The following is a 144,179-nucleotide window of genomic DNA, read 5'->3' on the forward strand; positions in this document are numbered from 1 at the left end:
TTCAAAGTAATTTTACATTACTTTTTCTTAGATTACTTATAAAATTCCTTCAGCTCCTTTGTATTTAAAGTATTCTTAACTAACAAAGCTGCACTGTCTACTAGCACTAACTAACACCTACATAGGCAAAGCTAAATAAACTCGATAAAATTAAAGCTTTGGCTTAAAGTACTTAAAATATCTTGATAAATTAAAAATCGATTTTGTCAGTAGTATTACGTTTGTTCTAAAAGTTTTACGACGAATATTTTCGGCGAATTCGTATTAGAATTAAGAGAATATGTCTTTGGACAAACGTAGCAAACAGGTTATCGTATTTTAGGTCTGTTGGGATTTTTACAACTAAAAAAACATGTAACAAAACTTTAATAACATATTTACAAAGTATTAAAATAACCAAACAGTAGCAGATAGATAGAAGTAGACATCATACTTTCGATAACAACTTGCCCTCTCTTTTCGTCCTGCGACGTTTTTTATAAGTTTATACAATTCAGTCTCATAATATTAGAGACGGGTCAATAAAAACTCCGGTGACGGGTTTATTAATAATTCGAGCTTCGGAATGGGTTATTTCTCGACGTTACAACGCGACAAAACGTATTTATGGTTATGTTTTTAATTTCGTAAAATATTACTTAACGTTTCGTTTTATACCTTCGCCGTATTTTCGTCCCTATCGTGTTACGTTTAGAGAGTTGTTATTTTAAGTTCCCTTCAATGTCTCCGTGGCGGGGTCGTGTTTGTGTTTTGTTTTGCCGATGGTTTCTGCTTCCCGAATGGTGTCTGGTAACTGTGTCCGCGCTGTTTCAGGCATGAATAGAGTTAGAGCCCCGGAAACTAGTGACGTTAATCCGAATATTAAAGCTGGTAATCCGGACCAGTAAGCCATCTGAAAATTAATTAAAAGAATAACGTTAGAGTTTTATAAATTTATACGAAATAATTTAATATAACCCATGCACTGAATTTTATTATATTTCCAACACTTTTGGGCTATTTGAATTTTACAAAATTAGTTTCAGAGCACTTGGTGACATATATTTTATAGTAATATTTAACTTTGCCTATTAAAAAATTTAATGCTCATCGAAGAAGGCATATCACTCAATACAATATTATAAAGATAAAAATCGTGGACTTATTAAGAGTGGATAAATAAATACTTTATTGACATACTCTGTAATTGAAATGGTGGAAACAGAAACTACTGACATTCTTGTCAGTTCTTCTTGGCAGAATTTACTTTTCGAAGTGGTGGTAGCTTTACATTTAATTAAACACTGTAACGTGACGATTCAAACGTGCTTTTATGAGCCTACTTGAATAAAGTATTTTATGATTTTGAGATACAACAATGAATACATTTGAATTATCATAAATGTTTGCAGAGTAAAATAAAATTACCACGCGTAGCTAAAACGTTGTCAACATTACTAGAGTACAATCAGTATTCATTATCAATTAGCTTTAACTAGCCAATATGGTATAGAGCTATAATTACCAATAATGGTGTCTGTGGCGCCAGGAGCGATCCGATGCGGCCCGTCGCCGAGCAAATGGAATGCATTGAGTTCCGTGTGTAAGTGGGGAAGAGCTCCGAAGTGTACATGTAAACAATGTTGTAGGAGAACGTCGCCAGCATCTCAAACGCCATGAACAGCGCCAGGCCCAGCCAAGCGTAGCCTGTAGAACGATTACATCACAATTGGACAATATATATTATTAGGTTTAAATTATGAATTAAAATTGTTTGGATGATATTTGTGATATAATGTCATTATTCGATTCCCTCCTTTGTGTGATTAGCTTATCGTGTGGAGTTAGTAGTTGTCGATTTTCAGTACGATATAAATTTAATCGTATTTGATTGACATAGCTGTCTAATTGTAATGGTGGAAAAGAGTATCTACTGAGTTTCTTGCCTTTTTTTAATAGCACAATCTATATTGACCCGCCGGTAGCTTTACATTCAACTGAATTCTGTAACGTTACGTTTTATAAGTGCTTAAAAGTGCTCATTTAAAGTTTATTTAAATGATGACAACTCAAATATTTTTATTCTGTACGCAATGGAAAACATAGAAATGGAGAAAATATGTTGCATTCAATTAGGTTCTCAATCTCAAGCACTTTTGAGTCACCAGACTTAATTAAATGATAAGCCGCCACATGTTCAGAATGAGGATTTATCTGACAAGAAGCTCAGTAGTTACTCTTTTGCATTAATTATATAACTATAAATAATGGTGAAATACAACGATTTGACGAACCTTTTGGTATAAAAGGCTGCGACACACAAAACACTCCACCGACAATGAAGGACGCGACCAACGGTAGCTTTCTCTTGTACTTCGCTAAAGCCAGCCAGTAGAAGATATTCGCAGGTATGTCCATCATAATGAGCAGCGCGAAATTGAGATATTTATTTCCGTTGATCAGGACAGAGCTGATCATCATACCGTAGTTGATCAAAGTGATCGTGAACCACCAGACCATACACACGAGGAATCTTCGCATCATTATCTTGGATCTAAAGGTCTTCATTAACAATTTCCTGTCGTTCAACTTGTTCGAGGTCTCCTCGTCGCTGTAGTCCAACCTACTCAATAGACTCTTGTCGATTTTAACATTATTTCTCTTTGCAATCTTTTCTATTAACCTAATGCCTTGCTCTTTTTTCCCTTTGCTGAACAGCCAGCGAATACTTTCGTCGAGAAAGAAGGAGTAGGTCAATATAATGAGCGTCGGAGCGTATATAACTCTGAGGAAGTTGCGCCAGTAGGGCACCGCCCAAGCAATGAGTGGCATTATAATTTGACCTCCCGTGTAGAAGTTTAGTAAGATCATCTGGTACAGTACGGCGCGTTTTTTTTCAACGATTTCTATACCTGTTGAATCAAATAGAAATAGAAATAGAAAATTTGTTTCGGATTGTGTCTTATTCATTAGGTAGTTAATTTCATTTGAACAATTGAAATACTCAAAAGACCTCTATCATTGGGCAAATATTCTACTAACAGCAATACTTGGTATTTCTACGTTCTGGTTTGAAAAGCGAATGAGCCAGTATAATAACAGATACAGGGGACAAAATATCTTATTTCACGTTAAAGAAGTGCTTTAATTTTCGTAAATTAATAGTGTCTATGGGCGTCGGTCGCACGGATATGAACCATGTCTTTATTCAATAATCACTGGAAATAATTTAAACTGTAAAGGTTCATATATTTTTTAATTTTATTTCTTTAAAAGAAATGGGATCAAACTCACTTAACATAAACATAGGAGAGAGGGCGTCACCGATGGCCGCCTCTAGTCCTTCGAGGACAATGTACAGCCAAAAAGAATTAGAGAAGCTTTTGGCCAGACCGAGCACAGCCCCCATCGTTCCCGCGAATACCGCCGCAGTTTTTCGACCGAATCTGTAAATTATTTGAATAAACAAATTAAACAGTAAAAAAACAACTGTGAAGTCAACATGTCCATATTATGTATAACAGTAAGTTGCTCATTAACTCATGATGACAGGGGGGGGGGGGGGCGTCTGGTTCATTTGTCGCCCAGAAAATAAGAATTGCGTAAAGTAGCTATTTTTGTTTCAATTTGTATATTTTTATTTAACTCCTCAATGCAATAAACTTTCCGCTGGAAATTTTTAGTCATGTGTTTTTATGGTCATAGAAATTTACATCCTAACTAAGGAATGCTAATCGAAGGTTTTCTGTAAGTTATAGAAACGACCTGTCGGATATTTGTCCCTGCAGTAGTTGCCCCACCATACTCCCGAAGCAGTGGATCGTACCCACTAGGGTTGCTTTCCAGTCGTTACACGCCAGCCCGAACTGTAAATATAATTATGTCATATTTCAAAATTGTGAAGGATGTTTTAGCAGGTGTGCTAGTTTGAACGAAGAAGGTATTCAGGCTGAATATCGTATTATGAAAGTAGTGCATTTTTGATTTTCCTGCATAATTTAATGTGAGTCATTCATTTGAATATATTGTTGTTAATTTACACTTAATAATGTAGATTATTTGAAAACTCTTATCCTTTATACATTGTATAAAAATTAAAAAATCGAAATGATTTTCAAAACGAGCGACCACCGTGAGGTTCCTAGATAATTTCAGATGTCAAATAGTTTATCAGGACGTACCTATTTGCTATCGCATACCACTGGGATATTACTCTCGAGGCGGACTCAGTGCCTCGTGCACCGCGGACCGGTCGCAAAAAATATGCAAATGGCCTCACCGACCAGTATCGGTATCGCGGGCCGCAAACAAATTGCCCCCTAGGCTCTCGCATTGTTTGTTTTATTGGACGCATAGTTCACTTTAGCCCTATTGACTGCATTTGCTGTAATCTACTATCTATTTACGCGACTGCGACTGAGTCATGCTTTAATCCTGGAACTTATACGGCTTAGCGATTTAAGAAATTTCATTTACAGTCGATTTTTGTTAACTTTACCGTTGCTAACAGTAAGTGTTAGTCGTATTCGAAAATTAACTTATATTATCCCCCTGTAGTTAGTTTAGACACTCGAAAAACATTAAACATATTCGCTCAGACTTACCGCCGCTACTGCGCACATTGTGATCATCTGATCTGACAACTTTGATTGCGAGTTTTAAGAATTAATAATAGGATTTTGTTGCATGAGTTCATACCGTTTCAAATTTAAGATATAATTATTAATAAAGAAAGATTCATAGTATGTAATTTATTAGAATTTCCTTTTTTTTTTTTACTTTAACAAATCAAATCTCTAATCTCAGAATAATGAGGTAAGGAGGTAAGATCGATACAAATTTAATGTCGTGTTCTGGAGTAAATCGATTATGAAAAGGTTTTTATAGTTAATATTATAATTATGAGTTTAAGGTTTTCTATTGTTTGAAAATTAAGTACCTCAGTTATTGTTATTAGTTATTCTCATTGACTTTAGCAAAACAATAGATGTATTAAATTAACTCTATGGTTGACAGTATTTTCAACAATATTAAGTTTACGTAGTATAAAGTTAAATATAAAGTTAACTTCTTTAACTTATTTCGTAAAATTGATTGATATTAAGGTTCGCAACATCTGCTCAACTAATCACTTGGAAATACATTTTTATTAATATTAAAAAAAACATTTAATAATAAAATGTTATCACCTTGACATTTGTCAATGTCGATTTTTTTTAGCAGTAAAACTAGACATAAAAATTAAATCATAAAGCGGCGTTTAAATTGGCGATACGGGAACCTCCGACAGACTTAGTTGTAACAGACACATAATAAATTGAAAAACAGGTTTGAGGGATACCTCGTCAACGTATTTATTGGCAACTTTAAATAATAATAGTAATTTTTTCGCCTTCGTCCATTTGTTGTTGGATTTTTGTATACAAAAATAAATATATATATTTAAATAGAGTTTATTAGTTTTCCATATTACGCTCGAATCAATTCCGTTGATTAAAACCGAAAGCGTACAAAGGGACGGACCGCGGTGACCAAGAGGATTAAAGTGCATTATCTATTTGTTACACGCAATGTTCACTAATGTTTACTAGAAACAGTGGTGTGTTAAAACTATAGCCTAGACGGTCTGTATTATCTCCCTGGTGTTAAGGCTTCGTGCAGGCCATTTTGGGTGTTCTACTTATTTACCGATATACCCAGTCGGATATCGGTTAGCATTAAATTCGCTTAGGAGAGCGCTAAATCGAAACTCAACTTATTGTACATAATGAGCAAATTAAATGTACATCCAATATCAAAATAACATACATACACCGGTACCTACTTATTAGCGAAACGTTTCTTGCACTAAGTGGTCACGAACATGAAGATGCTTCGATAATGTTAAAACTAGAGCCTTTTGTACTACAATTGGTCTACCAGCGTACCGGATACCGGTGTGCAGCCTTATCTGATACGAGATACTATTAATTGTCTACGCCTAGATAGGTCACGAAGTACTAGATATTGCTTTCGTTTTGGTTGACTAAATCGCGACATGTACGTTGATAACAAAACTACACGCGGCCTTTTATATATTAATTGTATAAATCTACATATGTTTTCTTAAATTTACTTATTCTTTGAAGAAATGCTTCATGCCTATGAATGTATCAGTAATCCTAGTCATAGTAAATATTAGGTGTAGTCGAATTTACGGTTATCTTTATATTATACAACGCGTACATCTTTAGAAAAGGTTTTAATGACAAACCACTAGTCTACGAGTTCTCCCCGACGAGTTGGTAGATGCGATAGAGTCTTGCAGCGATGAGCACAAGATGAATTATAAACACATATTAATCACATTATATTTGACGGGATAGAAATTCTGAGGTGTTTTTAATATTTGCTTATAAAATATAAAGATTCTATTCAGGCCTTTTTCGCCTATTTTTTACCTATAATATTCTCAATCCCTTTATTATCCACGTACATTATGTTAATTGTACTCACCTCGGCCACAAAGCTGTTTGGTACATCATAGACCCACTCCGTGCACGGCGTCGTTAGACTAGAGTTGAAGACGAGACATTGGCGGTTGAGGGGTGGGTGCCGGTAGCACTGCTTTATGCCCTCGCTTTCCAGGTCTAGAGCTGTTAAGTTATGCCAGGGGGCGGCGAACGAGGTGACAATCGATTCACATTCGGGTACCTTGCATCTGTATTATTTTAAAAAGAAAATACAACGGAAAAATAAAACCATATAGTATCTTATGACCGAGGTTATTATGTTTGTGGTCTTGTAAGTCGAAATTAAGAATGAATGAAATGTATTATTCACCTGTAGTTAACATCTTCGACGGCGAACACATAGTTCACATTGTATATCGAGTTGGTTGCGTACACAAGAGCCAGCATGCACATCGTGATCAGCTGGTGTTTGCCGAACGCTCCCAGTTTACTCAGAACCTCGTCCAGTTGCACTGGCTCCTCTTCGACCCCCTTTAAGGGCATCTCCTGATTCTTTTTGATAGACATTGTCAGGTATTTTCAAGGATCCTCGTGATGTTTCGTCATTGATTCTTTAAAACGTATCGAGATTCGAGTTTTGTGGTAAATCTGGAAAATGCGGTTTGCGGCGTTGGCATTTTATTCAATTTAAATAAGTTGGAATAATACATTTATTATGCATAAAAGTGAAGTTCGTGTGACATTGTCGGCTGACATTGTGATAAATATAAGAACAAAAATACGTACATACCGATTCACCGGGAATAAATGAACTTGACAACAGGATGGGAGCTATTCAAACGAAATTCACTCATTTATAACCACTCAGAATTAGGGCATCCAACACTGCAGGAAACGCTAAGAATGTAATCATCGCAGACGACCACTCCTCGTACGAGACACGAGCATTATAACGTTATCGATATTAAAATGGTGAACGCCAGCAGCGACGCTGGCTGACGAGCTCAGGGGAACTGAGTCGATTCCGAGCGAAACTTGAATTGAATTGTTGACGTTTTAGCTTGTTCATGTTGAGATAACGAAGTGCGGGAATAGTACACCGTGGCGAGTAAAGACTGAACGAAGCGATATTCATTTGTGATTAGTTAAATGATGGCACTTTTTACGATGCTCGGTTTTCTTATGACTTTTAACACTCGAAGCGTGAATTTTAATATCCATATTAATATATTTGTTACATCACGAAGGAAAATTATATTTGAAACACTAATTAGATGATAATTAACCATTCATAATTGCACAAAAATGTCATTGAGAAAGTGTACTATGGCGATGGCATTTTATCAAACAATAACAATTGCAAGATGTATAGAATTAAATATAATATGTGGTATTTAATGTTAATATTATGCTTAAAATATGTTTGAAGTCTAGTTTCCTATAAAGTCGTCTAGTCGTCAGTTAAGAAGGTGATGTTAAAAATGTCACATTTCAACTAAGTTCCTGCGCGTATACCTTGAATACATATATTTTTTTCCTAGTAGTGTAGTTCATTGACCCTGGTTAAGTATACTAATTCGTTACGCCTTAATACGGCATGTTGATATACAAGAAGTTAAATTCAGGGTTGGACCGAAAAAAATTCTCTTCAAGAAAATTAGTTTCGGTCCATAGTTTGGAAGTTGTCAGATTAGACTTCGTGTCTCGGAAAACATGTCAAGAAATACCCCTTATATACAGCACCCATGTGTTTGCACACACACTTGTGCTCTATAACATTCTCAGCACAGTTGTCTTGTCTCTGATGACCGCTATGAACAAAATTGGCCAGGACGAAACGATTGCCATTATCAGTTACTTCTACTGACTTCGCGAAGTAACATTTTGTTCAAGTATAATCTAACATATTCTACCGCGGCGACATTCATTCATCTAAATTAAAGTTTCTCAATTACCATCGACTTATGTATAATATTACTGAAGTGTAGATACAGGTTTGCAAATCATGTCGGAAATCAATTTAGCTCTGTTAGTATAGTCTAGGTCTCTTAAAAGGCTCAGAGTTAATGGTTCCGATAATGGACACCGAGGGCGGGGGTGGTGCAACGAAGTCATCCGCGTCATTAGTCGCGGTAATGACAGCGGTAATGACTGTTTGATTGAACTCCGCCGTCTGTTGGACACATATGACTTTATTTAACTTGGCTCAATAAATATATTGCAGTCTTAATGAGTCGACGATAAGGTAAAGGTCCAGCAGTTCCAATAACGTAATCACTATCGCGGTGTACGAGTTTATCGGCAAAAACTCTGCCAACCGTATTTACGTGTGCAAAATAAACGTTTGTAAATGTACGTTAATTACTTTGTCACTTGGTAGTTACAGTGTTGGGATTATTTTTTGTTAACGCAATATAATCTACAGCTAAATATTTTTGTCTGATACTTTTTATTAATTTTGTATGAATTTGCAATCATTATTATTATCAGTATCAGGTGTATAAGAGCCGAGATGGCCCAGTGGTTAGAACGCGTGCATCTTAACCGATGATTTCGGGTTCAAACCCAGGCAGGCACCACTGAATTTTCATGTGCCTAATTTGTGTTTATAATTCATCTCGCGCTTGGCGGTGAAGGAAAACATCGCGAGGAAACCTGCATGTGTCTAATTTCAACGAAAATGCCACATGTGTATTCCGCCAACCCGCACTGGAGCAGCGTGGTGGAATATGCTCCAAACCTTCTCCTCAAAGGGAGAGGAGGCCTTTAGCCCAGCAGTGGGAAAATTTACAGGCTGCTAATGCTAATAATGTAGATCATTCGTTTGAATCATCACTCTTTAATTTTGTATACATTTTGTTTGTTGCAATATTTGCTTTAACTTAATTTTTAAAAAACAACGCCCGATCTATTCGCTTCCCTGCTGTGAGGAAAGGTTCATTATTCGCTGATAAGGTGCACAATCTTATTATTCGTTTTTCTTTTAAAATCTACTACTCTTTGCAACTCTATATAATATATGATATATTTTGATGCTATATACATTGTAATACTAACACGCTTACGTTTTCAGCAACTGTTGACTCACATTAATATCGTGTATATTGACGTCCGGGTGCTGAGCTACAGCGCTATTAAATCAAATATTGAATGTCAATATTGAGAAAATTAATCGTTCATTACCTGCAAAGATAACTCACAGAAAGTCGTATGTCCGCTTATTACTTATAAACTACACAATGGATTGTCACCGCTAAGGCATTTTACTCCGTAGGTAATACAGTCAATTATAATTTTTGATAACGTAGAAAAATTTTGATTTGAATTTCGACAGGACGTATAAATCTTTTTGAAATCTAGAATTATTTGTCAGGGAGAAACGTTGGACAAATTCTGTAATTTTTATTACTATACTCTTGTTAATTCGCGGCATCGAGATAGTTTGCATACCATTGTAAAGTTAATTCAATGGAGATAAATTCTGTACTATGAGGTAAAAGATCATCACGTTAGTTCAAATATTTCATTCGTCAGTAGAGCGGGAAATTTGCAAACATTGTAACTTGCGAAACAAATTATTAATTCCGTACATTTTTTTCAACAAATTAATTTTAATACCTGTCTACCCGTGTTGCGAATGGCTAACTCAATCAGTGTCATTTCAATATAAATATAAAAAATAAAAATACTTGTATTGTAGGTATATTTATGTGTTTTTATTTTGTGATTCGGCAATATATTCGAAACAAGTTCAAATCGTGAAGTATAAACGATAAATTTTATTTCTAGAAAACGTTTGATATTAATGTCTTATCAATTTTGATAAGGTTTAATACTAGCTGTCAAATTATTAATTTTACGCGTCGGACATGTAACCCGTCCACTTTTTAGCGACCAGTTAGTAATTAGCGTAAAGTAATTTGTATGGTGTCACTTATAAGTCGCGATGAGTGTAGATTAACGTTTAATTATAGTAAATTAGCAATGCTAATTGCACAGACAAACAAATTATGACTTCGTTTTACAACTAAATTGCTTTTTAATTTTAAAATAAATAATGAGATATTTTAAATTAATCAACGTTAAAGTCACTAAGAATAATATTCTACAATCATTTATTTAAAAATAAATTGTAATACTGATTGATATTACTTAGATATCAATCAGTACTCTCTGTCCACACGACGACCCTCATCAGGTAACGATCTGTCATATTCAGAATTATTTAACTGTTATTGGAAACGTGTGCATTCCTTACTATAAACTAATTGCAACCGCGTGGCGCAGTCAGTCTACCGGTGCCATCGATTCGAAATTATTCTTTCCTGATGAGTTTGAGACAATCCTCTGTAATTTCTTGAAAAGTTTCTGATTAAAAGTGTAGTGGAGTTTTTTTAAAAAGACTGACTCCAGCAACGTCCTAACAGATCGTTACCGTTGGTGGTGTCTTAAAAATATTTCACATGGGACAAGTTTGTCATGATTAGTAATAAAATATAGATCATACTGTGGCTCAGTTTACTTCATATCTAATTTACGTTCTCACAAGCGCTACTGCTTCTTAGTAAATATTGCGGTATATTATCAGCGTGATAAAACGTGACATGCGACTATTTGTTAATTATACGCTGACGGCTCTATCTCTGGTGAAATAAGTGTTAACAAATCACATTATTTGGTTAAACAATAGCTTACAATGTAATTGAGCCAACGAGTAAGCTACGTATACGTATAGTCAGCGATGATTTAATAAAAGTATGAGTATTTAATAAAATATGTAAATTCTCTAAGAGCACGATCATAACCCTCATTATTTTATTTTTTAAATCTAGTTTGTGCCAAAGGTCATAGTTAAACGAAAAATAATATAAGGAACAATACAAGTCTTTTAGTTTTTATTAATTATAATAAAACAATACTGAGTAAGATAGCCATTGGCGATAGGCGGACGGACAATTGGCTCACCTGCTGATAAGTGGTTACCAATGCCGACAACCATTAGTGCTCTAAGAAATATTAAGCGTGCCTTATATCGCCAAAGCGCCGCCAACATTGTGAGTTGAGGTGTTATGTTCCTCGTGCCTGTAGTTGCATTTGTTCACGTAACCGACAACCGTCCAACCGGAACAGAAAAATACTAAGTATTGGTGCTTGGCAGTAGCATATCTGATGAGTGGTGATGGACCCAGACGGGCTGCACAACGTATAACCATCAGCTCGATATAAAAAATAAAAAAACTATTAGCGATATTATACAGCTAAACGGTTTGTAACTTGTCTGTGCCAATAAAAAAAAGTACCATTATGATTTTGAATTGTAATAATGTTCGATAGGATGTCTATTGAGGATAGCTGTGTCTATGTATTCACGCCACGATTCTATGAAGCGAACACATAATCATAAACGTCGAATATGTCTAACTGTATGAGGTTTTTAATTTAAACGAAAGGTCCATAAAACCCCAGGGGCACACTCGGTTATAAAATAAAATTATTTAATGTTAGTCATGAATTGAACCCAATTAGTTTTAATATTATGATTTTTCTACCTTGATATGTTTGTTGCATCGTTAACTAGAAGTGACATATTGATTTAATGATATTAACGCCTCTAACAATGTATTCTAAAGGACTTTTGTCAGACCGACGTAGTTATTTATAACATATAAACTATAGTATACACATAAATTATGATTTTTGCATGAAAAACTAAGAAAACTAACTCCATGCGTTTAACATGACTGATTGACGCGTCAAGCCTCAAGTTAAACAATTTATAATAAAAATATACATACTTTAAATTCAGTACTTTCAGACTTTTTCGACCTTCAGACCTTGGATTTGTATTTTAAAAGCACATTGAGAAAGCATTTTGCGATATTATAATTTTAAGGAGGACGTCATTCTTTCAAGTAATCTTAGACAATAAATGTTGGTCACATATGATATATGTATGTAGTTTTCGTATAACGAAAAATATCGACGGATGCCCCTGCGATGGGTTTTATTCTACTAAATATAATGTATGCTGCACTTTAAGTAAGTTTATTTTGTTAAAAAACAACCGGTTATTATTGATGTGAGAATGTATGTATGTATATTTAACGCGTCCCATTCTCTATCTAATCGCTGATGTCGACACTTACAATAATAGTTATTCAAGACTTTTATTTTACAATTACAAGTGTTCGAAACGTCCTTGCGGTGATACTTCACCACCCACGCCACGTTCTCTTTCATATACACATGGAAATGTTATGAGTTCACGGAAATGTGACCCTTATTGTACCATCATACTATTGAATATGAGCTAAAATCGAGAACACTGCTAGGAATCCTAGTTAACCCGTTCATATATGTAGATACGATGTGGGGTGGAAATGTGTTTACAATAAGTGATTTTAAAGTTGGTCGGTTAGCACGTGGTATGCACAACGATGCCTGCCTGTCTAACACGGGCTACAACGGTCAACAGCCAGCGATGGTTACGAATGAATTACGCGTGTTTATTTTGAATACGTGTTGAATGTTTACGGGAACAGTTAGACCACCGAAACGTGTATCTTACTTTGTCAAAGTATATTGTGCTTTATTCAAATTACGTATAAGGTTTAAAGTGATAAATTTGGACGTCTTTAGTATATTTACTTCAGTCAACCATTTTCTTCTCAGTTAATACCGAAACGGGATGCTGATTCGTTTTAAGCTTTGACTATATTATAACTGTTTGTGGTTGGTTCAGTGCATTGAGATCGCTTATTTGATCTTCAAGCGGTAAATATATTTGATAGTAGATTTTGAAATTAAAAATCATTTAAACTCGTTTATTACCTTTATTAATTGTTAATTGCAGTATACCTACTTCTCTTTGGAATTCGCATCGAATTCGTCATTGTACTTATGTAGATATGCTTAAATTATTATAGTAATATTATATTTTTTATAAATAATTAGAGAAGTAATATTATAAGATCTAATCGAATTACAAGACAAATTTATATTTCAATTTGATGTGGGATTGAGTGATGATGTCCTCTTTTTCGAAGTTACTGTGCATGTGATGTTATAGAGCACAAGCGCTTGTGCAAACACAGGTGCACTTATAGCTCGTTTATTCTTATAATCATAAAAAAATATACTTTTTTCATTTCAAATATGGCGGCAGACTGCTTAATTTGCCACCAAGGTAAGTGTACGTCACTGAGAGGTGAGCGGGCCAGTGGAACTACAGGCACAAGGGACATAACACATTTCTAATGTTTACAGGCAGTGATGACTACTCCCCACCAGAAACCTGATTAGTAAGCCCACCTCTATCTTAAAAAAATATCCTAGCAGTCTAGACACACAAACACAAATAGTCGACTCTTGTACCTGTACTGTTATATCTCACATTACAAGCTACAAACCGGAACTCATACATACATATCTACTGAATGATGATCTACCGATCTTGCAGGAGGTTCGACCACTAGTAATTTTTCACAAAACTCGTAGCTCGAGTAAACCTGTTGAACGAGACGAAGGCACGCACTTGGATAAAATGAAGAGTAATTACAAATTAAGATGTTCATAATATTTTAATAACTAGTAAGTTCGTTCATGTTTACGACGGGTTGCTTATTTCAAGGTTTACGATCAACCGTTTATGGAGCCTTATTTTAACAATGCTGTTCAATGTACGATCATTTTAATAAAACTCTGGTATTTTTTATAATCGATTGACTTCCCGAGCATTACAACCTGTATCGAGGCAAGAATTAATACATATATACATCGCTAGGCATGTACTTAGTACTTGATAAACTCAAACTCAAACTCAATAAGCATACTCGATAAAAATAACTTTGCCATCATCCAATATCTGCTGTACATACAAACAGGAAGTTCTTCACGTAAGTTATTATTACAAGCGTGTTTGTGTTGACAAAAGTATTTTTTTTAATGACCTAAAGTTATCAATAAACTTTTCGAAACGCGTCACTTGTAACGCTTAAATGAATATTCTTTATAATTGTTTACAAAGTTTTTAATGCAGCAAACAAATTGATTAGTTCTTCTCCTAGCGCGTCATGTTGCTGAAACTAAAGAGCAAATATTAACGGTTTAATTTTAAACGGAAATTTAACACCGAAACCGAACTCCTGACACGAAATGCGTTTAGAAAGTGCTCGGAGAACTTCTAACGCGGAATAACTTACGTTCTAAGCCAAGTGTCATTACTGGCCGTGGTCGGCGCTGACTTGCGGTTTAACTTGCCGCGGAAAATATTGGGGAGTCAAGCAGAAAATTAGAATCGCAACGCTTTAAGTATTTATACAACGCATAACTGATTTCTCTGTATACATTTGGCTTACGTTTTATTCTACAGTGTGTATTGCCTTGTTCGGTAGCTTGAGATTTATTTGTAAATAACATCTCGGTTTGGGTACGCTCCTCTGAGTATGAAAATTCCAGTGTTACAATTCCATATCTTGGAAAATAACCAAAGCCCTTCGCTCCTCTTGTCTCGGATTGCCGTTCACCTATTTTTGTATGCACTTTGCAAGTAATATATTTTAGCACAAAACTCAATCACAAACTCAAGTGAGTAGAGACAAATTAACAACTTTTATATTGAGCTGACCTGATGTAATCGGTCAAGTTTGTGAACAATCTATACTTACATCTATTCATAATGGGTTCGGCATTACCATCGAAACTTTGTAAGATAATTAAAGTATATATTACTTATATTTAAAGTGACATAGTATTGTATTGTAAATAGACATCTGACTTTATTTATAGTGCTCAACATGGCAGAGCTATCAGTAAAATCGCGTGGAATATATAGAACTTAGGTTATAGGCCCGTGTATAAGAACGAGTTGTGAGAAGGCCGTCGCCAAAAGTTGGTGAGACGGCAATTATTTATCTGTAAAATAAACACACTACAGTCAACCTATACGTTGGGTTGTTTTAGCGTTGTACATCATCCTGAACGCACGTACGCGACGCACGTACGCTCGCTGACACACACTAACTACATTACATATGAAATTTTACCATTTTTGTCCTCGAAAATTGTGTTATGTGACTCGGCCTTCTAGGAACATTTGTTAATTTTTACACGAATCATTCATAATATAAAGGCCAGCGTGTCGGTGCGGTGATCACGAGAGAGCCAGCCAGTATTTATCCCAAAATACCAACCGACACTGAGTCGTGACTCGCTGTGCGTGTGTTCAGCCCAGATTAAGTTGTGGGCTACAATTAGTGTTGCCGGGCTAATATCGCAGGCTGCGGGAAAGGGATAAGAACAAGTTTTACGACGGGATATCGTTACCATTAAGTTTCCTATAATTTGTTTAGTGATTTTAATTTTAAAAAAATGGGGGCGTGGTGATTAATGAAGTCATGATTATGAAAACAATACAAGGCAATACAGGTATATTAGAGAATTGTAGAAGATAGATTTATTTTAAAATGAGAAATAAGAATTTAAAAAATAAATGATTTAATTTACGCCACTGGAGGAGAGGACGAGTCTTTAAGTCTTTAATTTTCTCGTATCTTAACCCATATAGCATTTTAAATATTGTAGTGTATACATATATATAATTTAATTAAAATTCATTTTAAAAAAGCTCGAGTCGAACTGGAGTGACGGTTCCGTACTGTTGCGATTTCAGTAAGACCCGAAAGTATCATTTTTACTTTAAAGCTTCCAAGTTCAGAGACGTGCATTGGGATGTTAATGTTTAATTATGCTAAAATCTAAAAGCGTCAACATTTGAACTCTACCACAGTTACCGAAAACAGCCTCCTCGAGAAGAAACGATTTACAATTACGTTAGCATTCACAATTATTGTTCAATAAGTCCTCGGTTGAATCCCGAGCCTAAATCCAGGCAACTTTGTGCAAAAAGTATTTTTTGATTAATTTTGTCTTAACTTGTGGTAAATTGATTATTATTTCCGGTATGTATTATATATGGGTATTGTATTGCAAAAAAAACATCTGAAAACAAGGGTTAAAAGTTATTTTTATTTCTTGTTAGTAATAGTTAGTAGGTATGTAGGTATATCAGCGTTTATAGAATATTTTTTGTATTTTCTTCCGTATAAAAATTATTAATTCATCGTAGTTTATTGATTTATACAACTACTTCCACACTTAACTACACTATAAGTTGGTCGGACGAAGTTGCATAGAACTCGATAAATGTTTAAAGTAAAGAAATCAGACCGGTACTTCGTACTAACATGCTATAACGGGTCTGTCGGACAAATACTTATACCACAGTAATGAGGCTTTCGAAATCTTTGCAAGCACAAACATAAATAGTTTATTAACAAAACATTTTTCTGTTACAGGTATACGTCTGTGACGAGTGCAAATAAAAATCTACACTAAATCAACGGACATACGATACATAATCGTACGCAAGATAAAGTGCGACGTACATAGTAATTTTTGATCATACATCAAATTTAAACACATTTCAAAACTATTATGGTGTCAAAATAAAAATGCTTCTTCTCTATTAAGGCGCTGAGCATACAATGTATATTTATCTTGGCCGGGTTGCGCCCGTCATCAACTCTTCTATTGTTGAGCCAACGGGTCAAAAAAGGTTACATTAGACCGTTAATTCTTGGGTTCCGTATACGAATAATAATCGATTAACAGTCGCGAGGTGTCGTGCGGGATAAGCGCAAAGACATTCCATCGCTCACTGATTTTATTTAATCGTTATGAAATCCTCATAGTCTTTATCAATTGATGACTCTAGGGTGATTTAGGATTATTATGGGAAATTATAAAACAAAAGAGAAAATACGATATAACGGCCCTCGTGTCATGCTAAGTCAAAATATTTGATGACTTAGTCGCTGACCGTTTATTCGTTAATGAGATCGAGTCAGAAAAGCTTACTGAACTCATACGATATTTATAAATATCTTACAATTTCTATTTATAAGAAGTAATCTAATTCGATATGTATATACTTATATAATAAATAGTATGTTTGTTTGTTTAAACTTGTTAATCTATTGATATTTCGGTCCCATTTGTCAAAGTATTTGCGTTAAGTCCATTTATTAGGAGCGGTTATAGATGTGTAATATTACGCTAAAGCCTACGGGAAAGAGAAATGCTTAACATGAGAAAAACCACGAGGTGGTGCTTGTATAACTTAAATTCACGTTTACACACAACTGTAATCTGTCTTAAAGTCAATTATTAAGAATGATATCTCAATTTGAATTATTGAATGATGATTTTTATTATCAAAACTACTGAATAGAGAATAATAATCCGAAGCGATCGCTCTGAGGCGCCTTTTGTGTTCTAACTTTGGAAAATAGGAGCTTATTAAGTTGAAGCTTTTTAATTTGATTTGTCGACGGACGCTCTATGCGAACGCATTGAAAATAAAAACAGCTGATTTAAAAACAATTTCTACGCGAAATACCAATAATATTGCAGTAAATTTAATTAATACTTTTGAAACGTGTTGATAATTGGTTAAAATATAAATTAATATTGATTTCTGTCAATAAAATTCCCACCGACAGTAATATAGTGCTCGCTGTAGTGAATATAACCAGTTCGTTGAGTGCCATTAGTGAGCAGAAATTATACAAAGTGTCAAATACATTTAAATAATCGCGAGTGTTCCAGTGTAAATAGAACCCGTCTCATACACAGGTTGCACTATTGTAACCTCTGGTGATTAAAGTTAAGTCACGTGATGTGGCGTATCTCGAAGTCGCAGTGACTTCGTTGGACAATCTGTGACCAAAAGTGTCACCGATAAATAGTATTTCGAGTCGCTCGTAGTCATTCAGTGAAGTGATGTCCGGCGTATTGAGATGAAGCGTAGCAAGTCGTACACGTGGCTGTCAGGGCTGCTGAAACCGAAGCCCGATGAAGACGAGTGGGGCGCCGTGCCCTGGGTCCGAGCCGAAGTCCTGCAGCATGATAGGTAAGTTTATCACTGTTATACATTACACTCACAGTACAACGTGTACTTGATATACATGATATAGGCAAAGTATAATGCTTTGATAATAAAGTACAATATTCAATATGCCAAATGAATAACCAGAAGACCACACGTTATATGTCTATACTTGGATCAATCTCTTGTTTTCGTGTTATAATATAATAATAATATCATTTAAGAAGTGCCGTCCCGCTTGTAGAAGGTACGAAGTTGTTTGTGAACTGGTTTAAATTTGTATTTAATATTTAATCTTAATATCTTGAATAAGATCGCGATCAATCATTACCATCATAATATATCTGTTTACACTCATTAAATAATTTTAACAATTATTGATCGCTTTTTGAAATAAAATTATCTTCAAAGTACATATTGTAATTATAGCCGACAAGGCTCAGTGGATTCTTTAAGCCGACGAGCACGTGTTCAAATCCGGATACATACGAATGCCTTTTTTTTAAAGAAATATTAACCACCAACCTTGGGAACTAAGACGTTATTTCCCTTGTGTCTTTAGTTACACTGGCTCACTCACGCTTCAAACTGGAACACAACAATACTGATTACTGTTGTTTGGCGGTAGAATATCTAAATCTCTCATAAAAACAAATGAGCCTGTTTATAACCGGTCACCACTGCCCGTAGACTTTGGTAATGTAAGAAATATTAATCATTCCTCATATAACCGTTGCGCCACCAGCCTTGGGAACAACAGAAGTGAAACCCCGCTGCGGCTGGCTACTATTAAATAGTGTTTAGATACTTGCTACGCTATATTTAAACTACGATAACTCATAATATATAAAAAAAAATCACTTCAAAGAATACTGTGTGCCTATAAAAAAATTCAATCCGTTCTTTTAACTCTAAGGATAACCCCGCTTTTTTCTTCAGTTTTAAGTGGGACCAAACGTGAAAACCTCTCAAATGAAACAGTATTAATAATAAAACAATTTGAATAATGAACGACGGAGTTCCAGTTAGACCCTCCTACTCTTTTGAAGTCGGTTACACAAATATATCAGCCGACAAGCGTTGCTAATTCCAACTCTATTTTGTAAGCCTTATAGTTTTTATATGGAATAGTTGAGTTTATAATATTAATATTTTAAAATAAAATGAGATGTATCGACAAAGGTCAAACGATGAAACGTATATTTGTGATTTGGACCGTGGATTTAGTGCAAGAAAGATCATAATTGTACTTAATCAGGAATAGACGTGCGTCGGGTATCCATGCAATCTCGATAAAATAATGTTCGGCTTGTTTAATATAAAGTGGTGTTGCTTCCTTCGATATTGTTAACTATATGATTTTTTATAATTCCATGTTATATTAAAACGTGGGTAAACCGCGAGACATAGCTAGTTTAGTATAAGACTTATTAAGAACGATCTGTCCGACATTTAGATGTGGACTGGTGAGCGTAGTCGCGAGTATAATGGACGTCGGTCGCCGCGGGCGCGGTCAAAGTGCGAGCCGTTGATAGTATTGATGAACAACTTAATTGTGACGTCACTGGAATGACTCCATCTTACGAGTGACCTTTGACTAATCTAACTTTATCATCTTTACTTCTCAGCTTATTATAATTATAATGATGAAAGTACAAAAGGGGTATCTCTTATCACTTTGTAGTCTAAATGTTATGAGTTGGATAGATGCGTTATAAGGCTCAATGTTTTTTTCGTTGTTGGATGAAACGAAAACAGCTCGGTGGAATCTTATAACAAAAGAAGTGATAAGTTCGAAAACTTCTCTTCTGTTCTGAATTTGACCAACATTGGTATGGCCCTCCTCCTAAAATTAATGGGATGTTTCTGCTGCAGCTGTAAATTTTCATGTCTTCATAAGACGCATAGATGTCCGAAAATCCACAACAGCGAGATTTTTAAGACATTTTTTGCCTCGCACAACCACTCTGTGGAACCAGCTTTCGCCGGCGGTTTTTCCGAACCGATACGACTTGGGAACCTTCAAGAAAAGAGCGTACTTCTTCCTGAAAGGCCGGCAACGCACCTGCAAGACCCCCGGTGTTGCAGATGTCCATGGGCGGTGGTAATCACTTTTCATCAGATGAGCCTCCTGCTCGTTTGCCACCTATAACATAAAAAAGACGCACTGTATTTTTTTCATTTTAAGTATACAGTTCTCATTTAAATATTTAATAATTAATTAAATAATTAGTTAAATTTCATGAAAATAAGTTTTATGTATACGTAGAATATTTCTTTGAAATCCAGGTAAATGATGTGTCCCTAAAATAAGTTACTTCATGGGTTCACTCATGCGCCAGAATTTCCATACATATTCAATTTAAATGCATAAAAAAGCTTTCTTGAACAGCGCACTTACCAAAAATAATAAATCCGCATACCGCAGACTGTATTGTACAAGCGATGCTCAATTGAGATAAATTATAGATAATACTCTATACGTGACAGCGATACGGGTCTCCTCACAGACCGTACGATCCAACGCTTACAAGCGGTCGTGACAGGTACGCGGTGTTGGGTTTCAAAGTATTGTGGAGCGCATAAGCGGGACGACGGGGTATGGAGAGAATTATGTGCCCACAATACGGGCTCCCTGGAGCCGAGTCGACCAGAGTGATTTCGGTACTCAGTGTAATACTCGAATATATTCTATTGAAAATTGTAGTCCTTGGCTTTTCTCACTGTCTAAGTTAACTGAGCCGAGGTGGCCCAATCATTAAACACGAAAGTCATAACCGAAGATTACGGGTTTACATCGGGCGAGCCCTGCAAGTTTTCATGTTCTACGTATCAATTTGGAGCGTTATTGGAGCTGCTTGTCCAGCACTGGGACAATTACATTACAAACAATCCAGTCTTCTAAAACACTGTTCAAGTTAGATTAACGAAGTGACTTTAATTGGATTGGTCAGTGGTCGTTGGCAGCCGATGACGTGATAATGAGCACAATGAGCGTTCAGATTAGATATATCCGACTCCGACCAGCGCAGTGTTTCGGAAATTGGAGCTTAGTTTTAATCTAATTGATAATCTTTTTTTACAAAATTATCTTTCCACATTCGTAACTTAGGAAAGACCAACCTTGCTTGTGTGGTGTCACAATAATGTAGAACTTAAATCAGTTTAATGTTAAATATTTGTAATTTATCGTTCTTATATTTGAGTATTATTTCATTCAAACATTACTTCAATAACGATTGAAGTTTGTCGATATAAATTTACTTTAATTTTGTTTATGTTTTTTATTTTTTTTATACAGGCGTAGCGCCACTCTCTAACATGCCAGTAACTTTTTTCCGCTTAATTTTTGTTAAATTGTAACAATTTAGGAGATTGCAATCAAGAATCCTCTTTAAAATGAGACCATAATCGATTTTTTATGTGCAGCTATATATCGCTATATATTCATATGTCCTGAAATCACCGAGACAAAAATCGGCTTACGCTTTGAATACATAACATTGGATTGTGACGTGTCCCCGTGTAACTTTTGACACAAATGCTTTCTCATTTAGCACGTGTGTAGCCCGAGCTTAATTTGATTTGAAATTTATAATCATATAAAAATAAAAGGTAATGAAAATTTTATGTTATTATGGAGCTTTTGCAAGATTGCAGGACTCGTTAATACATTACTTTGGTATTTGTGTAAGTAATGTTCTTTAGAATATTTGGCAAAACAAACTCTTTTACTATAAACAGACTATATATAAGGAAATCCTTCTACCACCCTTAAACGAGTTCAATATGAGTTTGAGATATTGCGCTATAAATATCATACACTTACAATACACATGTATGTGTTTATGAGTACTTCGGATAAAACAACACTATTGTAATAATATCATTTAGCAACTTAACCAAAGTATCTCCCGTACTATAATTTTCCCATTACACTATGACTTGTCCGTCGACTCAAATGGTGAGCTTCGCTGAGCGTTCGTCGCTTGCACGTATATTTACCATTTGGCCAGGGGCCTCGAATTGAATCACTAACCACAGACCGGCCGACCACGTAACACTCACAGTCGATTCACGACGCCTATAATCCAATATAACTCTTACAGCTCTTTGTTAGGGACTCAAATAGCTTGGCACATTTTGTAGTTTTTGGAATCGATGGGAAAGAATTTAGAGATAGTATTCGATGGAAAGGAATAATTGAAAAGGTATTAATGTTGGTGGAGGAAATACGTTGAAACCGCAGCCGAACGGACTGCGGTGACGGAAGACTGCGGCGAGACAGGTGTTACAGCTTTTAAGCAATTGGACGAGTAATACCTACAAAAACATACCAAACTACTCCTTGATAATAAAAATATTAATACGGCATTGGTAAATATTGAAAAGTAACGTCAATAAATCGAAATCTTCTCTTTGAGACAACTATTAAACTGTTAAATATTAAACTGAACTAGCACTAAGCCAGTCTTCAAGTTTTGATAGAAAAAAAACAATAACTACAATTTGTATTAACTTACATTATTTTTTAATATTTGACGTTATTTTGTAAATAGACGATGCTGATCAGCGCCACGAATCAAATTAGTGTATATATTTTTAGTATTAATTTAAATAAATTAAAATGTTCATTCGTTCCTTATCTAACTCAGTTTTCACGCGGCTTTGTTTTCATACTTTACAAAAATGTCGGTACAAAAATATCACTCTGTTGCTAATGAGGACAAACCAACAAACGCACTTCCAGAATTTATAATATTAGTAGTTTTGTGACCTATTTTTTAAAGTGATTCAAGTACCACTCTAGAACTAGAACCAAAGGGACAGGGACAATAAAACTGCCATATCTCTTAAGCTTCTCAAAATCCCATAAGGAAAATATATCAAGCAGTACTTAAGATTTGTGCTTACTGCAAGGATCATGAACTCCCCCCAACACTTATTCTGAATTCACACATTTCACCCTCGACAATGGCAGTTACCATACGATCCAGAAATTACGTCAATTTTAAGCGAATATATGCCCTTCTCTCATGTTTTTAAGGGATGTTTCGGCGAGAAGTTCCGAAAGCAATTGTTTAAGGGATGACGTTATTTAAACTAAACGTATGTGACAGTTTTATTCTTTATTATGAGACGCTGTGCCATCCAGCCGTGTTGAAATGGAGGCGAAATCATTATAAAAAATATGTTTATGTCACTACAATTAAACGGTGCAAATGAACTTTATATCGTAAGTTAGAAGCTTTTTGTAAATCAGCATACAGCATACAATCATAATACAGCGAATGGAATAGCTGTTAAATAATATTATGCTACTTTATGTGAAGCTGAACGACACTTTTAAAACTACAATTCACAAATACCAAGAACATGAACACTAACACCAGCCCAAAACGTAGTAAAAGTATAGTCGGAGTATTAGGAATTCCTTAAAATAGGGCTTGCTAACTAATTGCTACTCTTATTAAAAAAAATCGTTTATTAGACAATAAAAATCAAAACATAATACAATGTGCTTTTCGAATCAATCGTCACGTCGCAAGATTATATGTATGTATATGTAGTCGCGCGTAAAGCATCGTTTCGGAATGTAACCTTTACCGGGAAGAGCTGGCACCGGCTCAGTCGAATTATAATATCTAGTATACAGATTACTTATATAGTATTTAATAACAAGCCACCCTTTCCCGTTTCACACAAGTAAAATAACAACAAAAAGAAAAAGAAAAAAACTCTCGCCAGAAAAATGAAATATAGAGTCGAAATTATCTTTTTTCTTTACTATAATAAGCTTGTATTATACATATAAACCATTCTCCTGAATTAATTTGTTTATTAATGAAAATCGCTTCAACACCAAGCTAACCGCTTTAAAGATCTAAGCGGTCAGACTGCTGGAAGCGACTTTGTTTTATACTACATATATAATGTTTTTCAATGATATAAATTTGTATTCTGTGATAATTCATATGAACTCATTTTTTTAACATAACTAAGATTTAAATGCATCAAGATCCAGAGCTAAGAGATATGAAATTTGAAAACAAAAGTAAAACCATAAAATGGCGACGGTGTCGCGTCGTGTAGTGAGGGGTCACAGCTTACTGCGCTATAAATTGTGAATAGTCCACGTTATGAGCTCGCCCGCAAAAAGACGATTTATACGAGGAAAGTGACTTCATTTTATTACCCTTGCTTTGAATAGACGTAAGTCGAACTGAGATTTCTTCAATTTTATATTTTATATCATATGAGTTATTGTAAAACCGACATGTGTTATAAATTAGAACATATAATAGTTTTAACGAAATGGCTTTTTTATGGTATTGGTAGGTGGACGAGCAAATTGGCCACCCGATGGTAAGTAGTCACCACCGCCCATAGACAATAGCACTTTAAGAAATATTAACCATTCCTTACGTCACCAATGCGCCACCAAGCTTGGGAACTAACCACCATTTAGCAGTATAAGATTATATTTATGAACAGCTAAGTTTATAATAAGGTGACAATTTTTAATAGGTATATTGATTTGATCGTTATATATTTATTTTAGTTCGAAATACAAATAACTTTAATGTCAATTGATATAAACAGAAGTTGTAATATTGATTACACAATGGTACCTACTTATACCACAGATAACAAAGGTGTTCTACCAAAACTAGCAATTTGACAATAGGTTGAAAGATATTTAAAATCAAAACTTGAAACAACAACAACGACGAGACAATATTAAATGTTAAGTTACCACCGCCGATTCGAATCCACCTGAGAAAAACCCGCAAGAAGCTCGGTAATTAATCTCTTTTAGAAATGGTAAATGTTTGTTTATTTAAATACTTTACTACTAAAGCTTGGCCAGGGCCGGTATATTATGTAATGTTTGTAATATAATACGATAGTCGATACCGGTCGTATCTTATCAGTAGCATTTGCAAGTCAATATAGTTTAATCTTGTTAAATGCAGTTTTATCCGAGGAGGACTATTAGATTCAGTGTTTATCTAGCACTGAGTTTTAGTATCGTCTGTATCACCCGGTTGTGCTCCTATTAACATAAATATTATACGGATATTATGCCTTATTTTAAAAACAACTGCACCGCTTCCTGATAAAGTTATCTTACCATTTAGAAGTTATAACGTACTAAAAAATAATTCTCAATTCTTAGAATAGATTACAAGAAACACGGAAACGATGAATTTGATCCATGGGTTGATTTGAAAAATATGGAAATGATTTTTAGTGTGTATATGAGTTTTTTCAACAGCCACAGCTGTGCAAGTTTTTGTGGTTAAACGATATAAAGTCATAATAAGCAATATTATATCTTAAATGGCAATTGACTTATAGTAGGTTCTGTAAGAGTGATCGGTTGCAGTTATTCGTAATTGATTATCTTAATAATTCTCCCCGGTGTATCACCGTTTCTTACTTCAAATTTTCTTAAACTTGTGTACCTTTTATGTTAAAGGTCGTATAAAATAATATCGGTTAAATTTTATACAGTTTTTTAAGTTCTTTACTTACTAAACGAAGATAAAATTTAAGTTTAAATTACATTAACCAAAGATCTCAAACGCAGAAGAAGGACTCAAACGCGGGATAGCAGTGCTGATTTTTCATGTGCTCTATTCGAAATCAATATTCCTCGTGCTCGGCGATGGAGGAAAACTGCACGAGTCAGGTGAAACTCTGCCAATTGTGAATCTACTATATACAACTGGAATCGGAATGAACTTATCCTCGGTAGAAGAGACGGCTTCTATCTCGCAGTCGGACATTTACACGCAGTTCCTGCAAGTTTTACTTGGACATTCCAAACAAGTCAAGTTTCAAGAAATAGGTTTTCACAACAATATTAGTACTGGATAACCCAGAATTGTCACCATTCAATGATAAATAATGTATTGCCAGTATTATCTGTGAGTTGCGAAGCGTGCAGCCGCCGCGCCCGAGATAAACCTACAGCGGAGACACTCCTTTATCGAAGTTTAAAAGCTTTTATCTGTTCCCTCCGCATCGGGAGCCTTTCGGAACGTTGTTTGGAAAATAAAATGCAAGTAGTCTTTGCTTCGTGATAAACTATTGATTAAAATGAAGAATGTTTCTAGATAAATTCCGTTAAATGTCATGTATGATCGATTGATATTTGCTAATTACAGAGAATTAATGTAAATAATTAAAAAATAATATTGAGTGTATTCCACGGGATTTGACAACGATTACATGTTTTGTTCTTACTTTCAATGACCTCAAATAAAACTCAGTAAGAATCAACACATTGAAACTCACGAAGAAGGTTCTATTAATTATATTTGTGAATTATAGTTACTCTGGTACAGAAAGCAATTATTAATTGATATCTAGTTGATTAAAACAACAGTTATAAACATATCGCGTGCACTGCGTATGTACACAATGTGTTAGAATACGCAAGCTCGTGCGAAAGCCTCGTCAATAGCCTTAACGACATAACATCTTGATATTTTAAACGTGTTTATGTCATTTACTTATTGTATATTTGCTTACTAATGATGATGATGTCTTCCTGACCGCTTCGTCACCGCGGCCACGCTCATGGCAGCGCAGCCAACGACGCAAGGGATATTACAGAGGACGAGTACACAAACAGGTGCACTGCCTTTATCTTACATGTTCCCCTCATTTATTTCGTCTTATGATTTCAGGCCTATTGTCCGTGCCGTTGGTGTATTTCCTATTGGTTGGTGGAGTTTGATAATTTGTTGCATGTTTTTATGCCCAAACAATATTTTTTTTGGATTGCAATTTTAGTTTGTCTTCTCTGTGCTATGTGTCAATTGTCTTCCTTTTTGTCAGTTGCTTTTAGTCTAGTTAGAGTGCTGCATTCCTTGCCTAATGTTGATGGTATACATCCGTCTGCGTCCATGGCCATGCGCCATTTGTGCCCTATTCATCAGTTTCTCCGCCGCGTCGTTACCTTTGTCTGTGTAATGTACGAAGTTCTTCGCTGTCGTCCAAATGTCGTCCAGTGGCTAGAACGCGTGTATCTTAACCGATGATAACCCGCCGCCATTGAAGCCCGTGTCAATATTGTCTCTCTGTGCTGCATGTATTGTTAGGATGTCGGATCCTTCTCCGTTGCCATACCCTTGGTCTTTTAGGGTTTCTCTCTCTGCGTTTATTTATGTTAAGTATAGGGTTATGGGCTGGGTCTTAAGTATCGCAACGCCACAGCTGAGGTGGAAGCTTTACATACTAAATGCTTCCCTTAACTTAACTAACGGCGAAGCTACATTTGTTGGGCGTCTGTGTGTGCATAACAGTTCTTATGAGAGACCAAATAAATTTGGGCGCAGATATGTGAGCTTCAAGAATTTGTCTCTGTCAATGTATCGAAGTTGATTGACATATCCGATGAGTATCAGCTCACAGACTCTCATATCATACGCGTTATCATCACATTAATCTTTAATTGCTTATCTCATTTAAAACACAAAGTAGGATTGTCAATTAAAGTTAACAGACGGCACCCGTTAAGCTTTCACAGCCGTTTATCTGCTTGTCTGAGTCCCCGTAACTCCGTACTCGTAAACCCAATCCGCCGTTACACGCTTTGTGGCCAGGAAGCCTACCACGCTGTTAATTAGTGTAACACCGTTTTTCGTTACCAAAATACATAAAATATGTAATTTTATTACACCGAATATGCAGAATATAAGTAATTTATTTATATTGGTTTTTAGTTTTTTATGTTAACATAAATTAACGTAGTTTTAAAATCAGAGAGAGAGAGAGAGAGAGAGAGATAGACAGGATTTTTCATCCATTTGGACGAAATTCTAATTTTATTTCTTATTCATAATTAACAATGATACTTTCCGTTTATGTTACATTTCACAAATTCTAAATCAAAATATACTCAAGTCTGTTAGGGTCCCATATGCGGTTTTGAATTTTATGTACTCGATTCCTACATTTTAAGGAAACCTCCCGCTGGCTCTGAACGTAATGATTCTACCGGTACTTCGAATACGAAAGAATCTCAAAAGTTAATTAACTCAGATAATTTATATAGTCAACTATACATTTCAGTTTATATATTGTTATATTTGTCTATTTAATTGTATATATTATTATATATAAAATAGCTGTATTCATGTATCTGGTATATAAATCAAACAAAATCAAAAGTCACGCTTTTAATCGTTTATATATTTTTTTTATATTGTGTGCGTATATACTATAAGCCTCATTTATTAATTATGATTTTTGTCTTCTGGCATGCCCCGTATAAACGCATATAAAGTTTTTGCCATTTCGATATGTAAATCAAACTTAACACATGACACTTCCGATTCAAGATCCCGAAGACTATATGACACGCTCTCTAGGAATAAAAGCGATCTTGATAATCATCGTTTCAGTTTATCCAAATCTAGAGTGTCCAAAGTTATATAGAAAACGTTATTCTTAAAATATTACATACATAAAAACATACATAAGCAGCCTGTAAATGTCCCACTGCTGGGATAAAGGCCTCCTCTCCCTTTGAGGAGAAGGTTTGGAGCATATTCCACCACGCTGCTCCAATGCGGGTTGGCGGAATACACATGTGGCTGAATTTCGTTGAAATTTCACACATGCAGGTTTCCACACGATGTTTCCCTTCACCGCCGAGCACGAGATGAATTATAAACACAAATTAAGCACATGAAATTTCAGTGGTGCCTGCCTGGGTTTGAACCCGAAATCATCGGTTAAGATGCACGCGTTCTAACCACTGGGCCATCTCGGCTCTATGATATCTCTAAATATTACTATTTATGTTTATATTTTTAATCTATTGTTTTGATTTACATTGAACAATTTTGTAAATAATGTACATACCTACTATATTTATTGTGTATCTTTTGTGCAGACTCATAAATTAAAGTGAAATAAAAATATAAGAATAAACCTTACTGCTGGTTGAAGTTGAAAATATCTGTTAATATAAAATATAAACTAATAATAAATTATATATATATAGCATCGAAGCAATATTTACTCTAGCAACGAATACCTTTCACAGCTTTGTTGTCGTTATATCATCTAATTAATCCAATTGTAAAGTTGTTAGATTTAATTATTTAATTTATCGTAAGGCCGCACCGTGTCGGGCCACAACGTTCCGTCACGAGCCAGCCTCGCCTCGGGCGGGCTGAGGCGAGGCGGTGACGGTGAGCACACAACGCGCTACGCATGTTGCAATATAAAGTATAAAGTTACATCTACTCAGCCAGGATTGATGACCCGGGCTCGGCTCGCATCGCTCAGCGCCACGCGCCACGCGGGGACTATATCTGATATTTTACGACTTTGGAGAATATGCTAGGCATCGTCGCTGCGGAAAATATACAAGGGATAACTTTTACGATTCCGCACCGACACATTCTCACTGGTTTCCCTTTTTATTTAAAACATGTTAAATGTTCTACTACTCAAGTTGTAAATTTGATTTACGTTCTTGATTATTACATAATGTGGTGGGGCAACAAACATTTCCAATTACAGAATATATTTCGGATATTCAATCTTTTAAAATAACAAGACGGAGGTGTGTCCGAAAGCTAATTTTTTAAAACAGTTTTGTGCGTGCATTGCGATAATTGAAATAATATATCATACGTTATGCAATGAGTATTGAGAAAATATTGACTTAGTAGGCGGTTAGGAGACGCTAGTAGGCGTTTCTGAAAGTTCCGTGACCGAGCGGAAAAGTCAATAAAGTAAGTACAAACTTTAAAATCATTAATAACTACAATGTTATGATAACTTACTCAATATTACTTGGCGGTTGGCCTTTATGAAAGCTCTCGTGGGTAGGTACCACTCTTTCAGATGTTCTACTACCCAAAATGCTGCTGTTTGGTGGTAGAATATTCGAATGAAATATTGGTATTTTTGTGCTACAGGCACAAGGGTCATAACATCTTATTTTATAAAAAAAAACTTACAATATTTTTATGGTTTTTTCATTATAAGTAATAATTTACAAAATAAAATCATGATACACTAGTCATGACCGATTGAAATGAGCACCGAAACTTTACCTAAACTTAGCGATCGACTTCCGTACAAAGTCCAAAAGCGCGAACGTTTAAACAAGCAAGAAGCCTCTTATAATTTCAGGCCGACAGTGCATCCTCAAGATTAGAGCTCACTTTACGAGCAGGATAGATTTACACGAGATCCGCTCAGTCACGTTACAGAAATCAGAACAGCAATACCCCGCGCTCGGTGCCCAGTGCCGACTTCGCTGAGCTTTACGATAAATTACTTTTCTTTTAAACAAGGATTAGGGATATCGGGACCCTTTAGACGGTAACTCCCGAAAAATGGAGAATAGACGTTTTTATTCCCTGTGAAATATGTCCGAGGGGAAAGTTTAATATGCCCCGTTTTATTTAAAGAAATTTTCGAATAAAAAACTTCGTCGACTTATCTTGAGTGGGTCCATTATTTAAAAGGTTTTTTAAAAACATAGATTAAGAGATGAGTTGGGTTTTATACAATGTTACTTAGATATTTAAACGTGTTTATAATATTTACTTAAAGATTGAGTAAAAAAGTATTAACAGAAATGTTTTTGTCGTATAAAGTAGCGTCAGCATAACGTGTATTTGATCATGGACATTTTACTACCAGACCCGGATTCTCACGGGTAGAATAAGGGGCTATATAAAACGATTATATCATCATGTATATTATGGTCTTTATTGGTCGGCATAATTGTTTCCGCCAACTTCAGCAATCATCCCCATATTTCAGTGTATTTATACAAAACCTTTGTGAATTATACACCTAAACCTTGTTCCTGGATCCGTCCGTCCGTGATATTTAAATCATTATCATTATTTTTATCTATCTGTACGAGATATTATTATGTTCGGTCTAAAACATGGTTTTATTTTTATTTTGGCTATTGAAGTTTTTAAGGCAATAGTATAATAACGGAGAGATTGTCTATCTATATATTTTACCAATTGAAAGTTACCTATTAATGATTACTCTTTGAAGTGAGTCGGAGTTCGCGAAGCTTATTATCGCGAAAATATCTTATTTATCCTTATACTATGAGTCCTTGTTATTATTTCATTACTTGTATTAATATTCATTTCACAGTATTTTGTGTTTATATATTCCAAATAAGAAGGTGAAAATATTAAATATATTTCAAGTACTAAGCTTTCACTCGATTCATATATGAAATACGCACAATTGTTGGTACACACTTTTCCATTCCAATAAAATGCTCTTATTTGATATTGTAATTAAATTGTATTTTATCACAATATTTTGTGATTTCATGAATTCATTTGCGTATTACATGCCATAATTTCGCAATTATCCGTACAGGACTCCGTGGCGCAACGGTAGCGCGTCTGACTCCAGATCAGAAGGTTGCGTGTTCAAATCACGTCGGGGTCAGCAAATATGTTTTTGTCGATTTATTACTAAGAAAGAAATTATTTTTTTGTTTGAAAGTTTGAAACATATTTATTCCTCTTATCAGCGAGACTTGAGCAATTATGGACCACGTATTATATAACGCTTCGTTTTAAAAATGTCAAGGGCTTTTTTTTCTTTTCATAAATTATCAACAAAATTAAAATATGTGCAAAATATCACTTGAGATTCGGGATTTTCAACATTTGAACAGATAGAGTTAAATAAAACCTTGTCAGTATTAGCGTTACTTACAGTTTACATGAACAGAAAAACGTAAAGTAAGTACATATGTACATATGTATGTGCATTTTATCGATATTTTCCAGTAAGGCATAGAAAGTGGAGCGTGTGCAACGCTGTTGCCGTGGTTTCAATGGTGGACCATTAGAATATTGCAGAACACTCGCACAATGCCACTTCAGCGGATGAGTGCGGGATTGCCAACTAGGATTTAAGTGGAATGACTCTGATACTAGAAAATACACCTCGTGCCATGATTACGGCCGTTTCTGATAACCTTTAATAACATTCATGTAAAATGGAGAAATAGAAAAAAGTAGCTTATAATTCGACATTATAATCGGCAATACCTGTGAGAATTTGACAGAGAAACTACGACTTACTATAGCGCACTGAGTGCGCAATAACAGGTGTACATTTTATTTCTCTTCAATCAATGTATCATTGCTAAATGCCAGCTTAACCCTTAACCTTAATAGAACCTCAGTTTTTTTTCTAACCCGAGATTTGAATCCAAGACCATGGATCTGCACCCATTTATCCTAGCATCATGAACAATTGGTGAGATTAGATGTTTGGACAAGCATTCCCTGAAGGTTGTGACTCATTACTTATTTTACGTCGTTAATAATTTGCATTTGGCACATAATTTTTTAGTTCCAATAGTTGGTGGTTGGTTGGCACATTTCATCCAGTGACATGTCTATTGCCGAGAGTACTTTTGCGGACGGTTTTCCTATTTTAAATATCTGTAGAACTTTTATGAGCTAAGATTATTAATATATCATCAAAAACAATATTTTGTGTGCCAATGATAAACGATTTTAGAGTCCTTTACACGATTATCTCTCAAACAGATTAACTGTAGAGCGTGAAATGATGAGATTGTCTGAATGTGGGAATTATTCGTCCAATCATTACCTTCAATATATTTCAAATAAATAGCTCTTATCTGCATAGATATAAGAGTTAAAATTAAATGTCAATTTGATAACATATTTTTTCAAACCATTTTGTTCCTTATCTCGTCGTAATAAGGATGAATTTGATCGATATAACGGAATAATTTTACTTGTAACCGATTATTTTTTTTAAGTCATAGATTTGGATATTATTTCGGTATTGGACCGTAGCCGAATGTAAATTAGGATAATTTACTTGATCAAATCGAATCGATTATTACAATTTGTAATATTCCGAGTTATAATAGGGATATTTTTCGCTAACTCGATCTTTCATCTATATAGATATATTAAAAATGCAGTAAGTTGATATCTAAAGTGGTCATTCGAGTCCGTTTCGTAAGACAAGCATTGATTATGTGTTTTTGTAACCAGACGGAAGTGTTAGGAAGGTGCAAACAACGGGCCGAGTCGATATTAAGTCGATACTATCTTATTGGATTTTTCTTTTAAGACATTTCCAGTAGCAGTTCTTGATTTAGAAGTTAGTAGTATCAATATCAATGTACACAAGCCGCTGTTCCGTCTTGCTTTACAAGCAAATGGGCCACCTGATGGTAAGTAATCAACATCGCCTGTAGACATTGGCGTCGTAAGGAATATTAACCATTCATTCATTTCATTGCCAGTCTTGGGAACTAAGATGTAATACGCCTTGTGCTTGTAATTATACTTGCTCACTCGTCCTGCAAATTGGAACACAACAATACTCTATTGCTGTTTGGCGGTCGAATATCTGATAGGTTTGTATATTTCCAGTCGGAGTAGCACAAAACTCTACCATCAAATGTTTCTAAAAGTTTAATCACACTTTTCACAAGTCTTGCTCACTAAACGTTGACAGGTTTGTAGTATTTCTACTAACACGTGTCTGCAAAATTAGAGATTACTTGCAGAATGTTTATTCAAAATATTGCACGTAAGTAGTTATGTTCTGAGAATACCGTTTATCGGTAAAATGTATCCGTGTGTAACTGTATGTTATAATTTTCTACATGACTTTGGACTGCTAGATAGGAATTTCATAAAATATCGTTTATGAATAAACGACACACCTGGTGGTGAGAACCAACATCTGCCTGTAGTATTTTACGTTGTCAATGAAACATAACTATAAGTTGACTAATAAATATACGAGATTTGTCATCTGACACTTATAATTAATACTTTATCGACGCCGTTTAATCGACGCTCTAATGCCTCATGTATCTAAAATGTGAGTATTTTTTTAACTAAAATATATATCGGGTTTTATGATGTGTAGAAAAGATATTTGAAGTGGTCTTATCAAATGTTTTGAGGGGTAAAGGTATAAAGTCATACACTACTTATTACTATTAGTCTTAAGTACCTAATATTAAATACGTCTTCGCAAGAGCCATTACCAAGTGTGCACTGTGTATTCTCCCACTCTCACCACAATCCGACCTGCCAAGGGTAAGATCAGGCGGAAAATCAGCGATAATCAAAGCTATCAGAGACAGAAATACATACATCTACAATAACTTCTAAGCGGGATTATTATTTATGACTGACACGGGATTCGAACAGGTTGTATAACATACGCAAGCTCTAGGTGGAATAATTTTTTATGACTGATACGGGATTCGAGCAGGGAGTCAATGGTGGATCCTTCATATATTAGTCACTACACTGAGGAGGGAATTAAATATACAGTTACGACAAAATACCTGCAGTAATAATGTAATGAAGGTCTTGCTTTATCACAGTCGTCGCCGCAGCGCTTGCGGTTACTTGACAGATGTTAAAGATGATCCGTGGGAGCTCCCGACTTGACATCGTCGATAATTACCTTTACTTAATATATTTTGTTATAAGAGTATGTACACATGCTTTATAGGTTTACGTCCTAATAGCCGAGGGTCACATTATACATGTGACCCTCGGACTTTAAATTATATTTTTTTATTAATGTGTATTAATTTTTTTATTATTTTTGATAAAACATATATTTTTTTTACGAATACAAAGTATCAACTTGATTCTTTCTTTTAAAAATATGCATTTATGTAACAATTTGCATAGCATTCGCGACGATAAGCGAGGGAATGACTCGGTATGTAGTATGTATAGCCTTATGTCTACATACAAATCTTCCCGACCAGAAGTGAAAATGACTTTTTAAAATTAATCGACTAATATTATCTGTTTTTATAATATATAACAATCAACTTTAACATTAATTACTTTAAAAAAAAAATAAATAAAAAAACAACTAAAACAAAAATTTATTAAGTACGTCCGCAGCACCCAAACTTCACGCCAAAACTAAATCCAGGCGGCAGGCCTCTGTCACAGGCTGCAGAGCATTTTTTTTTAATGTAATAGGTACGCTACAAGGTATTCACGCATTAGGCGCTGTAACATACATATCGGTAATTCTAAATGTTTGAGATTAATAGACTTGAAATCCATCAATCAGCAAAAAATTTGACACAGACATGTATTTTCAAATGAAGGTTTTTTTTAGAACTAACTTTTTGTAACTCGCTACTAGATGGCGCTGTAGCACATAAACGTTTATGTATCTTTCTAAATCTGTTATAAAATAACGATTACTGAGAAATGAGAGGGCAAATATTTGTTGTCATATCTTTCCTTTAAGCGCAGACTGGCCATCGGAAGCTCTATATATGTCTCTGCCTCAATCTCGCACGGCTGATAAACCTTCGTTACTTTTTTACGTTATTTTATTTCTATGTATTTGAATTGTGTGTAAAGCTATATCTTGTATAAGCTAGCTATAAATATGTAAATTGTTCACTGTGATGATTAGGATTAGTAAATTATTGTTTTTTTTTTTACGTCCTTAAGTGATATTATCAATAATATAAATTTAAATTAATTATTTTTGTAGTACTGTTTTAAAACTACTTTCAGCGCTGCAGTGGAAGGTTAAGGTCAAGGTTATTCAAGTTCAGCATAGAATAACAGTTATTGATCAATAAACCAGATCGTATAATAGGATCGTTCTATTGAAATAATCTTGATACTAAACGAGTCTTTTTACACTCAATGTCAGTTCCCGCTGAATATTTTAAACGATAATCATTTTGTACTGTCAAGATATCCGTCAGTAAGGACCTGTATTTAATACTCTTAGTGTGAGCGACTTCACGTATGAGCGCTCTCGCCGTCCCCGATAATGAGCAAAAAACTTTGTCTACACTCCCGGCTTGTCGTCGACCGGTCCCGCTCGCGACACTATAGTTGTCCCTCTTTCAAATAACACGAAGATATGAACAAACTCGAAAATCCTTATGTATGCTACTTCACGTTTACGTATTATTAACGAAAATCAAATATGATTTTGATCACGTGTTACAAATACATTAAACCAATTAAAAAAAGAACAACACACACTATCATGTGTTTGATACACACACATATAATTGTTCGTATTTAATATGAAACATTTATAGTTAAGAGTTTAAGGTTATTCGGCCAATGAGGACACACGTCAAGCTTATAAAATCAAAGACGTTTTATGACATTAGGGTTTTTTACTATATTAATGACAAGGTATCGTCCAGCTGAGCCTCATTTCTCCTATCTTTCAGCCTTCGTGTCAATTTGTCTTATCATCATTACATGTTATAAAATAAAGTATACTATACACTCAAGAACTACAAAACGGATTCGCATACGGTTTTCACAAATATACGGAGCGATTCATAAGGAAGGTTTGGGTGTATAAACATGGCGATGATTGTTGAAGTTGTGGTAAAAAAATTTGACCAATAGAAAATCATATCATACAAACTATTTATGTACCTTTATTGAACCCTGGCAGCTCGTATTTATATAAGCGAAGAATGAACAATCATGAATACTAATACAATCTTTTGCTCTGACTGATTATCAACGTAGTCTAACAATCTGAAATTTAAAACAAAAATTTATGTTTTAACGTAAGCGTTTTCGGAAATTTCTTATTTTGAAAAGTGGAATTGGGACTGGTTACTTTTATTTTACGCGCGAACTTGAGACTGGCGGCTAGTTTTACATAACGAGCATTGAAAATTCTACAAACAAACAAGGTAACAAATTTTATATAGTATTTTCAAATGGCGGCGCTGCCTAAAGTTCGGGCTCTACAGCCTTGTTGGGACCGTTACCTCATTACACGTTAATACGTTGTCTAATAATTAATTAGATTGGAGTCGTTGTACTGTTGACTTTGACGCGAGTACATCGATGTGCCATACAGTTCGAATGCCGAAATCGCTTCATATAATTACAATAAAATTCTATCTCAGTATAAAATCTCTGTTTTTTGCGCGCGCTCATTACTGATCGTCGGCGCGATTCCTGGAACCGGACCGGTTCCTCAAAAAGCATACGGAACCTACGGTGATGTTTTTTTATTTATTATCCAATGACCCATAATAAGCCGAGGCGTATTCGATGAAATTAATGTAATTATTTAATTTTTATTTTGTGAAGTAAACATTAATCATAGTCGTACAACAACCAATAATAAAATTACGAACGGCTTCGCTTGCGTCGTATCGTGCTGTACGTTGCGGGACGGGGTGAGCCATTGGCTGAATAGATCTACGTAAATTACAAGTAGGTACAGTTGACATTTATGTGCCCTTAAATTTCCAACTACGGCGCAATAAACAGGGCTAATGCGTTCGTCTTATATTTCCTGCCCGTTCGTTGCCATGTGTATGTTATAAATAACTCATTTCATTCATTGTCGTTTTTGACGTAAAAATAATCAATTGGAGTTGTCGATATCAATTAAATTAAAACAAGAAAACTCGGTAACTTTTAATATGAATAAATAGTATTTGTTTCTGTTCGTATCGTATGCGCTCACGCATGTAACGTTGTTGACATTCGCGTAAAGTTCGCTGGCATAGTTTCATAAACAAACTGTAGGTGGCGCGTGAGCTGTATGGAATATTCTTTTACAATAATACCGAGAGGCATTGCGCCGGTGCGGATAAGCTGTGATACTATATACCTATATGTAAATATAAGTTAGTCATACATGTATTCAATTTACTCATATACATGATCTATTTTGTGTATTGTCATGTTATGGTCTCACTTAAAAGAAGTTATATACAATAGAATTTGCAGTGAATAATAATTACAGACACAAACAACATAAATCTTAGTCTCCACAGTGGACGGCCCGATCCCTCACTTGGCCATGTATATAAATATAAACTGGGAATAATTTAGGAATATTTATTGGCAATAGAGATCCGTGTGGTCGCGTTCCAATATTAAATTTTAAAAAAGTTTCTATTCATAAGTGTCTGTTTATTTATAATTAATACATTCTACATTGCGGTCCGAGAACATCTCACACATCAATAAAGTCTTTATTGGTGGTATTAACACCAGCAGTGTAAACATTCCGTCAAATATCCTCGACGTGGGTGATAAGGTGATAATTAAGTGGTAGAGCGAATGAATTATGGGCAGTCGAAATATTAAAAATAACAAAAGATGTAAGATTGAAGCTTTTTATACTTCGATTAACATATCTGAGTGTTGAGAAAATAATGTGTATGGTAAATATTGATGAGTCGATGTTCGATGTCGAATTAAATGACAAGTCAACTGTATACATTAACAGCCTGTAGAATTGACTGCTGGTTTAAGGCCTCCTCTCCCTTTGAGGAGAAGGTTTGGAGCATATTCCATCACGCTGCTCCAATGAGGGTTGGTATCATATGTGACACAATTTCGTTCAAAATAGACACATGCAGGTTTCCTCACGATGTTTTCCTTCAACGCCGAGCACGAGATGTATTATAAACACAAACCAAGCACATGAAAATTCAGTGGAGCTTGCCTGGGTTTGAACCCGAAATCATCGGCTAAGATGCACGCGTTCTAACCACTGGGCCATCTCAAATGTATAGAAGATATTATTTATACCATAAATGAAGTGAAGAACTCTCTATTTATTCGTCCGTAGGGTAAAGATACGACGAGAGACCAGGAGACTTTCTTAGGCACGCAAGTGTAATAAGGGATTATTATCACCTTTACCTCCGGCTGGAACTGAGAGTTCTGACAGTAAACTCTGCAGCGTGTTATTTGAACCACCTTTGAACGATATACCAGACCTGAACCATTCTACTTGAACAGGTACAAAAGTAAAATCTTATTAAAACACAATCTACTTAAATACTTCCTTCCCATTGCGGTTTTGTACAAGCCCATCTGGGTACCACCCACTCATCAGATATTCTATCGCCAAACAGCACTACTCAGTATTGTTGGTTTGAAGAGTGAGTGAGCAAGCGTAATTACAGGCACAAGGGACGTAACATATTAGTTCCCAAAGTTGGTGGCGCATTGGTGATGTAAGGAATGGTTAATATTTCTTGCGGCGCCCTTGGCGGTGGTGACCACATGCCATCAGGTAGCCCACTTGCTTGTCCGCTTATCTATATTATAAAAAAAACTTTTTAACTTCTATGCATATTGCTTAGTTTTAACCTTAGTACATAAGTTCTTTAAGCGTCGTACTATAAGCTATGTGTACCAAGTGCTAATTTTATTTATGTAACACACACATCGTATTTTACGATGTAAAGTCGTGAGAACTGTGTATTCATGCAAAATACGTCAAGCGGCTTGGGTTTAGATTTTCTTTTGAATAGATTATATTTCAGCGATAAGGTTCTTTTACCGCAGGAGACCGTACGATAAACTCACAGCTCCTGTTCCGTTTTTATCGAAAATAACCTCAAGGTGCTTTCTTTATTAAACTGGTTTTATTTGAACTTAGTGACATTGTAAGCAAGCCTTGAAGAGCCGACGTTATTCCTTATTTACCAAATTTGTAAAGGAATTTAAGTCTTAAGTTCCGAAGCGGCGTTCCAGGTACGTTAATTTGTCCTAATTGTGAACCCGAAACCTGAATTCCTGAGAAACATTTTGCTTAAAAACTTCCTCTTACTTACTAACTTAAAATCCGAGTCGTAACTTGTATTCATCAAGAAGTATTCAAACGATGAAGGTGCAAGTACTCGTTAGATGTCGCGGAGTGTTTACATTCTTCTGTCACTCGGGTTTATTTTCAAATTTAGTGCATAAGCACTAAATTTGAAATACGGCAAGATGTTCTGTAAGACTTAAGAAATTCTGGGAACTGACTTATGTAGACAAGCTGTTCTGATGCTTAAATCATTCAAATATTGTGAATATCACAGGACACTTTCTTGGTAATGTACTGCTAGTCTGAAGTACACTTCAAAATGCTGCTTGGAATGACAAGGGACATAACACCTTAGTTCCCAAGGTTAAGGCGCGTTTGCCATGTAAGGGATGGTTATTATTTCGTACGGGGCAATGTCTTTGAATGGTGGTGACCATTTACTGTCAGTTGGCCTGTTTATCAGTGCATATACTTATTTTATAAAAAAATCCCTTTCTGACACGCGATGAGTTTCGAGTTTTATCTTAGAATAATTATACATTTTTTCTGTAAATAATAATTATTAGAGGAGTCAAATTTCAAACCTCTTAGTGTAAAGGCACTTTAAAAGACATAATAAAACCGAAGGATCTATTTTCCGTCAGCTATTTACATGGTTAATATTTAATATGATTTTTAAATAAAAATCAGAAAACTTTTAATTCTTCAGCTCAGATGGTCCAGTGTTTCAAAGAACTTACAGTATTAACATAGAGTATTCTGTTCTAATCAAGGTTAACACCAATTGTATTTAATGATATGTTTAATTAATAAAATTTAAAGTTTAATTAATAAATCGGTGCTTGTTTAACCACATTGAAGTAATCTTCAATATAGGATCATTACCCATTTGACCATTTGAAAATAACCTCTTTAAATAATCATGTAACAAAATCATTTGGATTATCGTATCGTGTGACAGTGGACACGCGTGACTTTGCGATGCAGCCAGGAAGTTCCCAGGCGCAAGCTTGTATAATTGCGCCTCGTATGGGAATATTACACAATGGTCGATACCGCATGAACTGCATCTTACGTAATGAACTATCATAACTATGTTTACTTAAAAAAACGTGTTGGCTTGTTCTGTTAAGGTCGTACGCCTCATGACAACATACTATCAACACATTGCATGTGAATATTTCCTTAGCATAAACCAAAAATATAAAACATTTCTATTCCAGTTCGTTCTTTCAAATATTTTCATTTAATTTAATTAAACGTAAATCTACATACACAATGTCTCCCGAGAAGACCGGCATTAACGCATGTTCAGAGCTATTTATGGGCAGTTATAGCAACCGACATGATTTAAAAGACATTTTGTAAACGTATTACGCAACGTGGTCGGATAATAACCAAGTTTTTGTCCAGTAAGAGATAAAACGACGAGATGTCAATCAGGAACATGTCATATCTATATATCATCTGTAGCTAAAGAAAGGTTAATCATTTAAATATAAGTAGTAAAATTCTTATTTTGAATGATTTTTTATTGTAGATAACGAAATCCCTTGAAGTCTGGAAAGGTTATGAAAATCAAATTTCTGGGCACGATTTTCAATATTTCATTAACAGAATTAACTTCACAAATAAAATAATACGAAAATAATACAAGAAATAAGAAGGCAATTACAGAGCCTTCCAAAAGATACAAAACGAAGCTGAACTATTTTACTAACTCACGAAAGCTGCACGAGAAGAATGTAATTAGATTTTAATCCTGGAAGATTAATAAGTGTATAAAGCAAGAGCAAAAGTGTTTAATTCGCTGGATTTCATTAAGATAGTGCGCAAGCGCAGCGCCACGCCCACCGCATTACACGCGCACGTGACCGCCGCGCTCGCTCAGCTCGCGGTATAAGTTACCTTCATTATTTTCATATGTCATGACGTGTTTGGTGTGAACTGTACCGAACAATTGCTAAGTTTGAATTAAACCTCTGCACAGCTAGGTACTTGGCGCCTGAAAAATGTGGGTCTAACCCGCACGTGTCAGGTGAAATTCTGCCATATTTGTATCTATCATCGAATCAGCCTGATGGAATAAAGAAGTTCTGAAGGAATGAAGCTTCCTTTTAAAAGGAGAGCGAAAGCAGAAGAGAGAGTAGGTAGAGATGAGTTGATGCATCTCTCCGATGTGGATTTCTATTAAAAATAATTTGAAAATCCACAAAAAAAATTAACTGCTAGATTGTTGTCTCTAAATATGGAGTGACATCAATCTGACATGAAGTGACATCAGGATATAATGATGCAGGGCATCGGCGTCACCATGGGACGTAGTCGTATGACTCGTAACTAGTATGACGGTGGAAATAATTAAACGACGTTTACATTAAAGCAAACGGTCGTGGTGTCACCTATCGATATTTGAAGAATTTACACAGACCAAACATTAAATTTTACATATTCCAACCGTTAAATTAAATACCATATATCATACACCCTCTTCCCAAAAGCATATATTATATGTAAACGAACGTGTATTACTTTTGTATTAATTATATATTATTAAATAGTTTATATTGGCATTTTATTATATGTTAATGTTTTCTTTTGTAATTGTTTCTTATAATTGTTAATAATCATTACCGTTAATTGATATAATGTTTGCTATGTAAGAAGTGATAGCCGGTAATTAAATGTACATACAAAAACGTACGTGTATCTCGCCGTGCTCACAGGATAGTAGTCAGATGCAGAGGCGGTTTGTTCAATTTAAATTAATGATACTCTTGGCAGTTTTTCAGCTTTCAGTACTAAACGCCGTTAATAAATAATAATTATCATTAATATATAACCATTAAGTCTTTAAATTACAGTTTAGTCGAACTTGAATTAATTGATTAAAAAATATATGTTTTATTATTCATAAATATCGACTCAGTTTAGTACAATCATAAGTTCTATTACGATTCATAACACTTTATGAAGAATTTTTATTGAATAAACCCACAATTACACGCCCGACCTGACTTACGGCACCTCACATCAAAACCGGCTTAGCTATAAACTTCCCATAACTCATAAACCAGGTCGTAAACCAGTTCATAAGTCGTGGACGGTAAAATTATTACGACGCGAACACATGTCGCCCCCGTGTCGGACCCACGAACTGTAAATAATCGCTACATAAAGCTGATGCTTCATCGGCACCTCGCTGAGCGCAGCTCGCTTTTTAGAGGTATTCGGGATTTTATAAGGATTTTTTATAATATATTTACATATTAAAATGTGAATATCGGATATTACTGTACATTATATTGAATGACTAGTTTACCGTGACGGCACTCTGTATGGCGATCTCTCATGCCGTCAATCGCTCTGGAATTAAGTATTTCCTCGTTCTATATAAACTGAGCTTTTATATATTACATAAAAACACAGTTTATAACACGCCATTTTCATTTAATTATAAATTATTCTAATAACCATCAATTTCGTATTCGCCGGTCGTCATGTGACGTTCTCATTTTTTATTTTAATGCCATTCTTCACTTACTATTAAATCGTAACGCTTTACTTATTGATTTTCAAACATCTACATTTTTCTAAACTACAACATTATATATATATATATATATATATAAAAGTTCGTTTATACCTTACGGATTAAAGAGTCAATCCCTGATGCAAGTTTTCATCTCAATCGTTTAACAATTATAGAATCAAATCAAAGTAAGTTTGTTAAAGCAAGCAGATACAGACCCTAAGCGTTTTTGTTTGTGTAGCGCGCGCTTAGGGAGCGAGGTGGTCCAACGTAACATATGGTTGGCGTATGAAACACTGGACCTGATGCTCTACCTGATTGAATAATCGTTTTATTGGCGCTAAATTGTAATTATTAAATTATATCAGTTTCCAAAACAAGAAATGTTTATTATCGCAAACCCTAAGTCTCTTCGAGATGTTTTCAACGAAGTGTAGGAATAGTTTAGCAAGAACAATATATACTGGAAAACATTATATTAACACGACACATGAGAACAGCGCGACTTTTGAAACATTTTAGTCCCCTGACAGCATACAGTCAGACAGACAGATAGACATCTATCGCGCTGTTTCAAAAATATAGTGTTATTTTGTTAGCTAACTTGAATAAAGAATACTTTAATTTTGTGTCTCAATGAATGTGGAGTGAAACTGAGAAAACAGAACTTAGTTTTCATGGAGCTCATTTTTGTTTCATTAGTTAGTAGTCATAGTTCATTGCACTCTTGCTGTTGAAGGATATCTCAATAACTTGAGAAAGCACTTAATGAGGAATTTTAAGAAGGAGCCCTTAGACCAGCAGTGGTTCATGTAAATTATAAAGCCTCATTACTCAATTATACTTAAAAAAAAAAACTGATACCGGTAGGCGGACGAGCAAATGGGCCACCTGATGGTAAGTGGTCACCACCGCCCATAGACAATGGCGTTATAAGAATTATTAACCATTCTTTACATCACCAATGCGCCACCAACCTTGGGAACTATGATGTTACGTCCCTTGTTCCTGTAGTTACACTGGCTCACTCACCCTTCAAACCGGAACACAACAATACTAAGTACTGCTGTTTGGCGGTAGAATATCTGATGAGTGGGTGGTACCTACCCAGATGGGCTTGCACAATGCCCTACCTACACATAAGTAAGTAATTTAATATACTTCTAATTTCAAATACGTAATTTTTATGTTTGAAGTACACATTAAAAACGTGAGATCGTGACCGGTCCGTAAAACGTATGTTATTAAATTCCATGTTGTTTATGGCGTTGTCTATGATTTGTCGTCCCAAGAATATAACCTTAATATGGCTGAAGCAAACTTACCAGAATTTTATCTGACACATGTAGGTATCCACGCAATGCTTATCTTCTCAAGCACGAGATGAATTATATACACAAACATAAGTTCAGATATGATGATATTCAATGTGAATCAAATATGATGATCAGCTATGGCAGAGGTGAACATTGTTAAAAAATAATTGATTCAATCGCGGCTTAGAGTATGCAGTGTTAAAGCTAATTTAATTATATTCGCCTAAACTTCAAAGCGAGAACACGTATCGTCCCAGTAATTCAGACACGCAAATTTTGTCACCTGCGCGCGTGTCGTGTTTGTAAAGTAGGGATCCTCGTCCATAATTATATTACTCTGAAGTAGCATTCCTGCGCGTACAAACGGAAGACGTTCATAATTCTTAGCATGGGCAAACGTAACACGGAATGAAATATTTTTTTAATAAAAGAATAAATTTAATTTTTTAATTGACCAGTTGCGTTTAATTTAAACCTTCAAACTTGGTGGTAGAGCTCTGTACAAGCCTGTCTGGATAAGTATCACCCACTCATTATATATTCCACCAGCAAAAAAGTTTTGTTATATTATAGTTTTAAGTGTGAGTTAGCCAGTGTAACTACAAGCACAAGGCATACATCTCAGTACCAAACTTTAGAGGCGCATCGGTACTGTGAGGAATAGTTAATATTTCTTACGGTGCCAATGTCTGCGGAAGGTGGTACCACTTACTTAAGGTGGCCCATTTGTCTATTTGAATATTTATTCAAGATGAAAAAAATCTTGAAAAATTAATAATGATATCAACTAGAGATATAGTATAGTTGGTTTAACTCCGTCAGTTTATTGTCCGTCACCGGATGGTCGTTGTAATGCAGAGGCGCCGTCATGGTAACGGCCGGCCTTCAAGTAGATGAGTCGGGGCGTGGGACTTGGTGTCTGTTGCCGCAGAGGCTGCACTGAAATAATCATATTATATTGTGCCAATCGTGAAGATCGTGTTAAAAATATGTATCACCAATTTAAATTAATCTAATTTAATAACCCATACAAGTATACATATGTGGTTAAAATATTAATATAATTAAATAACTTTTCACTTATCACCATAATTAATAGTAATAAATCGTCAGGAGTCTCAAGAAAGTCTTATATTAACCTGGCTTCCAATCTCTCAGATCATATAAGCTTGCGTCCAGACAGGCATAACCGCACGTTTTTAAAATCGCGCGATTACCGCGCGAATCTTATTCATTTGTGAGTATCTTCTTCATAATTTAGACGTTATCGCCACAAATGCTACATCGGAATGGTGCAGCACTTTTTCGATAGTTAATTTAACACAATAGTGCCTTTTTATTATTAATTTTTTACTTCCATCGTCAATCGGTTACCGACGTTTGTAATCGCACGATTTCTGCGTGTCTGAATGAGCGCTTATTGTCTACACCGTTTTACTAACGTGCCAATAAAAAATGTGGCCGAGCTCGTTCGGTCTTTAATAATGAATTAAGACTATAATTAAATTGACAGCTCCATCGAGGGTAGGTTCAGACGTCGGCGTGACACTCGGACGGACACGCATTAATATAGATGGGTATTTTATTAAACAAGTTTGGCGACCGGTACGATTTTAAAATACTTTAATTTTTTCTTCCGACTCGTCGCTTAATTGATATCGACGGATGATTATATATTTGTTTCAATTCGGTTCAATTAATCTGTCTTTCAATGTTTTGTAAGATGTTGATATGAAGAAAAAATATTGGTCGAAAATATGATGAATCGTATAACCAACCATTTTCATCAAAAAGTAATGCCTGGGAACCAGACAGTTGACAGTATTACAGTCACTCGTCAGAAAGACATCCGTAGTCTTCTTTATCATAGGCCGCAGTTACTCGAAATCTCGAAGTTGACGTGCAACGATTTTTCTATGAAATTTATTTTAATTAATATTTTTAAACATGTATGTAAAAAGAAAAAATAATTTTTAAGTTGAATTATCCCAATTTGTAAGTGAAATATATCCGTTGTTTGTCTGAGGCATACTCATGCAAACCTTTGAACTTGAAGAGATTTTAATAACGCTTTTACAGTTATTTTTTTCTATTAACAATAAATTATTGCCTTACACCGAAATAAAACAACGGAATAGTCATAAAACTATATCCATACCTGACGTACACAATAATGCATACGCATAACGTTCATACATAATAAAAGTCACATTATTTAATACATAACTCCACGAACACACGGATTATTAAGTTCCGTGTGTCTCAACTGCCACCATCGTGAGAACTTGGCGTGACGCGGCTCAATGATGTTATCTAGCGACATTTACATATGATTTTTGTCAAACTTCTTTGACCTTCCGCTTATACTTCGCCCTTATTACGATACCAGTAGGGTCTGGAATGTAATGATAATTATTGTTCGAATATTCTGAATGGAGAGACCAGGGATGTCCAATTCGACAATAATTATGGTCGCTTCGGTATTAAAACTGAAATCTTTGTAACTAATTCCTTTGTTTAAAATCGTTTCTGAGATTTTCTTTGAGTTATTTCCCGCACGGTTTAGGTAATCAGATCATAGATAGGTTTTGTGTGAGAAAATTATTTTTCTACTAGAGTAACTACTATCTAATCGGTGGTAGCTTTACCTTTAATTAAATCCTATAATAAGACGATTAGCGCGCTTTTAAATCTGATTCGATAAAGAATATTTCGATTTTTTTCTTGAGTTATTACCATGTGATGGTCATTTAAAATTTATAGTAACTAAAGATCAATCCAAAGCAAGGAATTAAATGCATAATGAAATTATTCAAATTATTCAATGTACAATTTTGACATTTTCGTTGCGTAATAACATTTAACGAAAAATATCAGTTTTACTGGGGTGACGTTTCTTTATAAATATAATAAGATCGCGCGACCCTCGAGTTCGGAGTTACAGCTCGGGCAGCGCACACACGTAATTGTCATGACACGAACGAGATAAAATCCAAGTATCGTGCTCAAAGCATTCTTCGCGTCTGGGTCAGGGCTTGCATTTGACTATCTCCCGTCTCGCTGTTATCAGCCATCGGACGTTGGAACACCTCGGGAGGACTATTTGTACAGATTATATGGTAGCCTGATGCTTTTGATATGCTCTTTAGTTGTGCAAATATTTCAACAATTGTCATTTGACGTCAACGCAAGTTATGTCAATCGATTTTCAAGTAAATTAGTTTTTACCTGCGGTTCATTTAAACGATGAATTTGTAAGGAAGAAGTTTTATTGATTACTGAAGATGACTTATTTTGACTTTTAAATGAGGTCGGACTTAAAATTACTGAGCGTTAGGCTACAGAACATTTCATGTGAATTTTTGGTATCGTTTGTTCCTTTTTTTAGTTCGGAGCAATTAAAACGCTCTTTCTGTCTTTCTTTCTTTAGCTGGCGAGACAGAGAACTTTAAGGGCTATGATTAATTTAATTAGAAATAAACCGATAGTTACCGAGATACATTAACTTGTGGATAATTAAATTAATTGGATTTTGTTCTTCGAATCAATTATAGTACAATCATTCCTTTAATATTTTTTTATCGTCTCAGGTTATGTTTTTACATGATGAATACAGGTAGTATTCATTTATTAAAACAATTCGTTTATTTATTGCTCTAACTAAAAAAAAAACATCGTCTACTCAAAGCAAAAAAGAATTTTTCATTGCAAAAGAATAAAAATGTTCTTTCCATAGCGTCATGTCTAAGCTGTCCAAATGCCTCCGCGTATTACGAACACATCACTATCACGCCGTTAATCTGTCGCACCGAAAGCTCCTATTTTAATTTAATTGGAAAGTACCACTCAGCGAGACGGAGACAGTGAACTGGCCGGCGTGTCCGCGACTACCGAGTTCCATTATATTTGATATAACTTAGTGGCCATTATTTTGTCTTTCTTTACTCGAGGGGCTTTCCAGTTCGTTGATTACCTGAGTCGGTTCTCAAAATCCTTCTTTCTAAATGAAAATCAAAATCAACTTTATTCAAGTCGGCCCTTATAGACACAGTCATGTAACAGGGTTAAATTTACCACCGGATTGTAATGTAGATTGCATCAGGAAGAGCCGACTCAAGTTATTCAACGGTTACTTTTTCCATAATTTAAATGGCATGTCATTAAATCAAAGAATAATACAAGTCTTTTAGTTTTAAATGATTTAGTACATGAACTGCCAAAAACTAGGTTTCAGATCGTTGTAGGATTTGACTCGCAATCACTAGCAGGCAAAGGCAATGAAAAGCTTTTAAAAAAAGCTTACAAATCCAACTTGACTTTTATCACAATATATCGTCGCGGCCATTACGGGTCCATGTGAACCCAACAAAGATTTTACTTCTATGCTCCATTAGCCTTCTCGCAGGGGAGCCTGTTTGGCGCAGACTTAGCAATTCGTATATTATGTCTGATCTACCAAAAATCTGATTACCGTAGTCAATAAACGAATCGCATCGTACAATTGCCTACGAGGTGTTATTCAAAGGCGTCCCAATAAAAAACGTTTCGTATGTTTTATAAGTTATTTGCATATTTTGTTATTTGCATTTCACAACCCATGTACGTGACGTGAAACGTCATTATCCGTAAGAAACCGTCGATCACTGATGAACAACGATTCGTTAAAAACGGGAACCGGGGTCAAGTGACACGTTAAAGAAAGCGCAGCTGCCCTGAGAAACGTTCGAAAAATATAAATGTTCTGATAAATGTGTTACAAAATATTTAGTTTTTAATTATTATTCAATATTCATGTAGCGTTAAGTGTATCTGCCGATGGCTTCGGAACGAGTTTATGAGGTTATTTTAAATGGTGGACTTAATGTGTGACTCGATCGTAAATAAACTCAATGTTCGTCATTAACTTAACGTTAAAGATTATCGCTTTTTAAAATAAGCTTAAGTTCCATTAAATTGTCAGCGAATTGAGAACGGACCTCACATACGTAACGTCATAAAAGTTGTAATTTGAATCGTGAAACGTACCTCGTAACACTTGACCCGCACGATAATTAAATATACTACCATTTTTACTTAAGTCTTTTTAGATATATCATATATGAAATTTTCACTAAAGATAAAACATTAAAAGATTTATTTTACTACCAGTTATATTGGCTTTAACAAAATATGGCATTGCGGTCCTATATTGTGTTCTACAAATTGTATTGGTCTTTTAGATCTTTTCTTTCTATATTTACATTGTTAAATTTTACAATTGCCAATTTATCTGCTCAATACTTTTATTCATAAACATTTAACAAGGTACTCTTAATTTTGTATAATTTTCAAGCGGTATTTCTAGTTGAATTTAATACATTTATATGTTATATGTTGAGTGATGATAAAAGCAACTGCTCTGTTCTTGCCGGTTCTTTTGAATACAAAATCTATTCGGTGTTAACTTTCCATTGAATTTAATCGTCTTTATTTTAAGATACCAAATATAAGTTAATTTTACATTTATTACAAAAACACAATCACCAACATTTTTATAAATATCAAGTTTCGGGAATAAACTTGACTTAAAATTGACTCGAACCATCTTAACAGTTAAAATACTGTACATTACAGAAAAAATACGTGCCGTTACTCTGAAGTTTATAGTAATTAATTGGTTAAATAAGTTCCTATCGCACCGGAGATTATGTCGTCAAGGCAATTAACAGTACTGTAGCATTTTTATTCGGTATCAGCGCAGCGAGCCGTCCATCTCTCCCCGCTCCTTAAGTGGTCACCATCTCCGTAAGATTACTCTAATCGCCTTAACAAATCTTATCTACAGATTTGGTATTTTTGTGTTTAAACGATTTCCTGTTTTAATTAATTGATCACGATTATAAATTAAGTTTCGAAAAGTGTTTAGTAGAAATTTGTAGAAGACATTTTTGTGGCGTTTGATGTCATAATACTGTCGTCGAAGAGAACAAAATGTTTATATATTTTTGTTAATTGATATTCTAGAATGTAAGTTTGGAATAACGAATAGTATTTAATTGAAATCTAATTAAGATAATTAAACAGAGTTAGACGAAGATTAATGATGATTTTATAACTAATGATTTAGCTGGCGAGAACAAGCACATTTGTGTGGCAATTTTACCACGTTGATTAATGTAAGTCACCGTTGCTGAAAATTTGGGCCAGCACTTATATAGTGTACTAACCGGCAGACATTCTGTACTTATATATATATAAATTATTAAGGCCATTGCTCGAACGGTAAGAAAGTAGTTGTGCTGCAGCGCCATCTATTGGCGAGTTACAACAAAGTTGTTAACATTGGCGCACACCACGAGGAAGTGATTGACATGTACCCCAAGTTAACAGCTCTGTTGTAACCCTCTCCGTGTAAAAATACATTTACAAATTTTAATGGTCATCTGTAAAGCAGTTTCGATGTCTATTAATCTCATATATATATATAACGAAGGGTTGGGTATTAATTCGTTATCAGAAATATTTATTTCCAAAAATATAAGTCTCGTCGTTTTTGTTCGTATCTTTTTCTTCATGTTCCATCAATCCTGACACTTTTCGATTCATTTCTTTTTAACGCCATACATGCGTTACCAGCGTGTACGATAAAAATAAATAAATCTTAATTAAACTTTTTGATGCTTCGACATATATATATTATATCATATCAATAATTAATAACAAAATACTTGTGGTAGAACTGCTTAGTATTGTTATATTCGGATTAAGGGGGAGTGAGCATATGTAAAGATGTTACTGACATCACTTCTTAGTTTCCAAGGTTGGTGGTGCATTGGTGATATGAGGAATGGTTAGTATTGACTAAAACAGTATTGTCTATGGGCTTTCATGTTTACTTACGTTTAGATAGCATTACCGTCAGCTTAAAAATCGTGTGCAAAAAGTCCATGGACTAAGTGTGCCAATATGACAATAACGGATGAGTAATTCGAAAAGTTGCAAATGATGTAACCCGACTACGTCCAGCAAGTGTATCACAACCGGTGACTCACGACATCTGAAGAATTATAAGTTTCATCAATTTTAAGTTTACGCACGTATCGCCTTTTATTAGCAAAAAAATATTAAGGCTTGCTTGAAATTTTCCATAGTCAATGCGTAAGCGACTCGAAACGGCGAATTAATAAATAATTCGCCGTTTCGAGGATTGAGTCCAGAAAAAATGCTTGTAATCCAGCAGGTACGTAACAGAAGTGGAACCTTATTACGTTATAAACGTTGCACTAAAATCGAATCGGGATATTTTATAGGACGTTTATGTTCATTTGATAGGGTATACTTGTTATAAGTAAACAAATAATAAAAAAAACATTATGCACCGTTTGTGTTCAAATAAAACAAAATAAATACATCATACAATCTTTTTATTAATATTATGTGTTAAGCAGTTCGGACGCACCAAGTTTAATTATAATCCGTAAATATTTTAAAATATGCTAATTTTGTCTTCGATTTCGGTTAAAATACTAAGGGCGTATTAAATTTCCAATTTAATTTAAATTATAGATTTCATTACGACATCGGGAAACGAATTTCTGTCAATAAAACTTGTAAAAGTAGTTTATATGAGCATTGAGGACATAAATTATACATTACGACCAAAATCACTCAAATACGCGTGTTCCGAGCTGACGACACTTCGAGCCGAGCGGTTCGGTATTGGTTATCAGTCCAAGTAAACGCAAGCGCTCATAATAATTTAACATGTTATTTACATAACTTAATTGGCGACATAGTTACGTTTAGTTAAGGTTTGAGCATTCAGGTCACAGAGGTTTTAGATATCGTTCATTTGTACTGACTTTAGATAGCAATAGAATTAATTACTAAACAGCCTGTCACTGTGTGAACGCAACGTTAAAAGTGAAATTAAAATCTAACGCCATTTCGAATATTATAGTTTTCCGTCCTTAGAGATGATTTTTTTAACAATATACATTAATATTTAATAAAGAAACAATCGTTAAAGCCGGCTTTCACTGGGCGAAAATATCGAGTAACAAACAAATGCGTCCACTAGTTTTCTAAAATTATTCTACATTTAAGAATTCTTTTTAAAATAATAATTGATTCTCACCTCGAGAAAAAAACTTATCGAAAACGGTACAGTCGTTAACCATTATATATTAAAGGAACAAAAAAACGAAAATTTATTTATTGAAATAATTGATCCCCGCCTATTTTGTTGATGTCGGTTCAAATGTAAAAAAAGCAAACATTTATACAGAAGAAATACCAACTGATAAGTTTCGTAATATTTCTTAGAAGTTGGTAAAAAGATTCACTTTATAAAACAGCGAACGTTTATAGAGATAAGTCATTCAACCCTACAGGTACACATGTACACATGTACGCGTGGATAATGTCAGTGGTATTTAAATAAATATTTCAAACAACACTAATTCAATTCAATTCCTTGCATAATGCATTCAAATTGCGCGCCGCAGTCGAAGTCGAAGCATTAAACTTGCCTATTAATTGTCAATAAGCTGTCATCAGATCTGAGCGTACCGGTGGAACGCAGAGAAAAACTTCTTCAAAGTACTCGCTCAAGCTAATTTTAAGGTTATGTTTTCTTATTCTCTGACTAGAAATCTTTTAATTATTTGGCATGAGGTCAAACAATATTGTATCGTTTAATATAATATTATATCATACGACTTAGCGAATCTATTCATAATATTGTATAATATAGAATTATTTTTAATCTTAATTATCATTTATATCAGTTTTTATTTACGATAAATAAGATACGGAAATTCCAAAAGTCTGCGAATCGGAAGGAAAGGGTTTGTGGTGGGGAGGCTGGAAATTCATTGAAAGTCTATATGTATACGTTTTATTAGTATGCTGTATGACGTCGTTCGTTTACGAGTAATTGTTCAAACAAGGCGATCCGGTAACTGTCATATCGACTAAATAAAGAATATCTACTCAAACTTTAATAATGATTGAGTTCAAAATAAAGTTTGGTTTATAATTAGATATAAAGTGAATTTATTATAACTATATATTAGGTCGTATAATAATCTAAATTTTAAATAGAGAACCTCGTCGAAAGTTTTGGTATATTATTGCCTACTAAGTATTTACTTGTAGGCATGTCTTGTATGTGTCTCGGTGCATAGAAAAACGCAACAACTAGTGAGTCACCCTCGAGCCCGGGCATTAGCTGCTGCAGTCAGTAATTCAAAGGCAAAGAGGAGTAAAAAACCTTTTTCTAATAAAACAGCAATGTTCCAACGTTCCAAGGTGACGTCACGGGCATGATTAATATGTTCTTTGAGAGCGTCGCGGCGCCGACGTGAGCATTCGTCTCAGCTCTAATAGCGCGCCCCGGACCGCCTCGCATGACAAGTAGACGGGTGTATTCCAGGAACGGGAAAAATGTACTGTAATGAACGACATACACTGTTTATTCGCTATTTTTACTTTATTTTAAATTCCATTAGTCACTATATTATATATATATATATATATTTGTAATATATTGTACGTGTTTCATTAGTGTGTTCAAGAACTCAATAACAATATATTTTGATTTATAATGTACTGGATTCCTCATTTTATGAGTTAAATTATTGACTTTTTTAATGGAAAACGTGTTTCTAATTCGATACTATTGTAATAATATAATTTATTAATTCGAGTTTAATTGCATTATGAACATGATCGCTACTTTAATAAACTAATAAAAAATGTAAATTGCTTACTGCATGATTCCCTAAAACAATAGTTAGAAAATGTTTGATATATTCGTAGAATTTTTTATTCCTATTTTTTCGAGATTAAATGTTATCCATGTTTGTATACATTTATAATCATTAGAAACTACAGGATGATAAAAACAATTACAACATGAAAAAAAAATGTTGGTATGTCGCAACGAGAGAGATCACTCTGTATTCGGGCCTCGTGTCCGTCGCCATGACGACGAGACCTCTTCATCAAAGATATTAAATGTTGACTAAAAATAAATTAAACGGAACGCGGGAATTTGTATTATTTTTGTCGTTCGTCTTAATTTAACCTTATAATTTAGTCTTTGTTTTCTGTTGTATGTTAATCTTTTTAGCGTAAAGATGGCCTTCGTACGTTATTTCTTGCTTATCAAATACATAAATTACAATTTATTCAAATAGTTTTTTCACAAGAGACAATTTAATAAATTTTATTACATTATTTAATTAAATAATGTTACATACATTTAAAGTTACCAATGAGTTAGTTCAGAATGCAGATTCTATCGCAAAGAAATGATAAGTAAAGTAGGGTACTAGTTACTTTTATTTTGGTAAATATTTTACCAAGATAAAAAAATATATTACTATCAAACGTTCCGAACGTTTTGTTTCACATGACGGTCCCACATTATTTCAACGATATTCCTTTACATTAATTTCGAACGAAGATATTGAAAACATTCTTCGTAATTCGATATTTTCACATCAAAATACCGTCAAAAGGAACGTAAATCTTAAGTTACCATTACGGAACAACAGAAGCTTATATAGTTAATAAAAAAAGTCGTCTGGCGTGTAGTAGCGAAGTGTCACATTACGATAACAAATGAAATAATAATAAATGGGATTGGAATTCGTAGAGCCGATAGCCACCTACGTGTCAGCGACAAATTTACTCAGCACTTTATTAAATTGGTGATTTAAAAACGATAAATTGCCTATATTTGCATTTTATCTAAAGAACTATCGCTTCTAAGTGGTGCTATCCGTTAGAATTGAATTCAATATTACATAAACATATGATTAAACTTTAAATATAGTGTCCTATTTATACTGTATATGTTAATTATATATTGTGTCTGGTTGGACGGACTTTTGATAATTCTTTTCACTTTAATTACTTTCTTTTAAATTGACATGCGAAAAAGAATACGTTTATATAATGCTTATTTTTATCGATTACTCGCAAATCGATAATTAGAACGATTTGCATAATTTTAATTTAAAAATTTAAGTGACCGCCGTCTCGTTATAATTTTGCTGATATTGACATTTTGGTGTCTCGGAGTATGTAACGGCGTTCCGACTCTTTCCTTTAGCGTGCACCTGTCTTTGCGCGCACACTGAGGCATAGTATCAGGCAGAAAAAGGACAAATAATATGTTCTATTATAACTGCGTCGTTCGATACTCCGCAGGCATGTTAAATTATTATCCTACAATTTAATTTACGCTTATGTTGATATAAGTTTAATTTTAGTTACATTTAAATAAAACAATATAGAAAAATAATGCTGTTGACGCTCAAAATAAATAAAAGTACAAGAATTAAGCACAAATATATATATATTTTTTTATAAACCTTATATACGGTGAAAAATCGGAACCTACATAGAAGAATGATTCTCGTGTCTGTCTCTCCGTCTGCCCAGGGTGGGACTTGGTACTTATATTTTCATTTCTATATTTTCCACAGGCAACGGAATATATATTGCTAGTCGGATTCTCATGGAAATAGAATGATACTCTCTCCATTAAGAGTCGGGATAGTACAGTAATTTCATTATACTTACAATCTTATTACTCATAACAAATATTTTTGGTAAAATTTTATTCAAAATTATTTCATAGAAAATGAAGATTTTGTAACTAATTTATATTAAACGTAAATTAAATATACCACGTCTGTTCTCGTTCGTTTTTCTCAAGCTGAAGGAAACATTTGTCTCGTGTCATTGTGGGCAATCTCCGAATATCTCTATCACACTTGTGTGGTTTATTCGGAAGAGAGTAATATTCTAAATTGCATCTGATAACGAGTACTTGAGGCTGGAGCCTCCAGGCGCACGATAGCATCAGACCCGCCCTTCACGTGTACGACTTGTACTGCTTTAACGTTACACGAAGGGTCACAGACGAACTTCGGCAGGCTTTCATATATGTTTGTATATATTTATACTTTATCTTACTTTTAAATAAGGGAGAGTTCCATCGAAGCAGCTGAATAATGTTGACCTATTATTACTTTTTAAACAGAGTTCTCGCAATGACTGGAAGTACAATAATTATTCCTCTTGATATAATAATATTCAATAGAGCATAGAGCTCCCACTAAGTTGGGAAGAAAATAGTCCTTGAGTGCGTGCGGGCTGTTGAGCATTATCGGCTTACCATAACATAAGAGTCACAGGATTAATTCTGATCCAATTTTACGATATATGTCCCTATGTATTTATAAGAACATTTTTATAATGTTTGATGTGTATGTATAAATTGCTAAAGGAGATTATTTCTTGATAGTTCACTCGTAAATGGCATTAAAGTTAACGTCTAAATTGTAGAGTGCGGAATAAAAAATACTCATCTTTCGCGGGTTCAACTCCAGATAAGCGCTGATGAGCTATTCAGTACTCTCAACTACGCCCTCGTTAGGGAAGCAGGCCTTCGCTCCGCATAGGTATATAAATAGGCAGTAGTACTATGCAAAATTTAAAACGCTATTGAAACAACTATAGGCTTTAAAGACATAAACCGTCGTTAATACTTGCCTCCTACAAATCGAAATAGACGCAATACCGCGGAGGGTACACTGAACACCGCGGACAGGCGGGGCCGGCGGCGTGTGATGTATCGCCCGGAGACGGGTCGAGGGTTCAGATTTAAAAGTTCGCTTTACGCTGTTTCATGATAAAATCGAAAATAGTAACGAAACTGAGAAGTTTGCCAGTGTAAATATCTCGGTAAGCGGACATAAATATACAGCAGATTTATTCTCAAGGTTATTGTCAGTTGTAAAATTATTTTATAAGACAGAATTTTGTAATACCCAGCATACGTGATCAGCTATGGCATGATGCCTTTTGTATAATGATGATAGGAATACGAATATATACATATTTATGAGGAAGTTTCTGGAAAAGTTTCTGTTAAATTCTTTACACCCCGAGCGACATGTCACCTGTTCAACATCATTGGTTACATTGGTGTTAGTGATTTAAGATACAGAGCCATTGTTTATCTTTCTACGTGGAATGATATCTTGAGATGCAAGGTTATGCCTACGTTGGAGGATAAATCGTAATATTAATATGTTCTGGGATTAATCAATCTTATATCTAGACTTCTACACACAGTCCAAGCATTGGTACGATTTCGAGAAACTACTTAAGCTAAGCCGGTTTTGCACGTCATGCAATGTGCGGCCGTCGGTAGTCAGGTGCGCACGAGATCTATGGGCTGGTCCGAAGTGAGAGCTAAACGTCCGTATCGATGTTTTTATGCTAAATTACCTTTTGATCCCCATTTATTCATATTTGTAAGACTTGCTGCATATACATACCTATATTAAAGCAAGCTTGTCGGGGTGCGATGTCATTTCAAAGCCAAAATTTAAGAAAACGGTCATTTTTCTAAAATATAAATTATTAAAGTTAACAATTATGTCATAAGAAACTATAGGATTTTTTAATTTATTTGTAATCAAACACATCTCCAATATGCATTATATATATTTGGAATAAAATATTTTGATTCAATCACCCGAGCTGCTCTGCCAAAATCCTTTACCCTAAAACACAGTTTTTCCACTACCGTCAGCGACTATGCTCTAACTCGCAGCCTAACGGTCGAATATTGAAAAACTGGTATAACAAGGGTAGGAACTCGGTATAATTTATAGAGGTCGCGAAATAATAACATTTATTATATTCGCACAGCTTGTTCGGAAACTCGTTCCCAAAATGGCGGCTGTCAAAACAAAGAGCCACAAGATGTCGCAGAACGTGACCGAGATACTAACGATAGATTTCGTCTCAGGATATCTAGTGAAGCTGATTAAAACAATTAGGTGTATGTCGGATGTTTGAGATAGCGTAGTCGAGAGATGAAAGATATTAGACGATCCGATTGACGCAATGAACCGGGGACATTGTTTTAAAGTATCGCCTTGATTAATAGCCATATATATTATTTTGATGTTTGTATGAAGAATACGTTTAAAAAGCTCTGTATACAAGCATCATATTCTTGAAAAATATATCTATATTACGCAAATCAACATAATTTTAGATGTAGATAGTGCAAACTAGATTTATATTATTATTTTTTTATTTTTGGTCACAAAGCCAAGGCGTTTTTTGGTAATTCAGTGTTACCATGTATCCGACATATGTATATAAAAAATGTAATGAAAAATGTTAATAATGAAAATAAACCAATAATTATTAACTTATATAGTTTTTTATTTATATGTTCACAAACGATACAATTTATTTTGTCGACATCAAGTGTACATAATTACAGATAAATCAATTCGGTAGAAATAGATGTATTATGTATTTGTTGCGTATTTTTTGTATTTTTTTATTTACGAAGTAGTCTATACACATTTCATAAGACACGTAGTTTGTCAACAAGGAATTTTACATTAGAAAAGTTATGATAAGTTTGAGAAGCTTAAGATTAATTAATTTACTGAAACATGAAGATGGCAGAGACAATAGAATGTTGCGCGGGGGACCCACGACGCAGACGTGCTGCTGGTCCGTGACATTAGTAAAACTAAAATAAGCAACAGTCTCTACGTGTACCACTGGATACTAAGGTCTCCTCCCTTTTTTAAGGATAAGGTTTAACGCTTATTTCACCACTCTGCTCCAATGTTCGTTGATGGAATACACTTATGGCACATTTCCATTCGTCACATCGTGAAGGTTTCCTCACGATGGTTTCCTTCACTGCAAAGAACGAGATGAATTATTACAAACACAAAGCACATGAAAGGATAGAGGTACTTGCAAGATTCATGTGTTTTAAACACTCAAATCAATTGTTTGAACTAATACTTCCAATATTGCTCTCAAAATTAATATATGACCTCGTCGTTTACATTGAGTGCTCATAGCTTGAGTTTACATTTACATATAATATATATTATTGTCTGTACGGAATGAATGCAACGATAATAATATATAATATCTTTATCTAGGACATTAGATCTTTTCGGGTAAAGGACTATTTATTTCCACTTAATTCTAAACAGCCGAACGTTACGGGAAAACGGGTTCCTGGTTTCGTTCGAATTTAAATTCGTGTCACACCGACCGACAGGAGGGCAGAGAGGGATGAGGAGACATTTGAGTGCTTTTCGAACAATATGTCGTAAAGAAGTTTATCGAAATAATAATTGCTTTCATACTTTTTGTTGCAATGTGCTGTGGTATTTATTAGAATCAAATTTTATATGAAATCAAATATCTGCAATTAATAATGAGAATTGTTTCAACCTTTAGAAATATTCAGTCATGGATCTCAGGTGACTTTTTATCAAAATATGTGTTTACTTTTTAACGGAAAAAGTAAAGAAATAGCTTATATTCAATAAAAAGTCCACTCTTCTCTCATGGAGAATGTTTAGAGTCTATTCCATCACGCTGCTCTGCGCAGAAGAAGATATATGACTTCCTTCGCGATGATTTCCTTCGCCGCCTCACACGAGATGAAATATAACTCCCTGTATTTTACAGAGTTGTAAACAATAACACCTATGTAAACCGGAAATATAAAAAAATAACTTACGCCCGACACTTCTTATCCTTAAAGTTAATCTTAAAGTATTTCTCTCAAAGAAATGATATTTTAAATAAAATTGTAATTAATTATTCATAATAACCGACAACACATAAATGCAAAACGTATAACCTCCATAAAGTTATGTACTTATAATATTCAATTAGAGACACGAAGCATCGTAATTAGTTACTGGAAGTTATGCTAACGATGAAATAAAAGGCGGTTTTGTTTAAGTGAATAAATGTAACGAGAAAGGGAAATTGTTTTAATAAAATAAAATGAGAATTAACGTAATAACACGTTTCGATCCAGGGACCATATGATTAGCAGTTTTACAAATATTACCAGTTTTATCGCGCAAAATAATCGTTACAATTTAGATTTAACGATCTGTAAAGACATACAATAAAAAGATCGGACGAGTTTCTAAATGAAAAATGTTTTAATAAATTAGGTAAAAAGCAACATATAGCTGATAACTATATTAAAATTTAATATTTTATGAAAACAGCTGTACTTATAATATTATATAACAAATTCGCTGTGATTCTTTCGTCATTTCTTCTCAAGTCCGAAGTGCTTATATCTGAACTGGTGGTAGATTTTTGACAATCAATAAGCAAGAGTAACGCTTTTAAATTGATTAAAAAAAAATCCATTTTGATTTTGACAACGAGGATAACCACAAAGGAAGGCTGAAATTCTGTCTGTCAGTCTTTTCGCTAAATGAGGAGCGGGATTATGTCCATACTAGAACGAAATTATTTCTATTGTATTGTTTCAATAACTAATTTAACCAGCTAAAAAAATTTGTGGTTTTATACAGGTCTGTTTAGGTCACCTAACCCCTGGTTAATAATGTCCGGTTCCAGAACAAGAGATAGAAAGGCTGGCTGTTGTTTTGACGGCATATGAATGGCTCATATTGTGTAAGGTGCCACTGGATATGGCTTTAACCATAATTTCTTATCTGTGGGAAGTGACCAGTCATCAATCTCATTTGCCAGGTTGCCTAACTATTTTGAATAAAGACCTTCATATCCAGTGACCACATGAACAAAGTCGATTTGTTTTTTATAATCTTGAGATTGTAAATTGTTGATTTTATTATTTTGATTGAAGTCGTTAAAATCAGTTTATTGGTAGCTTTTATTAAATAATTTTTCAATTACTGTTAATCGGCTTCTGGTGTCTGAGTCAGCCGGGCCGGTTTGGACGATCAAATTGCGAATTGATTTAAAATATGTTGAGGTTGAAAATGAAATTTAATTGCAGATAAATAATAAATCAGTTTTATCTGATCATTGATTGGTTTAATGGGATAAAATTGTGACGCTATTCTTTATAGGTCCTGTAGGTTAACTGTAATGAAGTTAGTTAAGTTTATTTAATTGTATAATGTTTTTAAGCTGTTGTATTTTTTATCTTTACTAATCAATACTATGCAGGGATTCGCTAATCGATAGGTGGCCAAGGATTTAAAGCAACATTTTGAGGACGATGATGTTACTGCTCATTTTCCTAAAGACTTAAGACTCAAGGGTAATCTGACTTGAAAAATAATATAAATTAATACTCCATATTGTAGAGATATTAAATTAAGGCATTTATTTGTTTGCTAGTAGCGGATTAAGTGAATACGGTGTTACTTTATCTAGACGAATTATATTAATTAACTGAAACGAATACAAAACGCCTTCGTTTTATCGTATGGAGGTGTCTCAATCGGTGTACTAACATCATATTTTATTATACCATTAACTTGAGGCTTTTAAAAAGATAACAATTAAGAGGCAAAGTGTTGTTCTAACGATATGTTTTTTCGAATATTTCAAATAGATAAACATATTTTCGTGTCTGTGGGAAAGAAGGCTGCGAGGCGTCCGTCAGATTCAGTCTCGTCTCGGACTCGTCTTGTTTAATATACATCGCGTCATGGCGATGTGGGTCGGACCGGTCCTTTAGTAACGCTAATTGACGTTCGACAGATAAACTTACGCAATCACGAACCGACCGATAAACCTCTTAAATCAAAAACAAAAGTCCACCCTAAAATCATCGAGATAAAGATAATTTTTCATTGCAAACAAATTTCGCAGAGTTCACATAAGCATTCGACTGCGTGAGCAATAAAGAAAGCTATGCGAACCTAAAATAAAAAGTTACGGGACATTGATCTGTTGTATTCTGGAAATAAAACCTATTTTATTGAGTGATCGCTTAGTCCTTGTCACGTTTTATATCATTGAAAAAACTGAAACCCGTTATGGTGAGGCAAGGTACTATTCCGGGGCCCGTGTTCTTACTAGTTTATATCTTAATCTGTTGCAGCAAAGTTCTGATTTACTTTTGATGAGAGAGGCACTTATCACATTTTGGGACGGAGTGTCCGTTCTGCAGGCCGGAATGCCTGGTGCTGCGGAACCTGTCCGTTGACTCAGAAATGCACTCGATGTTGACTTTGTAAAATACACGTCTGATTGCTCTCACTGTAGGCTAACCTGCGTTTTTTCTTCTCGATCTAAAGCATCGATATTTCTGATTTATCTGTCACCATACACTACCGGCTTTTATTTATTATATCGCATTTTTGCTATTCTGTCAGTTGTGAACATAACTTTACTCGAGTTGAAATTTATTTTTATTGGTTTATGTTTTACTATTATAGCTTACAAACATACATAAACGAGTACTAATAAAATAAATTACATAAACCACGGTATTTGTGTAACATTCAATCGTTTTGGGTTCATTAATCCGAAGAAACATTATTAACGAAATATTTTTTAATCATACATACATACATACATTAGCAGCCTGTAAATTTCTCACTGTTGGGCTAAGGCCTCCTCTCCCTTTGAGGAGAAGGTTTGGAGCATATTCCACCAAGCTGCTCCAATGCGGGTTGGTGGAATACACATGTGGCAGAATTTTGTTGAAATTAGACACATGCAGGTTTCCTCACGATGTTTTCCTTCACCGCCGAGCATGAACACAAATTAAGCACATGAAAATTCAGTGGTGCCTGCCTGGGTTTGAACCCGAAATCATCGGTTAACATGCACGCATTCTAACCACTGGGCCATCTCGGCTCTTTATTTTGGTTTGTATTTATACATTTTTATTAAAGTTTTGATCTAACTGCCAGCTTGTGACCTTAAGAGGTGTAAGCTCTGTCGAATAGTCGCTGACATGAAGTATGATTGCGGTAAAAACCCCAATATAATACTTAGCGTTATTATATTGCGCCAATGTCGATAGTGTTGCCGGATTTGAAATAAAATCGGTATATTAATAGCTTATATAGCCAGTTCAACTTTTGTGGTAGCTCGTGCTTATAACAAAATAATGTTATCCTCAAACCCGTACATTCGTATAATTTTAAAGTACGAAACAACACGAAGGCCGCTTAACAAGTACGTAATAAAATAAAAGCTATACCCATAAAATTAATTTACGGAAACATTCAGCTGCCAAAGCCCTTCTGAAACTGAGCGGTGTCCCCTGTGGCCACTTAATTTCATTACTAATTCGCTGGACGTACCCACTGAATTAAAATGGCCAACACTACCCTCGAAACGTTTACTTTCATTCTAAAATAACCCTTGTTGACATTAATCTATATTTTTTTTCTTTCGGTTTTCCTGTGTGCGTAGCGAGTGCGTTAATGTCGTTTTAGTGTTCGGTTGGAAGGCCATATATCTAGATGGGCCGCGAAGTTTTTTTAATCCGTAATGGTCGGGAGCCGCTGATAACGATAGGTGCAGATGATATACGGCGAGGTTTGGAAGAATTCCGAACTAAGTTCAGGGCGTGGAAATATTCTCGTAATTGGATAATGTTTCACATTATTTTTAACCAACTACAAACAAAGAAAGTAATGTGCAGTGAGCAATGAGCTTGGAAAATGCCAGTGTTGTATTAGTGCGTATATTTGTGCGATATAATTTGACTATTCTCAATTTTTTTTCTGGCATTGGTTGGTGGACGAGCATATGGGCCACCTGAGGTAAGTGGTCACCACCGCCCATAGACAAAGGCGCTGTAAGAAATATTAACCATTCCTTACATCACCTATGCACCATCAACCTTGGGAACTAAGATGGTATGTCCCTTGTGCCTGTGATTACTGTGGCTAGTGAGCCACAGGGTGAGTGCACACTTCTAACCGGAACACAACAATACAGAGTACTGTTATTTGGCAGTAAATTATCTGATGAGTGGGTGGTACCTACCCAGTCGGGCTTGCACAAACCCCTACCACCAAATAAATTACAATACAACAATTACAATACAGTAATGGCTTGGTAAGAACCTGTTAAGGATTTTTTATTTTTTAGTCATTTGGTGATTCTTTGGTAAATGTTCAATAGTTTAAGAAATAACTTGTCTGGGTTGTTTTAGAACTAGACAGTTAACTACTTCCCGGAATTAGGTTCCAGGAAGTTAAGTTTACTTTATATTAATTGTTTTCATTTTACATACGAGTATGTAAACTATATTATATAATACTTATGATTAAATAAATTTTCCAGAATTTTGAATAGTACCAGCTTTACAACAAGTTAGAATGGGATATGTTTTCTTTGACAGAATAACTCCAAGCAGAGTTTAGCGTTTATTACCGTTTAGCGCCTCCAGCGAAGTCATCATCCTTAGCAGTAATACGACAAAGTGTTTGAGATAAAAGGCTACCTTGTATTTAAAACACCATCAACAAAGAGCATCTGTTCACGTTCCGTTGGAAAATAAATACTCGTTAATGTTTTTGTGTTTTGGAAAACATAATAATAATTAGTGTTGTAAAATTATGTATTTACAAAACGTAAGTATAAGAGCCGAGATGGCCTAGTGTTTAGAAAGCGTGCATCTTAACCGATGATTTCGGGTTCAAACCGAGCAAGCACCACGGAACATTTTGGCGTTATTTTGGCGATTAATGAAAGTAATTCTAAAGGACAGCCTACTAAGGTACCAAATAGGGATAAGGATAACAGTAATTTTTTAGTTATTTTACCAGTAAAGATGAATATGTGTTAAATTGCTATTATTATATGCAAAATTTTAGTTGGTGAATGAACCAGAATAAATAAGTTCCCTATAAATAGACAACATGAGTTATTACGAATTAGAATCTGACCGCGGAATGTTGAAATATGTCCAAGGCAGATCATTAAAAGTCCTGCAAAGCATAGTTTTCTATAAGGAGGCGCATAACGCAGCAGCGGCCGTTAGTCTGACAGTTCAATAATTAATGTGCGCGTGGCACGGACACGGAACTAACCCCGCGCCCACCGCTGCGCCACATCGCGGGCCGCGGTGAACGATGAAGATGAATTGCTCGCCGCACGACGTTATTGCATTATTGAAATTGTTCACAAAGCCATTACCATAATCATCTTTATCGTAAGTTTTTTTTTAAATACACAATACGAGACTCGCGGAATGACTTACATTAAAAACTTTTTGTTTACCTTAAAAATTAATTAATATTGTAATTATAGCCAGTATCATCCAGGATGATGTAAAGCTTCTAAGGATACCAGAAACATCTAAATCTGTTCCTGATGCATTTATATATAAAAGTTACGATTGATTAAAAAAATGACATTTCTCGGGAGCAGCGAGATGTAAAGTTCCTGTAACAACAATAAATGATGCGAACACCTTTTGTCCAGTAGTGGTATATGAGTTCCTCAACGAAATAAAAAAATATGAAAATAAAGTATTCACATATTAATAACACCAACCGAATTGAGACTATATTTTAGTGAAGTCTGTACAACACATTTTATTTTATTGCGCTGAATGAGCATCAGACACTTAAAGCAAAGCTATCCGTTTCATTCCGCTATAAACTCTCGCAGCGTTGAATTCTGGCCATAAAGCGCCTCCCGTTTACATTATGGCCCCTAATACCTGTATAGATCGTTATCATTCATTAAATGGTTATGGTGAAGAGCATTGATCGTCAGTCCGTATGTGAGAACTTTTCAAATATAGTAGAATATAAAAGTAATAATAATACCAAACCAGTGTATAACAAATATAGATGTTTATATCACACCGCGGAGCTGATAGTTTATTTAGTAATGGAGTTAGTATTCTTTCATTCTAAATTAATTAACCAAATTCAAAAGAAGGAGGTTGACAAATCGATCGTTTGCTTAAGATGTTTGTTACAGAATTCCGTCCGATACCGATTCCAATTTTGTTTGGTGGGATAATTTCCTGTTTAGTCCTATTTAAATTTAAAAAAACCATCCTAAGGTATGAAGGTATTTTCTCAGAGTAGTAATTGAAGTTGGTCTTTTGTTTGTTATTTTTTTTTTTTTATTATTATTTAATTACTGCAATCTATTAAACGACTGCCGTGCTCACGCGAACCACGATGGCCGAGTAGGACATGTAGTACATTTAAGTCTTAACCGAAGATAGTGAGTTCAAACTCAGGGAAGCGCTACTATATTTTAATGTGCTTCATTTTCGTTAATAATTAAGTTCGTGCTGGTGGTGAAGGAAAACATTTTGAGGAGACAGATATGTGTTGGAGTAGATGATATAAACCCAAGCCTTCTCAAATGCTCAGTTGTGAGTGAACAAAGGATAAAAAAAATACCCAAAATTTTTATACTTTTTATCGACTAAACTGTTATTACATACAATGTGATACTATAGATGTTTATCAGTACGTTTCACGGGGCACAACTAGTACGCCAGCCCCCGGGGAGGTGTTTGTCCGTCAGCACTGTATTTATGTTGTCTGCTTGCGTGCTTGTTTGACATTGCGTGTGACATTTAAAATATGCTTCATATATTTTTAGTACAACGTGCTAAAAGCCTACTTTCATCTTTTTATTTTTTGTTAGCGGGAGCGCGCGACTCGCAAGTTGTTATATTTTTATTCATACATGAGATCATTACACCATACAGATTTTCATCCACCACATGTAGGTCTCGTCATGTCGCTCGTGAGGCTTGACACCTTCCTTAATAAGAGGACGATTTACTGCAAAAACAGTAATTGAAATTTAATTGGTTGTTCTCGAGACTAGCAGGTACGTTTAATCATACAAACTCTAACTGTATAATAAAAATAGATAAGCCACAGTCCGTAATTTATATATTATCTTCGCAATCTTTTTGGAGCCGTGAGTTCCACTCAGAAACACAAAGAATACGATTATATATTTTAAACTTTATATAACAGGATAAGTCTTTTCATCCGTTCAGATCACTATAAACTCAATTTTCCGTTTATCCGTTATCGCTGATAGGGGATTTGATTAAGCTATTATCACCAGGACTCCCCCCCCCACCTCTCCTCCTTCAGACATCTCGCGGGCGTGTTTTGAATAGAAATACCATTAACACGACATCGGCACGTGGCGTGAATCTGGTTCAAGATTTACGTAATATAGACGGCATGAGGTGGACGTTTTCCCAATAATGATATTAAACAAACGTACACACTAACTCAGGCACATCTCACCTAGAATTAATGAACGTTAATGAAACGCTTTGAATAATATAAATAAAAGTTCGAGGTGGTGATTATTGAATGATTATTTATAAATTTTCGTATTTGTTCGAATTATTTTATTATCCTGAACACTGAAATGAAAACCATAAATTTTGATTTTGCCTGGAGTTGCTTATGTTCTCTATGCCCATTGAAGTATAGTAATCGGACAAAGGTGGCCTCTCGTCTTAAGATAATTGTTGTTTACTGACATACTCTGTAATTAAAATGGTGGAAAAGATTAAATATATAAATATACTTTTCTTTTCTTTGATTTGAAGAAGTTGTTACAAGCCAATTCCATAACCTCGCTACCCTGCGGGTTAATTACATATATAATAAAACAACGTCATTATTGTAGTGCATTTTTATTATTGGTTAGCGTTTAAAGCTGCAGATTCAAAGCAATTCCGACTCAATCGAGCAACAAATATTGAAGATTTAATTTAATAAATCATCCGTCGTCAGTGATTGGAAGTTGACAGTGTCCCGTACGAAAAGCACGTAATTCCGTTGGTCCTGCGCCTGAATTCTCTCCGGTCGTGTTGGATTGTCGTTCCATTCGACTACATTCTGGGAATACTGTGCACCTGTGTTTGCCGTTGCACTAGTGTGTACTTTTGCAATGTAATCCTATGTACAGTTGTATAGAGACACGTTGTTTCTAAAAAAGCATTATGTGTTCGTGACATAATGCTTTGTCGGTGGAAAGGCATCCTTAAGCTCTATCCCATAGAATGTCAGAATGTTGTTACACTACAATTAATGTATTAATATTTAATTAACGATATTTTCGTGTCCATCATAATTAGTGAAACAAGCAAAAACAAATTATTTATAAGAAATCTTTATCTATATAAACGATCTCCTCGAGCTACCCCAGAGTGTGGGAAAGTATAATTTAATAAACTTTAATGAAGAAAATTAAAGTCATTATCAGACGACATGTCGACTTGAATCAAAATCTTGAAACGGTACAATTATTTATGTTTCATTTTGGAAACTCGTTCAGGTGTTATTTTAAAGTAATTATTACATTTTTTAACATTGTAATTAATAGTAAAGTAAATCAAACGTCAATTTCCGACTAATAAATGTAAACTATTAAAAATTACGTTGAAAGACCAGACGAACAGACATCATTATAAACGAATTACTTTTTTCGTTTCAGTTTTGCGAACTCTTCAGATAATATCTTGTCGCCACATTTCCTGGACCGTATCATAGAAGAAAAAGATTGTCTGTAAAATGCAAAGCCGGAAAATCGACTCATTATCCCGAGCTTACTTGAACAGCTGAACGAAGTATCGCGCTCGATACGCTTTACTTACTGAGTAATATTACGGTTTAAGGGAGTAGTAACTTGACGTGTCTGTTAAAACAAAACCCACTCTCCAAGAGTACATATAATTTTTTTTTTTACAATTATCAGCCTGTAAATTTCCCCCTGCTGGTATAAGGCCTCCTCTCCCTTTGAGGCTTCTCCTCAAATTTTTGGTTTGGAGCATATTCCACAACGCTGCTACAATGCGGGTTGGTGGAATACATGTGTGGCAGAATTTCATTGAAATTAGACACATGCAGGTTTCCTCACGATGTTTTCCTTCACCGCCGAGCATCAGATAAATTATAACCATAAATTAAATTCACATGAAAATTCAGTGGTGCTTGCCTGGGTTTGAACCCGAAGTCATCAGTTAAGATGCACGCGTTCTAACCACTGGGCCATGTCGACTCTTACATACGTACATATAATTAAAATCAAAATATTATTTATTTAAGTAGGCCCCTATAAGCACTCAGTGTTTAATTTGCGAATATTAAATAAAAAGCTACCACTGGTTTTAAATGTAGATTATATCGAAATATGCTTTTTGAATACAGTTCACACTCAACTACAAATTTATAATATGCAAAACATGTAGCACTACTGCCAATAAAAAAATATGCAAATATTCAGATGTTATGATGCGATCTGTAAGTAGTATGGGTTTTGTTAATCGTGGATGACACGACCTGAAGACTGTTTAAATTGTATAACCTTTCAATGCGATACGTGTTGAGAGAAGAGCTTTCTGAAGGAGGATGTATGTTTTGTGGTGGTAGCTAAGCGGGATTTAAATGATTGATGTCCGTTACTTGGGGATTACTGTCGAGCTGAGCTATATTTTTTTGTTTTTATCATGTGTACATATATTTATTTTACAGATGTATTATTTATTTTTGTTAAATCTAAAGACCATTAATTTCACCCAGTATTTTAACGTTATCTAGACGACATCTTTTTTACACAATTAATTTAAGACAGCGTAAAGTATTTTTTGCCTATAAATATTGTGTTTTATGTCCAAGACAAGAGCGTAAAAAAGAAACAAACGTGTGGTTGCAGCGAATAAATGTAAACAATTCCTTAGATTACCAACGCGCCATCTTGGCAGCTGAGATGTACTTACAGATACACTGGCTCACTAACCCTTCAATTCTGAATATAAAAATACTAAATATTGCTAAATGTTAGAGGAATCTAAAGGGGTTCTCTACTGAGATGATAAAGATAAATGTAATCACGGCTACATAGCAAATATCTGTTAAAGAACCGACGGTAGCTTCAGCTTCTAGTGTAATTATTTTGATTGATTGATTAACTGTTCTCTTTGCGTCGGACGAGTATAAACTTGTTACATCTCATGGCTTTAGCTCCATGTGTAGTGTAATTACAGGCACAGAGGACTGCCGTCTTGGTACACATTATGCAGTTAAAATTACTTCACTATATAGAGAAAATGAGAAATAAAACACGTACTGTGTAATTTAGATTCCACTAAGTCATCCGTCTAAATTCTTCGTTCCTTCTCGGGCACGCTGAGAGAAATATCTTCGGGGATGAGCATTTTATATTGAGAGCTCTTTTCCTATATTTTGTCCTCTAAGTATCTGATTGATGTCTTCGTTCTACTTTCGTATTACCTACACTCTCACAAAGAGGCATTAGATAGTTTTATTCAAGTTACCGAATAGTTTTCATAGAAAAATCCATTTGTGAGATCATAAATACGGGTTGCGGAATCGCGTAGTTGGTACGAAAAATAACGTGTTCAATAATAAAACGTATAGCGTCTACATTTGTTATATATTATAACATACATTATAGAACTTTTTTTATTGAAGAATATTATCATTGCCCCTTATAAGGTATTACTAATATTCCTATTTACCCCAACAATTAAGTTTAAAGCATATTTTAAGAGTGGACTCGACGATATCCAGACGGATCGATCCTGCGACTTTTTACATCACTATCCTGAAATCACTGCGTTATTGACGCTTTAAAATTAATTTAATTTACAGAATTATGAATTGTGAATATATAAAAATATATAAGATTTTTTGACTGCGACACTAAACGGAATCGATGAATGTAATATAAGATTTATTAAATTTCAGTCAAAATCAAAATATACTTTATTCACGTAGGGTTTTAAGCGCTTTTGAATCGTCATTTATCAAACTACATTAAGTGAAGCTACCACCGGTTTTTCCCAGTAACAGGACAAGTATTAGAAGAACAAAATTTAAATAATAACAGCCACATTGCGTGGGCCGTAGAAGAATGCTCAAACGTACTTACATTTGTAATGTTCCTAGATATAACCTATTCAAATCTAAGAAGGGATAAATACAAAAAAAAAATACATTTACGTATTTCGTTTGTGTGTATAATAGCCCAAATATAAGTAGATGTGTACAAAGAGTTCTTCATAAATATATCTTTATTTATAATACAACACTATTCCTTTTAACTCCTTATATCCTTCTTAACTTTACTTCCAATGTCGTTTTCAAGCCATTTTTTGCCAATTCCTAATGAACATCACAGATAACTTAAGCTCTCGACCAATGAAATCACGTGATTCAATGTCATATGTTGTTCCATACAGTCAGACAGTCAGTTGACCAGCTTCTTGTGTGACTGTTGCCCTGGCACCTAAATTAAAATTAGATTAATATATTATAATTGCATGATTTATATGTATTAATTACCTAGGCGATATTTCTAATGTATTTCTACTTTCGGAGAGAGGACTGACTATCCTTAAAACAGGTTATTTAATTATCCTAGCTAGGATAGCCAGTACTTGATCTGTGTTTCGTTTGATGACCACGTTATTATACATTAAGATTTTTGTCATAGTTCAACCATGTAATCGTTTTTAAAGATGATTTTTGTATTTAAGTGTTATAGGGTGTAAATTATAATAAAATTATGTCGTATAATTTTTTTTTAAATAAAAAACTGCACCCGTGCCAAGTCGGGGCGAGTTGAAGTATATAATTATAAACAAAAATATAAACTAACATAGTATCGTAATCTATAACGTTATAACTCTATCGGAGTAGATACATACGGGTTCACTTAGCTTATCTCTACCCTTTGTATGTTTGTACAAAAATACCCCAATAAAGATTCCTTACTATTGTACACTGATATACTTCTACTTATGCTGAGCTTTATATCATTTTTATGCTAACCATACACTTCTAGTCGACTTTCTCGTTACATTTAAATATAAACTGCTATTCAGTGAATCGACGAAAACTATACAAGTCTTTGTGAATTGACAACAAAATCCCTAAACAACCCCAAATTGGGGACTGTTTAAACTGAATACATTTTCTTAGACTCTACATCCAATACCATAAAACATTAGTACTTTAGATTCCATTATAGCTCTTATCGGGATAGAATTAGGTACGATTTTAGTTTGAAAACAATTTAATTGCAAGATAAATTTCGGTTGAATCAGATGCGCTATCAAGCGAACTAGATCGTTTGAATCGAGTGCACGTACTGGACGGCAATTGACGTATCGGTTCCGTCTCGTATTTAAATTGTTTTAGTCGTTCGGCCTCGGACAGATTTTATCAATACAAAATACTGTCTAAAGTATTGCACAAAAGAAAATTGTAAAAATTTCAATTAATCTCGTAACTAATTATTTGTCTGATCAAACATTATCTCTTTTAAAATAATGTTTAGTTAGTTGTCGGTTATGCTTACACGGATGAAAGGTTTTTTTTGGGGCTTAAAATTTTAGAGAAAGTTAGTGGTCAAAATATTATTATTTTTTTCCTAAAATTTGTATGGGACCATGTTGCTATTATAGAAATTATATTATACATATTACATGCTGTAAAGCCTTATTGATCTATATTAAATGCACAATGTATTCAAGGTACTTAATTAGATAAGGATTATTGCTGTATTGCTTAAAATCGCTTTGTTAATAAGCCGATATTTCTCGTATAAAGTAAGGGATAAAAAATGGTTATTGTGGGTTATTCCTAAGAGATAGACCATCGCACTTTTTAAATTATACAATACAGGTTCAGCCAAAGTTTGCAATGTAAGTGAAAAAAAATATGTTTATTTGCTACATCACATTAGAAACCTCTAAAATTATTGGTGTTTCTCTGCTATATTATACATTTCTAATACATATAAACATTATAAAGCTTCTTCTTGAATCATTTTGTCTATTAAAAAAAACACATTAAAATCCGTTTAAAAATATAAGCATACATAGGGACAGACACACAGCGGGAAGCGTCTTTGTTTTATACTATGTAGTGATATACATATATATAAATAATCGTAATAAAAAGTTAGAATAGAAAACCTATTACAAAGGATTAATTGAAAGTCGTATCGTAATCTCTAAAGTCTCATTGAACTGCATCGAAACAGTCGGGCTGGCTTCAGTAATGGCCGCGCGATTTATTGAATAGACTCTGGCTGAGTTTAAATGTAGCAGGTGCCGTTTCGATATGTTGCGCTTGATTGGCTTTAATTAAGAAATAAATAGCACGACTTATATCATACACTCGATCATTATTCGTATAAATTGTTCGTTCATTCAATATTATGACAACATAATTGGTTAAAGGGCCGAGGTGGCGAAGTGGTCGAACGCTTGAGTTTTAATTGATTATAATCCTATACCTATAGCAATACTTAGTACAGTATTAGGGTAGAAGGGTGAGTGAGCCAGTGTAACTATAGGTACAAGAAACATAACATCTTAATTCCCAAGATTAATGGTTTTTTCTTACTGTATATGAGTAGTAGAGGCCATTTACCATCAAGGCTCAATTGAGAACCCTGCCCACCGATGGGATACATGAATGTGCTTCACTTGAAGGAAATGTCTTTGCGTCAGATAAAATCTACCTCATACGCACACACTAATCCATATCGGAGCAGCGTGGTGGAACCACCAAATCTACCTCTGAAAAGCAGACGAGACCTTAACTTAAAGTAGGATAATTACGGGCTGTTTTCAATTAATTGATTCCCAACTATATGCTATGTAGGCACACAACATATAGTTGTGAAAACAGGGAAAACATTGGCAGTTGTCTCAGATGCGCTTGAGAAATTTTGAAATTGCCTTGTGGTGATTATTATCCAATACAGACTCGTACACGATAATGTGTTCCATGATAACAAATTATAATAACTCAAGGAGTCTCCCTTATCCCCCTGGACTAGACAACTACAAGTCCATCTCGGCTTTCCAATACATTATAAGGGAGACTAGATAGTTTTTGCATAGCTTTTTGCTCGACAGCTATTCAAATGAACTGAACTCTGCTCATTTAAAATTTTCAGAAAGGAAATAAATCAAAACGAAGAGGAGTCACGAAATGTAAAGATCTTATGAAAAATGTATGTAAATTATAATATCGTCGCTTTACACAATGGACGGGGTATAATTCAATCACCGCTATCGCTTCGCCCCATTGAGTCGCATCACGGGACTAGAACCCGCTACTGTTTTACATATGAATGAGTCTGCGACGCCTTCACGCCTGCTCGCTGCTCGTTATCAGAGATTGCTCGTTTGGTGCAGACCTTTGTGTGTTGAGATTGAAAATGTTTACATATATCAGTCGAGTCGCTGGATTTATACATTTTGTCAACCTGCTTTGTTGCACCTTAAAGAGAACCTGTACGTGTTGAATTTCGATACGATTACTTTATATTGAAACCAGCATAATAATCAACATTAATAAATATTGTGACGTTAAACATTAGTTTCGGTAAAAGTTTTAGTATATAATATAGTCGACGCTGTTCCATCAAATAATATCTGCATATAATTCTTGGAATGCAAGTAGGACAATTGTACTCTGTTACTTTAACCACTTCACTATTAATAACAACAGTTTATTACCGTACGCTGTCAATAAACCTCGTAAACAAATATTAATATTTGTTTATATTTAAGGCGCCAAAAATTTAAGATAGAAGTAAAGTATGGTTGAGATATTTAATTTCGCTTTACGTCTGCTAATTTGGAAGCAGCAATGTTACGTAGACGAACGAATTAATTAAAACATTAATACACATATCATACCCAATCAGTATTTTGAGAATCGAAAAAGAATAAATAAAATATGGAAAACAGTGTTTGTAATACAGAGAAAAACAATAATTAACAATTGAAACGGTGAAAGGTTTCTTTAATAATAACGACGTTGGCGAGTCAATGTATAACTACCATAATATGTTTATGTGTTATGGGAAGATCTTAAAAATAGTACAGTCATAAATTAATTATTTATATGCTTAATGTAGGAAATAAAATCGAAGGAACTTGTAAACATCTGTCTTTGTGTATTATGATTCTATGAAAAATTTGAGCTGCGTTGTGGAATAAACTCCAAACTATCTCCTCATACAACTAAACCCAGCAGTGGGAATTGTGTCATTTACGGTTTGTTATTCTACTTTACAAAATGTAAATAATTCTTATAGAAAAAAATGTTTCATATCTCATAAATAAAACTTGCACAAATTGAAATTGAATGTACAACGACATTAATAATACTTTTTTTTTATTTGCAGGTAAGGTTCCGTTCACACGACCACCGATCACCGAGTGAGTACGCATGCTAATATATCGGCGAGATTCAGTGCTATTGCCTCGCAAATAACTGGCCTTTAGAGCCTTTAGAGGGCCCTTCGCCATTGTACAGTTTGGTAGCTTGGTTGCGCCAAAGTGAATATAACTTAGACGTCCAACAAGAAGACGAGTATATAGATTATAAGGTTATAAATTGTTAATTGCATGATTGTTATTTACGCTGACAATTCGTGTCCTCATTCGGAAACTCAATATGCTATATTCGCTTAAGACTGCCTAGGCGATGTCAAGTTACTGGTTAGATCATGATTCCTTGGACTATTGGACTAATTGAATCTTCCATAGATTAGAAAAAGGTCATCTATCTCGTGATAATCTTATTGTCGTATTGGTCTAGTTTGTAAACCTTGTACAAATTTATTAAACTAAGCATATGATCTAAAACGCCAATATATTGGTAGAATAAGGACTTATAGTTAAATCAAGATGGAGGTCATTTTAACTTTTTTCTAAAAGTTATATGCATAACGTGGTCAGCATAGTGAATAATTTTTTACATGTTTTGAATTAAACGTGCTCTATATTGCTGTATTTTGGTAGAAAGTATCATAGAGCCAGTGTAACTACATTTACAAGGGAAATAACACCTTAAATCCCGTAGTTGACCAGTGCAGTTATACCTCTATATAGGGAATATTTAAGCTAATTACTAATATTTGTCCGTATCCGTTCCAAAATGGGATAATGTTTTCGCTGGGTATAGTTTGCAACCACAGCAATTGATGTCGCTTGGTTGCTTCTTGGTAGCTAAGCGTAAGTAATGTACGCGAGCCCTTACAACCTCAGCACGGTATGACTTTTAAACGCAATTCATTTGAAGTTGCAGCCCTCCTCAATGACAGTCTAATGGCTGATCTTCGCCGCAGATAGTTCGTGCAATGTTTACTCGCTGCGCCGTAATAACTTACGAAAATTCCAAAGTAGATATGAACTAGCCATATATTATACCCACAGATCAATTCACATTCATTCCCATAATTTTTTTCTACAACTTTCGAAAAATTTAAAATTTAAACATTCTTTTATTTGTAAATGAACCATTTTTCACAATTCTTATAATATCTATAAACAACAAAACATGTTTAATTGCTTCATTAATTAAGATGTCCTCCTAACTGAAGTTCGACCGACACTAATAAGCACTTAGTATGGGACGGAAATAGGAATTGCCTGTATAGAGATCTTGGCAGGATCATGGCAAAGCAAGTCTGGATAATTACTGAATCCAGATCCAGCTACCCAAGATAACTTAAAAAAAAAAAAACTTTTATCAAACCGATCCTAAATTAGAAACGGTAGCTTTACAACTTTAAACGAATCTTACATTAGTCGCACATGACGAGTGTTACATACCTTGGTAATGAGCTAACATTAACATTATATCCCCTCGGAAAATTAGTTGGTGTCATTACAAGGTCAACTCTATCACCGAGCGCGCTAATTGGTCAAGTCTGTTATACATTCTTAGATTGCAGGAAAGCGAGGAGATGCTCTTAAAATATTCTCTTTGAACATTATTTTAATTATCTAATGTATATATACATTTCATTCATTTTACAAATATTTATTATTCTTTACGAAACAATAGCATGAATATATTATTATTACACGGTAAGAGAGATTACGTTGACGACTGTACTTATGTTAACTGTGCCACAGTCGAAAGCGTATTCAGCCCAGAATTATAATAGCACATATGTATAATTATAATTTCAATATTTTAAGCACAATGTAGAGATAAATTATTGATATCTCTTTATACAATTATTTAAATTATACAATAAAATTTATTATTTGTACTTGAAAACATTATAATAACATATGACTAAATTTGTTTATTATTACTGTCAACGCGTGAGTATAACGTCATTTTAATATGAGACGAACATAGACAGACATTCATCGCAATACATTGCTAGTTTATTATTATTATTATAACAAAATTATAAATAAAGTAAATACATAAATTTCAATAAACATTATCATTATTGGAAGTATTTCCCGGCTCTATTCTATCGCTGAAATGACTTTCGTAAGCTAACGCTGACGGGCGGCTGATATTTCTCCTCCAGACTCGGAGCGAGGTGATAAATCCTTCACGTCGTGTTACGATATTGCGACAATGCCGTCTGTTTGACATTTCTCTACAATGAAAGAGAACCTTGTGACCGGCGGACAAACTTATTTGTTATTTATTGTATAGTCTCGCAACTCGTGCCAAAATACCAGATAAAACCAGATAGGTTGTAGGTTACAATAAATAAATTAAATAACTTAGTTTCGATTGAGTTAAAAACAACGAATTGTACTGATATTACTCGGAGAATATCGAGTATAATGAATCCGCCGTACTTTGTAGAACCGGCAAGAAACTTAGATGTTTATCGTTTACTAAAATTTCAAACAAAGTCTATATCAAAATCATCAAAATCTAAATACACTTTATTCAAGTAGGCTTTTACAAGCACTTTTGAGTCGTCATTTAACAAACTGTATTAAGATAAGCTACCACCATGTATGTAAAACATATATTTCATATAATACACGCTCTTGAATTCATTACAATTTACGCATGCGCATTGAGAACTGAATTATATTGAACAAAAAATAATAACACATACTTCATTACAAACTAAAGAAACATTCAAAAGTAAAAATAACTCTTTGAAATAACTTTGAATATAAAAAAAGGTATGTTTATTGTTATTTACGAGACTTGACCTTAAAATAATAACTGATATCAATCCCTCCGCGTATTCATTAATTAAAGTCACCAAATAAATATCAAATAAACTTGTGATCATTATAATTATCGCTGAAAAAAGATTAGAATCACCTGACTCTATAATAATCATAAAAGTGCAATATAACTTATTCTTACTTTTATTTGTACTGACAAATGGTCCGCCAGACCATAAGAAAGACATAAGAAATATTAACAATTACCTACATCGCCAAAGCGGCATCAGCATCAGGAACTGGGAAGGTTTCTCCTTTGTGCATGTAATTACAGTGGCTCACTCACACTTCAAACCAGAACACAACAATACTAAGTAATAGTGTTTGGGTTTTCACTTTTATTGTTATTAAGAGCCTGCAGGGCAAAGGACTCCCTCTTCTAGTATTTATTAGTATCTTACCCAGTTTTACCAGACAAGAGCGAATTTAGTTCGTCACCCCAGAATCATTGGGATGGCCTTCATTGTCATTTGTTGTTTAATGCTGACGTAGTGGCAGCCTTTGTTCGGTGATCTGTCATTCGGCAATGTTGTTCTAAAGCATAGGTTCTAAGCGTAAGCGATTATTAGCAACGAGTAAAGTTGCTGGATTCGTATGCAACAATTTCCATGTATGGAAATGTAAATATTTCAAGCTCAATACTTTACTGTCCGGCCTCTGTAAACGGCTAGTGATACTCGGTACTGTCACAACTTATAACCAGCTTCTAGGAATATCTTACTTTGACTTGTGTTATTTGCATGTAGGTCATTGCTCCGTATTATAAAGAAGCCATATGATATAGGAATATTATTTTGTTCAAGAAATTATATCATATCAAACTTGTTTTTATAAAACAATTAATATGAATTAAAATCAAATTATACTTTCTTAAAGTATACTCTCACAGGCTTATTTTATCGTAGTTTTATGAGATTATAATGTGCAACTACTATGGTTCATATACATATAACTCTAAATAATGAGGATTACACTGACGTGGTACATAATGGTAAACATGCGTGTGTTTGTGTGTGCTTAGTTGCGTGTGTAGAGTGACTCAGCTGCTATTTGCGTATGCTGTGGTTGTATTCGCGTCGTGTCTAAGCATTTTGCGTTGCGCTGATTGGAAACCTGTTTGATTACCGTGGAGCAGCTTTAAGCGTAATATTTATTCGATCTCTTAGTAATCTTGCTGAATAAGTTATCCCGATATTCGAAGGCGAAGTGCCACTCGTCTAAATCCTGATGTTCATCGAGGTTGATTCCTGTTCGAGATTTATTATATTCACAAACTTAATATAAGGCGAGTGTACACGCTATTTCTTATCATCAGAAAACATTAATACTAAAAAGCATTTAACAAAATATAAGTGTAATTACGAAAGTACACTTATATTACTATAACATTAATTATACTCAGCATAGCGTTAATTTGTTCATAATAAATTTAGAAAAGTAACCGTCGCTAAACACGCAACAATCATTTCAGTTTTAATCAAGTGTACGCTGAACAAAACACGTATTTAAAGTCATAGATCAAAAATCCGACGTTCGTATCGTTACGGGACTGATGGGTTCGTAGTAACGTACGTATATCTAGATGTTTATAAGGCGGCCCATTCATAAAAGTTGGCGCATCTGCGCCGCGGCCTGTGTGTCTCAGATGCACGGCAGTAGCGCTTTGGTCTCGCAGGCAGCGGCCGCCCGCCCACCGCCCTGAGACCAGTCAAGTCGTATTCGCACGTAATGTTGTTTTGTTTATTTGTTACGCGACAGTTTCGTTGCGTTTAAATTTAAATATTGTAAAGTGAAAGTTGTTTATTTTGGTGTCGTATTAGTAACAATTACTTATAATATACTTATAATATAATTATTATAATAGTAAAAAATATATATAGCCTATTTTTTTACAAATTAAAAACTTACAACTCTTTCTGTAATCATTTGTTATTAGAAAATTATTCGAAATGGACGCATTACCCATTGTAATACAAGAATAATGAAAAAATATTTTGCAAAACAAAATAAAATATAACGATTCGGCATTAGTGTTATCGTTATCGCGAGCAATAATGTTCAACAGAAAATGTTTATTCATTAGTTGTGAGAGTTGTGAAATGTTGCGAGTACTTACAACTGCTGTGGGTGGACGTGATATAATACATTTCTGAGTTAAATTACACTCGCTAAATAATTCCGTTAATTAACTGTTATTTTTACTAAAGAATTAAATTCTTCACGATTCAAAAACAATTTGTACTAATTCGCTTTCATTGTTAAAATAACATCATTTATAAATATATTTAATAATTTAAGTGTCTTGTTCTAGATGACTCAAAAGTTAAACAAGACAATGAAGTGAAAGACAATTTAGGATGTACTAAGTTCATTAACAAACGACAATAATAATGTGTACTTTGAAACAAAACTGTGATTTCTAGTGCTTAGAAACATTCAATTCGGTGGAAAAATCTCAACGATTTAAGGTAAAAGCATTCAAAAGCTTATTATGATATATTTGATTCGTTTGATTGCAAAATATTTTAAGTACATTTTACTAGAAAAATTGCTCGATAATTATAGCTAAGTTTTATTAATGTTTCTAATATAGATTAATTAAAATGTTAAACTTATCTAACTTGTAATATAAACTTTTTTTGTTTTGTGTTTGTTTTTACTTCATTTAAATAAATATGTCAACTTTAGATAAAGGTACCAACTTCTTTAAGTGTTTAAGTTTTGTATTAAACTCGAATATTTGTGTTTTACTCTCTATTAATTGGAAATTGAACACAAACTTAAAATGAGTACAAATGAAGTCTCCGATCCGATTCCAACAAACTGCACTGTTTTAACGAGTACTTAGCCAACATAATAGACGGGCGGGCAGCCTGTAGCCGTAACTCAAGGTGTATTTGCATTTGTAACGAACTGTATTCACACCATATCTAAAATTGACTCCCGAGAATGCTGAAACTATATATTGCAGCTTATTTAATATAGACCCGCGTCCAACACTTATCGTCCGACTTTGGTGTCATAGAGTAAATTGTCTATTGTATATGTCTATATATGATCGAAGAGTATGACTTCTCAGCGAAGTTTTAATATTATTACATAGTGTATATACACTTAGAACAGAAGTGGCCCAGTGGCTACATGGCGTGAATTTCAACGTAAGATTGCGGGCTTGAATGAATGAATTTTCATGTGTTTCATTTGCTTTTATAAATCATATCGCGCTCGAAAGTAAACAAAAATATCGGATCAATTGTTGCCACATGTCAACCCGCTTTGGGGCAGGTCGATAGAGTAACCTCCAAATCCTCTTCTCGATAGGAGAGGGGCCTTTGTCCGGTGAGACATTTAAGGCACTCTTAGCGAGACATCGTACTGCTCCATACTATAAAACAGTAAGAATATTTAATTAAATCTTAATTAGCAGTCACTTATATGATTCTGTAAAATGAATGCCTTTTTTTTTTTTTTTGTTTAACGAGGAGGAAATGCATTTACGCATGCCGCCCGGTCGGGGGACCGGGACGGGTATGTGGGACTCAACCGGGAACTAATGCCCCGTGCCAGGGCACGCTAGTGCTAATGCCCTGTCCTACCCACTAAAACCATCCTCGGGTTTCCACCATGCCGCCGAGTGGTGAGGCCACGGGATCGCCAAGGGCATGCAACCGCGACCCCACCAGCGGCAGCCGCCTTACGGCGGCTGCCGCTGGTATGGAATATGCTGGTGGTGAATATACATGGAAAGCGCACCTAGTGCGCGCCTTCCTCCTCATCCTCCACGCGGAAATGTGGCGAACTCCCCCGAGTCCGCCACTGGAGGCTGGGCGTCAACGAAGCTGACGCCCTGCGGCGGATAAGATGGTAGGCTCCGCCGCAAACCGCCGGTGTAAAACACCTGGGAGGCTCGAGTAGCGAGCCCTCCCACTCCCTCCTAGCCAACGAGGCCACTCACATGGTCCGCCCTGACGCCGATCAGGGACGCACCAGGAGCAGCCCCGCGGCATCCCTCCCGCCAGTCTTAGCCGTGGCCGACGAGCAAGCTCAAGCCGGCCCCGTTGCCCAGGGTACACCACGAGGAGGTGACTGACATGTACCCCGTAAAATGAATGCCTTGATTAGGGAATAAAATTTAATTAAATATTGGTAAAGATAGTTCAGTGTACGGTTAAATAGTTTAACCTCGCCAGCGCGTGCGCAAGTAAACAACTATTAATACTAAACCAAATATAGTCCGGCATAAACATGCGCGTGTTAAATCTGTCGCATGTGGACACGTGCTGCGTTCTAGCCGCTCGCCTGTTTACATTTGGATTAAATAACCAGCGTAGGACTGCTAATGGACTTCACTCACTTACTTACTGCAGTGACGTGCTAGTAACGTGTAATTATTGTTGCACTCTAATAAGTTTATATGGATGATTAATAAAGAAGGCGAACCTTGATTGCATCACGATGTATTTGTAGCAATTATATTTACAATAATATTAATTAATTTAAGTTGAGAATATATTTTAAAAATTAGACCGGTGCTGCCCTAGCACAATAAATAACCAGTTACAAAATCAAGTTCGTAATTTCGAAAAGTTGTGCGTGCTTTCAACGATACTTTGATGGTACTATAACAGAAATTTCAAGCAATTGTATACAATGACAACTCTATCTAATGAACGATAACGATATGTAAACGCGTGTAATCTGAATAAATACATATATGTAGCATACAGAAATTGTGAAAAGTTGCCTTTATTTGACAGTATACTTATTCGAAGTAGGTCTCAGATAATTAAGAAAAAGCCAGCTTAGGAAAGCAAAATAAGCGAATCATTATAGTGAAGCAACATAAGCGATTACAGATTTCCGGTAGTGCGGAACGTCGCAATGTTGTTAATACGTCAAAAGTGCTGTCACTATATTAATTATTGAAATATAAGTCGTCGTGATAGACTTTTACATTTACAGCCAACAATTTATATCAAATATTACGTTACATAGCATTCTTAGACGCAAATATATATGATTGCGCACAAACTCTCTGCCAATTACTTAAACTGACTGCTTGCTTTTCGTGATTGTGACACTTTCTATCATGAGAAATGTAGATTTCTTCAACTGTTTTTGTATTTTTACATTTCTGTATTTAAATAACGAAGTTGATAGAATCGACAATGATCTTCACTTGCTAAGATATGAATGTGCTGAGATAAAAGATAGCTTTAAAGGAAACATAAAAAAATATTCATCAACTCATACTTACCATTTTACTCGACTACGAAGTCGAGTAAAAACAAATGTAGCAAGCGAATGACCCAATCTAAATGCGTCTATACCACGTGTCCCGCACCGGATATTCGATACATAACTCCACCGCCCTCTGCCGACCACAAAAAGAGTAGCGAGTCTTGTAATTAATTTGTTCTGTGATGTATAGCGCGGGGGAAACATAGCTTTTTATATTTTTTTATAAGGTGCTATATTTATATTTAGTTGTAATCTTGATTATACCAGATTTATGTTACCAGAATCATAAAATTATAATTACACATTTTGTATCTTCATAAAGGTTTTTGTCAATATTTAAACACATTTCTGTTGTATGCCCGGCCTTGCCATTATTTTTGCCTTTCATTTTATCATATACTACAAAAAAATACATATTAATGTCAACATATATTGCTTCTGAGAAAGAAAATACCAATAGGTGAGTTCCTTATAAATTCGAATATTTTTATGCCATAGAAACTAGCTAAAATTAATAATAAATCCATATTCGATGCCCGTGCAATGAAATGGGCATAACATCTCGTCAGGTGAGAATTCTGAATAATTAGTCCACGGCAGCTGAGACTTATGACGCTCGAAATTTGTCAACTTTCCCAATAAACCACCTTCCAAAGTCCAATGAAGGAACACCTCTAATAAGAAACTTTGACGCTTCGATAACATTCGGTTCCACCGAGTAAAACAATTAACTATCGGAATTGCGATTCAACGGGGAAATTTGTTATGGGAATTCTTGCGACAATTACACGCGATCAAAGTATAAAGATATATGAGTGTGTTTAGGTCTCAATTGCGGATAAACGTATATTTGAAATCTGACACAGAGATTTATGATAATCTCTTGCCTCTTCTTGAAGAAATTCTAAACCCTTAAGCAAAATGCAGTGGGGTAGTCTGTAGTATGTAGTATGTATGTAGGTAGGAGGAGGAGGTAGGAGGGCAGCAGTCTATCAAGTCTTTATCCATTTTATATTATGTTATTAATATAAGACAACGTATTGTTTCATGTCTCTATGTATTTATATTACTTTACGATACTTAAGAGCCATTATTTATCTTTTAATTTCTTTTACCTTCCCTTATTTTCTTCATAATATTGGTTAATATTTATTTAGCTACACACACCCCAATTTTACTATAGGAATCGTCTTTCAAAATATTATATTCAGCTCTCTTAATTATTCAGAAAAGTTCGTTTTGATATCTCCAACATATTTATAAACGACTTGAAATTGCCGACTGTTTGATCTCAACTATTTTATTACTCGTGCAAACGGACAGACGGACGCGCGTGGAGCAGCTGTGTCGGCAGCTCGACATGGCGTTAGTAAACAGCTCCCTTCAACCCTTCAAAATGACAAAGCAAATTGTAGAGGAAGCCAATTTCGTTGCTCATTTTCTTTATGCAAAGTGCGAGGGCGTTCGATATTCTATTAAGATAACGGCTTTTCCGGTTTTTTATTTGCCGTGCGCCATATTTTCATCACACGGGAACCTGTCAACTTGAGATATGATTTCTTTTGAAAAGTTTTAATAAGAAATATTTTAGGGAGGTATTTTGTGAAAAAAAACTTCTAATATTTCTTGTAGGAGAATCTTTAATTGTTATGTATCCATCATTATAACAACCGTCAATTATATATGGTCACTTTTAATCGACCAATTTACTATCAAAATTGTATTTCATTTAAGAAAGAAAACTCGTAGTTTTTACCTATTCTCCTCCGACCCAATGGTATGTTAATTTCGCTTTACATTTCAAAATATTAGTTTTTGAAAATATTTGGTAGTTATTATGTTATTGTGTTTATACTTATAATGGATTGCTTTTGTAGTGTAATGCTCATACATACCGTTTATTGTAAGACCGCGAATGCTGTACAGGCCTGTATGTAAAACGTTATTGCCAGACAGACTAATATTAAGGCGCGGATACGTGTAATGATTTCATTTGAGTTAAATTGGTTCCATTTTTCTCGGTAATCGTTACTGTAAGAAATTAAAATATTTATGTTAATCTTCATCATATATCTTATATATATATATATATATATATATATATATATATATATATATATATTATATCTTCCTCTTCTTTCCAATAAGATTAAAAACAATATCAAGTAATAGAAAATTTGCAATGTGCTCCCTGAATTTGTTAACTTTTTTTATATTTAATTATAATATTAAGTAAGTCAATGCTGAGGGAGAATTCGACTAGTTTATGTGGAATATATTTAACACGAGCATGGTATACAATTATTTTTGCACAATGTGTAAAGAGTCAAGGAGAAATTATTTCAGTTCTGATCCGTCTGACTCAGCTCTCTGACTGGATACCGTTTGTAACGACTAAAATGGCTGGCACACATACTGATGAAACTAGGAGTACATATAAAAGACATTTACTTGTTGATATATTATACGATATACAGCGTGTAATGTGGCGTGGATATGTACTCGTTAATTCAGGCAGGATACATTATATACATTTAAATGTATTTGATGACAAAACTTTATACTTAAAATGTTGAAAAAGAGAAACTACTTAGTTTCTCACAGGTTTCTGGGTAAAATTTAATACAATTCTGATATCATTAAGATATGATTCAAAAGTGATTGTAAAAACCCACTTAAATATACTATAATTTGATTTGATTTTGATTTATACCTGACAGGCCTGTATCACGGCTACTATACCGCTAACGCTTTTAATGTAAAGTTCGTGTGTGTTGCATTATAGCGTTACAACTAGATACAAAGCCTTTATATATCATATTAAAATAGTAGCTCTTATGTGTGTCGACATGGAACAAAAACTCCTACGACAGTTGAGGTCTCATGCTTTGTAATACTTTGATTTCAACACTTTCAATCTATGGCTATTTGTTAGTCTTTCGCGTAAAAACTACTGAATTTATTTTAACGAAACCTTGCAATAAAATAGCCTATACATCAGAGCAATACATAAGCTATAATATATAAATATATTGTGTGAATAATACAGATTAGTTAAATCAGGTATATGGAACTAGTTTATGATTCGATGGCAAAGTATGAGCCACACATATTAACAGATAAATCCATAAACAAAGTTTGTAATATTTGATATATTTTTCCGTCGTCGCCGCGTTCAAGAAGATCAAACCAACAGACACAAATTCCGTTATCATAACATAAACAGTTACTGGTGTATCCATTAACATTTCAGCTTCAGCATCATTTATTTCACTCATCACTCAAATAACACCCTTATTTTTGTTTCAGGTAAGCGATGCGTAATTAATTCCGTCCGGCCGTTCGTCCTAATTTATGCGTGACCACGCAGACACGTTTGTATGGGATGGTGAAAAACTCGACCCCGTATTGTGACGCCATTGTGGAAGTACGGTTAGTAGGAAAAGTTTTATGTAATATTATTATTATTATAAGATTTCGACAGTTATTATTCTAAATATACGAAAATGACATACTTTATTATAAAGTGAAGAGTAACATTTACAATTGCGAGATATTAATTTTTTTCTAAAAATTAAGAAAAAAATTGTATTTGGAACGACTTATTTTATATGCGTAAGAGTGAAAATTCAATCGTTTAAAAGTGATTATCGTAATTAATAAAATAAATAAATATATTTTTACCTCAATTTAAAATATGCATGTTGCAGTTTGGTCGTGATTTATTATTTAATTCAACCTAGAATATGTAACCGAAGAGAATATTACGGTACGCTTAGTTCGCGATCGCGATTCGGAAAAGTCATTTTGTTGTCCATTAAAAATGTCCAAAAGATTTTTTAAAGGACATCTACCTATAATCGATGTTTTTAAACGTTCTTTTAAGAAGTCAGATAAAAACATAATCACTATAAGTGTTTATGGGCAAAGCTTGCCTCATAGAAAATTGACTCTTTTGCATGCGCAAAACTAGATTTTAAAAATTACGCAAAAGTCAATATTATATAAAAGGTAAAACTTTAAGATATTTCATCCCCCACCGACTACGTCCTGAGCCGAGGTGCGATCTCATATGAGACACCCTCAGGTCGAACGTCACTCTCGAGCCCAAAGTAAGTAAGGCAGAGTTTTAACACTCGCCCCAACGTTCGGTGACGCTGCAAAGGCCAGTAGGGCCAACTGGGCCAACACTACTTCAAACAATATACAAAAAAACAAGATATTTCATCATTATGTGAAAGTAGCAGGCGTTGCTTGTAAGTAACACCAGAAACATTTGTAGTTGGGTGTAGTTTTGTCACAGTATTTATTCCACGTATTGAGCATACAACGCTCGTCTCGATTACCTACGAAAATCAAAAGTTTTTGCTCACAGACAAACAGATTTGCAATTCAATAAGTTAATGACGACATTCTCGACTCATGTGTGTTTTTGCTGACACATAAATTGACTACAAAACCTCAGTGAGTTGTCGTATATGGATCGAACTAGTTATATCGGTAGAAATTACTCTTAAAAGATAAGCTCGCAGCGTCATTGCTTTTTCACATGTTTTAGTATTCCACGTAACTTTTTTGCAATCGTCGCTTATGTTTAGGAACGAATTTAATAAAGTAATTATTCTGATTGTTATACTTAAATACATTACAAATTCTAACGGCAAACAGCAATACTTAGTATAGTTATCTTCCAGCACGCCAAGCACAAGACACAGGAACAATAACATCTTATTTTGAAGGTCAGTGAATGGAATCAGTGAAGTCATTAACGATGGAGCCGAGATGGCCCAGCGGTTAGAACGCGTACATCTTAACCGATGATTTCGAGTTCAAACCCACGCAAGCACCACTGAATATTCATGTGCTTAATTTGTGTTTATAATTCAGCTTGTGCTCGGCGTTTAAGGAGAACATCATGAAGAAACTTGCATGTGTCTAATTTCAACGAAATTCTGCCACATGTGTATTCCACCAACCCGCGTTGGAGTAGCGTGGTGAAAATGCGCCAAACATTTTCCTCAAAGGGAGAGGAGGCTCAAAGGGAGAGGAGAATTTACTCTTACCATTTTTTACGATTTTATATAATATGATTTAACTTATTTTTTTATTGTTATAAATAATATTTCATCATAAATCATTATCGTTATCAATCACCGTCATTTAGTTATTCTCAAGTGCTGTTAATTTATTTTATTGTATCTATTATTTGTTGTATTATATATGGCGATAGCAACTTCATTCCGACTGAGTGTCCCACGACTCATCCCTTTTATATATTCATCCGTCGGTGCATTCACTAGGTATACCTGTATTGTGAGTTTCCATTTGTCATTTATCAATACATGTTTCGAACTGTCGCTCGACTTTACATAACATGAAGTACATGATATAAAAAATAATAATTGCCAACGTTACATGCATTTTAATGACCGTCTTAGTTTATGGTACATGCGAGGATAACTTCTCAATTGAGTCATAATTTCAAATAACGACATTAAACATTTTTTTACATTAATTCTAGCATCAACGTAAGTCGATTTTCAACATTTCCCAAGTGGTATTTGTAAGTGAGATCTATGATATCTAAAAATAATATTGTCGTTAAAAGTCCGAGTATGCAGATGTAAGTTATCCTTTTATTTGTTATGAATTGTCTTTAAATAACGGATTGTAAGAGAACTTTAATGGGATTCTGATATAATTCAGAAGGAAGGTAGAAACACAACATCAACTTGATAGGATTTTTTGTAAGCCTACCCCCAAGCAGCAAACTCTTAGTGTTGTGTTCGGATTGGAAGGATGAGTAATCCACTGTACAGGAACACAACATCTCAGTTTTCAAGGTTAATGGCGATGTTAGGAATGATTAAAATTTCATACCATAGTGATGGTGACTGCACTAACTATCAGGTGGTCCACTTGCTCTTCCGCCAAACCAACCTTTATATTATTAAAATGTGCTTTTAGAAAAAAGATAAAATGTATACTTTTTCACTTTTTTTTTTATTTAATTGTTTGCGATTTGAGATGTTGTAAATAAATAAATAATCGGATTTGAATTGAATTTTATTATAATATCTCATATTACTGAGTGGAATTTAACCGGAGAACGCCGGTTCAAGCCGAGCAAGCATCACTGAATCTTCATGCATTTAATTTGCATGGCTTCGCACGGGTGCAATGCTGCCACTAAATATACTAAAGAATGTCTTACAACGTTCACAGTTTTTCAGTCGTTAGACAATACAAACCGCTATGTCCCTGCGTTTTAAATCTGTAATATCTTCAAAAATATTCATTTAAATTACATGCTGTAAAGGGCCACATATATCTATATTAAATTTTCTGTGTATTTAAGGTACTTAATTGAATAAGGATTAATGCTTTATTGCTTAAAATTGCTTTGTAAATAAGCCAATATTTCTCGTACATAGTAAAGGATAAAAAAATGGTTATTTTGCGTTATCCCTAAGTGATAGACATATACCATCGCGGACTTTTTAAGTTATACAATAGGTTCAGCCAGAGTTTACAATGTAAGCGCAAAATAAATATGTTTGTTTACGACATCACATCAGAATCCTCTAAAATGATCAGTGTTTATCCATATGAAATTTCCTCTTGAATCAATCTATCTATTAAAAAAAACCGCATCAAAACCTGACAGACAGCAGTAAGCCACTTTGTTTGATACTATGTAATGATAAATTCAACAGTTCCATTACTTCGTTTCATTTGATTTATGTGATAAAAATGTAATTTATTTAGTAGATATTTATTTAACTAAACACATTAGAGATTAATGGAGATCTCCGCTAATGTGTTTCACGTCGATACTTTTATTCATAACTCACATCTCACGAACAACTGCTGAATTTTGATGAGGTATTTTAATGTCCGTCTGGCATTTTGATTGAAATAATATAATTGTCTAATATATTTATATTCTCAGCCGGCTATACATATACATAACTCAAAGCTCACCATTAATTATTAGTCGGCCAATCAGTCTATACATTAATAAGACTGTTAATTATTATTAATGAACGGATGAATAAAGGCCAAAGCTATAAAAAATGGCGGCGAAATTTATTGCGCTAACACTCAATAAGTAACGCACGAAGAAGTAGAACTAAGAATAGCGGCGCCGCGCCGCGTATCATTTGTTATATTAATGTAGTATATTAGAAACTAGCTACCAGACTTACCTCCGCTCCGGTAGAATAGGCGTCTATCTTCTATTGGTCGTAATCTTTTTTTCCGAGATCTTAGACAATCGTCATTATATATCAGTTTCGCGTGAAAACCGTATAAAAATCCGTTTGGTAGTTTTTGAATTTATCGCGTACAGACGCACCTGGGCTTTATTTTATAATATGTAACGATGTAACAGGGATCCCGATGTATAGACATACCTACGTTTACTGATGAACGCACACACGTGTACTTTTCATAAATACCCTGTTACTAACACTATATTTCCAACGTCAAGATGTTAGACACTTCAAAAATTTGAGGTTTTGAATTCAGCTTTTTTTTTTGACAACGACACGACACGACGTGTCCTCGGGTCATTGCATATTAAATGTCATTATCGAATAAATAACTTTCTTATATTTTTAAAGTAAAATAAATAGAGTTGCAATTTCAATAATGAGAGCACAACAGAATATATCGTATTTGAAAATATTTTTTATATAAATACAAAGACAACAATAATACACCGATGAAAATTTATCGAGTATTCTAAATACTAAATTTAGTTGGAACACATATTGTTTATTCGTTAAATAAAATTAGAATATTTATAGAAGTGGGTGCAAGACCTCAAAGGTCAATGTCCTGTTTATGTCTGGGACTAAACGTTTCTAAAAACTTATTCAAACTAAGTGAGCTTTCGAAGATAATTCAATAATGATAAAATATACTTAGTGTAAAATAACAAGTTTTGCCCGTTGTTTCGTCCGGGTGCGAAGAGGAGTTAGGTTTTAGGTATTTTATGCTCTGTTCTGTAACATGAATAAATAAATAATTGAATTATGTTAAATGAATGACGACCTCCGTGGTCGAGTAGTGTGTACACCGGTTTTCTACACACTAAAACACTAAGCACAGTGACTCATGACATTCTTGACGCTTAATTTTATATTTTTCAACTTTTAATATATCCTGTGAACGTATTCATTCCCACTTTCCCAGGACAAAAGTGATATTTATGCATATTACCCAGAGAGGACTGTTACCTGTGTTGATTTATATTTTCATAAAATCGTTCGTGACGGACTCGCCTTTGCTAGTTTTATCAGTACAGATATGTATATATATTTTAATCGGGTGATTTAACAGCCAAATGATATGACTGGGCTACCGACACTTGGCACCAAGATATTCTTTCTTAATCTTAATAATATTTATGTAATCGAGCGATTGATAAAAATGAGCGAAAATATTAGCAAAGGTAATTACCTTTGCTAATATTTCATACCTTTATTCCTTGTATACCTTTTTTCTGGACATTCTATTCTGACCACAAGAGGAGAAAAGCCAAATAAACAAAATTCATTGAACTGTCACGTTGAGATCCTGAATAATCTATCACTGATTATTCATATGGATTCGCGAAAAATTGGCGTTTTCAATGTCCAAAGTTGTATTCGGAACTTTGGAAGTAAAATTAATGTGGATTTAAGTGGAATAGTGTTGTATTATAAATAAAGATATATTAATCATAAGCTGTTTATAGTTTGTAATAAAGCAGAGCGGAGAGGTTTGATTATGTTTATTCCTTCTTTCATTAGAATACGTTACAGGAGGTACAGTTAATAACCTCCGAATCTTCTCTTTATAAGAGGAGCCCTAGCCCAGCTGACTCGAACATGTAGATTTGATCCGCAATCCTTTGTTTATGTATCAAATGTTCAATGTATAATATGTCAGTATTTATTATTATTATAATAAAGGCTCCTTATTTGATATCAATGCCAGCATAGTACCGAACTCGGTGAAATTTATTTTGAAGACTAATTGTATTACTTTAAAGCATCCTTATCCTCGTGAGCAGCCCGAGAGTGGTTTTAAATTGTATTTTGTGTCCTTTACGATTTCGAGATTTCCTAATTTAAAAAGATACAATATTCCAAGTGGGATTTTAAAAATAAATCATTTTAGTATGGCTCGATAATAACAACAATTATCATAAGGGTAAGTTTATCCGAGTGTTTTTAAAGCTTAAAAAATCAATAATTCATTATCGAAGAGCAATAAAAGTTGCATTCGTGTAAGGGTGCGCGCACACTGCATGTTGTTTAATGTTTATGTATTGGAGGGGACAGCATTAGGGTACGAAATTATATGACAAATAAAATTATTTACGCCCTCCATTCAAGGAGCAGATGCAAAATATATAGCGATTATTGGATAAATTCAATCTATTTATACGTTGAATGCTCTTAATACCAGTTTATGTTTCTTTTGCATTTCTTACAAAACTGTTTTATGAAAAGAATGCTGCAATTGCACGTAATCATTACAAGACCATGATTTTTTTTAATACCATTATTTATTTTGTTGTCCTAGACTTGATTCCCTTTTTCAAAAGTCTATAGACGACATTTAGCGGTTCGTACACAAGGTCAGCTCCACGGCGCCGCTGTGCGTACGAGACACGAGCCAAATGAATGAACCGAGGGGCGCTTCGGACACGGGGTTGATTGTATATGTGTCGGATAGTTTTGATACTAGCGTACAGACTCAATTACTATATATATCATTAAATACTATTAATAAAAACTATGTTCATATTATTAGTACTTGTATTTAATTTTCTTTTTCAAATAAAAAATATTTAATAAATAAATTTAATAATTCAGCTACTCGTAATAATTTAATTACGACTAAAAATATATATATTTATTAGTACTGTAAATAATTTGCCTCGTTAATAAGTATGTAATAATATTTCGGTATTAATAAATAATTACTGTTTTATTAAAATAAACAACAGCATTTAAGAGAATTCTAATAGATTTCGTTTATAAATGGTAACTATATCGTAGATAAAATTTCTTAAATATGTTAAGTTCCATTCAAAGAGCATAGGTTAAAAGCGAACATCGCAAATACAAACACGTTTTTTTTTAATTCATTGAACAAGGATCAAGACCGTTAGGAATGTTATAGGAGTTTTACGAGCACCCCGACTGCACGCGCAAGGTTAGGTTAGTTCGCAACGTGGCCGCCGAGACGCGCCACCTCCGCGTCGCGCGGGTTAAATATTATTCTAAATTCAAATTATTAAAATTACAGACACAAAAAAATAAAATGTATTTCTTAGCTTTAACCGTGAAATGTTAAGTGTCCGCGAACCTTATTGTGATAAGTTTAAGATAAATTATTTTGGCGGTTGTGACAAATTAAAGCATTAATGTGTAATTGAATTGTTCGACTATTTACAACATATTTAATGATTATTTATACGACTTATTTTTAAATTAAAAAAAATAATTAAACTGTTAAAAGCATAAATATTATATTATAATATTACATTATTTATTTGGTATTTAAGTGGAATTACGTAATTCTAGTATAGATTTATCTCATAGCTAGATTTTTAAAATTCTATCAACACGGTTAAACATATATTTTTACGAAAGTAAGAAGATTAGTCTTTTCTCGGCGCTTGTAACGAATTCTTATATTTACGTCCTTATGTCTGAGCAGATAAGAGTGTGATTCGAGTGATTTGACAGATGTAAGGGATGCAGAGTGTTTACAAACAGCGGTGCATCGATTTCACATAAACTGGCACTACGGTGTATGGGGTACGCTATCGTGATTGCGATAGCGGACTGCTTATAACATTTAAAAAGTTTCATCAATTTGCCTTGTTAAGTGGAGTTTGTGTCACAGTGATCTTTGTGTGGGATAAAAATAATTCAATCGACAGTAAAAGTATGAGTGAGTGAGGATGAGTGAGGAGAATATTATGAATTGTGTTTTATGAGTCTAAAGAAATTAAATAATCATTGATTTTTTTAATAATTAAAGTATACATTTTAAAACCTCGATTTTAGAAGCTCGATAGTAGTATTAGACAAGTTTTATACATATTGATTGGTGGCTAAATAACATGACCACAGAGTAAATTTTACACACGGTAATCATATTTTGCTTAATATAATCTGTGATACGAGACAGGTTTACGTCTGTGTTGAGGCTGTATGCAACTTTTGGTGCTATAAAAAATATTGTAACCAGATTCTTTTGATGAATACTACATCCGCTTGGTTTTAAATTAAAATTATTTCGATATTTTATGTATCGTTAATGATATCGTCTATCGTTCCCACTATGTCCTCCGTCTCACTCACACAGGCACACCCGGCGCCGTGTGGAGCGGACTTTACTATGACTCACGTTGCAGACAGTGGTTGCACTGAAAACATTAACTCTCATATTGAACCTTATATTTATACTTTTAAGGTTGAAAATTCACGATTTTTCAGTCCCAGTCCAGGGGAATTTCCTTACCGATTCGTTCTAGTAATTAATTATTATTAAAGATTTATTAGTAAGTATTTGTTTTCGTTAATAAATAACGGTTTTTCATGATATAACATAATTTAAGTAATTAGTATTATCGATATTTGAAGATATACAAAATTGGGAAGAATATACAATAGATATTGTCTGTATTTTTAGACTACTATATAATACAGATCTATTCAGGAACGTAGGCGCGCCCCTCCATGTTATTATTGTTATTGGCGTGTGCGTGAGTGACGTTTGTGCTTACAAGATGTCTTAGTGTGCGTGAGACGACTGAGAGTAAAGACAGCAAAACAAAAAAAAATATAGTTCTTATGTTTATTTTAATAAATAAATAAATTTGGAGAGTGAATAGACCTACAGTTAGGTATTAAAAATAGATGTGGTTCCAAAAATCAGCTAGACTGTTCTGGACACGTATTGTCGATTGTTTGTAACGAGTATAGATCGGCAAATATATGCAAATGTATGTTTTTAATTTTATCCTCACGAAAACGGATTAGGGGATCACACCCCTGCGTTGATCAATTAACCTGAATTGAACTTAATTTAGTAAGGAATTAGACTTAATATACATTGACACGGTATTCTTTTGGACATATGTATTGTAAAACGAAATTGACGATTTTTTTTTCTTCTCACGATGTTCGGAGACTACGAGACAATGCCGGCCGATTGAAACAAAACACTATATGTTTTATATGTGTTAATGACTTAAGAACTGGTTGTTACCATATTTATTTTATATATTTATTATACATTGTCAACATAATGAAAAACTACAGATTAATAAGAATGTCAATAATCAATTTAAGTGAAAATAGCATGACATATATACCTAGATAGAAGAAGACCTTGATAATGTAAGTCTTCGCTTGAAATCAGAATATTACTCTAAAAAAAATGTAATATATTCTGATAACAGTCAGTCACCAGATAATGTTAATTTGATTTATAAATACATTGTATGCTTATAATAAATTAACATATTATGTCGAAAAATATGATGATGTAAAGATGACGAAGACCTTACTCCCATTTAAACGATTCAAAAGCGGCTATGACTCTGTCTATCTGTGTGTTTTCTAGCTATTTTTTATGCCTAACACTGGACGTCCAATCCTTTAACCACGAGCTAAGCTGCAGGAGACAGTTATATATAATTTTAAGCAGTGATAGGCCTTTGTGCAGTTGAGCAAGTGCATTCAAGGAGACACAACACCTTACATTATATTCCATGTTTGGCGGTGCAGTCATAATAAAACAAATAACGAAACCTCAAAACTTGTCTAAATATTTAATCAGCGGAGGAAGGTGTATAGTATATATATGTACTTTTACGCGCATCCCTTGTTTGACTATGTGAGAATTGCTTGAGATTTCTGAACAGTCACCATCAGTTAGACTTTATTCTCTGCCTAATGTACATTTTCTATATTATCATCTAAGTCACGAAATAACCATTTTTTTGGGATAATTTCCCTTCGCTATCCGAGTGCACAAAGCTGGCACTGGATGCTATTTTAAGTATGTAACAATGGAAAAATAAAGAGCGACGTCGACACAAAGTAATGTGGGGCTTTTAAGAGAACATTTGCAGGACAATTACTGCATCCACTGAAGTGGTGCCTCGCTTACTTTCCCTCGAGCTCTTTACGCTCGGTGTCAGAGTTGTGACGGCGTTGTGAGTTTTGGGGCATTTTTTCCGTTGTATTTTGTCTGTTTAAAATATTAAAAAGTTTATATTTTAGTTTTTAAATATATTTTTGGCTTCCTATTTTCATTATAATATACAAGGTCTATTTAGTTCGATTTTAAATGATATGCCTAGCGATGTGAACGTAGCTAGACCCCTCCTTATGCCTCTTTTCGAACCAAATTCGTAACGTTTTAATTCAGAGAAAATTATCAAGCAATATGTAAGATATTTCTAATTAATGAATATGTATCAAAATATTTAAGCTTATAACGCTCATTGAACACCGACCCAATGGCAGGTCAACTTTATCAATGTTGATATTCATATCGGGTCCCGGTGGTTTGGGTATGGGTTGAGCCTATTTGGATTCACCATATATTGTATTTCTTCGCATTGATAAATGAAGAAATGTTTTTTTTTTCATCCTAAACAGCTTCCAGCAGTACGTGTACCTCATCACTTAATGTGGGTTTAATTATTCTTTACACCCAATGGCAAAAAAGCAATTGGTGGTATGCTCCTAGTATAGACCCTACCACCCACTGTTTAATTATGTATTAAGTTTCTTACAAACATAATCTTTTTAATTAGTAACCATTCCCTAGGCTCAGTAACGTCTCGATAATCCATTGTATTCTAGTTGCGGTAAATCAGTCACGGCGGGGGCTGAGGGCTGACTCCCTCCGATAACTACTCGAACTCGAATAGTATCTAGAATAAAATACAAATATAAAATAGCTATTGTCTGCGGACATGTAGCTGCGGACAACAATGAATCAGAGGGTTTAAGTATTCATATATATTTCCTTATAAATAATGGTTTTCAGATATTAAAATTTAGTTTTATAATGACAATAGACACGCATAGTCGTGCAAAATATTTCAGAGCCGAGAGGACTCAATGTTTCGATTACGTAAATTCTAACATAATTATCGGTTTTAATCCTTTATATCTAAATTAATCCCAAATTAAGCAAACGATAGCTGTATTTGTGATTGTAATGGGCAAGATGGCTGGCACTCCTTGATAAAGTGTGGAGTTTATTCATTGGCCAGTGCCTGTTACATATGTGACAGATCTTCATCCGGCACTGGCAGATCCCCTAACGATGTTTTCCTTCCATGCCGAGCACGAGATCCATTGACTACTCATTGGACCATCTCGTCTTACTCGAGTTCGTTGTATAAATCTATCTACATCTATCACCCAAGCCCGTCTGGGTACATACCACCCACCCATCATATATCCTACGGCCAAGTCATTATAGTATTGTTGTGTTCGTGAGAAGGGTGAGTGAGCCAGTATAACTAAATGTACAAAGGACATAGTGTCTTAGTTCCCAAGGTTGGTGGTGCATCGGTTATATGAGGAAGGAATAATTTATTTTTACAGAACTTTGTCTTTGGGCAGTGGCGACCACTTTGTACCAATATATTCATAGTATTTCAGAGAAGTTTTATCGGTAACCATTATCGTACAATATAATTCATCGTAACGTAGCAACAGCAACGCGTGCCCGGGTCCAAAAATGTATTATAACGAATATGAATACTAATTATTATTTGTATACAATATAAAACATATATAATTTGAAATTTAATTACAATTTCTACATATCAAAGTTTAATTTATCATAAGTATAATCATTTTTTATTCTTATAATAGAATGCAATAAAGTTTTTATCAGACATTCGAAACCACAAAATTACGTATAGAAAGTGAAATTGACAATTGTACAATTATGACGTAAGAGCAAACAGAACAAAAAACGCTATTATTCCGTGTCATAGACAAATACGTTACGAGTGTACTTCTATAATCGAGGGGTGAGACCTTAGAACAAGGAGTGGTACAGTAGTGGCATGTGTCAAGTGCATCAAATACATTCACGGCCTTGCTTATTTATGCTGTTTAGCGATGTTGAGTTGAATACTAATTTCTCCCCTTCTTTCTACATTGATTTAAAATTTGGAAGAAAGACATAACATTGTTAAGCGAATCATACATTTAACATATGTCGTGTCTGTAAACATTAACTATATAATACAAACATATGTTTAATCATATATAATATTATTTGTGTTAGTGACCATTTTCATTAAAATTTCAGAGCTTAAATTAACAATCCGCTCTAACAATTTGTACATCTCAGTAGTTGTTTTACATGTTATAATAGTTTTAATCACGGTGGCTTAGCGTGGTGTAAAAGAGTCTGGTAATTGTTTTATAACAAACAGGTTTTATCACGATCGGTGACTTAGCTCGATGGAAAAAAGCACCAGCGCGGCGCTGCTTAAATTCTGCTCTTACTTTCCATGTGGTTTAAACTTAGAGGTAGACATGCGATTAGAATCCAGTATAATGTTAAAGTAGAAAAGCCACGAATAAGATAATGGAAATATATTTTGTCTTTGAGCCCCGTAGATTTAGGGCCTTGGTGCTTTGTACCAGTGTGCCCCATGATGCTACGCCACTGAACACGATACTGTTTAAAGAACTTCTTCACAATATCTGTATATATTTATGTTACCACGTCTGATCTTCTCGTTGTTCTGAGGTCGTACCCACGGCGCGCCACACGCCACCGTTTCGGGTGAAATTGATCAAATAAATTGTTATTACATCACTAGAATTACAAATATTATATTGCGTTGGAACACTTGAGCTTACTACGAATACAAAATAGTAATTTTGTAAATGTTTCATTCGTAAAATTGGTATAATTGAGCTACTTAAATTAGTTTTATTATTATTTAGTGATTACATTGAATTCATTTTAATTGTAAAACTGTTAATGTGAAATACAATGTCTTGTCCGACTGACTATCAACGCTACCCAAATATAAGGCTAGTGGCAGGCAGGCTACATTTAAAGAGTAACACTATTTAGTACAGCACTACATATTACTCTTTTGAAAATGTTTTTGAGATTAGACAAAGTTCTACATTACAATTTATATAATATTTTTTTGTCTATCTGACAACAATATCTAATTCGTTGACTAAAGCGAATGTCTGTAATAAGGTTCCATAAAAAACACATTCCTTCTTTGCCAACTTCTATTAATAGGTGTTTTCGGTATATTTTACTTATTATAAATATTATAGTTGTTTTAAACTTGACATTTATATTTTGTTAATTACTAAGTGCACTTTACACCTAAAACGATGATAAACAAACGGACAAGTGTCGGTAAACTAAAACAATGAAGAGGGATGCTGAAGGGCCAGAATTCGCGTTAATGACATCGATGTTGGTCGCAAATTATATTAATTTATTGAAATCATTTGTTTTTTTTTTTATTTAAATAAATGGTCAAGTGCATTGAAATAAAAATAACTTCCCGTCTATAGACATTGCATTTGTCATATTACATTTAAAAACGTTCCCAACTCTTCTAGTTTTTCAGTTTTTTCAACAATACTTATAACAATAGTCTTATGATTATACTGACGGACTATATAGATTGTCTTTTTAATATGAAAAAATTTGATTTTCAATACAAAAGATGAAAATACTAAGACAGTAAAGCGATTACCGAAATGTGTTTTGAAATTCATCAGATCGAAATGTTCAGAACGGTTGCGACCCTCGCCTTACGATGAACATTCAAATGAACGTTTAATTAAATTTTAAATAACAATTTTAAAGACCATTTATGTTATTTGACATTTAGAATTGTATTATAATTTATAATATTTTTTAATACGCTGATGTCAATTTTATCTTTAGAGCGGAATCGTTATCGGCACATTTTTTGAAGAATATTTATTTAATAAAAGGCTAAGTAAACTCAGTTATGTTTAATAATTTAAATAAAACACGCGTAACAATTGAGCACACACTGTAAGAATTACATCCCCCGCTTCTTGCGACATCAATGTAGAAATATCGTAGCTAGACCTTTGTAAGACATAGCAGACATCTTCTATGATTTAATAATAAAAATATAGATGAAGATGATTGTTATTTAATTATTTATCTCAATCTAGCCGTCAAGTACTGAATCTATGTTATTAAACACAAATGGCTAGTGACCTGTAGTCACTGGTATTGCAAAATATATAAATGATCCATGATGACCGTCAACGCGCTGTCAGTCACAGGAATAGTTTTTTTTTTTTTTTTAATGTATTGGTTGGCGGACGAACATATGGGCCACCTGATGGTAAGTGGTCACCACCGCCCATAGACAAACGCACTGTAAGAAATATTAACCATTCCTTACATCACCTATGCGCCACCAACCTTGGGAACTAAGATGTTATGTCCCTTGTGCCTGTGAGTACACTTTTGTACACTCACTCATATCTGATGAGTGGGTGGTACCTACCCAGACGGGCTTGCACAAAGCCCAACCACCAATGCTCATTTATCAAAATTTCGAACATATATTTTGCTAATACGCGGTAGACAAACTTATGAGTATATAGTCCTAACCCTCACAGGCCTGCTTAGTAATATCTCTAAATTACCTGCTGCCTTTTCTCAGAGAATAGCTTGTGTAAGCTTGCTTAATAACACGCTGATAGTTAAATAATTTACTTTTAATCCGGTCATTGGTCGAGGGCCTGATGATGTAATATAAGCGTTCAGATTGAGGATAAATTACTGTTTCTAGTTTCCAACGTATAAGATAGTGTACAAAAGTGTCTTCTATTCTGTTATTATTTTATTAGTTGTCTTTAAAGTGTTGTATGAGATCTATATGTTAAAATCTAATTATTATTTACTCTCTTGAATTATAGTACGTATCAACATGTATCTGTGGTTTATTTCATGGTAATTTTCACGTGGTTACAATTCACCATATACGACACAGTGAGTACCCTATACCTTACTGTATCGTAAGGGGCTTAAGATTTATGACCTCAGACGTTCCCGAACTAGCCCTATTATGAATGAATTCCATAACTTCCCACCTTCTCATTCATAGGCTGAGCGAAAGAGACGAATGTATACCCAGCAGTCCGCCCTCAATCAGAATAGTCATTTAAAGGGGAATAGTAATAACGCTATTTTCCGAAGGGTGCTAAACGCATTTCCACGGATTGACGTGAGATACTTTAAAGTATTTTCGATATAGACTTAAACATAAAGGAATAAGGTATAATTTTCAGTGATTCGAAATCGACAAGCGTTTGTATTTCCTAATCTCCTATGATTTGTCTAAACTCCTTATTCTACTGAACATAAGGGTGGTTTTTGTATACGTTTTTTGGGTTAGAAATACGTCAGCTGTAGACGGATCGTCTGGCTAAGGTGCTATAAATCATTGTTCGTAAATTTAATAAGAGTTGTAAATGAGAGAGATTTGAAGAATGAGTTCGTTGAGAGGCTGCGATCCTTTCAATGTGATGTATTACAGGGTGTGAGGCAGCTTAATGAGAATATTTAAGTTATACTGATAAGTTTTATCCTATTAAAGACCGAAGAAACATTATTTTATATGATTTTATATGATTATATTATAAGTCGAATAAATGACTTATAGAAAAACAAAATTTTGGTAAAAAATAATTTTAAAAAGTTGAATTCGATATTTTTAACTTCTGGTGATGATAGAGCACTATCACGTTCGAGGTGTCTAAAATTATGAGAAATAAGTAAAGTGAAGTGAAGTGATCGACAATGGCGGAGCACTGGTCGTGGCTGACGGGAGCGAGCCCGGGCGGCGAGGCTGCGGAGTACACTTACAGCCCGCCAACGCGGCCCAGTCGGCCGCCACACCGGCCGCTCGTCAAACTGGCCACCAGCGCGCACCTACACACTATCGCCAGGTAAGCACTGAAACGACAAGTCACGCAGTCAGTGAAGTGTCGAGACTGTTAAACAGATAATGGGATGCTCTTTGCTTTCCGATCCGTTAGATAACAAAGGGACGTCGCGGTTAGCCCATTGAATGCTAAAATCTCTGTTTTCTTATTTTGGTCGAAATTGGAAAATGTTTACGGCAATATTTATTTAGAGAACAGTTTTATCTGTATTAATCGATATAGTTTACCTTTGGTGACGACTATAATAATATTATAAGGGTATAAACATTAAAACTCCCAACGGATATCCAAATCTTTATGCCTTAAGCTTGTCAAGGATCTGTCAATCTGGATATATTTAATGTAGCTAGTGTGTATATATGCATTGTATATATGTACATAACATTTTCATTATGCAATCGATAGAAGAGTCTCGCATAAATCGTGATAGACAAAACATATTGTTTAGTTTTATTAGTCATGCAGAACATGCATTTTCTTTAGAATTCAAAGCGTTATTTTCATGAAAAATTGCAAAACGCCCAACGGGGAACATTTCACGCATAAATAATCTTGAAATTTTGGTACGATTTTAAACCTTATATCCTTATATTAAGATGTACGAAAATCGTTCTTTAAAACCATTAATATATTTGTTTTTCCACTTTTGTTAGAACTTGAATTGCTGAACAATACGTTTACAGTTTTCTTGCTTCTACTTCGTAGTTAATAGAGTTTATTTTGCCTTAATTTAACAGAGAACGTGCTATTCTTGCAAGTTATTCTTGTCCAATTTACATTTTCACTTGGTTGTCGAGCAAATTTAATGGTTTTGTGAGTTTGTACGTGTTTGTAGTTTGGAAATGCAACCGTAGACTTGGTTGACAGTTTGATGAATGAATGCAGTATCCAGGGAAATCATTAAACTTACCCAAAACCGTAAGTAGGCAATAACAAGTATAATTGATTTATTTTGTTTTTGAGGCAAAAAGTTGTTCGTTTAGACGGGAGCCATTTAATAAAATATTTTTTCTACTATTTTAATGTAACACAATATGTATGTTTAAAAATATTTAAAAATATATTATGAAATAAAGATATACTGCTTTGTGAATCATCTTTTACAAATAGAGATAACATTTCTTACATTGTTATTAAGTAACATAAATATTAATCATAAGTTAACCAATTGACCAATGGGTTAGTTCTTCGGTCCTCTATAATAATCTCCTTCGCAGTTGGCTGGCCTTTAAGAATGGCCGCTGTGGCCGGAATCAATTACGAGTTGGTGGTAGCGTTTTGTGCAAGCCCGTTTGGGTCGGTACCACTCTCTTATCAGGTATTCTATTCTACCGCCGAATAGCAGTACTCAGTATTGTTGTATTCCGGTTTGAAGGGTGAGTGAGCCAGTGTAACTACAGGCACATAGGGCATAGCATGTTAGTTCCCAGGGTTGGTGGCGCATTGGCGATGTAAGGAATGGATATTATTTCTTACAGCGTCATTGTCTATGGGCAATTGTGATCAGTTATCGTCAGATTACCGTCAGAATTGTTTGCTCCGCCTTCCAATATCATAAAAAAGAGCACATCACCATTCGCATTGTCACAATCTGGACCAAGCTGCATTCTTCTCTTGAGGAGGTTTGGAGGTTGTTTCACCTCGCTGCTCAACTTGCTTAATTACGTTCTTGTAACATCTAAGGTGTTTCAGACGTTCATGAGCGGTGTTAACCACTAAATATCAGGTGAGACCGCCACCCAACCATTATAAATAGTATGATATATACCACATCCATGCACGAGTAACATTTTCACTATAAATATACTAACAGGCTATCCTTAATTTTAAGAATTGTGATACTATATTTCTCTTTTGAACAGCATTACATTGTTTGTTGATCATAAAATTGAAAGGTAAATCACGGCGCATATCACACGAGGCGGGATAAAGACAATGAGTAAACGTGTGTTGCCATCTTCCCATTCCCGTCACGTAGTGTTGCCAGGGGAGAAATAAATATTTTCTTCTAAAATCGCGATCTATTTATATGTAAATTTTTATATTTTTCCTTAAGATACAGCCGCGTATGTTTGTCGCGTTCGGTTTTATTGTTTTCGATATAATGGTGAGCTCAGGTGTATCATTGACTTTATATCAGTATGCGGAAATTGGAATCTGAATAAATTTTTGTTTATATGAAGGAACGTGTAATATGAATTTCATAGGTAATATTCTCAAGTCATAATGTACAGATAATTTTTCTGTATATAATGTGTAATGAGTTTGCTGAGTTTAGATATGGACGGGGAGTGAACCGTCAAAATTATAAATATAGTCACAAAACTGTCAGTCGTAATGTTACAAGAACCGACTATACATTTTTCTAAATTAACGGTGACGATCATTGTATGGAAACGAGGAAGAAAGATAAACTAATAACACCTAGTTTACGACTTCGCAAAGTTAATATATCCTTCCTGTGGCATGGTATTCGTTTCTGTAATAAGATTGAACAGTTATTTTTAAGTTGGCCTATTAAATTTTAAAGATCATATAAAATAAACATAAATAAAGAAGGCATATTACTCAATACAAGACTATATTAAAGATAAAAAGCGTGGACTTAGTATTTACAGGCAGAATATATAAAAAAAATATTGCTTACTGACATACTCTGTAATTAAAATGGTGGAAACTACTGAGTTTCTTGTCGGTTCTTCTCGGTAGAATCTTCTTTCCGTACGGCTGGTAGCTTTAAATTTAATTCAACACTGCTTTTATGAGCCTACTTGAATAAAGAATACTTTGATTTTGAGTAGTTATCACGTTTCAATATACTCTTTATAATATTTTATATGTCGAAACTTCTTTCATTTTTCTTGACCCTAAGCCTGGTTGCTGTCACAACCTGGGTCATTACGGCTTGACGAATCGTTCGCTCCCTCACGTTTATGATTGATTATTAAACTTGCTGAAAAGATACGTTATATTTACGTGAACTGTCAAGGGAATTATATTTTCAATTCCAGGATACGTATTAATTGATCGTTCCACTTGCCTCCAGAGGCCACTTGCCTCATGGCTAACAACGGCCATTGAACGTGGAGGGTCTAGACGTTATCAACGCCGATAAAGAATTTAAATAGTACTTTAAAATATTATTGATACAAATTAACTTTTATAAGCAGTTGTGTATATTCATGTTACAAAATAATTTAACTAAAGAGCTACTACCGGTTCAAAGTGTAGAATCAAATCGGAAGGATCGGAAATAAATCTCATAGTTACTCTTATTTTCAAATGAATTATTGTCAAATTTATACGAATATTTTTAATAATGAAACTGTAAATAAATTAAATTTTATGTTATTTACCTGAGAAATGGAATAACTATTGAGTTTCTTACCGGTGCTGGTAGGTAAAGTGTTATTCTACATCAACTTTATATTCAACTTAACTTTTTATAATACCTATTGAAAAATATTTACTAGACCCGAATAATAGAAAAATTATAATATTTTTATTACTATACACATACATACTAATATTATAAATGCAAATGTAACTGTATATGTCTATCTGTCTGTTGCTCTTTCACGATCAAACGACTCGACCGAATTAGATGAAATCTTGCATAAAGCAAGTTTGAAAAGACCGAGTGTTTTGTAGCGACAAATAGTAAGCATCTAAGTGAAGTGATTACCAATTTATTTTTTGTATTTCTAATTATTTAAATAAGTAGAAATACATAAAATAAAGTGTTTGAGCAAGCAGTGTTTGAATGAAAATAGTTTTAATGGATAAGCATTTGAACGAACTACGCGTCTGTAGTGCATTCGCGGCACGTAAAGAATTGTTCAAAAATTAAAGTGCTTCTGTCCCCTCTGGTAATTTGTCGGCCATGTATCACGGCGACACTGAACGTATGGGAGGCTGATGCCTACCCAATGGACCGTAAGATGGACTACGTGAGACGAAAATATAAAGAAGAATACGATTTCTATTGCGATTTTCTACAGTATATAAAAATATATATTTAAATAAATAAGTAAAGTTTATCATTCTATAAAAGATCATGTACTTGATAACAAAGTTTGGATTTTAATTGGTTAATTTTTATACAAAAATCATAAAGTAATTTGAATATATCAGGGTTATTGGTAATTTTGGTGACTATATGCGATAATTCTAACCCCCAAATGCATGGTGCCAAAGTGAACCCCTTTTTTAATTATCACGTTTTTTAGCTATTTTCAAAATAAGTCAAAAATATATTTTATATTAAAAAAATGTATCAATTTAAATCTATTTTTTTCTTCTGATTTATAAAAAGGATTAAATGTTGGCTATTTATCAATATTAAAATAATAATTATTGGTCCAAATTTTTAAAAATGTGTCACGAAATACGATATTATTTCAATTTTGATCTTTTTACCATAAAAATACCTTAAAACCCAAAGATTCGTGATAATTTCAAAATAATGTCCTGCAGATTATTTCAAAAACCTAACCGTTTTATTAGCTCTCTAAAATGTATCACAACTAGGGACTTATTTCAAATCAATCGAAATAAAATCGACCACAAAGGACGCCGGTGGAAATTCGTATTTACACAAATTAAGCACACGAAGAGCATCTCGAATTCGCGATTCACTCATGGTTCAAGAAAATAATCGAAGTTTTTTCGAGATTCTTTGGTGTTTTCTACGTATGAACATAAATCTAATAAGTTTAAAACAACAACGTAAACATTAAAAATGAATCGCCATCGTCGTTATTTAACCGGTTTTATGACCGCACTTTGACTGTGTATAACCACCCTATTTATATCAGGATTGAGGAGTAAAGTATGTATTGAACATATTTAGTAAATAATTTATTGAACCTCCACAAAGCGACCTGGATGAAAAACATGGAGTATAATATACCGTTATTACCAGACCCATGGATCGATAGTCAATCCAAATGGAAGAGACATTTTTTTATTATAGCAAATTATCGATACATTTCAAGCAATACTGAACGCCCGCGTCGATCCAACGTCGATTGATGTTTGATCTATGTTTTATTGGCCAGTGTCTGTCGGTAAGCTACACGCTATTAATAGTACACCACTATTAAAGACACCAGAAATAATTCGATTTTAGAATCAATCTTCGATTTTTGAATTAGTTGTCATCAGTCATCGTCAAGTAGTAATTGAATTGAAAATATTTAATTCGTTCGCAACAAAATTAATTAGCAACAGAATTGAAATTTGAAGATTAATGAACGTTTCATACGCGTACGTTATGAAATTTAATATTTAATTAGTGAATAATTTCCAACGTCCGGATTTATAATTTGAATATAATTATTTATAGATTGAATTAAAAAAAATATATTCAAGTGTCCTGTTTTTATTAATCTATTTGTTGAAATTGTATTTGTATTGAATTTCATTGATTACATCATTTCATTAATAAAATATATGAATTAAAAAAAAAACTTACAATATTGAAAACTTATAGCTTATTAGTTTTAAGCCTCGTTTTCATTCGCCATTTCACACAGTTTCTCAGTTTAGTTTTATAGCCTACAAAAAATATTCAAAAAACATGTTACTAAACACAAAAATAATAATTTAAAACGGACGATTCCTTCCTGAGATCACCAAAGTGAACACAGACTCACCAGCTTCACAGTAGAAGATGATCATTAGCATGTCTGCGCTTACGTAATTGACCTTTAAACACTGCGTACAATATGACTTGCTGGAACATTAGATTAGTCGTAAGCCGCAATTACGGACAGCGACGACGGATATCATCACTTTACAAATAAACCAGAATTATTTAAACCATCGACCGTGTGACAATCATCTTTCATCCATTATAATAACGTCCACTCAAATCGACGATCAGAAATGACGGGCTAATAACATAGAATATAAAATTAAAAAAATTATCCTAAGATATAATGAACAGGATTCGTCGTGGAAGCCATTACGTGCGGAGATCAGAAATCAGTCGGTAGAATGGGCTCGCCTCTGTATCTCGCCGTGTGCATTGTTATTTTGGCTGCCGTGCCAAAGCCCGTGAAGAGTACGGCCGAGGTGATGAGCCATGTCACTGCTCATTTCGGAAAATCCTTAGAAGAGTGCCGTGAGGAGGTAGGATATATTGAATATTTATAAGATTTTGTTTTATTTCTATTGCTTCCAAAAAGGCAATAGACTAAATCATGTGACAAAGTATTACTTACCCAAACCAATGCTTTATTTTAAGTTTTTTTTCGTTTTTTCTCGTGACTATTGCTGTTGTAATTTTTCATTTTTATTTATTATGACACTGCCTTTAGTGAAATCACCTGACCAACCGCAGTGTTGTCAGATTCACTCGTAAATGTATTCTATCGATCTCTCATTGCTTACTGGTATATAATATAAAAAATAAAAACAAGGGTGCGCCCCGTTGTTCTCTCAATGCTAGGCCTTCTTCGCTGTTCCACTGCAGGCAGGTTAAAAGGCATGTGAAATTTTATCTTAAACATGCAGCTTCCTAACGATGTTGTCCTTCCAACGTTATCATCGCAAGATAAATGATTTATATGAAAAATCACTGGTGTTTATTCCGGATTTGAAATCGTGATCATAAGTAAGGTCAACGTGTTCTATCTACTAGGATTTTAGGATATAACAGCAATGTATAGATCAGTTCACAAGTTATATAATACAGGTTATTGTACGCCGATAATTTAATGAGTAGGGATGCACCTTCTTGAATTAATAAATCTATAAATGCTTAGTAATAAACATATGAGACGTGCTTGATCAAACCCAAACGAGTTTGTAATCTTAGTACTGGTAAATTAATGATGCACAATGAACATAATATAATCTATGTGCATTCCACGTCTAACATACGATGACGTATTAAGAAAGGAGTAAAATAAATAACTTAAATAAAATGGTTACATTTGTACAATGGTTTTGTGCAAGCCCTTCGGGGTAGGTTATCGCATATTCCCCGCCAAACAATAATAATAACGTAGTATTGTTGTGTTTTCGTTTGTTGAGTGAGTGAGCCTGTGTAACTTCAGGCACAAGTTATCGATTTATTACAACTCCAATATCTAAAAAAGGAGTTAACTTGTTTTATTCATTTTAAATTTATAGTCGGGTCTTACTGCGGAAGTTTTGGAGGAGTTCCAACACTTTTGGAGCGAAGACTTCGAGGTTGTGCACCGGGAGTTGGGCTGTGCGCTCATCTGCATGTCCAACAAGTTCTCTCTCATGCAGGACGATGCCAGGATGCATCACGTCAATATGCACGATTATGTGAAGAGTTTCCCACAAGGTTTGTTATTGAGCACAAGGCTGATAACTTAACGTCCATATATGAACGTCTTAGTTAAATATATAAATTAAATTATCGGTTCACTTTTGACATTTCTTAATTACAATATGCTATTGATTCATAAAAATCAATAGGTCACCAAGACTTAAACTCAATCCTGCTTCTTTGGGCTTTTGTCGACACCACTGTTTTAGAAATAGGTATATAATGCTTTAATATCCTTCTATTTAATGTTGACAATAACAGTGATATTTAAGGAAATTTTATGTCATCAGATTTTTCATTTATTATTATCTCAATAAAATACTTAAAAAAAACGTTAAAACATATTGTAAGATGAAACATAACTATATTATGTTTTAAAGTGATTTTTTAGTTGATTATTTATTTAAAATAACAAGACTGAATAAGAAGATCCTATAAATTATTTAATATGACTTTGCAAATCGAATTTAAATAAAAAACAAAATAAATAAGTTTCGGTGATAGTAGGTATAATGTGTTATAAGACAAAAGTAACTTCCTCATAAAACCTTGCGCATTTACAGGCGACCTGCTCTCTGCAAAAATGGTAGAAATGATCCACAACTGTGAAAAACAGTACGATGACATTACAGACGACTGCAATCGCGTCGTTAAAGTGGCAGCCTGCTTCAAGGAGAGTTGTAAGAAAGCAGGCATCGCGCCAGAAGTCGCCATGATAGAAGCTGTGATGGAACAGTACTAACTTGATAACGAGCAACAGTTTCAGATATCCCAACGAACAAATGCGAGAGCGGACTACGATATTCCTAGCCAGTAATATATCAGTATATGATTTTAATAAATATTATAATACGAATTGTTTTATTGAATAATTAACTCTACGCCCTGCCTTCACACGAGTAGAATAATGGTCTTCATATAGAAAGACAAACAGACAAAGTAAAACTCATGTTGTTTGTGAGATGAACCCTCGTAAGCGTACTCCAGAAAAACACTCTTTAAGTTTCATCGGATGAATGGTGTGGGAATGCACAAACATACAAATACTATTTTTTATAAATAGATATCGCAATTCGACTGTGCCTTTTAGATAATCACAATTTGCTTTTGCGGCGTTTGCTATTTTAAATCAAAAGGCGAATTAATCTCTATTCATATACAAAAAAACATTTCAACGTATCTGTCCACCTACTTAAATTAGCATTAGAATCAAGATTAAAAAATAGTGCTTATAAATTAAATCTTTAACGACTTTATATATATTAAGGCAACAAAACCAAAATGGAAACATTGAGAAATGATAATTTATCCTTTACTAATTAATACTCGGGCGCCTCACACGATCAGATACCTATCTCGACATTTGTAACCGATGAGAGATAAAAGAGTACCAACCGGTAAAATAAAATCTAATAATATATAATATTATAAGTATTAGCGTGGTTGCAAACGCGTTTTATTGCAAAATAATTTAATATAATCCTGATATTAAGTATATACAACTTCCACGCCTTAAAGTTGAAATTTCCAAAAATACTTTCCTAGCGGTCACTTGTTTTATGAACTGCCGGCGCCGGTGAATTTATAAAATAGATCTTTTGTTTCAAATTTCAGATTGCTAGTCTCTATCGTTTTGGCCGTTCGTTGAGTCAGGCATGATTAACAGTTTTATAAGTAGAGATTTGTTAATGTGGTATAACATAAGATTTAAATATTTATTATTAGCAGAGTTGCTTTTTTTTTAAATCAAATTCCTTTATTCAATATAAAAGCGTTACACTTACTTATTGATTGTCAAGCCAAACACTACCACCGGAAAAAAAGTCAGGGGGTGTGGTTTTTTTGGCAATTTGTGATTTACAAATATTCAATATCAAAAATAGAAATAGCCAGGAGGCAATAGTTTTTTCCAATGCGTGCTATCGAACTCACTTATTGTATAATAACGAATTACCTTTCACAACGAGCGTCAATTTTTTCATTTTGAATTTATATTGATTGATTAATGAAATCTAATTACCGTTAGTGATCATGATTGTTGCAAAGATTACCTACACATCCATTAATACTAAGAGTCTCTTATAAAAACTCACTTAATTTTTTCAATTGTCGCTGTTCCACCAGATTTAACATTAAGTCAAGACGTAGGTACTGGAAGTAATGATTACTTAAAGTGCTCTTAACCTACATCTAATGTATAATCAAGCCATCATTCGCTCTTCGAGGACGAATTGTATTGTCATTGCAGCTAAGTACGTACTTTGGATCGAGTCACGCGTTCTTTGACGTCGAGAAGTTTCATGAACGAAAACAACTGAATAATCTGTCTTAACTCTCGAAATGAACAGAAAAGCTGTTCCATAAGAACTCGAAACTCAGCCGGAATGTCTGAATTGTTATACGATATCGACTATAAGTATTGCTTTTAATAGACATTAAAAATAAATAAATAGTGTATCACTTTAAACTGTTCTTACAGAATAACACTGCAACAGTGTATTTCTGAAATTCACTTCTTATTTCACGCGTGAATATTGACAACCGACTTACTGTGAAACATTATATTTTTTAAATAATTATTACAGTCAATGCCACAAACAAGGTTCTGACAGTTCACGCAAGTACACGTATCAAAATTACGTATCACTGTATGTCAGTTGTCAATATTTCACGAGCTGCATAGTGATTTCTTACAGAATAGCACTGCTACGCTGACTTTTCAGTTTCTTTTTACGGTTTTTCTACTACATCTTCGAAAAAAATACTTTCTCAGTTCAATTGTAATTTGACATTTAGCGAACTGAAATAAGTCATGACCCTTCTTAACAAAATACATATAGTAGACGAGTCAGATAATCAGGAAAGAAATGAGTTTCCTATTATACTCATTAAGAACGATAGATTCTATTCACAAAAGGAGTTAGTTCAAACTAACGAGTGTATTCATTACCGCGCAGTCACAAACAGATGTAAGTAATTAACAAAACAAATCGGTTTCACGACTCACGCAAACCGTATAATCGATTCTGATCCGTGGATTAAATTACCATTGAATCGAGATTTATCATTTTAAATGTTTGCAAAACAAACTGTTTTGTTCAAGGGTTTAGGTCAGTTATATAATTTAGGGAGATTTTAAACGATCGTCGTGTAAGACCTCGTGAGGAGTTCTTAAGACTTCGTTAATTATTTTCTCAGGATAAGAAAACGCAGTTTATTGACTTGAATAGAGAATATTCGGAGACAAAAAGTATCCTATTCACATTGAGACTCTCATCATGTACGGATGGATAGACTACAGTGTTATTGTTTATGATTTTAGTCTATCTTATAAAAATATATCTAAACCACGTGATATCACGAACCATTGCTATTGACGTAATATGGGTGTAAGAAATGGTATGAATAAATTAGAGTATCTATATCTATTGACGAAGGTAAAACTATTAGGTGGCATTTACTTCCCTTTCCAAAAATATTTTAAAACAAAAAAGTACGTTCGATATTATTCATTATAGAGGTATTGAATGTAACCTATTTTTAAATGTACATTAATTTACGTTTCTTTAAGTTCATAATTACATCGTAACTAGCTGCGACAGATTCATGAACCGAAGATGCAAGCGAGGACCGTAATGTTTATAGCGTTGACGTCACAACTATACACGAATTCGGCAGGAAATCGCGAAATTATGAAAGCATTCAGCTACACGTTCGGACTTAAGATGTTCGAGTGTGGAGAAGAGGTTCGTATGATGTACTGAATACTATTTTATCATATCCACTAATTGGTTGAAAGTTCTGTTACGTTTTGGTTCTAATAAAACATAGTAATTAATAATCAAACAGTCAACCTGTTTCTTGAAAATTGGTTTTGTAATGGCATTACTCAGTTATAACATGCTTGCAATACAACGTACTACGAATCAGTAAGTCTCGTGTGTATATGACACACGGCCCATGCTGTAATCCAGGAATATAAATTCATTAAATATTTAACCGAAAAGCAACAACATCATAGTTGTGGTCCGGTTTGGGTTTGGTTTGAATGAGCCAGTGTAATTAGGTTGCTAACCTTTCATGGTTTGAAGTGTATTGGCGATAAGGGATTGTTATAATTTCTTAGATAGCCAATATCTATGGGCGATGGTGATGACTTACCACAAAGTGGCTCATTTGTCAGTCTACCAAACTGCCCAGAACCGGTCTCGGAACTGTTCAAGTTACGAAGAAAATTATTTTACTTAATTTGTTAGATCATTACATTTTAGACGCATTATACAAAAGCTATGGCAAATGACATTTTATATTTCTGGGACGTGAACCGTTCACTGGATAACACAGAGACAGGCTGCCTCATTATCTGTGCCATGGTGAAATTGGAACTGTTAAACCCTGAGGGAGAACTGATGACACCCAACGCAGAAGGCTTCGTTTATGCAAACGGTGCTGGTAATAAAGCAGGGGATATTTTACTTAGTCCTACATATAATTTAATCCTACAACATGACGATTCAAACTTATTCATTACATTTTCTTTTTATATGCAGAACAATAACTGTTGTTTTCCGTATTTATAGTGTATTGTGTAGTTCAAAACAATAAAAGTTACTTCTTAACTATGTAATATTTTAATCAAACATAAATATATTGTGTGCATTACAAAAAAAAACTACGAAAGAACGCAAAAACAACTACAACTTCATTACTTGACAATTATCACCTGAAACTGAACCAACTATAAATAACTAAATAAGTGCACCCGAAGCATCTATACGTAATAAACTCAAAAACTACCAAACGGTTTTAAATAGTTTTTATCAATGGTCGGAGTGATTCACGAAAAAGATTTAGGTGTATAATTATTAACGTTATATATAAATTGGTTGAAAATTTATGATGATTGCTGCAGTTATGAGAAAAAATATGTCGACCAATTTAATGTCGACCCTTTTTCTATTCGAGCCAAGGGTCTTGTAGCTAGTGCGCTATAAGTCAACTTTTAAATTTTTCTTATTACTAGAAATATAAATGTAATATTACACACGGCGCTGCTCGCCATTTCTGTTACTTGACCTTGGCTGACACGACAAATATGTCTAGATGAGGTAAATCTGATTCCTCAAGTGTCCAACAGCATAACAGTATCATAATTCATACAAACAAATATATTTCGTTTCTCAGATGAAAATACGGCCACATTTTTGGTAGAACTTTACAAAAAATGTAAAAATGAAACATTGCCCGTTTGGAACGGCTGCAAAATCGCGCTGGAAATTTCTAAATGTTTTCGACAAGGAATTTATCAGAAGAACTGGATCCCGGATACGAGTTCTCTTTGGAAGCTACAAGAAGATACGTCTTTGTGACGATAAATGAAAGAACACTTAAATAAATACTTCATTTAAAACATTTTTGTTCGTTTAACGTATCCATAATTATTTACTTAATTAATTATTGGATCCATAAATTAGATAAGTTATATAACTGTAACATTTGTGGAGGTAGTGGTAGTGGTGGTGTATGTGGTCAGAAAAGTTAGACAACGAACAACATCAGTTAGTTAGTTTGATTAATTTCGATGAGAATATTTTCATTGTATCTAGTTAGTAAGACTTGTAGGTCGTATTTGTTAGCTTAGATTTATTACACAAAAACTTATAAGTAATTAACAAGCATAATTAGTACATTATAAAACAAAACCAACAGGAAGTCTTCTTATTTTACAAGCAAACAAGTTGATTGTATTTGAGATACCTGGGATTATCTGATCGGATAAAGTGATTTATCACAACAAAGTTTTTTGACACCTGAATAAAAGGAAAAAAGGATATGTTAAAAAATCATTATTTATTTTTAAAATTTTCATAAATTGACTATTTTCATGACGTCATCACTCTAGGTTCCCTTTCGGTTCATACCTGGGTCGAGCTACAGATATTGAAACTGTTTTTACTGTGGCAAAAACGGGTGTCGACCTATTCATAATGTTGAAGCTGTTAACTTGTTTCGATGTTGTTTTAACAAAATAAGTATACTTACAGTTACGTCAAACTGTAATAGCGACTATCGTGTACACGATCACGAGAAGCATAGTTAAACTTATACCACCAAGATTCCCGCGTTAGATTCTGAAAATATTTTGAACTCGGTTCATGTGTAAATTGAAATGCCATCTTATAAAAACATTGACAAATAAGCCAAGTGTTTCATTAAAAGAAATACGAAAAAAAATAACGAAATAAAATAATAATATATGGATAATAAACAAACGTGGTACTCGTCTTCGCTAATCATGTAGGATAAATAATAAATGAATTGTATTAATATGTTTATGTAGTAAGGTGGAAAAGAGTTTTGACGATTCTTCTCAGTGGAATCTAGATCCTGGACTGCCGGCGGCGAACGATGCAGAAGCGATGAACTGCTTACAAGAGTTTCTTAAATAATTATTTTGATCGCTGATTGAAAACAAATTTCAAAACATGACATTTGAAAATCTATTGAACATAATCACTCTTAATTTGATAAAGTACCAGATTGGCCTGTAATGATAATTTAAGTATAGCTTGGTTCCATAATTACGGGAACGCTTGAACCATTGCGTAGTAATTAAAAGTGTATAATTAAGCTTCATTCATAACAAAGCCATCGTCAGCCACTGAAACTATATAAGACAACGCGCATGCGAGAGATGGCCTTAATATATCTGTGGCATTTCATAAAATGGCCAAATATTTTGTCCTTGTCGCTCTCGTACTGGTGGCCCTTGGTGTGACGGAAATATCATCCAATGAAACGATGAAAAACATAACTGCAAGTTTTGTAAGAGTCTTAGACGATTGCAAGAAAGAGGTAAATTGTTTTTATTTTCTTTGCAAATTCAGGCTTGTGATTTTGACGTTACGTTTACATTGTGTTGTAAAGTTTATAATGATCTTCATATCTAATCTAATACCTTATTTTTTAGTGTGATTACTAATAAAATGTACGACATTTTCTAACTTGTAAACTTCACATGTATGGCATAAGATTATAAAATTGTAATTTTAGCTGAACTTAGGGGACAATATCCTCGCTGACCTGTATTACTTCTGGAAGCAAGATCGAGCCCTCGCTCACAGAGACACGGGGTGCGCGATAGTATGTATGAGTAAGAAATTGAACCTGTTGGATACGACTGGGAAACTTCATCATGGGAATGCCCAAGAGTTTGCCGTGAGACATGGAGCTGGTTCGTATCTTAAATAGCCACATAAAGTAGAACTCATCATATTTAGGAATACATTATACCAGGCTTGTATTTATTCTGTATTACAAAAGTATTATTACCTATTGTGAATTGTGTATTGTTGTGTGATTATTGTTTTTTTTTTATGGAATACATAAAACTTAAAGGGTTCCTAATTCAATTTCAATAAGAACGTTTGCTGTAAAAGTATAGAGTAATACGAAAACTAGTCTTATGTCTTGAGATTGGTCCCATTTAAATTTATCAAGTAATTCTAAGCTATTCGAGTGAAATAAGATTTAAAGACTGGGGAATTGGTCGCAGTCAACAGGCCTTAGAGAATCTTACACGCATATTAATGAAATAATTGACAACTAATTCAATATTAAAACATGGAAATTATTGTAATAAAAAAATCAAATATAATATTTTTAATTTAGACTATACTGTAATCGCCGGCAAATTAACAACGAGATCAATGTATAAAATTATTGCTATTTTAAAATTAAAACCTAATTTCGGGGATTTTTAGAACCAGTAGGTATCAGGTTTATTGACATCCATATGACACTCCAGGTGACGATATGGCGTCCAAGCTCGTTACAACAGTCCACGAATGTGAACAGCGTCACGAGGTGGAAGAGGATCCGTGTGTCAGAGCTCTGGAAGTCGCAAAGTGTTTCAAGGACGCCATGCACGAGATCGACTGGGCGCCGAAAATTGACGTCATCATAACCGAAGTACTAACCGAGATATAATAGATTCAAATTATTTCAAATTACATGACAATTACAACTTAGGTATTTACTAAATATATTTAAATGAAAAAGAATAAACTTTTCGAACAGAGCGTTTATTTTATTTATATAGAAAAAAAAATATGAAGCACATTTTTATATTGTTATCTAGAGTATTAGCACCAAAACCGTGTTCAAAATTTCATCTTAACTGTAGAAGTAAAATTCTTTGAATATGCTAACCAGAAATAAAATCTTTCATTAAAGTTACACAAATGTGATCGTTTATTTCAATTAAGATACACATTAAACATGTAGGAAAATGTTCAGTTGTAAAATACATTAAAATATAAACACATTAAAATATTCTATTATTAACTTAACACGAAGCAACCAATAAAGCCTGTATTTCTCGTTCGTCTTGACGTGAACGTTATTAGCGCTCGGGTCTCTTCCTGAACACGAGGACGACATGATCCACAATTAACCTAGACTCAGACAGCACAATCACTGTACCGAGCTAAGAGCCTACAACGCTTCTTAATTGAGGTTTGATGTCGAGTCAGCCATATATCAGCCAGCATCGAGGGTATTCTGGTACACGATTTATGGGGAATTACTGCGTCACCAGTTACTTACATGTCAGCTTTGAACTGATTACTACTATGAATAGATTACATTAATTTATTTTAAACAAACACGACGAGCAGAGTGGTTGGAACACGTGAATCTACGAAGATTGCGGGTTAAAACTTAAGCACTACTATTTTTTCATGCGCTTAATTTGTGTTTGAAATCCTTCTCGTGCTCGGCCGTGAAGGGAAATGTTGTTAGAAAACCTGCTTAAATACCGTGTTTGTTTGTACTTTGTATAGTGAGTAAATTAATTACTGCTGCAAACCACTTCAATTAAGATAAATCTGCAATATCGAATTAAACTAATGTCTATTTTTTAGTTTAATTCTTATTTGATTTTATTTTGAACACGATTGTACCAAACATTAATACTTAATGGCAACCGTTTAACCAGAATACTTTCCAATCCAAGCTAAGTATAAAAATAAATAAGAAAATTCCACGAGATGTTGCAGTATTTCAGCATCCCCGACAATAGATCGTTACATCTCGTATCCGCACCTGCGTCCGTTTGCTTTTATTGTTTACCCTCGTACTTACGTGACTCGACTGCGGAACCTCCAGAGGACAGTTTTCTTTATAGTCCTATCTATGATCCACAGTGTACACAAAAACTTAAATGGACATATGACTAGCATACGGCATACGGGTAAATAGTATTTTGATATCTATACGAGTATTGCATAAATAATTCTGGCGACAAAGTAAAGTAAAGTGAGGCCAATGCTCAGGTTTCCGAGGATAGCAATAACCTTACACTTTGTAGTGTCTAATTCCTACTCTGAAACTTTGTCTATGGAAGTGATATGGCATTTTTTCCTAGACGGCTTCTGTAGACTAAGTAACGTCAAATAATGGTAATACTATTATAATTCATAAAATTATATAATAATAAATGTCCATCATACAGCGGAGGTTCTACGACGCCGCCTAAGAAAATATTGCATAAGTCTCATTGGTATCCTAAAAATATAAATATATATGGTCTGGTTTCATAAAATGAATATTTAAAGTGTGAAAAATCTAGATAAACTGAATTATAAATAAATAAATAAGATGACTTAAAATTATTAAATTATTCATGATCATTTGGAATCATTAAAATTAATTATTTTTACGTTAAAAAGTGAAATAAATAAAAATAAATTTACTCAAAGAATTTATTTCTTCACGTCACAGTATTCTAACCACACCTTTTGATTAATATAAAAATAGAAGTAAAGATACAACTTAAGGCTAGCTGACGAACATAAGGAGAAGATAATTATAATTCCATAAAACATTGCCGGTGTCATTTTTTAACCATCAATAATTTACGAAACTGGAGATATTTGAAATACCTGTTATTTTTATACTAAAGAATTTAATTATATAGGAACTATGTTTAACCAAACTCAACATTGAAAGGCCGCACGCGACAATTTTACTTAGCAAAATTAAAAAGGACTTGATAAAGAATAATTATCAACTGTCCAAGCGAGTGGACATAGATTAACGCTTGTTTGCAATCCACCAAATAAATATGATTAAAATAAGTTAGCAGCACTATGTAGGTCTAAGTTAAGTAAACTTAAGAATGACTCAATACATGATGATTTGAATATATAAAGATACGTTTGAACAAAACAAGAAACATAGAAAGTCTATGATATTAAATTCAGAGGAGAGAAAGAAGTTCAAACGTCTCCAGTCATTTATTGATTCCTTTATACTTCGGTCATTATCTCTTCAAGGATGGTCTCCATGGAGGGCGCCCATTTGAGGTCATGTATCTTAGTTCGGAAACATTTAGCGATTTCCAAAGTCTTCATGCAATCGTCTACGACCCCGACGTGAACCTTCTCGCATTCATGAATGATGTTGACCAGCTGCTTGGCCATGTCGTCATCTTTAACAAATTTATAATACTATACTTTACAAGTATATTAATACATGTTATCGTACCTTAACTTCGGTTAACCCTTTAACATGACAAAACAATCCAGTAACTTTAACAATAACAGTTCTTTAAAAGTAACTAAAGTTTAAAATACTGATAATGTTAAAATGATAATACTGATAATTCATCAAATCTTGTATAAGTTAAAGATTGAGGAATAATTAAAACGTATTTTTATTTATATTACAAATATACACTTTGTATGTACCTGCTCCGTGACTCTTAGCAAACTCATGAGCGTTTCCGTGATGGATCTTCATATCATCTGTGATCAGGTCGAGCTTAGACGCCATACACATGATGGCACAGCCCATGTCCCTGTTCACCAGCTCGTATTCCTCTCGCCAGTAGTTGAAGAAGTCTTGAATTATGTGATCGCCTAGACCCAGCTGAAAATATTGACGGTTCATTTGTCCTTTTGACTACATTTAGATATCCTTAGCATACTAATGCTTCATTAGTCCTGGTGTGACTTAAATAGTAGACCATTTTTTTCGAATGATTAGTATAAACGTATGTATTACTTACCTCTTCTTTACACTGATCTAAGGCTTTCGCGAAACCGGTTGTCAATTTCTTCATGACTTCCTGTGATGACGACACGTAGTACACTTGGTAAAGCAGACATACGAAAAAGGTGAGACGCCATTTTGTGTTCCAAGCCATTTTGTGACGCGGACTCAAGTGTCGATATGAATGAGAGACGATATTTTATACGGACATTTGTTCATTCGTGCGATAATCAAGAGTGTGTTGAGTGATCCGTAAATGGTTCTGTATGACATTAACGAGGAAATATAAAATAAATAATATACTCACTTAACATAAAATACTTTACTTACTAAAGACATGTGAGGCGTTTGAAATCTAAAAATATGCTTACTTTCTCAAAGCTATCAATCAAATACTATATACTATACCAAATAAAAAGTGTACGTGCGTAATACGAAGTATGCTTCCTCTAAAGAACTGCACAAAAAGCGATGTAATTGTTAAAATCAAACGTCTGCCGAAATCAAAATCAAAATATACTTTATTCAAGTAGGCTTTTACAAGCACTTTTGAATCATCATTTAACAAACTATTTAAAGTTAAGTTACCACCGATTAAGAATGTAGATTCTACCGATAAGAACCGGTAAGAAACTCAGTAGTTACACTTTTTCAACATCTAAAAATACAGTCATGTTAGTTATATATGTATGTTATGTCTCCTGCCTGGAAATCAACAAGCATTAACTGCACGCTTTTTTATCATCTATATAATCTTGTATCAAATAATAGGCATTCTTTACCAATGTATTTTTTACAATTATCTTGAATCTATGAAACGGCAAAGTTAAAAATGTCTGATGTTAATTAACTAATGCCGAATACTTCCTAATTACAGGCCTAGTTACTTGGTGGAACTTGTCACCCATCACGTATCCTTGTGACGAAATACAATACTTGCAATGCTTCGTTCTAGTTCTGCGTTGAGTGAGCCAGTGTAATTAAAAGACAACGTCCTAGTTCCCATGGCTACATGGCTGATGTAAGGAATTGTTAAAACTTATTACAGAACCAATAGCCTCATATTCCTATTCAATTAGAAAAGCCTATTTGCGCAGTAACTGACCATAAGTCTGAAAATAAGTCTCAGATGTGTTCTTCGCGATGCGCAAGATCGTTGCGGATTTCTGAACGTTAACGAGACTTGGCACTATGATTTAGCTTTAAACAATTAATGTACGAGCGGATGTGCTTTAATTGCTAGATCAAGCATTATAACTGAAATCCTATCTCGTAGCTACCTAGATTACCGGCAATTACACTGCAATTATACTGGTTTTTGTTCCTATAATATAAGTGGGAGAATTAACTTCTGGCAGCAAAGGTTCATTGGTTTAAAACTCTGACGATAGTTCGCAAATGTATTTCATTGGATCAGTGGATTAATTCAGAGTTTTTCGTGATAGTTGCATTTAATAAGACATAAAGCAACTAAAATTTTAAAATTATCAATCATCAGATTAATCTTTAACAATTTGAACTGACTGAACAGAACCCAAGTTAAATATTAGCCATAAAAATCTTTATAAAATGTTGATAAACATATAGCAAACTTTACTCATTGAGGTTACTCCACGATATTCTCCACAACTCACACGTCTGCATTTACGAACCCGCGACCTTTCTTCACGATCTTTAATTGGTGTCTTCTGTTCACTTTTTACTAATACCTCGACTTTTACCTTAAAAATCTGTAAATATCTAACTACATTCAATTATAAAGGGAATGATATTGGTTCCTTAAGAAATTCCTCGCCAATTAGCTCGCATGAAACATCAGAAACATCCCCACTGAGCTTAATTGCTTGAAAAGCGACACGACAATGTGTTTAGAGCGACATTAACTCAAATAGCTGTCAGGTTACGCAGCGCGGGGTGCGCGTACATAGCACTAGACGCTTTGATTGTCATATTCCATAGATGTTATAACGTAAATATAAGTAAAGTATGAACTACTAATAACAATCAGACTTTGGTCTTATTTGAAAGCCTATGTCACTTTTCACCCTTTTTTGTGTGCTTTTTCTCACTCGAAATTTGCATTGAAATTTGCTTATTTTGCTTGCACTTTAATCTATCAAAATCGTAGCTAAATAAGCATCGTATAAGAGAAGGCATGAAATAGTTCCACCACCACTTTGGGTAAAACACTACGTTTAGATAAATAACGCTGTCCAGTTAAACAGCGCGTTTTGAAAGAGGGAGATACCTATAAAAACTAAAACGCTTATTGGGTGTAATAAGATGTAATAATGGACATATCTTTATTTGAAATGGAATAGATCATTTAATAATGTAACGTAACTAAAATATAATCCGTCTATCGACACGACAATGCCACATCACGAGTCGCAATGGAAACACACCCGCTATGATGCGAGCATGTGGAGTGTGAGTCGGAGCGGATTACTCTTCATTACACAGTAGACAAGCATTTGTCACGTTTAAACCCTAAAATACTTTATAACGATGATTAAAGCAAACAAGCCACTGTAATTAAGATTGTGAAGTTGTTTGGTGCGATTGTTCGTCTTTGTAATACGATATCAAAGAAAAACTTATTACTTAAGTGAGTAGAAGCAAATAGTAATATAAATATCGCATTCACCAAAACACACACGAGAGCACTGACTGTATTGAGGAATACTCGTAGTTTGTGCAGCTCTAAGAACTGCGGGTGCGTGCCACGGGGCTCACACGCGCGGGTTGCTCGTTCCTCGAAATCTGTTAAACGCCGCCGCGACGTCAGGTCGCAGGAGTCGGACCGAGCGGTCACCTGCTCCGCGCGAGTCTTAGCGTACGTCATTACTGCTTGAAAAGACTTCTGCTGGGTAGTAGGTAGTCAGCTGGTCCATTCTGGATAGTAGGAATGTTGATAACTAGATTATAAAAACCTATCCGCATGTTCCGGTTGTATCAACTTAGGTGCGTCTTCTGCTGGAAGCTACCATTACTGAAATTGTTGTTTCTGCAAATTTAGTTAAAAAATAAACACTGTTGGTGACTTTGTGAAAACTAATGTTCATTAGTCATAAATCTAAAATTTTACTTAATCAAAAGTATAATACAAGTTGATCAAAGGTAGATAACGCCGCCTTTTACCATAATCCAATTATTAGTTCTTCTTAAACGCAATTAATATAGAGAACGCGTTAGCCACCTTTGATTGTAGAGCTGTTTTAAAGTATCGTCTAGTCTATTGATATATTATACTTTTTTATCTTCACGGATATATATTTAACCTTGTTTAATTTAATTGTTTGTTTTAATTTGATTGTTTAATTACAATTATGTTCTTTCCAACGTGACAGCATACCACCAGCGATATATCAGTTTGCTTACAAATAGCCCATCATTCCTATATGATAACTTCACAATAGACAAAGCTTTATAACTTCTGATGCATGAACATTCTGATAGCCGTTCTACCGTTCAAATGCTCTGGCCAAACCAATTCAATAACAAATAATCCGTTAGAAGTAAATCCAGATGCAAGCCGACAGCTCTAGCCGACGATAAATCCTACAGACGGACACGGAACAAATGATTGGATGGCATGCCAAGTCCTGGCGTGATGCCAACAATGCCTGCATATGTGTGTATTAAAGTGCAAAATGAGATGTGTATATTGGGATACCCTTACTGGAATCTCTTTCCATATCTCGTATTGATGTTAACACTCTTGTTAAATGTACATAACATAACATAAGCAGCCCGTAAATGTCCCACTGCTGGGATAAAGGCCTCCTCTCCCTTTGAGGAGAAGGTTTGGAGCATATTCCACCACGCTGCTCCAATGCGGGTTGGCGGAATACACATGTGGCTGAATTTCGTTGAAATTAGACACATGCAGGTTTCCTCACGATGTTTTCCTTCACCGCCGAGCACGAGATGAATTATAAACACAAATTAAGCACATGAAATTTCAGTGGTGCCTGCCTGGGTTTGAACCCGAAATCATCGGTTAAGATGCACGCGTTCTAACCACTGGGCCATCTCGGCTAAATTAAATTAAATGTATTTATATAATTGTTAAATGTATTTTATCCTAATAAATTAAACTTGACAAGACATAATATATTTATAAATATAAAGTGTGTTACCGGATAATTGCAAGGGCCGATGGTTTATAATAAATAAATCTAGCCGGAATAAAAGCTGACGAAAATTTGAGTTAAATTATACATAGGTACACTAACCACAAAGATTATATATTTTACCGAAATTGTATGCGTTTCATTGTAAAATAAATACTCATTCCAAAATCACAGACTATTGTAAATATAAATTGTGAAAATATTTTTTGCAAGAAAAATAATTATAATCTACTTATGTGCACAATACACAAGAAATATTTCGACAATGTCGAAATTTTATTTTGTGGTGCAACAATGTTGAATTTTCTTTTTGTACAAGGGTTTCCCGTCACTTACCTAAAGATTTTCTATTGTTCTTATTTAAATTTGTCCGCACAATTGCTTTCGGCGGAACTCTGACTTCTGCAACCTTTTGTAAAGAAACTTTAAAAACATGTTCTATTATTGTCAAATTTCTTAAATTTCGTCAAACTACCCGCAGGTAAATCCTCCTTATATATCATGATTAATTTAATTATAATCTGTCTTCTGATGGATAAGAAAACAGTCACCACATGGGAGTGGTATGTTATATAGTGAGAATCGATTGCAAGTTAGTTGCTGTTCCTTCTTACTGAAGGTTTACCGAAACGGTGGTAGCGATGAAATATTGACGATTCAAAAATGCTTTATTCTGAAGTTTACCTAAAACATTTTGATTTAATTCCATTAAAGATTATTTGTTGTTTGCTCAAATATTAATATCTTCAGTACTTAGCAGTTTAACAATTCACATGGTAGTAGAAAATGACTTTACCGTAACGTAACTTGGCCGTAAAATTCTGAGAAATTATGAGAAATTATTTGAGCAGCATACATTGCGTCGCTTTTAAATATGTGATCTTTCCGAATATATTTGCAGATTACTTACACCGGAGTCACCGGATTTTATATATCATATCATTATTTAATATATATATATATATATATATACTTAAATGAATCCGCTCGATTGCACGGCGCTCCGAGTGTAAGCCGTTAATACCACGTGACTTATTGTCGAGTGGTGGTATTGAGGCGCTCGGTGAATGATTATCGATTATTGGCAAAGTTTATTTTGCACAAATAAAAGCAGATTAAGTAAATCATTTAATTTAAATTAATATTTAGAGTTAAATTTGAAAAACGAATGAATAATAAAAAAAACATAGGAAGGCTCGTCCCTCCATCTATTCTATAAATTAAACATTATTTGCAAGGCATTTATTAGTAAACTCCGTTTTCTCCATTCAAGCAACGGATCAATTACGTCGGAAAGAGATAAATTAGTGTTAAAGTGAACACTCAAAAAATGTCAGTGCTAATTACGTCTAAGTATATAATGATTTATTGCAATGTTAAATAAACATAAATCGGCACACTATGGAACATGTTATATTTGAAATTTTAATAATAATTGAGTTTTTATTTTAATTAGGTTAACACAGATCATTACTGTCATTGTATAGCGGATTCAAGGAGGGAGAGGGGTTGGAGTGTTCTAAGGGACTCCAATCCCAAAATAATCTGAGATCTTCAGTTACAAATATAACTTAATAGTGAACATGATACTCAGAATTCTTATTAAAGTTTATAGCAAACAGTCTAGTATTTCCAGTGCCAAAATTTTTAACCAAAGCGGGTCAAAGCTATAATTCTGGCTCTTCTCCGTATAGTATAGTATATTAATATGGTTTTATTTTGGTTTCAGGTAATTAACTTCAATGTTCATAAATGAATACAAGTCGAGGGTGCACTCTGATGTGAACTAGATCAATCTGGTATCATTGAGGTAAACTATTATGTATTTTATTTGCACATTGTGGATTCAATCGCCGGACGAAATTCTCATTTGCAACCTGGGGATTGGGAATTGTCAGTGTTGACAATCTTGTTCCCGGAAAGCACAAGAAGCCGTTGGTGCCTGAATCGATTAAGGGAACAGAGAGTACCCTTGTGTTCGCAGACACACTTGTTCTGTATAATGTGCTCTGCCGTATGTGTCTGCTCAGTTCAACCCCTCAGGGAACATAAACTTAAATAATATACTTACAAATATACCTTTAAGACACACAACTTTAGAATTGCACTTTTAATTACGAGATGAAAATTATAAGATTTTAAATTAACATGGTTATTTTTGTTACTATAAGTATTTGAAACGGGATATTTACCATGTTTTTTATTTTTATTTGGTGGAGCTCGATATTTCGACATTATCTACGGATGTCTTGTTCACGTAAAATATCCTCGTGGTAAATATCCCGTTTCAAATACTTATAGTGATGAAAATTATATTTATTACTGTTAGAACTTTAGTGGGTTCTAATGGAAGTTAAAATCAAACGATTTAACCTCAGAGTAAAAGTATATTCACTTTTTGATACAGCATACACAGCGTTCGTTCGATAATAGAAAAAGTTATATAAAACAAAATATTTATGTAGGTAGGTAAAAAATAAAAAGTAATATAAAATGAATTAGTGTATGCGGAATTGCTATATTTATTTAGTAGGCGCTTCCTGAAGCCGTAACAGTTACTATTATATTTGCAATATACAATCAGTTTTTATTGAACTCGGTCTAAGGTAGCCACAGCAAGTTAAGCCAATATCTTGAAAGCTAACACACTCATATTCCAGACCAGCTCTTTATAACTATGAAGGAGACGCGTAGTTTATTAAATAACAAACAACAAATATTACAATTGTACCCCGATCCAAAGCCTTAAGGTATAATCATAGAATCAACTAAATGACCAATAAAAGCTTTGTCCACCTGTATTCGATCCCGGGTTAATCCGGGACAATCCTGGATCCCAGCGCCCGCCGATGGCGACAGCTGCGTGTAACGACCGCCTTATCTAACTGACTGATCGCTAGCTATTTGTCTGACTGACCCTTAAGACGCAGGGTTACAGAGCTTGTGACACATAGACAGGTCTATGATTATATTTAAATTAAATTAATATTGTTTAATAAAGTTAGATATTTTGATTGTTATTTTATAATTAAAGGTCAAAGATCATTCAAGATCCATATATCTATCAACTTGGAGTACCCTTAAAGCATTAAATTGTTACGAGATTAGTTCTAAAATGAAGCATCATATTTTTTTTTATATATAATTAGTAATTTTATTTTATTTCACTAAAATTTAAAATGATCAATAGCGAATTAAATAAAAGGTAAGACACCTCTATTACATGCACGAATCTCGCTTAAATATTTAGATAACGATTACAATCTTATCTTGTGGCATTTTACTAATTGTCTTGCACAGTAAATTGTTCTTTTTTAAAAAGCTGTTCATGAAAATGTCAAATAAAGAAATGTATAACGTGTTCAATTATGTAAACGAGTTACAATTAAGTAAAACCTTTTTGCGTCAAACCTACTTTGTTCGAAATTTACATATAGCAACATTTTTAATCGCGGGAAATGTTGTACAAACATATATAAGTCGTGTCTGCTCATTGTAGGTCTGTCTTCAGTCCACAAGTAGCGAACATCTTAAGGAATGTTATCTCTAATAGCGGGCATTCGGACACCGGGATTTGCGGGACGGCGCCTAATGGATGGGAATTAACAGTGTCCTTTGTCGAAAGCCGAGATCGCCCAGTGGAGAGACGTGAATCTTACGCAAAGATCACGGGTTCCAATTCGGGCATGCACCACTGAGTTTTAGTGCTTAATTTGTGTTGTTAAAAGATTAACTACTGAGTTTCTTGGCGGTTCTTGATCAAATCTACATTCCTAACCGGTGGTAGCTTACAACCCTATTTGAATCAAGTATATTTTTACTTTGATTTTTTACTGACAACGTAAGAGGTGTGATAGTTCAGAAGTTAGAAAATGTGAATATTAGTCATTGATTCCAAGTTTAAGCTAGGGCAAACGCAATTTTCCAAATGTTCTCCTTAAACAGGCGAGGAAGCCTAAGCCCAGCGGTGCGACATTTACAGATTGTTACTAATCTTACTGGGCGTGTTCCTACAACCTTTTATATATATAATTTATCACAAAGGAGCACCCTACCATATAAATATTTTATTTTTGAATTAGGTTATTTCAAATATAAACGTACCTATATATTTTAAAACAAAACGAAATTCAAACTCTTATACTGTTTGAATAAATAAAATAAGAACTATTACAATTCTTTAAAATACAGTACTGGACTGTAATATTAAACAGTATACAAAATTGCATTAAGTTTTTGGACTCCAGCCAAACATTAAGCCGAAACGATTACACGCACTTTGAGGGTCTGGAAATGATATCACAGCAAAGTGCAACACTTCATACCATTGTCTCTCAGTTGAGTGGATATTTTAATCAAGTATATTAACCAAAGTATTATATTAGTATAATATATTATAATATATCCATTATAAAACATATAATAACACCATCACATTTGTATAAAAACTTCAGTTTATATGCGTTTTTAATTTGCGTACCTTTATATTATATATTTAATTAAGTATATTCCAAAATAACTTAGCTTTCTTATGAAAAAATAATTGTTATTACTTTTTTAATAACTTAATTTATTATTTTTCTTATGTTTTTTTTTTTAAACAACAAAACAACATTCCTTTTCCAGACACGAAACAAATTAATTTGTATAATTTTATATTCAAACGAAATCAAAATAGTAATTGCTTAACCGTCGCGTAATTTATCAACTGTCCGACTTTCTATTTATTTATAAAATCGTTACAAAAGAGTATGATATTAATGCTATCGTGAAGTTTTTGACTTATTACTCGCGTGTATCGCTAAACGCTCAGTTTATTTTATTATCGATAATTTTAAAGGCAATAAATATAAGAGATAGCGATGATTTATGGCGGCCAAGTACTAATTACGGTGTGTTTGGTGTATGGGAGTTATTCTCAGGGCGGCCATATTTAATTATTGTAAATCCAGGATGTCGCGCTGTAAAACTTAATTGTTCATTTCTGAAGATACCTAATATATTTTTAGTATTAATAATAGATAATTAGTTTGTTATGAATTAAAAAAATCTATTTATTTAAAATATAGTAAAATAATTAAATACTTAACAACCCAAAGAATATAGTTTTGTCGTCAATAGTGTTAAAACATAGATTGTGATGCTGCCGGTGATGGGAACATGCAGGCACATTGAAATTATGTGAATCCAAAATAGAGAAAAGGCACAGATAACACGTTTGAGAAAAAATTATTACAAACGACGTTCTAAACGATATTTTATTGAGGAATTTTAAAAGGTTTTAATTATTATTTTAATAATTAAAATCTTATAATTTCTTGCTCAGAGATATTCAAAATAGGATAGTCCGGTAGAAATTTGAGGAATGGCCACCTTACCGCAATGCATTCGCCAAGCTTCCAAGTACCAAGTAGGCGATCCTTTAACGCGAATTCGATTACACGCGTTTAATTTTAACACTTCTTTATTTGGGTCTTCATAGTATTGTTTATAATAGTGTAACATTCATAATTGTCTTGAATTTGTCAGGCGGATAAAGTAAAAAGATCTCTGAATATTTTTTCTTTAATTTTTATATTATTGGCTCGTAATCTATACTAATATTATAAAGCTGGAGAGTTTGTTTGTTTGTTTGTTTGAACGCGCTAATCTCGGGAATTACTGGTTCGAATTGAAAAATTCTTTTTGTGTTGAATAGACCATTTATCGAGGAAGACTTTAGGCTATATAACATCACGCTGCAATTATTAGGAGCGAAAAAAATAATGGAAAATGTGAAAAAAACGGGGAAAATTATTCATCCTTGAGGGCTTCCGTTGCGTCTTTTACTTCATGATACCCTGTGAAGTACCCCAGTATTACGTATGGGAAAGAAATTCATTTTGTAGAAGAAAACGTGGGCAAGATGTTGAAGGATATCCCGGTGTAAAAAAAGACACAACTTTAGGCCGTGTCTACAACATTCATCCAACTCAAACTGAATGTTTTTATTTAAGAACTAGTAGCGTCACCTATCCAAGAGAATAAGAACTACGTAATCCGATCAATATAGTTGTTTCTCTTTACAGCGCTAGATGGCGTTAAACTGCAAAGACATGTTTTTATTTGTTATTATTACTACAGCAGGAACAGTATAGTTTGAGTTGCTAAGAATATCACTTTTTTTTTAAAAGTTAATATGTAATAATTTTACTAAATAAGAATTTATTTTAACTTACCTAAATAATAGGGTTACATATCTTCATTGGCAGCGCCCTATTAAATATTTCATCAGGAACATTAATTACATTGTAATTTTGATAAAATAAAATGTATCTAATCTTAAGTGTAATTATGGAAAACCCATGTAATCTTAAATGTAATTATGGATAAACCCATAATACACGTGGATGCACAAAGTACATATTGATCATTAATCGTTTCGTTTATAATATAAACATAGTAATTGAATATCTTTTTAAGTTGATTACCGACAAAGATTAATTATTTGAAATAGCAACTATTATGAAAATACAAATATCCCTGTTTCCTCTTACGAAACATTATTTTAAATGAGGCGATTAAGTTAATATTTTAAAAAGCCTCATTGGTAGTTAATTTGCATATTTTATTAAAGTACTAACTCGATGGTTTTAATTTATTAGATATGAACCGTTTGCGCTTAGGTATTTATTAGAAGGTCACAAAATAAGCATAAATAACATAAATTGTTTTTAATTTTCTTATAGTTTAAATATAAAATCTTCATACATTTGATTAAGTGAAATATTATGTTGATTATGATGTCGTTGTCTCAGTAACTTCGATATCTCTTTCGGACGCATGTTCCGTCACATCAGGCAAGCTCAAAGACCCATCGTACAGGTGGTGCGGGATAAATTATAGATTTTATAGAAAAGGCTATTGACAATACGAAAAATAAAGTGTCAATTATTGTAATAAGTATATATTATGAGTTTAAAAATGGTTATTTATTAATGAAAGTTGAAAATAATAATTAATTTATTCAAAAATCCATGAATAAAAATTTATTTTTTTAACTTTTGTCACGTGACACAAATCGCTCCTGATTGGTCGGGTTTATGATGACGCCCCTTGCTTGTTAGCCTCGTTTGTCTACTGTATGTGGTTTATATGTGCCACAGATTATAATACAGGCAAGTGACGTCACCGACCCCATATTGCAGCGCCATATTGTCAAAGTAGCGTTTTCACGCGCTATTTAAATATGGAATTTTTAATTTGATATTTTTCAGCAAATATGTACTAGACTTTAATTGGGTTCCTTAACCTCTACTAAATAATATAAAATGGATTTTAAAAACCAGTCAAATAGCCTATTGCTATGTTTGTGTGCTCAAACACTAAAAATGTTTAAGCTCTATGGGTCCAAACCTCGTGATTGGTTTGATTGATTTATAACTAATCATTAAACTAAAGTAGATATATACATTAAAGAAAGAAAATGAGATAAAAATTAATAAAATGTTTTACATACTAACTCACCGGTGAAAACAGATCTGTGATGTTTGCCTATTGGATATTTTTTATTTATAGATGAATCTAATGTTGTCAGAGAGCATTCTATTCTTATCCATTGACTTGTTGTATCACCTACGTAACATAACCAATTTTGCTGCGAAAGCTGTTCACAGTGAAAAGATTCTAAACTTTTTAGAATGTTACTTGGTTGTTTTTTATTCAACGTGTTTCTTATTTAATAAGTCTTTAAAACTCAAGACTTAATTACAACATTCGGTATGATAAAAAAAAACCTAAAACATATTGTCAGAGAGATCATTTGTGACCACCTTTGCCCCATCAGACGATTTTGGGTCACGATTCACAGATAAATAAAGCTTATCGGTCTTACTTTGATCACATAACTTAGAGATATGACCACAACTCTCCTAAATGACCACAAGAACTGGACGTCATAAACTATGTGCGAGCCAGTTTAATTTCCGGTACACGCTTAGCATTCCCTGCCTATCTGCCCCTGGCCTCTCTGTTTGCGATTAAAGAGTGATGTTACTTCAATTTATTGCCATATCTCGTTGTAAAGTTGATCAAATCAAATTAAAGGGTCCTTATCACAAATCAGTGTTTACTTCATTGATTTATAAGCTAAGATCTTAGGGAACGGCAGTTTGTTCGGACAGTAATCATATTATATATTGTATAATTTTTTAATTTAATACGATGTTGTGTTTTTGGCTTCACTGATAAATTATTATTGTTGAGGTGTTTAACTTGTGTTGACAATTTATTTCGTAGTCGACGTTAAAATCCAAGGAAACCTACGGGACGCGGTTGAAAGTCTGCCATTAGAACAGCGTGATAGGCTTCAAGCCTTTTTAATATATTTCACAATCTGTAGAATATTTATGAGCAGTAAATCTAACCATCATATATTTCAAGCTGAAAGCTAGAGGAGAACACAATTGTCATTTAAAATCATTTTGTTTCAACAAAACATAACAAATTAAAGAATATTAATTCCTAATACTTTAGACAATATACACGATAGTATACGGTGGTACATAACAGCACTGATGTTGTACATAAATCATACATAACAACAAATAAATTACATTCGTCATTGAACACCGGAACATTTAATTACATAAGAATTACTTTTCAACTGAAAACTCCGTCCTGTTGCCAAATAACCTTCCGAATACTTAGGATTACGCGATCGAGTGTGCATTCACATGCGTTCAATTCTATTCTCTGCTCAATGGCTTTTAGTTGTGCCGAGTGATTACCTAAATTGTTATACTAAATCAATGATATTTTCAATAATAATATCACCTGTGTCGTCTCTGGTGATTTGAAATGGAGATTAAAGTGTTTCGCAGGTTAGCATTTTACTTAGAAGACTATTTATATACAGCTTCACTTATAAAGTTGTTTAGCAGGTGTCGAGCAGTGATTTCTCTTTTTTATCATAGTTAATTTGATATGTGAAAGAGGAAAGCACATTATTGTTTAACCAAACACCCTCTAAGCAAAGTTTAAATGTAAACAGTCATACGTTTGTAATATTGACGTCGTATTTTACTATGTAACGGCCATTAAGATACCACAACTCGTATGAAAGTGTTTAATTATAATTTGATAAAATCTAGTATCAAAGTATTTTTCCAAAATTGCTTAGCACATATCATCTTAAAGATAAACTCGGTGTTACATACGAAGAATTTAAAGCAAATAACTTAATTTTACACTTCAGTGCCTTCATACATTTGAACGTGATCCTAGGAAGTTTATCATTGGTGAACGGAGATCTATTTTCCAAAGCGACGAGAAGTAAAGCCGATGAGAAGAATGTTCAGAATAGTGTGTTTGATTTCATAATTGTCGGCGGAGGAACTGCTGGATGTGTACTTGCGAACAGACTATCTGCTGTTCCTGAATGGAAGGTACAGGTCTTTTATTTTTCATTCACTTTAATTGTATTATTCACTCAGTTAAAGATCATATCATCCTATAAATGAATTTAAGGAATTTATTTTGATGGTTACAGTCTCAATACCTTAATACGTTAAAATGTATCAATGAGATTCTTGTCATTGTATATATGTATGATTAATATTCAAGGTTTTACTTATCGAGGCTGGTGAAGAAGAAAATATAGATTATAACATACCAGGTGTACCAACAGAAGAGTTCCGTCCTATTCTATGGAATTTTAGAACTGAGAGAAATGGCTTCTCTTGTCTCTCAAGACCTGGTGGTAGCTGTGAAGTCAAAACTGGTAAAGTGTTAGGAGGATCAAGCGTTACCAATGATATGAAGTATACCCGAGGGTCTAAGAAAGATTATGATGCATGGCACGATAATCTTGCCCCTGACTCTGTAGGATGGAAATTTGAGAACTTGATAGAACACTTTAAGGCTTCCGAAGACAATGGTGAGTTAAGATAATAAATAATACTTCAAAGAAAATGACCGCAGGTCCAAAAAAAAGTATCAGGATATGCAAAAAACTACAGTCCACAACCCATGGGAGCAATTACTGTTAATTGATTTTTAATAAAAGTATTGACGGTCTTCTCGACATTTTGTTTAAAAAAATCCATAGAAGAGATTTATATGGCATATTTAATATTAAATGCAAATGTAATTAATTGTAAATTATGAACTATATTTAGATTTAACTAGCTACAACGACTTACATATATTTAGTTTTAATATAAAATTATACTTAATATTATTAGCAAATATTTAGAATATCTAAATGTCTTTTCAGGTGACTACGATGTTCTAATGAACTCTTTCTATCATTCTCGCGGCGGAGAAATGCATGTGCAAAGATTCAAACACGTCGATCGATATATGGAACTATTTCTAGGTGCATTTGCAGAGTTGGGCTTTCGTTCGATTGACATCAATACAAATGTCCCAGAAGCCGCTATAAATAATCAATTTGTTATGTTTAATAACACAAGATTAAGTACAAATAGTGCGTTCCTTAAACCAGTAAGGCATAGAAAAAACCTGACTGTAAAAACGGGTGCGACGGTTACAAAACTTATCACCGATGAACAGGAAAAAACTATTGATGGCGTTATATATGAAGTTGAAAAAGGCAAAGCGCAAGCTGCTTACGCTAAAAGAGAAACTATTTTAACGGCAGGAGCCATTAATAATGTAAGATTACTTCATCTATCCGGCATAGGACCTACAGCTGAATTGGCGAAGCATAATATCTCAGTTTACGTTGACCTTCCGGTCGGCGCTGATTATCAAGATCAAGTAACAACAGGCGGCTTGGCTTTTACATTAAGTGACGTAGCACCATTTACTGAAAGTCAAATCATAGATGATTTTAAAACATGGTTCCAAAACAGAGGAGGGCCCTTAGCCTCACGAGGAATTAACCAAGTGTCAGCATTTATTCAACTTTTTGAAAATAAAAATGGACCTGACATTGAGTTAGCATTGGAAGGTAATTACATAAGAAGCGACAAATTCATGTTAACAAACGTCACCGTACACACAGCAGAAGAATCTAGCTTACCGTTACCATATTACAATTTAGTAATTGTAAATCCAGTTTTGTTAAAACCTAAGAGCAAAGGGAAAGTAACACTAAATAAAAGAAATCCAAAATATGGTCGGCCAGTTATACAAGCGAATCTTTTAAAGGAGTCGGAAGATTTAGATGCAATAATAGACAGTGTTGATATCGCTTTGCAAATTCTTGAAAATAAAGAATTTAAACGTGCAGAGATTAAATTAGCTCCACTTGATCTATTTCCTTGCGATAGATTACAGAATAGAGATCAGTGGAATTGTATAGCAAGACATTATACCAAAGCGATGGGAAATCCAATAGGCACGTGCCGAATGGGTGGAAATAAAACTACATCTGTAGTTAACTATGATCTTAAAGTACACGGAGTTGAAAGGCTTCGAATAGTAGACGCTTCTGTAATGCCTACACATGTTCGAGGTGGAATATTTGCACCAACAGTGATGATTGCAGAAAAAGCTACTAAGTTTATAATGAAAGACTGGAAAGAAAACAAATCAAATTTTTATAACAATCGATGATAAAACTGATTCTTTATTAAATTTTAAGCCTTATAATAAATTTATTTTAATACCAAACGCTTTTTATTAAATCGCTGGCTTTCTCAGCAATCATAATAACTGGAGCTGCTGTAGAACCCCTCGTTATTTTAGGTATTATCGATGAATCGACTACTCTCAAATTAGTTACACCATAGACTCTTAGGCTATTATCAACCACAGACTCTGGGTCTTTTGAAGGGCCCATTTTACAAGTTCCAACATAATTATGCAATGGAGCCGAAAATTGTCTCACTATACACGACCAAAATTCTTCAGAAACTCGTTCATGGTCACTACATTCATTTTTCAATATAGGTCGTGGATCAAATTCGAATTCTGCACTTTTGAATACCTCAGTATCGAATAATTTTACAACTTCTTGTATACCTTCTAATAGTTTCTTTTCATCAGTAGGATCCTTGAGAAAATTAGGGTAAATCAAAGGAGCTCCAAATATGGGATCGGTCGCATTCAGTACAATCTGTCCTCTGCTTCTAGGAGTGAGGAGAGATGTACAAATATCCATCTTGTCGTAGTACATATTTGAATTGTGACCACGAAATCTAAATTCAATATCAGGCGTTTTAAGTATATCTGAGATACTTGTTTCGTAAAAAGCTACGACTTGAAAATTCGTTGAAAGAGGTCCAATTCCTTTCGAATAATAATTCGTTATGTCCTTTAACTTTTCTGGAAAGTTAGATGTAGTGGCGGTTTTTATAAGTTTTATGACAGGTAGACAAACCGACAGATGATCATGAAAATTACCTCCAACCGGTAAATCATTGAAAACTTTAATGTTCAAATATTCTAAGTAGTCTTTAGGCCCTATACCAGATTGCATCAGGAGTTTGGGTGAGTTGATAGCACCAGCACTTAAAATAACTTCCTTCGATGCTTTCACCGTAACTTTAGTGCCGTTTGTAATATATTCTACTCCGATAACCTTAACACTATCTCTATTTTCTTTTAATAAAATTTTAGTGACTAAAGCTTCCGTAATTATTTCAATATTTGTTCTCAGTTTTCGTATTGGTTCAATAAAGGCGTTGTATGAACTTACGCGCTCTCCAATATACGACATTGTCTGTATCCTCATGAATCCTAACTGATTTTTTCCATTTACATCTGTGTAATTATAACCGAGATCATTGAAAGCACTAAGAAGAACATCGGCATTGTCGTCAACGTAAGGGTATCGTCCTACATCTAATGGCCCTTGTGTGGAGTGAAAGAGTTTACTCTTTGATATGTCCTTGTCATAATTCCCCTCTGAGTATTTAAAGTAGGGCAGCACTTGGCTAAAGCTCCACCCTTCATTGCCATTAAGAGCCCATTCGTCGTAATCCGCGGGACTGCCTCTCATGTACGCCATGTCGTTAATTGTAGATGTGCCCCCTAGAACTCTGCCTTGCACAACCTCGCAGCCGCTAGGACGGTTTTGACAAAATCTGAAATATATTCAAGAGATAACTAGTACCGTCGGTATTCGTCGTTTAAATGAACACTATAAGCATTAAGATATAAACTAGAAGATAGCCAAATACAGCTTCCGTAATCTTACCCTTTTTTCGGTCTCATAGAATATTGCCAGTCTAAAGAAGACCCTTTAAATTCACTCGTGAGACCGGGAATTGAAGCTATTTTAGGTTGTTCATGGCCTGCTTCTATAAGTAGAACCTGAAAAAGTAACAATACAAAAAAAAACGTTTTTAAAACAATCTATCAATGCTTCGACTAAAAATGACTTATAACCTATTTGTATTTGTTACACTTATGACATATCATGTAAATATACTAACATTCCAATAAATTGGTTAACCTGACACTAAGCTGCAACAATTAATGACAGACATCTTTATATAATTTTATGAATATGAATTAATTTTCTTTCCAAAATATTGCTTCAATCACAAATAGCATTCATATTAATTTATTTTTTTATAAAAATAGAACAATTTCAATTCGTACCTTCCATTTCCTATTTTCTGATAACCGACTTGCTACAACGCAGCCGGCCGTGCCACCTCCAATGACAATAAAATCATATTCTAAATTCATATAATCATCGTCGTCGTAATTCTTATCGTCTTCTAAAAATTTGTTCCTGTACGCCAGCTTGTATCGCGGCTTATCTGCAAATTCTCTCTTACTTTCCGATTTAAGTAAATCTTTGTTATTACGAAAATAATCCGGCTCAGACCCTATATGGCCGTATAGAGTATGAACGAGGGAAATCAGGAGTATAGCTGTTGGCGCGCACTCGACTCGGCCGTCACATATTTTACAAAGATCTTCGGTTATATTTGCCACTGATGTCATTGCATTTCAATGGGGTTTTGTAGAGTTTATTTATATGAAAACAATCACATCTGAGTGTCAACTAGCACTATATAATATGATTTGTATTAACATCTACGACTTCACTTAAAATGTTACTATAAACATATTTAATACTTCGACCATTTTTTTTGTAAATACACGCACCTCTGAAATGCCTGTTAGTTAACGTGCACAGTAAATAACTCTGTGGATTTGAAAATATATATACATATTTATCTGAAAGTATCCGTTTATTTGTCAATTTTTTAACAGAACTTACTATACATAACTTTTCGCTACTTATTTTGACGGTATACGAAATAATTCTATATACTATGAGTCTCAAACTATGAACCATATCATAAGTTATATTTTTATGACTTTCAAAGTAATTTAAAGACAAACAAATCCGCGTGTGGTAATTGTTAAGGAATTGTTGTTATGTTTACGTTTGCCGCGATTGTTGTTACATTGTTGTCGATTCAAGAATTTCATTCTGTTGTAATTTCTAGTGAATTCTTCGCATGCGTTGGAACTGTAAAGTTAACATAAGGAACTATCGTCGTCTTTATGTTTAAATAGTAATAGGTAATATATTATATTCTCTGTGTTGAAATTTTGCACTTGTGGCGTGTACCTTTTGTAAGAGATTAATATGTTTACAACCTTGTCCTCGTCAATGTCGTTATTTTAGCAATGATTTCAAATTACTGTCAAGGGAGATGGTTTATAAAATGATTAAAATGTATAAAAAATTTTGATAATAAACAAATATTTTTCAAGTGCCTACAAAAATTTTATAGCAAGACTGCACTTTGCCGTAAATATATTTATATTGACAGGGGTTTGCGTTTTAAACCAACTCTAAAAAAGGAGGAGTCTCTTCCGATGTACATGCTTTGTTAATTTGTAGAGTGCAGTTTAATCTGAGATATTTAATGAAACAAATGGACTTTAATTACATGCATCAGTTTACGCCTAATATCTCCATCAATCGGCATACACTACTTCTCACTATTATATCCACTTACTGAATAAAATATCGTTATTATTCAACTAAATTACAATAAATTATCTAAACATAAAAAAAAAAACATCACATAAATTTCTAGTATCTTAATCAAATTGCAACATTGTTAACTTTATAAGCAATTGATTTAAAACCAGTATTACCAGTAAACCAGACTGATTTAATCAGCGATGGTAGGAGACACCGTGATAGACGAGACCCGAATGCTAATTCTATTTACTATCTACTTTGTGTATTCAAGTTTAAATGGTGGAATCCCGCGGCGCCATCAATTACCATTTGACGGCCAAATGGCGCGTCACTCGCTAAATAATATATTGAAATTGTAAATAATTTAAGAAATAAGTAAGTTTTTCGATTTACGCCATTTGGGACCTATACACTATAGGGTCCTTAAATTACATATCCATGAATAATTTGATGACGAGCTGTAATACTGACTTAATGTCGAAATCAACTCAAAAACGACACCTCAGACTTCTGTTCGTGACTATGCAGGGCTGGACCGTAAGTTTAGGGGGCCCTGGGCTAACACTACTTAGGGGGCCTTAAGTAGTGTAAGCCCAGGGCCTGCCTGAATCATATCTTAACGTAGACTTGAATTAAATTAATTGAATGGGTTTGATTAATTACAGGACTCGCAGGGCTGCAAACCATACGATCTATTTAATTTAATAAAGTTATGGATTCTTTCGCATTATCGTCAATTTTTGACTTTCTCTTGACTTAGCTGGGGCCCCCTATAATCCACGGGGCCCTACGGCCCACGGGGGCCCTAGGCTGATACCCTAGGGCCCCCGATAAAAGCCATATGATAGATCTGGCCCTGTGGCTATGATTACTGTCTTGCTTTGCAATCACATTAAAATTATTTTTAATATATAACGATAGCATAAGTTCGTGTTAAATATATAAGACTAGTACAAATTGATATTAGAAATGTAATCTAAATTTAATCCTTCCTGATATTAAAATTTCAAACATACTTGCTTAGCGAATGTATATGTTATGAAATAAATCTATATTCCCAGTTTTCTAGACTCAGTTTTGGCTGTGTAGTGTGTCAGTCAGGACGAACGATTTTTGAAGTTAAAAAATTGTATGTAGTAAATTCACGTAAAAATAATATGTAATACTTTAATGATCAAGATAATCTCTGTCAGTATGTCGTAAATATTTGAGGACCACACACAATGCCCTTATCTTAATTTTGATCTTAAGTTCATCTGGTAATAGTTGCGGTCACAGTTACGGAATTATACAGTCGTTTGTTTTCAACACGAAGCAATTTGTTGTACATTATTATTTTATCCGACTTAGAAACAAAGGCCAGTACGTCGACTATTTTATATAATTGATACGCGGGCGAAAATCTAAGTGTTTAAAATAATAAGACCTTGAATTGAATTTCTATTTTTTTGCCATATGAAGGACGTTTAAAAAAATACAAAGAATCATTAAACAATTAAATTACCATCATAGATATTTGAGATCTCTTTAACCTGGATTCCTTCAAACAAGACGTGAAGAGGCATTTTGCGGGACGGTATGGGGAGGGCGGCTAGGGCAGTTCATTCTTCGTGACTGTACTGGCCGTCTTCGACCTTGAACTCCACTTCGCCGCCTTCTTACCATCAGGTCAAATGGAGTCTTGCCTACCCGGAAATTTTTTTTTTTTTTATTACACACCACGGTCGTAGACGCCATTAAACCTTCGTTAGGTACTCTTGGAAATATACAAATAAATGCACACATTACTCTTTCATACACAATATTATATGATTATCTTTGATTGATTGTCTGCAATTCCTTTCATCTTCAGTAGGCTTCCTCTATGAGTATTAAGCGACTACCTCGTTGGTCTATTATCTAGCTTGTATGGCTTCGAATTCAACACCTAGGTTCATTAAATAATCTCAGTAGCAACAAAGATGTTGGTCCTGCGTCACGATCATATAGTCCTATCGGAATAATATGAGTAAGAGAGAATCGTATGATGTGTTTGTGATGGCAAAAACACTTGTGCACTATAAAACATCTTGCAAGTTACACTAAATCTTTGGCACACATACATCAATGTAGTAGAATATTAAAATAAACTTCATTTTCGTACGACACGTTACATGGCCTTACGTGATAACCGTGACAATGTTTAATTCGTCTGAGATACAATTATCGGCTCAAATTGCATTAAAATTACATGTTACAAGCGCGGTGTCATATGGTACAGGATATACGAACATTGTTTTCGTGACAAATCACAAAGCCGTAGCGTTTAAGAATATTAGTGAAAATTGTAACGGTCCACGCCATCGTGAGAAACGGAAACGACCAAGAAATTATACCTAATTATGCTCTGAAATGTTTGCGTCCTTTCTGAGAAGAAAAAATCTGTTAGATAAGTGTTTTAATGGCGTTAGAGATTGCACGCCTCTTGTACCAACGACTAACTAGGAAATTTAATCGTAAAATAATGTTTTTTTTTTTGCTTTTACTTGCATGTAAAGATTTTCTATAAGTTAAAGTAAATGCCTGAATTAATTGATATTTGAAATTTCACGATTGAGTATATTAAAAATAATCCAATCCTCTCATTAGACGGATTTGAAGTTTATTGCACCGCGCAGCTTTAATGCGACTTGGATAGTTTTTATGTGGATATAGAGGGCCCATTCTATCAACAACCGCAAGAGAACGTATCATAATAAGTTGTCAAGATGAATTGCAAACATAAATTATGCACGTGAAAGTGGTGCGGATTTGAATCCGCAATCTTCAGTTAGGAGTAACGTTTTATAACCACAGGGCCATACCCGTTCTCAAAACATATAATTACACTGAAACAACAACGATTTACCTGGACTAGAATAACTAATGAAGACCATTTCCCTGTACTCCTATCCGCTGTTAATCGTTTAATTTTTTAAATGAACATTAGTTTCAGCCTGAGCGTAGTTCATCTCTGTCTGTGCGCGGCGCTTTAAAGAGCATTTTAAAGCGTCATGGCTTTAACCACATGTGATTATTATTACAGCTAGATCTTGTCTTAATATACCATATTAATATGATATGTTATTTCCGCCACACACACACACAGAAACCTAAACTTTTATACAAATACCGCCTAACCGCTATACTTAGTGTATTTTGAAGGGCGAGTGAGCCAGTGTAACTACACAAGTGGCACAAGGGACATAACGTCTTTGTAACCAACATTGGTGGAACATTGGTCATACAGGGAATAGTTAATATTTTAAAACACCAATGTCTATAGGGACTTACCATCAGGTGGCACATTTGCGCGTTCGCCTGTTTATTAAATTTAAAAAAAAAAATAGCTCAACGGAGCACTACTGTACCGTTTAACGGTGAAACCGCTTGGAGCAGCTTGTTATCAATGAATTGTAATTAGAGTCGTGGTTACTGCGATTGACAGTAATTAACAACTACGAACGTTCGTTCGTGTACGTTTTCATTGCGACGTCGATATTCTCACGTCGTATTTATTTTAACATTGAATAGCGTTATAATGGATACCGTTTTCGTATGAATGGTTCCGTATAACCGGCTACAGGGGATTATAACAATAAAACGGTGCGAATTCCGTTAATAATTATAATTGAGAAATTAGACTAGCGGTCCGCACACGAAACTCCCATTAAAACCGCAGTAAGTATTTAACGTTTAATTATTATTATTGCAACGATTCCAGACAATGCCTTGCCGTATTACATCGTTATGCAATAACAGAACGGCCGGGGGTCAATAAAAAGCCCCGCTAATGAATATATGCCTGAAATTGCAATGCTCGATT

General features: G+C 34.1%; 6 protein-coding genes and 1 non-coding gene across 8 annotated transcripts; 4 read left to right on the top strand and 3 right to left on the bottom strand.

Moving 5' to 3' along the window:
• Positions 1–287: 287 nt before the first annotated feature.
• On the bottom strand, positions 288–7,600 carry LOC125070422 (solute carrier family 22 member 3-like). 2 transcript variants are annotated; one of them, XM_047680290.1, is made up of 8 exons: positions 7,222–7,600; positions 6,802–7,079; positions 6,475–6,679; positions 3,745–3,845; positions 3,274–3,425; positions 2,274–2,891; positions 1,505–1,686; positions 288–892 (listed from the first exon to the last, which is right to left on the bottom strand). In XM_047680290.1, exons 2-8 carry the CDS (start codon positions 6,996–6,998, stop codon positions 707–709), a joined length of 1,641 nt encoding a protein of 546 aa, XP_047536246.1. In that variant the 5' UTR covers positions 6,999–7,079; positions 7,222–7,600; the 3' UTR covers positions 288–706. The 2 variants fall into 2 exon arrangements, with proteins under 2 accessions (XP_047536246.1, XP_047536245.1); XM_047680289.1 differs by having other exon boundaries at positions 7,218–7,600.
• Positions 7,601–18,326: 10,726 nt separating this feature from the next.
• LOC125070423 (general odorant-binding protein 2-like) lies at positions 18,327–111,095 on the top strand. Its single transcript, XM_047680291.1, has 4 exons — positions 18,327–18,402; positions 108,884–109,068; positions 110,074–110,254; positions 110,803–111,095. Exons 1-4 carry the CDS (start codon positions 18,345–18,347, stop codon positions 110,979–110,981), a joined length of 603 nt encoding a protein of 200 aa, XP_047536247.1. The 5' UTR covers positions 18,327–18,344; the 3' UTR covers positions 110,982–111,095.
• Positions 31,771–31,842, top strand: Trnaw-cca. The gene has a single exon. It is a non-coding gene; the product is annotated as a tRNA-Trp (tRNA).
• Positions 111,096–116,958: 5,863 nt separating the features above from the next.
• Positions 116,959–118,293, top strand: LOC125070425 (pheromone-binding protein-like). Its single transcript, XM_047680293.1, has 3 exons — positions 116,959–117,094; positions 117,293–117,473; positions 118,047–118,293. The coding sequence occupies exons 1-3, from the start codon at positions 116,966–116,968 to the stop codon at positions 118,226–118,228; spliced, it is 492 nt and encodes a 163-aa protein (XP_047536249.1). The 5' UTR covers positions 116,959–116,965; the 3' UTR covers positions 118,229–118,293.
• A 1,709-nt stretch (positions 118,294–120,002) lies between these two features.
• Positions 120,003–121,461, bottom strand: LOC125070424 (general odorant-binding protein 1-like). The gene is made up of 3 exons (XM_047680292.1): positions 121,311–121,461; positions 120,991–121,171; positions 120,003–120,731 (listed from the first exon to the last, which is right to left on the bottom strand). The coding sequence occupies exons 1-3, from the start codon at positions 121,446–121,448 to the stop codon at positions 120,550–120,552; spliced, it is 501 nt and encodes a 166-aa protein (XP_047536248.1). The 5' UTR covers positions 121,449–121,461; the 3' UTR covers positions 120,003–120,549.
• A 2,206-nt stretch (positions 121,462–123,667) lies between these two features.
• Positions 123,668–136,992, top strand: LOC125070616 (glucose dehydrogenase [FAD, quinone]-like). Its single transcript, XM_047680564.1, has 4 exons — positions 123,668–123,724; positions 134,562–134,855; positions 135,034–135,346; positions 135,686–136,992. Exons 1-4 carry the CDS (start codon positions 123,668–123,670, stop codon positions 136,990–136,992), a joined length of 1,971 nt encoding a protein of 656 aa, XP_047536520.1.
• LOC125070421 (glucose dehydrogenase [FAD, quinone]-like) lies at positions 136,993–139,335 on the bottom strand. Its single transcript, XM_047680288.1, has 3 exons — positions 138,970–139,335; positions 138,578–138,693; positions 136,993–138,464 (listed from the first exon to the last, which is right to left on the bottom strand). Exons 1-3 carry the CDS (start codon positions 139,333–139,335, stop codon positions 137,039–137,041), a joined length of 1,908 nt encoding a protein of 635 aa, XP_047536244.1. The 3' UTR covers positions 136,993–137,038.
• Positions 139,336–144,179: the final 4,844 nt, after the last annotated feature.

This window comes from Vanessa atalanta, chromosome 17 (assembly GCF_905147765.1).
Source record: "Vanessa atalanta chromosome 17, ilVanAtal1.2, whole genome shotgun sequence".
NCBI lineage: Eukaryota > Metazoa > Arthropoda > Insecta > Lepidoptera > Nymphalidae > Vanessa > Vanessa atalanta.

What these genes read in the sequence shown, in the direction of transcription:
- LOC125070422 (XM_047680290.1), bottom strand. Translation starts at nt 6,998, where the DNA reads ATGTCTATCAAAAAGAATCAGGAGATGCCCTTAAAGGGGGTCGAAGAG. An exon ending in CAAACAGCTTTGTGGCCGAG is followed by an intron (nt 3,846 to 6,474) that starts GTGAGTACAATT and finishes TTATATTTACAG; the next exon opens with TTCGGGCTGGCGTGTAACGA. An exon ending in CTCTCCTATGTTTATGTTAA is followed by an intron (nt 2,892 to 3,273) that starts GTGAGTTTGATC and finishes TTGATTCAACAG; the next exon opens with GTATAGAAATCGTTGAAAAA.
- LOC125070423 (XM_047680291.1), top strand. Translation starts at nt 18,345, where the DNA reads ATGAAGACGAGTGGGGCGCCGTGCCCTGGGTCCGAGCCGAAGTCCTGC. An exon ending in GAAGTCCTGCAGCATGATAG is followed by an intron (nt 18,403 to 108,883) that starts GTAAGTTTATCA and finishes TATAATGAACAG; the next exon opens with GATTCGTCGTGGAAGCCATT. An exon ending in TGTGAAGAGTTTCCCACAAG is followed by an intron (nt 110,255 to 110,802) that starts GTTTGTTATTGA and finishes GCGCATTTACAG; the next exon opens with GCGACCTGCTCTCTGCAAAA.
- LOC125070425 (XM_047680293.1), top strand. Translation starts at nt 116,966, where the DNA reads ATGGCCAAATATTTTGTCCTTGTCGCTCTCGTACTGGTGGCCCTTGGT. An exon ending in TAGACGATTGCAAGAAAGAG is followed by an intron (nt 117,095 to 117,292) that starts GTAAATTGTTTT and finishes TTGTAATTTTAG; the next exon opens with CTGAACTTAGGGGACAATAT. An exon ending in TGCCGTGAGACATGGAGCTG is followed by an intron (nt 117,474 to 118,046) that starts GTTCGTATCTTA and finishes ATGACACTCCAG; the next exon opens with GTGACGATATGGCGTCCAAG.
- LOC125070424 (XM_047680292.1), bottom strand. Translation starts at nt 121,448, where the DNA reads ATGGCTTGGAACACAAAATGGCGTCTCACCTTTTTCGTATGTCTGCTT. An exon ending in TAGATCAGTGTAAAGAAGAG is followed by an intron (nt 121,172 to 121,310) that starts GTAAGTAATACA and finishes CAATATTTTCAG; the next exon opens with CTGGGTCTAGGCGATCACAT. An exon ending in TGCTAAGAGTCACGGAGCAG is followed by an intron (nt 120,732 to 120,990) that starts GTACATACAAAG and finishes AATTTGTTAAAG; the next exon opens with ATGACGACATGGCCAAGCAG.
- LOC125070616 (XM_047680564.1), top strand. Translation starts at nt 123,668, where the DNA reads ATGCCACATCACGAGTCGCAATGGAAACACACCCGCTATGATGCGAGC. An exon ending in CTGCTGTTCCTGAATGGAAG is followed by an intron (nt 134,856 to 135,033) that starts GTACAGGTCTTT and finishes TTAATATTCAAG; the next exon opens with GTTTTACTTATCGAGGCTGG. An exon ending in TAAGGCTTCCGAAGACAATG is followed by an intron (nt 135,347 to 135,685) that starts GTGAGTTAAGAT and finishes ATGTCTTTTCAG; the next exon opens with GTGACTACGATGTTCTAATG.
- LOC125070421 (XM_047680288.1), bottom strand. Translation starts at nt 139,335, where the DNA reads ATGACATCAGTGGCAAATATAACCGAAGATCTTTGTAAAATATGTGAC. An exon ending in GGAAGGTACGAATTGAAATT is followed by an intron (nt 138,694 to 138,969) that starts GTTCTATTTTTA and finishes TTACTTTTTCAG; the next exon opens with GTTCTACTTATAGAAGCAGG. An exon ending in TCTATGAGACCGAAAAAAGG is followed by an intron (nt 138,465 to 138,577) that starts GTAAGATTACGG and finishes AATATATTTCAG; the next exon opens with ATTTTGTCAAAACCGTCCTA.